Source organism: Tachyglossus aculeatus, chromosome 3 (genome assembly GCF_015852505.1).
Source record: "Tachyglossus aculeatus isolate mTacAcu1 chromosome 3, mTacAcu1.pri, whole genome shotgun sequence".
NCBI lineage: Eukaryota > Metazoa > Chordata > Mammalia > Monotremata > Tachyglossidae > Tachyglossus > Tachyglossus aculeatus.
This window is the reverse complement of record NC_052068.1, coordinates 61,604,847-61,739,583: the sequence shown is the minus strand read 5'-3', so window position 1 is coordinate 61,739,583 and position 134,737 is coordinate 61,604,847. Positions and strand designations below refer to the sequence as shown.

Here is a 134,737-nt window from a genome sequence, read left to right as displayed (position 1 = left end):
GGGGGGAGTGGCTTCTGTCGGGGGGGCGGGGCTTCTGACGGCGGGGCGGAAGTTGATTGGGCGGGGCTTCTGTCGAGGGGCGGGGCTTCTGCCAAAGAGGCGGGGCTTCTGTCGAGGGGCGGAGTTTGATTGGGCGGGGCTTTGCCGAGGGGCGGGGCCGCTGCCATGGGAACGGCGGGGGAGAGGGTGAGGGCGGGGCCAATGGGGCGGGGCGGGGCCGGGAGCGGCCCAGACCCACCTTCTCCCTCCTCCTCCCATTCATTCATTCATTCATTCATTCATTCATTCATTCAATCATTCAATCATTCAATCGTATTTATTGAGCGCACTGGACTAAGCGCTTGGGAAGTACAGGTTGGTAACATAGAGAGACGGTCCCTATCCAAAAGCGGGCTCACAGTCTAGAATTCATTCATTCATTCATATGTACTTATTGAGCACTTACCTTGTGCAGAGCACTGTGCTAAGCGCCTCGGGACAGTACAATTCTGCAACAAGAGAGACCAGCCCACAGCAGGCTCACAGTCTAGAAGCGGGGAGACAGGCGTCAAAACAAGTCAACAGGGAGCAATAGCATCAATATTAAAAAATAGAATGATACATTATATATATATATATATATATACACACACATCAAAACAACGAAACAGGCATCAATAGCATCAGTATCAATAAATAGAATGATAGATATATACACATCAAAACAAGGAAACAGGCATCAATAATAATAATAATAATAATGGCATTTATTAAGCGCTTACTATGTGCAAAGCACTGTTCTAAGCGATGGGGAGGTTACAAGGTGATCAGGTTGTCCCACAGGGGGCTTACAGGCTTCATCCCCATTATACAGATGAGGGAACTGAGGCCCGGAGAAGTGAAGTGACTTGCCCAAAGTCACACAGCTGACAATTGGCGGAGCGGGGATTTGAACCCATGACCTCTGACTACAAAGCCCGGGCTCTTTCCGCTGAGCCACGCTGCTTCTCCGTATAAATAGAATGATAGATATATACACATTAAAACAAGAAGACAGGCATCAATAGCATCAATATCAATAAATCGAATGATAGATATATACAAATCAAAACAAACAGGCATCAATAGCATCAATATCAATAAATTGAATGATATATATACACATCGAAAGAAGAAAACAGGCATCAATGGCATCAATATCAATAAATAGAATGATAGATATATATACACATCGAAACAAGAAAACAGGCATCAATAGCATCAATATCAATAAATTGAACGATAGATATATATACACATCGAAACAAGAAAACAGGCATCAATAGCATCAATATCAATAAATTGAATGATAGATATATATACACATAGAAACAAGAAAACAGGCATCAATAGCATCAATATCAATAAATCGAATGATAGATATATACACATCAAAATAAGAAAACAGGCATCAATAGCATTCAATATCAATAAATCGAATGATATATATACACATCAAAACAAGAAAACAGGCATCAATAGCATCAATATCAATAAATCGAATGATAGATATATATATACACATCAAAACAAGGAAACAGGCATCAATACCAATAAATAGAATGATGGATATATACACATCAAAACAAGGAAACAGGCATCAACAGCATCAATATCAATAAATAGAATGATAGATATATACACATCAAAACAAGGAAACAGGCATCAATAGCATCAATATCAATAAATAGAATGATAGATATATACACATCAAAACAAGGCAACAGGCATCAATACCAATAAATAGAATGATATATATATACATATATACACATCAAAACAAGGAAACAGGCATCAATAGCATCAATATCTATAAATCGAATGATAGATATATATACACACATCAAAACAAGAACACAGGCATCAATAGCATTCACTACCAATAAATCGAATGATAATATACAAATCAAAACAAGTAACCAGGCATCAATATGGTAAACAGGCTCCCCCTCTTCCTCCTCCTCAAAGGGACTGCAGATCCAGAAGGGCAATTTGGTTTTAATTTTTTTTTTAAACAGTGCTCATTGAGCGCTTACTATGTGTCAAGCACTGTACTAGGTGCTGGGGTAGAGAAGTACATCGGGTTGGACACAGTTCCTATTCATTCAACCCTCCTTATCGATTCATTCAATCTTATTTATTGGGAGCCCATTGTTGGGTAGGGACCGTCTCTATACGTTGCCGATTTGTCCTTCCCAAGCGCTTAGTCCAGTGCTCTGCACACAGTAAGCGCTCAATCAATACGATTGAATGAGTGAATGCTAGACTTCAGCAGTGGGGATTGTCTCCCCCTTCTAGACTTGTGAGCCCGCTGTTGGGTAGGGCCCGTCTCTAGATGTTGCCAACTTGTACTTCCTAAGCGCTTAGTACAGTGCTCTGCACACAGTAAGCGCTCAATAAATACGGTTGAATGAATGAATCTGTAAAATGGGGATTAGGGCTGTGAGCCCCATGTGGGACAACCTGATCACCTTGTAACCTCCCCAGCGGCTTAGAACAGTACTTTGCACGTAGTAAGCGCTTAACAAATACCATCATTATTATTATTATTATGGGTTTGAATCCCAGCTCTGCCACTTGCCAGCTGTGTGACCTTGGGCAAGTCACTTCTCTGTGCTTCAATAACCTCATCTGTAAAACGAGGACGAAGACTGTGAGCCTCACGTGGGGCAACCTGATCACCTTGTATCTCCCCCAGCGCTTAGAACAGTGCCTGGCACATAGTAAGCGTTGAACAAATACCAACATTATTATTATTTATTACCCCCCCTTCTCTTCCTCTCTCTCCCCTCTCCCATCTTGCCGTACAAGCCGCAAGAATCTAAATCTCGTTGCCTTACCTCTTTCATTAATATAGAGCTCCACGCTCAATTAGCCTGCTGTTGGATAGGGACCATCTCTATATGTTGCCAACTTGTACTTCCCAAGCGCTTGGTACAGTGCTCTGCACACAGTAAGTGCTCAATAAATACGATTGACTGAATGAATAAATACGATTGAATGAATGAATGAATGAAAATTGCCCTGCTCGGAAGCCTCAGCCCCCTGATGGGAAGAGTTTGTCGCTTTGGTTCTCGCCAAAGTTCAATCATGAGATTGTCTGCGGAGGATGTCCGCAGGCCCTCCGGCGCGCCACCGAGACCCCCATCCCATTTCATCATCATCATCATCATCATCATCAATCGTATTTATTGAGCGCTTACTGTGTGCAGAGCACTGTACTAAGCGCTTGGGAAGTACAAATTGGCAACATATAGAGACAGTCCCTACCCATTTCACACAGCTCACAACAATTCAGGGTCACACGGTTGACCTGAACTAGATTCAAACCAGCACCTTAGAAGAGAAAGATATTCCGCTGGACAAACCCTGTGCTCTCCAATTTCTTTAAAATTCTTGACTCTTCTCTCTCATTCTAGACTGTGAGCCTGGGCCGGAACCATCTCTATATGTTGCCGATTTGTACTTCCCAAGCGCTTAACGCAGTAAGCGCTCAATAAATACGATTGAATGAATGAATAAAACAAAATAAAACAAAAAAACACTACACTGACAATGAGCTCAAAACCCTGCAGTCTCCAATTTCTTTAAAAAACAATAATAACTACACCGACAGTTCGTTTATCATGTGGAGTTCTGACTGAGGTGTTAAGCGGCCAGTGTGATTTACAAATGTAATGCAACACAAAAAGATTACCATCAGGTTTTGGACAGATGTTTATAATAATAATAGCGATGGCATTTATTAAGCGCTTACTATGTGCAAAGCACTGTTCTAAGCGCTGGGGAGGCTACAGGGTGATCGGGTTGTTCCACGGGGGGCTCACCGTCTTCATCCCCATTTTACAGATGAGGGAACTGAGGCATAGAGAAGTTAAGTGACTTGCCCAAAGTCACACAGCTGACAATTGGCGGAGCCCTTATTAGGGCCAAGTGCAAGAATATGATTGATATGGGATCATCATCATCATCATCAATCGTATTTATTGAGCGCTTACTGTGTGCAGAGCACTGGACTAAGTGCTTGGGAAGTACAAGTTGGCAACATATAGAGACAGTCCCTACGCAACAGTGGGCTCACAGTCTAAAAGATCATCTGTAAAATGGGGGTGAAGACTGTGAGCCCCATGTGGGACAACCTGATCACCTTGTATCCTCCCCAGCGCTTAGAACAGTGCTTTGCACATAGTAAGCGCTTAACAAATACCATTATTATTATTATTATTATGGGATCCATTTGAAGAGCACTAGGCAATATCATCATCATCATCAATCGTATTTATTGAGCGCTTACTGTGTGCAGAGCACTGTACTAAGCGCTTGGGAAGTACAAGTTGGCAACATATAGAGACAGTCCCTACCCAACAGTGGGCTCACAGCCTAACAGGGGGAGACAGAGAACAAAACCAAACATACTAACAAAATAAAATAAATAGAATAGATATGTACAAGTAAAATAAATAGAGTAATAAATATGTACAAACATATATACATATATACAAGTGCTGTGGGGAAGGAAAGGAGGTAAGATGGGGGAGATGGAGAGGGGGACGATAGGGCTCCAGTTTTATTTTTGTAGTTCTGAACCTTCAGAGGGGTTGGAGGAAGAGCCCCACTGGAGAACAACATATTCCTTGTAGCAAAAAGAAATATTTCTATGGTTATGAAAAACCACAACAACTTTACAAGGTTGAAAATATGCACGCTGCCCTATGAAAATATCCTATTTTATCAAAGAAGCATGCACTTTGTTCATTTACACGCTGACCTTAAAAACAGGTGAAAATGTAGATCAATCAATCGTATTGATTGAGCGCTTACTGCGTGCAGAGCACTGTACTAAGCGCTTGGGAAGTCCAAGTTGGCAACATATAGAGACAGTCCCTACCCAACAGTGGGCTCACAGTCATCATCATCATCATCATCAATCGTATTTATTGATTAGTCTAGAGATGTAGATGTAGATGACCAAAGTACGTGCTTATTTCGGAGCCAAAGAGCTTCAATCAAGGAATTTATTTTTTAAAAACAGCAACCCAGTTTCCTGAACTCCCGGATACCACCAGAAATGCAACCCCGGGTCTCCCTGGGCTCAAGGAGGGTTTACCTCGCCGCAGAGGTAAATGTGGAAAATAAAAGCTGGAACTACCAAGCAGCCACCAAGAAAGCACAGACAATCGTACACGTGGTAACACAAAAGCAACAATCTGTTAACAATCTACTCTGTGTGGTCATGGGTGGCTCTGGCAAGTTTAGCAGATAGGGATTTTTAAAAGCAGCTGCTTTTTCTTCTTTCCCGATAACCCCTTCCACCTCCCCTCTAAAAGCCAGTCTGGGGGTCGCTCGGCAATGAGTTTTGCAGAGTTGTGGAAACCGCTTCCCTTCCCCTCCACTCAACCCCGGCAGATGTGAGTGCAACTATCCCAAAACATACCAAATTCTTCGCACAACTTCTGGAGGTGCTTAATGAAGGCGAGGGGGAGACGGAGGTGATGGAGAAAATTGTGTGGGAGTTGTGCTAAAGTTGTGAGCCCCACATGGGACAACCTGATCACCTTGTATCCTCCCCAGCGCTTAGAACAGTGCTTTGCAAACACCAAAATTATCATTATTATTAAGTGCCGGGAGTAGACACAAAACAGACTGGATGCGGTCTTGGTCACACACAGCGCTCACGTGCAATCGGTGGTATTTCTTGAGTGCTAACTCATTCATTCATTCAATCGTATTTATTGAGCGCTTACTGTGTGCAGAGCACTGGACTAAGCGCTTGGGAAGTACAAGTTGGCAACATACAGAGACGGCCCCTACCCGATAGCGGGCTAATTGAGTGTGGAGCTCTGTACTAATGAAAGAGGTAAGGCAACGAGATTTAGATTCTTGCTGCTTGTACGGCAAGATGGGAGAGGGGAGAGAGGAAGAGAAGGCGGGGTAATAAATAATAATAATGTTGGTATTTGTTCAACGCTTACTATGTGCCAGGCACTGTTCTAAGCGCTGGGGGAGATACAAGGTGATCAGGTTGTCCCACGTGAGGCTCACAGTCTTCATCCTCATTTTACAGATGAGGTTATTGAAGCACAGAGAAGTGACTTGCCCAAGGTCACACAGCTGGCAAGTGGCAGAGCCGGAATTCAGACCCATAATAATAATAATAATAATAATAATAATGGTATTTGTTAAGTGCTTACTATGTGCAAAGCACTGTTCTAAGCTGCTGGGGAGGTTACAAGGTGATCAGGTTGTCCCACTGGGGTCTCACAGCTTTAATCCCCATTTTACAGATTCATTCATTCATTCATTCAATCGTATTTATTGAGCACTTACTGTGTGCAGAGCACTGTACTAAGCGCTTGGGAAGTACAAGTTGGCAACAGATAGAGACGGTCCCTACCGAACAGCGGGCTCACAGTCTAGAAGGGGGAGACAGACAACAAAACCAAACATACTAACAAAATAAAATGAATAGAATAAACATGTACAAATAAAATAAATAGAGTAATAAATATGTACAAACATATATACAGGTGCTGTGGGGAGGGGAAGGAGGTAAGGCGGGGGGATGGGGAGGAGGAGGAGGGGGAGAGGAGAGGAGGAGCCCCCTCGTCCCCCTCTTCATCCCCCCCATCTTACCTCCTTCCCTTCCCCACAGCACCTGTATATATGTATATATGTTTGTACAGATTTATTACTCTATTTATTTATTTATTTTACTTGTACATATCTATTCTATTTATTTTATTAGTATGTTTGGTTTTGTTCTCTGTCTCCCCCTTTTAGACTGTGAGCCCACTGTTGGGTAGGGACTGTCCCTACATGTTGCCAACTTGGACTTCCCAAGCGCTTAGTCCAGTGCTCTGCACACAGTAAGCGCTCAATAAATACGATTGATTGATTGATTGATTGAGAGGAAGGACGGGGCTCAGTGTGGGAAGGCCTCCTGGAGGAGGTGAGCTCTCAGTAGGGCTTTGAAGGGAGGACCCCTGCACTCCCACCCCCCAACCCCGCTAGCCAGATGATCTCGCGCTCCGAAGGAGGTACCAGTTCGAATGAAGCTTTAGCAGTCAGTCGGAAATGCCACGGTCGGACAGGTCTAAATCGCGGCCCATGTTTGCTTGCAGGCTCGTCAATCAAGTTTCTTATGTGGTTCACTTTTTGTTCATCTTTTCAAGTGTTCCCTCCATTTATTTATTTTACTTGTACATATCTATTCTATTTATTTTATTTTGTTAGTATGCCTGGTTTTGTTCTGTCTCCCCCTTTTAGACTGTGAGTCCACTGTTGGGTAGGGACCGTCTCTAAATGTTGCCAACTTGTCCTTCCCAAGCGCTTAGTCCAGTGCTCTGCACACAGTAAGCGCTCAATAAATACGATGGATTGATTCTCAGTATCCCCAGTGGCAAACAAGTGTAGAACTGTCTGCCAGTTCTCCATTTTATTTAGGTAACCACTATTTCTCACCCCTCCTTGTGCAGGACAATCTACTAAACGCTGGGAAACAGATGAGGTCACCGAGGCCCAGAGAAGTGAAGTGACTTGTCCCAAGTCACACAGCCGACAGTTGGTGGAGCTGGGATCGAACCCATGACCTCGGACTCCAAAGCCCGGGCTCTTTCCCTTGAGCTGCTGAAGGGAAAGGGGAGAGAAGAAGGTACAGGAAAAAGGGAAAGAGGAGAGAGAAAGGGGAGAGAGGAGGGGAAAGTTTGTCGGGGCCGATTGTCCTTGGATGGTGACACGGGGCCAGGGCCTGGGCTGAGTGACAGCGTCAGGGCGAGAGCAGCTTGTTAAAGCTCCGGGATAATAATAATAATAACAATAATAATAATAATAATGGCATTTATTAAGCGCTTACTATGTGCAAAGCACTGTTCTAAGCGCTGGGGAGGCTACAAGGTGATCAGGTTGTCCTATGGAGGGCTCACAGTCAATCCTCATTTTACAGATGAGGTAACTGAAGCTCAGAGAAGCGAAGTGACTTGCCCAAAGTCACCCAGCTGACAACTGGCGGAGCCGGGATTTGAACCCACGACCACTGACACCAAAGCCCGGGCACTTTCCACTGAGCCGTGATTATGTTCTTTTGAGCCGTCGGCTCAGCCAACGGCCGGTGTGGTTGCTCAGACCCTGCCGCTGCGGTGACTTTCAACTCTTCCATTTGATTTGGGGAAGTTTAATAAAGACTTTTACTAACCCCATGAGGAGCTGCTATTAAATCCCAGCTGGCCTGGCTGTATGCTTTTTTACAGCCAGGAATGGAGCTGGAGGTTGAATTTTGTATTTATTTGTGCCACAGAGGAGTAAAGTCACAGCTGGATCGTAGAGGGTTAATTGATCCCTCATGCTTCTCCCCATAAATCAACTACATTAATAATAATAGTAATAATGATGGCATTCATTAAGCGCTTACTATGTGCAAAGCACTGTCCTAAGCGCTGAGGAGGTTACCAGGTGATCAGGTTGTCCCACGGGGGGCTCACAGTCTTCATCCCCATTTTACAGATGAGGGAACTGAGGCCCAGAGAAGTGAAGTGACTTGCCCAGGGTCACACAGCTGACAATTGGTGGAGCCAGGATTTGAACCCATGACCTCTGACTCCAAAGCCCGGGCTCTTTCCACTGAGCCACGCTTACTATGTGCAAAGCACTGTTCTAAGCGCAGAGGAGGTTACCAGGTGATCAGGTTGCCCCACGGGGGGCTCACAGTCTTCATCCCCATTTTACAGATGAGGGAACTGAGGCCCAGAGAAGTGAAGTGTCTTGCCCAAGGTCACACAGCTGACAATTGGTGGAGCCAGGATTTGAACCCATGACCTCCGACTCCAAAGCCCGGGCTCTTTCCACTGAGCCACGCTTACTATGTGCAAAGCACTGTATTAAGCGCCGAGGAGGTTACAAGGTGATGAGGTTGTCTCACAGGGGGCTCACAGTCTTAATCCCCATTTTACAGATGAGGGAACTGAGGCCCAGAGAAGTGAAGTGACTTGCCCAATGTCACACAGCTGACAATTGGCGGAGCCGGGATTTGAACCCAGCTCAAAGTTCGATGTTCAATACAGCAAGAGGCACATACATATAAAAGTGTATTCAATAGCGGGGCACATATACAAGAGTGCACCTATGGTATTTTTCAAAATGGAGTTCAGAATCATTCATTCATTCACTCAATCATATTTATTGAGCGCTTACTGTGTGCAGAGCACTGTACTAGGCGCTTGGGAAGTACAAGTTGGCAACATAGAGAGACGGTCCCTACCCAACAGTGGGATGATCTGGAATCTTCGACTGCGCCTGGCACAGTGTTTGGCATAAAGGACGCCCTTACCAAAGGCCACGATTATTATTATAATAATTATGGAATTTGTTAAGCACTTACTATGTGCCAGGCACTATACTAAGCACTGGGGTGGACAGAGAAGCAGCGTGGCTTAGCGGGAAGAGCACGGGCTCGGAAGTCAGAGGAGGTGGTTTCGAATCCTGGCTCCGCCGCTTGTCTGCTGTATGACCTTGGGCAAGCCACTTCACTTCTCTGTACCTCAGTTCCCTCATCTGTTAAATGGGGATGAAGACTGTGTGCCCCACATGGGACAACCCGATTACCTCGCATCTGCCCCAGTGCTCAAAATAGTGTTCGGCACATAGTACGTGCTTAGCAAATATCACAATCATTATTACTACTACTATTATTATTACAAGCAAATCGAGTCCCCGTCCCACGGGGGGCTCACAGTCTCAACCCCCATTTTGCAGACGAGGTAACTGAGGCCCTGGGAAGCGAAGTGACTTGCCCAAGTTCACACGGCCGATAAGTGGTGGACCGGGGATCAGATTCATTCATTCAATCGTATTTATTGAGCGCTTACTGTGTGCAGAGCACTGGACTAAGCGCTTCAAGCGGGGGGCCATACAGGGGGAAATCCTTAGCCACCAAGAAATAGTTTTTGCAGGGCGGAAAGCGGAAAGCCACAAATATGAGGAACAAAGAGGTGATACATTGGGAACAGAAGCCGGCCTACCACCTGTTGAGCAGGAACCACAGGAACCATCCTGGAAAATTTCCTTAAAGGAACAACGTTTCCTTCCAGAGAAAGAGCGGGAGCCTTTTCCTTAATCTCGCCTTCCCTCCCGCCCGACTGAACCAGTGGAAACTGAGCTAAACCGGGATTATGGAGACTTTCTGCTCTGACCCGTTCCCCCCAGTCTCTCCCAGGAAAAGCCGTTGGGATCGCCTAAGTGGACCTGTAATAATAATAATGATGGCATTTGTTAAGCGCTTACTATCAATCAATCAATCAATCGCATTTATTGAGCGCTTACTGTGTGCAGAGCACTGTACTAAGCACTTGGGAAATACAAAGTTACTATGTGCAAAGCACTGTTCTAAGCGCTGGGGAGGTTACAAGGTGATCAGGTTGTCCCACGAGGGGCTCACAGTCTTCACCCCCATTTTACAGATGAGGGAACTGAGGCCCAGAGAAGTCAAGTGACTTGCCTAAAGTCCCACAGCTGACAACTGGTGGAGCTGGGATTTGAACCCACGTCCTCTGACTCCAAATCAATCAATCAATCATCTTTATTGAGCGCTTACTGTGTGCAGAGCACTGGACTGAGCGCTTGGGAAGTACAAGTTGGCAACATATAGAGACAGTCGCTACCTAAGAGTGGGCTCACAGAGGGGGAGACAGAGAACAAAACCAAACATATTAACAAAATAAAATAAATAGAATAATAATAATAATAATGGCATTTATTAAGCGCTTACTATGTGCAAAGCACTGTTTTAAGCGCTGGGGGCATTACAAGGTGATCAGGTTGCCCCCGCGGGGCTCACAGTCTTCATCCCCATTTTACAGATGGAACTGAGGCCCAGAGAAGTGAAGTGACTTGCCCAAGGTCACACAGCTGACAAGCGGTGGAGCGGGATTCGAACCCCTGACGCCTGACTCGAAAGCCCGGGCTCTTGCCACTGAACCACAGCCCACTGTTGGGTAGGGACTGTCTCTATATGTTGCCAACTTGTACTTCCCAAGCGCTTAGTCCAGTGCTCTGCACACAGTAAGCGCTCAATAAATACGATTGATGATGATGATGCTTCTCTATGTACAAGTAAAGTCTGAGGCGGAAATCTTGGATTTCCTTTTTCCTTTTTTCCCCCATATTTCTGACCATGTGGATGTTCCAACTCCTAACGAAAAAAGGAAGATGAGTTACCTGAGGCCCAGAGAAGCGAGGTGACTTGCCCAAGTCTCTGTAATAATTATATAATTAACTATATTATATTATTATATTATTAATAATTACATAATTAAATAATAATATAAAATGATTAAATATTAAATAAAATTAAATATTAAATAATTTAATGATAATAATTCCCTGAAATAATAATAATGGTATTTGTTAACCTCTTACTGTGTGCCAGGAACTGTACTAAGCACTTGGGGGGATACAAGCAAATCAGGTTGGACACCGTCCCTTTTCCCACATGGAGCTCACGGTCTCAATCCTTACTTTACAGATGAGGGAACTGAGGCCTAGAGAAGTGAAATAACCTGCCCAAGGTCACACGGCGGACGAGTGGCGGAGCCGGGATTAGAACCCAGGACCTTCTGACTCCGAGGCCCCGGGCTCTAGCCACTAGGCAACACTGCTTCTCATTTCTTCTCTCTGGGGTCATTTCCTAGGACAAGGATCGAATAGAAAAGCCTCCTTTCCCATGCTATTCGACCGGCCGGCGACATACAGAGACGGTCCCTCCCCAACAACGGGCCCACAGTCTAGAAGGGGGAGACAGACAACAAAACAAAACATGTGGACAGGTGTCAAGTCGTCAGAACAAATAGAATTAAAGCTAAATGCACATCATTAAGAAAATAAATAGAATAGTAAATAATAATAATAATGGTATTTATTGAGCGCTTACTGTGTGCAGAGCACTGTACTAAGAGCTTGGGACAAGTCGGCAACAAATAGAGACGGTCCGTACCCAAAAAAACGGGCTCGCAGTCTAGAAGGGGGAGACAGACAAAACATGTGGACACCATGGCTCAGTGGAAAGAGCCCGGGCTTGGGAATCAGAGGTCGCGGGTTCAAATTCCGACTCCCCAACTTGTCAGCTAGGTGACTTTGGGCAAGTCACTTCACTTCTGTGGGCCTCAGTTCCCTCATCTGTAAAATGAATGAATGAATGAATAAATAAAATGAACGAATAAAATGGGTATTAAGACTGTGAGCCCCACGTGGGACAACCTGATCACCTTGCAGCCCCTCCAGCGCTTAGAACAGTGCTTCGCACACAGTAAGCACTTAGCAAAAGCCATTATTATGACTACCATTATTAATAGTAATATTGATGGTATTTGTTAAGCACTTACTGTGTGCCAAACACTGTTCTAAGCGCTGATATTTGTGAAGCGTTTGTGCCAGGCACTGTTCTAAGCGCTGATTACAAAGTAATCAGGTTGTCCCCCGTGGGGCTCACAGGCTATTCCAGTGCGTAGTTCACCGCCTTGCACAGAATTAATTGCTTAACAAATGACATTTAAAACTAAGAACTCTGGGATGGCCAGGAGTCTCATACTTCTAGACTTTGAGCCCACTGTTGGGTAGCGACCGTCTCTATATGTTGCCAACTTGGACTTCCCAAGCGCTTAGTCCAGTGCTCTGCACACAGTAAGCGCTCAATAAACACGATTGATTGATTGATTGATTGACTTAAGACCTGTGGGGCCTCATTCGTTCGTTCAATCGTATTTATTGAGAACTTACTGAGTGCAGAGCACTGTACTAAGTGCTTGGAAACTACAATTCGGCAACATCTAGAGACGGTCCCTATCCAACAACGGGCTCACAGTCCAGAAGGGGGGAGGCAGGCAACAAAACGAAACAAGGAGACAGGCGTCAATAGCATCAAAATAGATAAATAGAATGATTGATAGATATATACTCATCATTAATAAAAGAAATAGAATAATAAATATGTACATATGTACACAAGTGCTGGGGGGCGGGGAGGGGGTAGAGCAGAGGAAAAGGGGGCTCAGTGTGGGAAGGCCTCCTGGAGGAGGTGAGCTCTCAGTAGGGATTTGAAGGGAGGAAGAGAGCGAGCTTGGCGGATGGGCAGAGGGATTGGGGGCATTCCAGGCCAGGAGAAGGACATGGGATGGGGGTCGATGGCGGGACGGGCGAGAACGAGGCCCGGTGAGGATGTGAGCGGTGGCAGAGGAGCGGAGGGTGCGGGCTGGGCTGGAGAAGGAGAGAAGGGAGGCGAGGTAGGAGGGGGCCAGGGGATGGACAGCCTGGAAGCCAAGAATGAGGAGTTTTTGCTTCATAGGAAGGTTGACGGGCAACCACTGGCGATTTTTGAGGAGCGGGCTCACATGCCCAGAGCGTTTCTGTAGTGACCAGAGCGTTTCTGTAGTTTCTGCGTTCCTTATCCCCTGGGGACAAGGAATCTAAGCCCAAACCCTGAATTCACCTTTTTGGCAGCTTCAGCCGAGGACATCCCAAACACCAAGAAAACGATAATGAGCCAGATGGAATTTGAATTGGCGTCAAGTGCCTCCCACAGAGAGAAAACCTTCAGCTCTGGCCTGGGATGAAAAGCTTCCCAGTTGGTTTTTCTTTAATTAAATATTTATGTCTCGCGGCCACAAACAAGGGGACCCAGAACCTCGCTTGCAAAAGGTCTATTCACGGGAGATGGAAAAAACTCAATGGAATATTAAATATTAATTCATGTTACGAGTGGGTGCCGCACTTCCTCCGCTTCGACAAGGCCTCAGGGACTTTCTGGAACAGAGAAGCAGTGTGGCCAAGTGGATAATAATAATAATAATAATAATAATAATAATAATAATAATAATGATGGTATTTGTTAAGCGCTTACTATGTGCCAAGCATTCTTCTAAGCACTGGGATAGATACAAGTCTTCTAGACTGTGAGCCCGCTGTTGGGTAGGGACTGTCTCTATGTGTTGCCGACTTGTACTTCCCAAGCGCTTAGTACAGTGCTCTGCACACAGTAAGCGCCCAATAAATATGATTGATTGACACAAGGTCATCAAGTTGTCCCCTGTGGGGCTCACAGTCTTCATCCCCATTTTACAGATGAGGTCACTGAGGCCCAGAGAAGTTAAGTGACTTGGCCAAGGTCACACAGCTGACAAGTGGCAGAGTCGGGATTAGAACCCATGACCTCTGACTCCCGAACCCGGGGTCTTTCCACTAAGCCACACTGCTGGAGTCGTAAATCCCCTCTCCACCACTTGTCTGGGGTGTGACCTTGGGTAAGCCTCAGTTCCCTTGTCTGTAAAATGGGGATTAGTAATAATGGTATTTGTTAAGCACTTACTATGTGCCAAGCACTGTTCTAAGCGCTTCCCCCCTTCTAGACTGTAAGCCCGCTACTGGGTAGGGACAGTCTCTATATGTTACCAACCTGTACTTCCCAAGCGCTTAGTACAGTGCTCTGCACACAGTAAGCGCTCAATAAATGCTTGGGGAAGAAGCATGGTGTAGTGGATAGCGCCCGAGCCCGGGATTCAGAAGGTCATGGGTTCTAATCCCAGCTCCCCCACTTATCTGCTGAGTGACCTTGGGCAAGTCACTTCACTTCTCTGTGCCTCAGTTACCTCATCTGTAAAATGGGGATTAAGACTGTGAGCCCCACATGGGACAACCTGTCACCTTGTAACCTCCCCAGCGCTTAGAACAGTGCTTTGTACATAGTAGGTGCTTAATAAATGCTATTAAAAAAAAATAAAAATAAATAAATAAATACGATTGAATGAATGGGGGGGAATACAAAGTGATCAGATTGTCCCAAATGGGGCTCACAGTCTTAATCTCCACTTTACAGATGAGGTAACTGCAGCCCAGAGAAGGGAAGTGACTTGCCCAAAGTCACCCGGCTGACAAGTGGCGGAGCCGGGATTAGAACCCATGACCTCGGACTCCCAAGCCCGGGCTCTTTCCACTGAGCCACTCTGGGATTAAGAGTGCGAGTCCCAGGGCTGTGTCCAACATGATTAGATTGTCCCTACCCCACGCTCAGTACAGTGCCCGGCACATAGTAAGCACTTAATACCATTTTTTTAAAAAAGGGAGACTCCTAAGAGTAATGGAGGGGCCGGACACGTGGGAAAACAGTAAGAGTCTTCAACAAATCTGAAGACAAAAATGTATCTGCGCCCGGAAATCAAATGAAAAGCTTTTAAGGCATATAAACTTTAAAAAGCTTAGAAGAGCAACAGCTTGGCCTAAAAGATGGTGAGCCCCATGTTGGATAGGGACCCCATCCCACCAGATTATCTTGTGTCTATCCCAGCGCTTAGTACAGTGTCTGGCACGTAGTAAGTGCTTAACAAACACCATTTTTTTAAAAAAATGAAAAAGCACATTCATTCATTCATTCAATCATATTTATTGAGCGCTTACTGTGTGCAGAGCACTTCACTAAGCGCTTGGGAAGTCCAAGTTGGCAACATATAGAGATGGTCCCTGCCCAACAGCGGGCTCACAGTCTAGAAAGCACAAGCCTAGGAGAAGCAGCGTGGCTCAGTGGAAAGAGCCCAGGCTTTGGAGCCGGAGGTCATGGGTTCAAATTCCGGCTCCGCCAATTGTCAGCTGTGTGACTTTGGGCAAGTCACTTAAATTCTCTGTGCCTCAGTTACCTCATCTGTAAAAATGGGGATTAAGACTGTGAGCCCCCAGTGGGACAACCTGATCACCTTGTAACCTCCCCAGCGCTCAGAACAGTGCTTTGCACATAGTAAGCGCTTAATAAATGCCATTATTATTGTTATTAGAATGTAAATTCACTATGGGTAGGGAACAGGTCTGCTAAGTCTGTTGTACTGTACTCTCCCAAGCGCTTTGTACAGTGCTCTGCACATAGTAAGCGCTCAGTAAATACCATTGATTGATTGAGCTGGGTTCTAATCCTGCCTCGGCCAATTGCCTGCTGTATTATTATTATGGTGACGAGTTTGGTGCCGTGGAAAAATAACTGGTTTTGGACAAAACAGGTCTGACTAAATTCTTCTGGAGTAACGACCGGAGAACCCTGAAATTCTAATTAACCAATTTAGCCGGACCTACAAATCTTTATCCAAGAACTCAAGTTTGCTCTTAGATCAGCAGCTCAGGGGAACATATAGGGCAGAAAATATAAACTATCCTTACAAAATTAGCAGTGGTTGGGAAAAGTAGTTATGACGCTCGAAACCAATTCCTCCCAACCATCCGAGGGCCCAAGGAAGTATTTCGCACGGCGTCCCCTTGTTAATCGCGTGCTAACAATAATGAAACTGCGGTCGGCCCATAAAGAGGAAAAAAAAAATTAAAGCTATTCCATGGCATTCTTTGATGTTTGGCCCCGGGACATATGGGTTCTGGGGCTGCCGAATTGGAAAACCATCTGTTCTCAAGACATCATCCGGTAAAGCCAAGACTCAAAGCTTGACAGGTAATTGAGCTATCCAAACCCACATTTTTAAAATAGTTTATAAGTTTAATGGCTATTAAAATCCTGGAGAGATTTTTTTTTTTTTAATATGCACTAAAAACCAAATGCGAGCAAGGTGCTCCATGCGAAACGCCGGTGGGAGCTATACGAGAGGGTGGCTCGTGGCAAGCCTTTTGGTGCTCCGCACACAGTAAGCGCTCAATAAATACGATTGATTGATTGGTAGCATCAGCAAACCAGAAAATGGGCGTACTCTCCTCCACTCTCTCCCATTTCCCCAATTCCAAACGTACCAGTCGTATCTGTGCCCGGAAATCAAACGCAAAACTTCTAAAGCACATAAGCTTTAAAAAGCTTATCATCATCATCATCATCAATCGTATTTATTGAGCGCTTACTATGGGCAGAGCACTGTACTAAGCGCTTGGGAAGTACAAATTGGCAACATATAGAGACAGTCCCTACGCAACAGTGGGCTCACAGTCTAAAAGGGGGAGACAGAGAACAAAACCAAACATACTAACAAAATAAAATAAATAGAATAGATAGGTACAAGTAAAATAAATAAATAGCTTAGAAGAGCAACAGCGTGGCTCAGTGGAAAGAGCCTGGGCTTTGGAGTCAGTGGTCATGGGTTCAAATCCTGGCTCCGCCAGTTGTCAGCTGTGTGACTGTGGGCAAGTCACTTCACTTCTCTGGGCCTCAGTGACCTCATCTGTAAAATGGGGATTGACTGGGAGCCCCCCGTGGGACAACCTGATCACCTTGTAACCTCCCCAGCGCTTAGACTGTGAGCCCACTGTTGGGTAGGGACTGTCCCTATATGTTGCCAACGTGTACTTCCCAAGCGCTTAGTACAGTGCTCTGCACACAGTAAGCACTCAATAAATACGATTGATTGATTAGAACAGTGCTTTGCACATAGCAAGCGCTTAATAAATGCCATCATCATTAATGGTATTTATTGAGCTCCTATGCACGGCAGATGAAGTGCCTGCAGAACACCTCCAAAGCATCAAAGTCACATCTTCTCCGGGCAGTGAATAATGATGGCATTTATTAAGCGCTTACTACGTGCCAAGCGCTGTTCTAAGCGCTGGGGAGGTTACAAGGTGATCAGGTTGTCCCACGGGGGGCTCACAGTCTTAATCTCCGTTTTACAGATGAGGGAACAGAGGCACAGAGATGTGAAGTGACTGGCCCAAAGTCACACAGCTGACAATTGGCGGAGCCGGGATTCGAACCCATGACCTCTGACTACAAAGCCCGGGCTCTCATATTTATTGAGCACTATCCTCGCTTGGGCAGTGGCAGGCCATCTGCTACAAGTCAAAACTCACCCGTGCTGGGCAGCAGCGGCAGAGGAAAGAGTCGAGGGCGGTTACTCAAGTTGACTGCGTGGAAGGAGGCAATGGAAAGCCGCTTCTGTATTTTTACCAAGAAAACTGTACCGAGAAAACACTGCGTGGCTCAGTGGAAAGAGCCCGGGCTTTGGAGTCAGAGGTCATGGGTTCAAATCCCGTCTCCGCCAATTGTCAATCAATCAATCAATCAATCGTATTTATTGAGCGCTTACTGTGTGCAGAGCACTGGACTAAGCGCTTGGGAAGTCCAAGTTGACAACATATAGAGACGGTCGTCATCATCAATCGTATTTATTGAGCGCTTACTGTGTGCAGAGCACTGGACTAAGCGCTTGGGAAGTCCAAGCTGACAACATATAGAGACAGTCATCATCATCAATCGTATTTATTGAGCGCTTACTGTGTGCAGAGCCCTGGACTAAGCGCTTGGGAAGTCCAAGTTGACAACATATAGAGACGGTCGTCATCATCAACCGTATTTATTGAGCGCTTACTGTGTGCAGAGCACTGGACTAAGCGCTTGGGAAGTCCAAGCTGACAACATATAGAGACGGTCATCATCATCAATCGTATTTATTGAGCGCTTACTGTGTGCAGAGCACTGGACTAAGCGCCTGGGAAGTCCAAGTTGACAACGTATAGAGACGGTCATCATCATCAATCGTATTTATTGAGCGCTTACTGGGTGCAGAGCACTGGACTAAGCGCCTGGGAAATCCAAGTTGACAACGTATAGAGACGGTCATCATCATCAATCGTATTTATTGAGCGCTTACTGGGTGCAGAGCACTGGACTAAGCGCTTGGGAAGTCCAAGTTGGCAACATAGAGAGACGGTCCCTACCCAACAGTGGGCTCACAGTCTAAAAGGGGGAGACGGAGAACCAAACCAAACATACTAACAAAATAAAATAAATAGAATAGATATGCACAAACAAAATAAATAAATAGAGTAATAAATACGTACAAACATATATACATATGACTTTGGGCAAGTCACTTCACTTCTCTGGGCCTCAGTTCCCTCATCTGTAAAATGGGGATTAAGACCGGGAGCCCCCTTGTGGGACAACCTGATCACCTTGTCACCGCCCCAGCGCTTAGAACAGTGCTTTGCACATAGTAAGCGCTTAATAAATGCCATTATTATTATTATTATTATTATTATTATTATTATTATTACCAGAGCGATTGCAGATGGAGAGCGGGGCGTTTCTGGGAGGGATGTGTCCGTGGTGTCGCTTTGGGTCGGAAACGACTCAATGGCTTAAGACAAGATACTAAGGAAGCATCATAGCCTAGTGGGAAGAGCCCGGGCTTGAGAGGCCTTCCCACACTGAGCCCCTTCCTTCCTCTCCCCCTCTTCCCCCTCCCCATCCCCCCGTCTTACCTCCTTCCCCTCCCCACAGCACCTGTATATATGTATATATGTTTGTACATATTTATTACTCTATTTTATTTGTACATATCTATTCTATTTATTTTATTTTGTTCATATGTTTTGTTCCCTGTCTCTCCCTTCTAGACTGTGAGCCCGCTGTTGGGTAGGAACCGTCTCTATATGTTGCCAACTTGGACTTCCCAAGCGCTTAGTGCAGTGCTCTGCACACAGTAAGCGCTCAATAAATACAATTGAATGAATGAATGAGTCAGAGGATGTGGGTTCTGATCCCGGCTCCGCCACTCGTCTGCTGTGAGACCTTGGGCGAGTCACGGCACTTCTCTGGGCCTCTGTAAAAAAGGGATTAAGACGGTGAGCCCCACGTGGGACAACCTGCTTACCTGGTATGTACCCCAGTGCTTAGAACAGTGCTTGGCGCTTAGTAAGCGCTTAACAAATACCATAATAATAAGAATTATTATACTACGCCTTGGGAGAATACATTATAATGCCCACTGTTGGGTAGGGACCGTCTCTATATGTTGCCAACTTGTACTTCCCAAGCACATATGTATATATGTTTGTACATATTTATTACTCTATTTATTTATTTATTTTACTTGTACATATCTATTCTATTTATTTTATTGGTTAATATGTTTTGTTTTGTTCTCTGTCTCCCCCTTCTAGACTGTGAGCCCACTGTTGGGTAGGGACCATCTCTATATGTTGCCAACTTGTACTTCCCAAGCGCTTAGTACAGTGCTCTGCACACAGTAAGCGCTCAATAAATACGATTGAATGAATGAATATAACAATATAGCAGACACTTCCCTGCCCACAATGAGTCAAGAGGCCTTCCCCGATTAAGGCCTCTTTTCCCCTGCATCGTCTGTTGCGCTTGGATCCGTGGCCCTTGGTCTTTGGATATCCATTCCACCCCAACCCCACAGCACTTATGTACTAATCTTTAAATTAGATATTATAAATTATTTATTTAAATTAACATCTGTCTCCCTGGCTAGGCTGTATGCTCATTATAGGCAGGGAACGTGTTTGCTAATTCTGTTGTATTATGCTCACCCAAGCACTTATTACGGTACTCTGCACATAATAAGTGCTCAATAAATACCACTGATTTATTCATTCAATCGTACTTATTGAGCACTTACTGTATGCAAAGCACTATCCTAAGCGCTTGGGAAGTACAGGTCGGCAACAGAGACAGTCCCTACACAACAACGGGCTCACAGGCTATACTGATCAATTGATTGAAAGGTAAAACAGACGCCCAAGCCACGTTTCCTGCCCACAAGGAGCTGACATTTGCCCTAAACAGGACTCTTTGGGATGCAGACACAAACAATCTTGAGTGATCTGTTGAGCATCCTTTTACTAAGCTATTTCCACCGACTCAACACCCAAAAAGAATCCCACGAAGGACTCGGGGATATCTCTCTCCAGGCATCTCCCATCCCGCCCGTTTGGAGATTTCCAGTGAGCCAGTGAGAGAGGAATTATGCCAGTGACAAATTCATTCATTCAATCGCATTTATTGAGCGCTTACTGTGTGCAGAGCACTGGACTAAGCGCTTGGGAAGTCCAAGTTGGCAACATCTAGAGACGGTCCCTACCCAACATCATCATCATCATCAATCGTATTTATTGAGCGCTTACTGTGTGCAGAGTGCTGGACTAAGCGCTTGGGAAGTCCAAGTTGGCAACACCTAGAGACGGTCCCTACCCAACAGTGGGCTCATAGTCTAGAAGGGGGAGATGGAGAACAAAACAAAACATATTAACAGAATAATATAAATAGAATAAATATGTACAAGTAAAATAAATCAATAAATAGAGTAATAAATAGGTAAAAACATATATACATATATACAGGTGCTGTAGGGAAGGGAAGGAGGTAAGGCAGAGGGGATGGTGAGGGAGAGGAGGGGGAGAGGAAGGAGGGAGGGGGCTCAATCTGGGAAGGCCTCCTGGAGGAGGTGAGCTCTCAGTAGGGCCTTGACTTGACACCTGAATGAATTGAATTCATTCATTCAATTGTATTTATTGAACACTTACTGTGTATAGAGCACTGGACTAAGCGCTTGGAAAGTACAATTCAGCAAATACACCAAATACATAGGTGAATATGCATAGCCATAATCTATTTTAATGTTCTACCTTTACCAAATGTAACACCTCTCCCTCATTATCCTCAACCCTATTATTCCACCTCAGTTCTTAGGCCTAAGCATTGGTCCCCAGGTATAACCCTTCTACCGCACTAGCCTCTAAGTTCCTTGTGGGAAGAGAAAATGTCTACCACTCAATCAATCAATCGTATTTATTGAGCGCTTACTGTGTGCAGAGCACTGTACTAAGCGCTTGGGAAGTACAAGCTGGCAACATATAGAGACAGTCCCTACCCAACAGTGGGCTCACAGTCTAAAAGCTCACACTCATACTCATCCATTCATTCAATCGTATTTATTGAGCGCTTACTGTGTGCACAGCACTGTATTAAGTGCTTGGGAAGTACAAGTTGGCAACATATAATAATAATAATGGCATTTATTTAGTGCTTGCTATGTGCAAAGCTCTGTTCTAAGCGCTGGACAGGTTACAAGGTGATCAGGTTGGCCCACGGGGGGCTCACAATCTTCATCCCCATTTGACACATGAGGTCACTGAGGCACAGAGAAGTGTAGTGACTTACCCAGAGTCACACAGCAGACAAGTGGCAGAGCCGGGATTCAAACCCATGACCTCTGACTCCAAAGCCCGGGCTCTTTCCACTGAGCCACGCTGATAGAGATGGCCCCTACCCAATAATGGGCTCACAGTCTAGAAAGGGGAGACAGACAACAAAACAAAACATGTGGACAGGTGTCAAGTCGTCAGAACAAATAGAATTAAAGCTAAATGCACATCGTTCGGTTGTACTGTACTTACACAGCGCTCAGTACAGTGCTGTGCACACAGCAGGCACTCAAAGACCATTGACTGATTGAGCTGAGAAGCTTTCAAACCGGACTCTTCTTTCCATCTTGATCCCACCATTCATTCATTCATTCAATCGTATTTATTGAGCACTTACTGTGTGCAGAGCACTGTACTAAGCGCTTGGGAAGTACAAGTTGGCAACATATAGACAGTCCCTACCCAACAGCGGGCTCACAGCCTAGAAGGGGACTAGAAGAAGAAGAAAACACCAGAAGAAAACAACTCCAGTGACGTGTCTCCTGACCGAAAATTCCTCTTGTAGAAATAAAAACCCTTGGAAGAAGCAGCATAGAGTGGATTCTGATCCGTGCTCTGCCCCTTGTCTGCTGGGTGACCTTGGGCAAGTCATTTCACTTCTCTGTGCCTCAGTGACCTCATCTCTAAAGTGGGCATTAATACCGGGAGCCCCACATAGGACACAGACTGTGTCCAATCTGAATAGTTTGTATCTACCCCAGTGCTTAGTACAGTTCCCGGCATATTCATTCATTCATTCAATCGTACTTATTGAGCGCTTACTGTGTGCACAGCACTGGACTAAGCGCTTGGGAAGTACAAGTCGGCAACAGATAGAGATGGTCCCTACCCGACAACGGGCTCACAGTCTAGAAGGGGGAGACAGACAACAAAATAAACCTGGTGGACAGGTGTCAAGTCATCAGAATAAATAGAAGTAAAGCTAGATAATAAAAATAATAATAATGGCATTTGTTAAGCGCTCACTATGTGCAAAGCACTGTTCTAAGTGCTTGGGGGGGATACAATGGGATCAAGTTGTCCCACGTGGGGCTCACAGTCTTAATCCTCATTTCACAGATGAGGTAACTGAGGCTCAGAGAAGTTAAGTGACTTGCCCAAGGTCACACAGGAGACATGTGGCGGAGCCGGGATTCAAACCCATGACCTCTGACTCCAAAGCCCGTGCTCGTTCCACTGAGCCATGTAGATGCACATCATTAACAAAATAAAACAATTAGAATAGTAAATATGTACAAGTAAAATAGAGTAATAAATCTGTACAAACATATATACAGGTGCTGTGGGGAGGGGAAGGAGGTAGGGCATATAGTTAGCAGCGTGGTTCAGTGGAAAGAGCCCGGGCTTTGAAGTCAGAGGTCGTGGGTTCGAATCCCGACTCCGCCACAAATCTGCTGCATGACCTTGGGCAAGTCACTTCACTTCTCGGAGTCTCAGTTCCCTCATCTGTAAAATGGGGATGAGGACTGTGAGCCCCACGCGGGACAACCTGATCACCTTGTATCACCCCCGGCGCTTAGAACAGTGCTTTGCACATAGTAAGCGCTTAACAAATGCTATTATTATTATTATTAAGTGCTTAACAAATGCCATTATTATTATTATTATTATTAATATTAAATGCCATTAAAAAAAAGACAAAGAACCCAAGGTGATTTTTCTACAAGTGGAACCCTCAAACCTCAGAAATGATCAGTCGGCCGGTTGTCTCTTTTCCAGCGTTCATGATTCTCATAGGGAGTGAAATAGCTTTTCCCCACCCCAATTCTGAAATACACTTACCTCAGAAAGCTGGAACGTGACAGGATCAGTTTCTCTGCTTCCTTTATGGACTCCATCGCGTAAGTACTAACCAGGGAAGCTTGCCCAGCATGACTTCAAGTCCGGTTTAATGATCAGGCGTAACTTATTCCACTAATTGGCCGGCAATAAGTCACTACAGAAGGTCTGACTCAGTGGTCTAAATACCTTCTCAGTCTTTGACATAATGGAAGCTTTGCACATGTACGATAACAGAAAATTGTACCCCTGAAGGATGGGTAAAATGACAGAGGATACCTTAAAGCTAAAATGTAAAATGATTGCATTCTTTGCTCGGATAATTCTAAGGATAGGCCACTAGTAATTAGATGTTATTCTGGAAAACAGAGTACTCTAATGCGATATCTGTGTGTCAAAGATCTCCAACCCTGACCTCTCCCCCTCTCTGTAGTCTATTTCCTCCTGCCTTCGGGACATCTCTACCTAAATTGGGGATTAAGACTGTGAACCCCCTGTGGGACAACCTGATCGCCTTGTAACCTCCCCAGCGCTTAGAGTAGTGCTTTGCACATAGTAAGCGCTTAATAAATGCCATCATTATTACCCAGCACTTAAGAGAAGCAGCGTGGCTCAGTGGAAAGAGCCCGGGCTTTGGAGTCAGAGGCCGTGGGTTCAAATCCCAGCTCTGCCAATTGTCAGCTGGGTGACTTTGGGCAACTCACTTAACTTCTCTGGGCCTCAGTTACCTCATCTGTAAAATGGGGATTAAGTCTGTGAGCCCCCCTGGGACAATCTGATCACCTTGTAACCTCCCCAGTGCTTAGAACAGTGCTTTGCACATAGTAAGCACTTAATAAATACCATCATTATCATTAGTAAGTGCTTAATAAATGCCACCATTATTACCCAGCGCTTAGGAGAAGCAGCGTGGCTCAGTGGAAAGAGCCCGGGCTTTGGAGTCAGAGGCCGTGGGTTCAAATCCCAGCTCTGCCAATTGTCAGCTGGGTGACTTTGGGCAAGTCACTTCACTTCTCTGAGCCTCAGTTCCCTCATCTGAAAAATGGGGATGAAGACTGTGAGCCCCCCGTAGGACAGCCTGATCACCTTGTAACCTCCCCAACGCTTAGAACAGTGCTTTGCACATAGTAAGTGGTTAATGAATGCCATTATTATTATTGTTAGTTAAGCACCAGTGTACTGAGGCATTTTAACCATAATACATAACACATAGATAAGTTAAAAGAGAGGAACATGGGCATTTAATTTTTTTTCTAGACTGTGAGCCCACTGTTGGATAGGGACCGTCTCTAGATGTTGCCAACTTGTACTTCCCAAGGGCTTAGTACAGCGCTCTGCACACAGTAAGCGCTCAATAAATATGATTGATTGATTGATTGACGGTGATCCAGTGCTTAGAACAGTGCTTGACACATAGTAAACACCTAACAAATGCCATAATTGTTATTACGTCCCAATGCCACCTCATATTAAACATGTCCAAAACAGAACTCATCTCCCCACCAAACCCTGTCCACCCTCTGTCTTTCCCATCACTGTAGGCAACCCTGTGATCCTATCTCACAAACTTATAACTCTATTTATTATAACCCTATTATTACTCTATTTTATTTGTACATATTTATTCTATTTATTTTATTTTGTTAATATGCTTTGTTTTGTTCTCTGTCTCCCCCTTCTAGATTGTGAGCCCACTGTTGGGTAGGGACCGTCTCTAGATGTTGCCAACTTGTACTTCCCAAGCACTTAGTACAGTGCTGTGCACACAGTAGGCGCTCAATAACTACGATTGAATGAATGAATGAATGAATGTTGGGTAGGGACCGTCGCTATATGTTGCCAACCTGTACTTCCCAAGTGCTTAGTACGGTACTCTGCACACAGTAAGCGCTCAATAACTACGATTGAATGAATGTTGGGTAGGGACCGTCTCTATATGTTACCAACTTGTACTTCCCAAGCGCTTAGTACAGCGTTCTGCACACAGTAAGCACTCAATAACTACGATTGAATGAATGAATGAATAACCTTGCCATTACCCTTGATTCACGACAGCCGCACACTGGATCTGTGGCCCCAATCCTGCCGGTTCTAGACTGTGAGCCCACTGTTGGGTAGGGACTGTCTCTATATGTTGCCAACTTGTACTTCCGAAGCGCTTAGTACAGCGCTGTGCACACAGTAAGCGCTCAATAAATGATTGATTGATTCTACCTTCCCAATATGGCTAAAATCCCCCCTTTCCTCTCCATTCCAACTGCTTCTATGCTGATCCAAGCATTGACATCCTCCCTTGATTATTGCACCGGCCTCCTTGCCGACCTCCATGACTCCTGTCTCTCCCCACTCCAGTCCATACGTCACACCGCTGCCCGGATCATTTTTCTGCAAAATCTCCCCACTTCTGAAGAACTTCCAGTAGTTGTCCATCCACCTCCTCATCAAACGGAAACTCCTGCCCATGGATTGGTTTTAAAGCACTCGATCAGCTTGCGCCTCGCTGATTTCCTGCTACGGCCTTGCTTTCCTCCCCTACTGCCAGCTTGTTCACTGTACCTCAATCTTGCCTCTCTCGTGGCCGATTCCTTGCCCCTGTCCTCCTTTTGAGCTGGAACTCCCTCCCCCTTCTTCAATCAACCAATCAATCAATGATATTTATTGAGGAATGAATTTTGACAGACCACTGTAGAGTACCACAAAGTTAGTAGAAGCGTTCTCCGCCCACGAGCTCGTATGATTAATTTATAGATGTGTATATGCCACACCTGTTGAAGTCTCCGCTGTGCCCACAAACCACCCCCGCCCTCGACACCAGCTAGTTCACAGCACGGGGTGTTCTGCACAGGGGCACCGGGTGAGAGATTGTGGATGACTTGGGGCAGATAATAACAATAATAATGGCATTTATTAAGCGCTTGCTGTGTGCAAAGCACTGTTCTAAGCGCTGGGGAGGTTACAGGGTGATCAGGTTGTCCCACAGGGTGCTCACGGTCTTCATCCCCAGTGTACAGATGAGGAAACTGAGGCGCACAGAGAAGTGAAGCCCTACTGAGAGCTCACCTCCTCCAGGAGGCCTTCCCAGACTGAGCCCCTGCCTTCCTCTCCCCCTCATGCCCCTCTCCATCCCCCCCATTTTACCTCCTTCCCTTCCCCACAGCACCTGTATATATGTATATATGTTTGTACATATTTGTTACTCTATTTATTTTACTTGTACATATCTATTCTATTTATTTTATTTTGTTAGTATGTTTGGTTTTGTTCTCTATCTCCCCCTTTTAGACTGTGAGCCCACTGTTGGGTAGGGACTGTCTCTATATGTTGCCAATTTGTACTTCCCAAGCGCTTAGTACAGTGCCCTGCACATAGTAAACGCTCAATAAATACGATTGATGATGACCACTTTCCTCACCTTCAAAGCCTTAAAATCGTCTCTTCCCAGGGGCCTTCCCTGATTAAACCTTTATTTCCCCTACTCCTTCTCCCATCTGTCACCTGTGCATTTGGATCTATATAATAATAATAATGATGGCATTTATTAAGTGCTTATTATGTCCCCCTCCCCATCCCCCCCATTCTACCTCCTTCCCTTCCCCACAGCGCCTGTATATATGTATATATGTTTGTACATATTTATTACTCTATTTATTTATTTATTTAACTTGTACATATCTATTCTATTTATTTTATTTTGTTAAGATGTTTGGTTTTGTTCTCTGTCTCCCCCTTTTACACTGTGAGCCCGCTGTTGGGTAGGGACTGTCTCTATATGCTGCCAACTTGTATTTCCCAAGTGCTTAGTACAGTGCTCTGCACACAGTAAGTACTCAATAAATACAATTGATTGATTGATTGATTGATTGCAAAGCACTGTTCTAAGCGCTAGGGAGGTTACAAGGTGATCAGGTTGTCCCACGGGGGGCTCACAGTCTTAATTCCCATTTTACAGATGAGGGAACTGAGGCCCAGAGAAGGGAAGTGACTCGCCCAAAGTCACACAGCTGACAAGCGGCGGAGCCGGGATTTGAACCCATGACCTCTGACTCCAAAGCCCGGGCTCTTTCCACTGAGCCACGCTGCTTCTCAAGCACTTGATATTCACCCCACCCTCAGCCCCACAGAGCGTATGTACAGATCCATAAATTATTAATATTAATGCCTGACTCCCCCCTCTAGATTGTGAGCTACTTGTAGGTAGGAAACGCCACTTGTCTGCTGTGTGGTGTTGGGCAAGTCACTTCACTTCTCTGTGCCTCAGTTCCCTCTTCTGTAAAATGGGGATTAAGACCGCGAGCCCCCTGTGGGACATGGACTGTGTCCAACCTGATTAGCTTGAATCTCTCCCAGCGCTTCGTACAGCGCCTGGTACGTAGTAAGTGCTTAACAAATACCATGAAAAAAAAAAAGGAAAACAAATCATTCCTCTCTGAGTGCATTGGATAGCTGCACTGGAGCCAAACTAATGCAACCACACATATCTTGTATATCCTGTATATATGTATATATGTTTGTACGTATTTATTACTCTATTTATTTTCCTTGTACATATCTATTCTATTTCTTTTATTTTGTTAGTATGTTTGGTTTTGTTCTCTGTCTCCCCGTTTTAAACAGTGAGCCCACTGTTGGGTAGGGATTGTCTCTATATGTTGCCAATTTGTACTTCCCAAGTGCTTAGTACAGTGCTCTGCACATAGTAAGCGCTCAATAAATACGATTGATGATGATGATATCTGATAGTGTCTAACCTATTGGTATTAATCAATTATCAGACCCCTGAGCTATCTGGCTAGTGTTAGTGTCCTCTGAGCCTATTCTACTAAACAACAATCACAAAATTTTAGTTTACTTAAGCCTCAGAATGGGCCCCATAGGCAGATATATCTGTATATAGATATATCTGCCTATATATATATATAGATATATACCTATATATCTATATCTATATACATATAGATCGATATATAGATATATATGTGTGTGTGTGTGTATACACATACAAGAATATGTGTGTATATACACACACACACACATATATATATATATGTGTATATATATATATATATACATATTCTTTAAAACTACAAATTATTTGGGCAAGTCACATCTTCTCAGTCAGCCGTAAGTCACATTCATTCATTCATTCATTCAATCGTATTTATTGAGCGCTTACTGTGTGCACTGTACTAAGCGCTTGGGAAGCACAAGTTGGCAACATCTAGAGACGGTCCCTACCCAACAGTGGGCTCACAGTCTAGAAGGGGGAGATCTACTGAGCACTTAATGTGTGCAAAGCACCATAATAATAATAATAATAATAATAATAATAATAATAATAATAATAATAATAATGGTATTTGTTAAGCTCTTCCTATGTGCAAAGCACTGTTCTAAGCGCTGGGGAGGTTACAAGGTGATCAGGTTGTCCCACGGGGGGCTCACAGTTTGAATCCCCATTTTACAGATGAAAAGCACTACGCTTTTCGCACTAAGCACTTGGGAACATACATATAACAATAAATATATTCCCTGCCCACAATATGCTTACTGCCTAGATGAGGAGGCAGACATTAATGCAACTAAATTAAATACAGATATGAACATTTAAGCGCTGTGGGGCTGGGAGTGGGGACGAATAAAGGGAGCAAGTCAGAATGATGCAGGGGTAGAAGAGGAAAGGAGAGCTTAATCAGGGAAGGCCTCTTGAAGTTCATTCACTCGTATTTATTGAGCGCTTACTGTGTGCAGAGCACTGTACTAAGCGCTTGGGAAGTACAAGTTGGCAACATAAGTTGAAGTTGTGCCTTCAATTAGGATTTGAAGGCGGGGGAAGAATAATTGTCAAATACAAGGAGGGAGGGCATTCCAGGCCAGAGGCAGGACACAGGCAAGATAGATGAGATTGAGGTCCAGTGAGAAGGTTGGCATTAGAAGCAGTGTGGCTCAGTGGAAAGAGCCCGGGCTTTGGAGTCAGAGGTTATGAGTTCAAATCCCGGCTCCGCCACTTGTCAGCTGTGTGACCTTGGGCAAGTCACTTAACTTCTCTGGGCCTCAGTGACCTCATCTGGAAAATGGGGATTAAAACTGTGAGCCCCACGTGGGATAACCTGATGACCTTGTAAACTCCCCAGCGCTTAGAACAGTGCTTTGCACATAGTGTTTAATAAATGCCATTATTATTATTATTAGAAGAGCAAATATGCGAGCTGGGTTGTGGGAGGAGAGTAGAGAGGTGGATTGTGTGCTTTAAAGCCGATGGGGAGGAGTTTTTGTTCAATGCGGAGCTGGATGGGCAACCGCTGGAGTTTCTTGAGGAGTGGGGAAACACGGCCTAAAGATTTTTGTAGAAAAATGACGCAGGCAGCAGGGTGAAGTACAGTGCTCAGCGCTTAGAACAGTACTTTGCACATAGCAAGCGCTTAATAAATGCCATTGTTATTATAAGTATGGACTGGAGTGGGGAGAGAGAAGCAGGGGGGATCAACAAGGAGGCTGATAGAGTAATCAAGGTGGGATAGGATTGATATAGTGGCAGCTTGGAGAGGAAAGGGCAGATTGCAGTGATGCCGTGAAGGTCGAACCGACAGGACTTAACTCATTAACTCAAGGTTAATGCCGTGGTTACGGGCTTGTGAGACAGGAAGGATGGTGGAGTCCGCTACAGTGATGGGAAAGTCAGGGTTTGGGTGGGAAGATGAGAAGTTCTGTTTTAGACACATTAAGTTTGACGTGACGGGAGGGTAACCAAGTAGAGATGTGTTGAAGGCAGGAGGAAATGAAATGAGAGACTGTAGAGATGGAGAGAGATCAGGGCTGGAGGTGTAGATTTGGGTATCATCTGCATAGAGGTGGAAGCCACGGGAGTGAATCAATCAATCAATCGTATTTATTGAGCACTTACTGTGTGCAGAGCACTGTACTAAGCGCTTGGGAAGTACAAGTTGGCAACATATAGAGACGGTCCCTACCCAACAGTGGGCTCACAGTCTAAAAGAATGAGTTCTCCAAGGGAGTGGGTGTAGATGGAGAATAGAAGGGGCCCCGATTTCTTCACCAGTTCTTCTTCCCTCACACTGTGAATCCCATGTGGGGCAGAGACTGCATCCACTCTTACATCTTCCCCAGCACTTCAGATGGTATTTGGCCCAAAGTAAGCATTAAAATCCACCACCATTATTATTATAATTATCTGCTTACCACCAGAGAAGCAGCGTGGCTCAGTGGAAAGAGCCCGGGCTTTAGAGTCAGAGATCAGGGGTTCAAATCACAGCTCCGCCAATTGTCAGCTTTGTGACTTTGGACAAGTCACTTCTCTGTGCCTCAGTTACCTCATCTTAAAATGAGGATTAAGGCTGTGAGCCCCCCATGGGACAACCTGATCACCTTGTAACCTCCCCAGCGCTTAGAACAGTGCTTTGCACATAGCGCTTAACAAATGCCATCATTATTCTTTCTCTTAATAATAATCTAGGTGGGAGCACCCAAGTATTCCACCTGTCTACATGTTTTGTTCTGTTGTCTGTCTCCCCCTTCTAGACTGTGAGCCCGTTGTTGGGTAGGGACCGTCTCTAGATGTGTACTTCCCAGGCACTTAGTACAGTGCTCTGCACACAGTAAGCACTCAATAAATATGATTGATTGGATGAATGAATATTTGAGTAAAGTGCTGAAGTTGGGAATTGGTGGGGAGATCTCATGGAGGATATTTCATAGAACAGATTCATTGCTGAGCTTTTGAATACGATAACAATCATAACTGGTATTTGTTAAGTGCTTTACGATTGATTGATTGGATGAATTGTATATATGTATATATGTTTGTACATATTTTTTACTCTATTTATTTATTTTATTCGTACATATCTATTCTATTTATTTTATTTTGTTAGTATGTTTGGTTTTGTTCTGTCTCCCCCTTTTAGACTGTGAGCCCACTGTCGGGTAGGGACTGTCTCTGTTGCCAATTTGTACTTCCCAAGCGCTTAGTACAGTGCTCTGCACATAGTAAGCGCTCAATAAATACAATTGATGATGATGATGAATGAATGAATGAATATTTGAGTAAAGTGCTGAAGTTGGGAATTGGTGGGGAGATCTCATGGAGGATATTTCATAGAACAGATTCATTGTTGAGCTTTTGATACGATAATCATAACTGGTATTTGTTAAGTGCTTTACGATTGATTGATTGATTGGATGAATGAATGAATATTTGAGTAAAGTGCTGAAGCTGGGAATTGGTGGGGAGATCTCATGGAGGATATTTCATAGAACAGATTCATTGTTGAGCTTTTGAGTACGATAACAATCATAACTGTGGTATTTGTTAAGTGCTTACTATGTGCCTAAGCACTGTGGTAGATACGAGATAATCAGGTCTCACACGGAGCTCGCTATCCAGGTAAGGGGAAGAACAGATATCGAATCCCCATTTTGCAGAGGAGGGAACTGAGGCAGAAAAGTCAAGTGACTCACCCAAGGTCACAAGGCAGGTGGAGCCAGGGTTAGAACCCAGGTCCTCTGACTGCCAGCCCGTGCTTTTCAATCAATCGTATTTGAGTGCTAACTGTGTGCACAGCACTGTACTAAGCGCTTGGGAAGTACAAGTTGGCCACATATAGAGACAGTCCTTACCCAACAGTGGGCTCACAGTCTAAAACACTTTTCCCACTAGCCGAATGTTATTAATCAGATTTTCATCCCTCAATCCCACCCATTTCCACTTGTTTCCACATTCCTTTCAGCAGATTGGATCGATACTCCCCTTTGGGCAATCCAGACTCAACTACCGGGTAGGCTGTTCAGCCCAACTGGATTTAATTCATATTATTAACTCCGAAAGAAACTCACCTTCTAGGCAACAACATTGGTGCATTTCTTCAAAAACTTGTCTTTGGCTGAGTGGGCGATTCATTGTTTGGTGATGTCCTTTTAAAAATTTCTTTTCTTGGCTCGGCTTTGCTCGGCACCATCACCGAGCCAGAGCACAATCCAATCAGTGTTTTTTATTGATCATTTATTGTGTGCAGAGCACTATGCTGAGCGTTTGGGAAAGATTAAGAGGGTTGGTAGATATGTTTCCTGCCCGCCAGAAATTTACAGACCAAAGGAAACAGACATTGCTTCCACTCCTGTCCGCATTACCACATTTCTTTGCTGCCCCCCTCCACCGCCCCTACAGAATTTGTGTATAATAATGATGGCATTTGTGAATAATAATAATAATGGCATTTGTTAAGCGCTTACTATGTGCAAAGCACTGTTCAAAGCCCTGGTTAGCTGTATATGCCTATGTTTAGCTGATTGATGCCTGTTTACTTGTTTTCATTCATTCATTCATTCAATCGCATTTATTGAGCGCTTACTGTGTGCAGAGCACTGTACTAAGCGCTTGGGAAGTACAAGTTGGCTAGTGGATGTCTAACTCCCCCCTCCCCGAGACTGTGAGCCCACTGTGGGAAAGGATTGCCTCTTTATTGCTGTATTATACTTTCCAAGCACTTAGTACAGTGCTCTGCACACAGTAAGCACTCAATAAATACAACTGAATGACCATTAAAATAAATGGCTGCTATGCACTTAAGTACTGTGGGGCTGATGGTGGGGGTGAATGAATGGCTATTGCTTAAAGAGAAGCAGCGTGGCTCAGTGGAAAGAGCCCGGGCTTCGGAGTCAGAGGTCCTGGGTTCAAATCCCAGCTCCACCAACTGTCAGCTGTGTGACTTTGGGCAAGTCCCTTGGCTTCTCTGGGCCTCAGCTACCTCATCTGTAAAATGGGGATTAAGATTGTGAGCCCCCCGTGGGACAACCTGCTCGCCTTGTAACCTCCGCAGCGCTTAGAACAGTGCTTTGCATATAGTAAGCGCTTAATATAGGCCATCGTTATTATTAGTACTATTATTAAAGGGTACAGACTCAACTGCACAGGTGTCAATAGGACACCCTAGAAAGTGATATCCTGAAGGCAGGAGGAAATGTGAGACTGCAGAGAAGAAGAGGGATCAGGGCCGGAGAGGAAGATTTGGGAATCATTCATTCATTCAATCGTATTTATTGAGCGCTTACTGTGTGCCGAGCACTGTACTAAGCGCTTGGGAAGCACAAGTTGGCAACATCTAGAGACGGTCCCTACCCAAGAGCGGGCTCACAGTCTAGAAGGAGGAGATTAACTATTATACCTGTAGTTAAATGGGAAGCAGCGTGGCTCAGTGGAAAGAGCACAGGCTTTGGAGTCAGAGGTCATGGGTTCAAATCCCAGCTCTGCCAATTAATAATATTAATAATGGCATTTATTAAGCACTATGTGCAAAGCACTCTTCTAAGCGCTGGGGAGGTTACAAGGTGATCAGGTTGTCCCACGGTCTTAATCCCCATTCTGCAGATGAGGGAGCTGAGGCCCAGGGAATCAATCAATCACTCGTATTTACTGAGCGCTTACTGTGTGCAGAGCACTGGACTAAGCGCTTGGGAAATACAAGTTGGCAACATAGAGAGACGGTCCCTACCCAACAGTGGGCTCACAGTCTAGAAGATTTTTAATGCTGTTTGTTAAGTGTTTACTGTCACTGTACTAAGCGCTGGGGGAGATAAAAGCTAATTCAGATTGGTGTTTAAAGGGTATCCATATTTAAGAATAATAGTAATAATAACAATGGCATTTATCAATCAATCAATCATATTTATTGAGCGCTTACTGTGTGCAGAGCACTGGACTAAGCGCTTGGGAAGTACAAGTTGGCAACATATAGAGACGGTCCCTACCCAACAGTGGGCTCACAGTCTAAAAGCGCATTTATTAAGCGCTTACTATGTGCAAAGCACTGTTCTAAGCGCTGGGGGTGTTACAAGGCGATCAGGTTGTCCCATGGGGGGCTCACAGTCTTAACCCCCATTTTACAGATAAGGGAACTGAGGCCCAGAGAAGTGAATTGACTTGCCCAATGTCACACAGCTGACAAGCTTAGAACAGTGCGTGGCACACAGTAAGCACTTAACAAATACCAACATTATTATTAAGTGATGGAGCTGGGATTTGAACCCATGACCTCTGACTCCAGAGCCCGGGCTCTTTCCACTGAGCCACGCTGCTTCTCACTTACACTCGTTGAGGGCAAACCTGTCTTTAATTTGTATTTTCTAGATATAGTCCAAGTGCTTATTTCAGGCTACCCACACAGTGTTTAGAACAGTGCCTGGCACATAGTAAACGCTTAAATACCATCATAATCATTATTATTTTTAAACACATTCTCTCTCTCTCTCTGAAGGAAGCTCCAAGGGAACTCCTCCCACTGCAGATCAAACGGGGCATCCAACTGATAACCTACTTGCTGCAGTAGGGAGTTTAGTCTTTTGTTTTTCCCCAGTGGTCTGCAGGCCAAAGGATAGAGGCTGGAGTTTGGAGTCAGAGGTCATGGGTTCTAATCCTGGCTCTGCCACTTGTCGGCTGTGGGACTTTGGGCAAGTCGCTTCACTTCTCTGAGCCTCAGTTCCCTCATCTGGAAAATGGGGATGAAGGCTGTGAGCCCCCCGTGGGACAACCTGATCATCATCATCATCAATCGTATTTATTGAGCGCTTACTGTGTGCAGAGCACTGTACTAAGTGCTTGGGAAGTACAAGTTGGTAACATATAGAGACAGTCCCTACCCAGCAGTGGGCTCACAGTCTAAGAGGGGGAGACAGAGAACAAAACAAAACATAGTAACAAAATAAAATAAATAGAATAAGCCCCCCCATCGGACAACCTGATCACCTTGTAACCTCCCCAGCGCTCAGAACAGTGCTTCGCACATAGTAAGCGCTTAACAAATGCCATCATTCTTCTTCTTATTATTATTATTGTCAGCTGTATGACTTTGGGCAAGTCACAACTTCTCTGAGCCTCAGTTACCTCATCTGGAAAATGGGGATTAAGACTGTGAGCCCCATGTGGGACAACCTGATTACCTTGTATCCCCCCCCAGCACTTAGAACAGTGCTTCACACATAGTAAGCGCTTAACAAATGCCATTATTATTATTGTTATTATTATTAAAATGGGGATTAAGACTGTGAGCCCCATTTGGGACAGGGACTGCGTCCAACCCGATTTGTTTCATTCATTCATTCACTCAATCATATTTATTGAGTGCAGAGCACTGTACTAAGCACTTGGGAAGTACAAGTCGGCAACATATAGAGACGTCCCCTACCCAACAACAGGCTCACAGTCTAGAAGGGGGAGACAGGCAACAGAACAAAACATGTAGACAGGTGTCAAAATCGTCAGAACAAATAGAATTAAAGATATATGTTTGTATCTACACCAGCACTTAGTACGGTGCTTGGTACGTAGTAAGCACTTAAATACCACAATTATTATTACTCGGACACAATTGTGAAAGGACACAAGTGACTTCTGAATACCTGGGAGGGTTCAAGATATCTACTCTCTTTGAGGCACTGGGGTTTATATTTTCCTCTAGGTCAGTCAATCAAGTGTATTTATTGAGCGCTTTCTGTGCTAAATAAATTATTTATTTTACTTGTACATATCTATTCTATTTAATTTTGTTAATATGTTTTGTTTTGTTCTCTGTCTCCCCCTTCTAGACTGTGAGCCCACTGTTGGGTAGGGACCGCCTCTATATGTTGCCAACTCCAAGCGCTTAGTACAGTGCTCTGCACACAGTAAGTGCTCAATAAATACGATTGATTGATTGATTGATCACGCTTGGAGAGTACAATATCACACACATTCTCTGCCTACAATGAGCTTACAGTCTAGAGGAGGAGGAGACAGGTGTTAAAACACTGTTCTCTGGCCTCTTCCCAAGGATAAAGCCCAGGTTACACGAGAAGTAATTAAGAATTACCACGGGACAAGAATGAAGACACTAAGCAAAATCAAAGTTGACAGGGTTTGTGAAAATTCTGTCAGGTGCCAAAAGTTAATTTCAGAAATACTGGCAGAAAACAGATAGGAGGCCCAGGCTTGGGAAATCTGACTTTCTACCGGGTCATCGAGGCTGAGTTTCTGCCTCTAGTTCCAAAATAACAATATCAGCTCCCATCAACATTACATAGGAGTCCAAAAAATAAAAAAAAAGGGAATAGATTTTACTATCTGTGTTCAAAAATGACAAAACCGATGGTGAATTCAACCATTAGTTGACGTGTGGCTGAAGAGGCCAAAACTGGACCAAGAAAGCCGGCCACATTAATGTTAAGGAGAGATTTGGGGCTTTCCATTATAAAAGGCCATTGAACTCTTCCTTCATAGTGCAGAAATAATACCGTTCCGCATTTCTACGGTCTTGCCGTCAGACCTATAACATCCTATTCATTCATTCATTCATTCAATCGTATTTATTGAGCGCTTACTGTGTGCAGAGCACTGTACTAAGCGCTTGGGAAGTACAAGTTGGCAACGTATAGATACGGTCCCTACCCAACAGTGGGCTCACAGTCTAGAAGGGGGAGACAGAGAACAAAACAAAATATATTAACAAAATATAATAAATAGAATATGTACAAATAAAATAGAGTAATAAATACGTACAAACATATATACATATAGACAGGTGCTGTGGGGAAGGGAAGGAGGTAAGGCAGGGGTGATGGAGAGGGGGAGGAGGGGGAGAGGAAGGAGGGAGCTCCGTTTCTAGCACCAAAGGTTTTTTCCCCTCAATACCCCTGAGTAATTGCATGGTGGTCTTTTTTTAAACAAATGGTATTTGTTAACAGCTTACGATGTGGCAGACACTGTACTAAGCACTGCGGTAGATAAAGTGCTTCTAGACTGTGAGCCCGCTGTTGGGTAGGGGCCGTCTCTATATGCTGCCGACTTGGACTTCCCAAGCGCTTAGTACAGTGCTCTGCACACAGTAAGTGCTCAATAAATACGATTGAATGAATGACTAAATGAAAGTTAATCATGTTGGACACCGTCCCTATCCCGTGTGGGGCTCCCAGTTTTAATCCCCATTTTAAGGATGAGGAAACTGAGGCACAGAGAAGTTAAGTGACTTGCCCGTGGTCACACAGCCGACAAGCGGTGGAGCCGGGTCCTTCTGACTCCAGGCCCATCCACTGGGCTATTTTGCTTCCTAATTTTTCCGTTTGCTTGTGGTTTTAGTTTTACCCAGGGAAAGAAAAATTCACCCGGCAATTTTTTAAAGTGTAATTTTCCAGTTTTCTCCTCTCAAGGACCTGAACAATTCCCAAGCTTGCATTTTAAGAAATACTTCAAAAACATGGAGTTTTTCATTAGCCGCAGCTGTACCATACTTGATTTTCAGCACATCCATTTTCTTTACTAGCTGATTTTCAGTTCAAGTATCTCACAAATAGATATTCTGTAAGACATGGAGATCTCACTTATCTTAGGTATCCTGATTTCCCCCCAAGTTTCATTGCGTGTCTAAAGACTAAAGGCATTGAACTTTTCAAAATTTTAAAAACAGAAAATGACTTTTATTTACCCTAATCTCTACTAAAAGGAAGGGAGAAATTTCTGTACAGTGTAGCTAAATAGTTAAGTATATTCCAGGAGCCTGGCTTCAGAGAAACCAAAACAAGCAATAATACAGCAATTTACAAAAAGCTAATTAGAACAAAATAATTTCTGGTATTGTAATCCACTTCAACTCCACCTAACTCACACGTAACATGGCACGGTTTCTCCTAAAGACCCGGAAATTTAGGAACAGAGTACATTTGCTAAAATTCATTATCTGATGGACTAAAAAAACACAAATCCTGAGACCTCGTAGGCTTTCGCGTTCAAAAAAAGGGTTTCTAAATTGGGCTTTCTCAAACTCAAAACCGGATGACTCCCTAGAGATGGTCAGTAAACTTGACCAATTTGCGAAAGAACGTGGAACTACGTAATACTTCATTTGTCTTGATTACACATTTATCTTATTTCACATATTTAAAGCTGAATTTCAGTTGACAGTCAGACTTCTGCTTTCACACACTGAATGAATTACACCCATTAGAAAAATGAATCCGTTTTAATTTAAGCAGGTTTAGTTTCTGCTATATTTTCTATGAGTAAGGCATACTGACATCTACTAGTTTGGTACTGAGCCGTATATCTGAATACACAGCATTTTTTCTTTCAAAACATTAAGTCGCGTTTGGGGTCGCTCAGTGGAAGTAGAGCTGTTAATGAAACAAAGTGACAGATTAAAAATAGGCCCAAATATGTTCACCTAGGCCGACCCAAACTTTTAACGTTTTTGTATTGCTTTCTTAATTCAGCCGTACGGTATTTCACATGGCGTGATTGACCGAATGAATCATTTGCAAGGAAACATGACAGAGGGGGAGGAGTTCTTGCGACAAGTAAAAAAACCTTTCATTTTTTTAAAAAGAGTTTGTACTGGATTTGCAAGGTTAAGCAGCATGCTATTTTATGACTTCTATTGGAATTTTAAAAAGACTAGACTGAAGTAGAAACAAAAATTAACAGTAGTTCTATAAATAATGAATTTAGATTTCACTAGACTTTTTTTTAAGAAAGACATCTGTAATTAAATACTTGCTACCATCCATTAAGTTGATGAACTTTATTAGCCTTAAAACTATAACAAAGTTCATCCTAAAACATTCTGCAATGCAAAATTTCACTCAAAGAGTGTCTAATAAGGTGAATGCTATGAATTACAAGCAATCTTCAAAAGCAGAGACTCACTTTCATAAAACTTTATACATCTCTTGAACTACCAGATATTTATACTACTAAAATCAAACATGCACCATCATCAAGCATTCTGGTATCATGATTTATATATTACATTATGTAACACTATTCTTCTAAACAAAAATGTATCATACATTTGCACCATTCTCTTTGGATTTCTGATCTTTGTCTTCATGCTTCACTTTATCCTGTAAAACAAGGGACAATAAGAAAGAGATGTAAATTTCCCTAGTGTCTGCCTTATATGTACTTCCCAAGCGCTTAGTACAGTGCTCTGCACACAGTAAGCGCTCAATAACTGAATGAATGGTTTCAAAAACATATAACAGGGAGAAGTGTCTGATTCTGAGTGGCTTCTACTGGTGACTGCCGTGTTGCTATCAATTAATGGTATTTACTGAGTGCCAAAGGCATGCAAAACACTAGACTACGCGCTTAAGGAAATAAAATATAGTGGCCATGATCCCTGACCCTCGCGTAGATTATAAGCCTCCCATGAGATAGTATCTAATTTCCACTTGCCTACTCTCCCCCAGCACTTAGTACAGTGCTCTGTACAAAGTAAGCGCTTAACTAATACTCCTCCCTCCTCTTTAAAGATCTCAAAATCTACGGGAGGTGTTTACGACCGAAAGACATTCATGTTAAGCCGTCACCAGTGACAAGCTTGTCTCCCCCTTTTAGACTGTGAGCCCGCTGTTGGGTAGGGACCGTCTCTACTGTACTTCCCAAGCGCTTAGTACAGTGCTCTGCACACAGTAAGCGCTCAATAAATACGATCGAATGAATGAACGAACAAGCGGAGGCAAAACCAATCCTGGGGATATGCTCAGTTCTCCCCTCAGCGGCCTTTCCCTAAGGTCGGGCTTCATGTGGGATCCAAATTTTTTCTGTGGAGGAGAGCGTTTTCTCCCTCCCGGCCCTGGGTTTTGATGAGCGTGAAGTCTCGTGTAAAAATCCCAAGATGGGAGTCCTCGGCAATCAATCAATCGTATTTATTGAGCGCTTACTGTGTTCAGAGCACTGTACTAAGCGCTTGGGAAGTACAAGTTGGCAACATATAGAGACGGTCCCTACCCAACAGTCTAAAAGAGTGGGCTCACAGTCTAAAAGTCTCACAGTCTCGGCAGAAACTCCAAATCGGTTTCTGGAAGCTGATTCCGACCACGCTCAGTTCTGCGTGGCATACAGGACGGAGCCCGGGCTTGGGAGTCAGAGGTCATGGGTTCTAATCCCGCCTCCACCGCTTGTCGGCTGCGTGACACTGGGGAAGTCACTTAACTTCTCTGGGCCTCAGTTCCCTCACCTGTAAAATGGGGAGGAAGACTGCGAGCCCCACATGGGACAACCCGATAACACTGTATCTATCCCAGGGCTTAGAACAGTGCTTGGCACATAGTAAGCGCTTACTGTTATCATCATTATTATCACAATGCATTTGGGCTCCAAAGCGGTCAGAGAATTAAGGAATGTGTGTGGGACAACGCTGGCCCCGTTGAGGCAACCGTGGGTTGTGGTGGAACAGGTTGAGCACTACTGCCGGAAGATCAATCAATCAATCGTATTTACTGTGTGCAGAGCACTGTACTAAGCGCTTGGGAAGTACAAGTTGGCAACATATAGAGACGGTCCCTACCCAACAGTGGGCTCACAGTCTATAAGGGAGATGTCTGAAAAACGTCTCATTTGGGAAACATTCCGTTCTTATTAATGCAAATGGGGCAGGAGGGAGGCGGGGAGGATGAGTTACGCTTGATGCTCCCTAGGAAAGTAGGCTGGACGACTTGCAAACGTTCTTTGCAGTATATAATGTAGGACTGGTCATGGAAGCCCATTGTTGGGTAGGGACTGTCTCTATCTGTTGCCGAACTGTACTTTCCAAGCGCTTAGTAATACTACTACTACTACTACTACTGATAATGATGGCATTTATTAAGTGCTTACTATGTGCAAAGCACTGTTCTAAGAGCTGGAGAGGTTACAAGGTGAGCAGGTTGTCCCATGGGGGGCTCACAGTTTTCCTTGTTTTACTTGTACTTTCCAAGTGCTTAGTACAGTGCTCTGCACACAGGAAGCGCTCAATAAATACGATTGATTGATTAATCCCCATTTTACAGATGAGGTAACTGAGGCCCAGAGAAGTGAAGTGACTTGCCCAAAGTCACCCAGCTGACAATTGGTGGAGCCGGGATTTGAACCCATGACCTCTGACTCCAAAGCCCGTGCTCTTTCCTCTGAGCCACGCTGCAGCCCCAATAATAATAATAATAATGGCATTTGTTAAGCGCTTACTATGTGCAAAGCACTGTTCTAAGTGCTGAGGGGGGATACAAGGTGATCAGGTTGTCCCATGTGGGGCTCAGAATCAATTCGCATTTTACAGATGAGGTAACTGAGGCCCAGAGAAGTGAAGTGACTTGCCCAAAGTCACACAGCTGAAGGATGGCGGAGCTGGGATTTGAACCCATGACCTCTGACTCCAAAGCCCGGGCTCTTTCCACTGAGCCACGCTGCTTCTCTGCTCTGAACTGTAATTTCCAAGCGCTTAGTAAAGTGCTCTGCACACAGTAAGCGCTCAATAAATACGAATGAATGAAGCATAACAGATCCTTGAAAGCAACTTTATGAGCCCTAAAAGCTGATAAAAAGCCAACATCTGGCTGAATTAGTTAATTGACAGGCATCAGCAAAGATACCAGAGTGGTGTAGTGGTGATTACGAAAAGGGACAAAATAAAAAGCTCAAACCTTCAAAAGAACAGTATGAATTTCATCCATAACAGTAGATAGGTTTTTGATTGTCTTATTCAGTTGGCTCTCAAATCGCAAATTTGTGTCCTCTGAAGTCTTCAAATTTTCCTGTAATTGACTAAGGTCTTTTTTGACTTCTCTGAGCTCGCCAGACAGACTTTTGTTCGAATTCTCCAAATGTAAAATGGTCTTCTCATCTTCATCTGAAATACACGGACAGAACCGGTCACTCCAAATGCACGTTCTCATTTCCCGAATTTCTCAAGATAACCTCAGTTTGAAAAATGGATAGAGAGAGTTGGTGCATAAAAGGCTAGTTGATCTCAGAAACTACTCACTTAAAAATAACCACAAAGAGTATTAACCAAATATATAAACCTATTTATAACTGTTTGAATCCAGGTCAGCTCTAACCCTTTCTAAACCAGCGTAACGCTCAGGGGTTCTTTTTCTAATTGCCCAAGTGATCGTCCTTTAAACATTGCACATTTGGTTTAACTCCACTCATTCATCATTAAATCGTATTTATTGAGCGCTTACTGTGTGCAGAGCACTGGACTAAGCGCTTGGGAAATACAAGTTGGCAGCATATAGAGACGGTCCCTACCCAACAATGGGCTCACAGTCTAGAAATGAACTCAATGAATGAAGGAGGAACAAATCTCTATGAAAAAGCACGATTTCTAGATTTGCAGGCAATCACGGAACACACAATAGGATAAGGAATTAGAGATTCTATACTGTTAATATGGGAAATAATTCCTGCACTGGATTTCAATGATCTAGGCAAGAAGAGATCATAAAGAGGGAAGGGTCACATGTAAAGACAGTGCCAGAGCTCAGATCTAAATTTTACAGTGGGCAAGTGAAAGGGGATGGTTAGGTGGTTGTAGAACAAATAGCTTAAACAAAACCTCGTAGACACTTGTATTACAACTGGCAGTAGGTCTCACTGTATACCTTCATTATAGTTTAGTTCAGATTGCAATTTTGTCCTTACCTGTTTTTTCTTCTAGTAGTTGAAGCTTTTGTTCTATTTCAGCTCTTACTTTTTCGCTCTTTTCTAACTTTTGCAAGAGGCTTCCTACATCTACCATGGCACCATTGTACACAATCAAGCCAACGTTTTCCTCCATCGTCTTGCATTCCTGTTTGACCGTGGGTGTTGGGAGAAGCAATCTGTTTCCTAGATTGGTAAAGGGGTAATATACGTGTTACTTTCTTTCACCTAAAAAGAAAACCTTGTCAACCATCCACTCCTTTTTCTAAATGTTGGAAGTTTCAGGGCTGGAAACCACCCAATTATGAACCATTACCTAGCATATCCTCTTGCAGCATTTCAGACTCATCACGGTTTTCTTCATCTTTCGAGGTATCTGTTAATTTTCGGTAAAAGCAGGATTCACGGAGTACTACTTTATTAAGCAGTTTCTTCACCTTGTAAAGCACAGCAGAAAAATACGATTACGACTTTGCCCACGTACAATTGTATATATGTTTGTACATATTTATTACTCTATTTATTTATTTTACTTGTGCCTATCTATTCTATTTATTTTATTTTGTTAGTATGTTTGGTTTTGTTCTCTGTCTCCCCCTTTTAGACTGTGAGCCCACTGTTGGGTAGAGACTGTCTCTATATGTTGCCAACTTGTACTTCCCAAGCACTTAGTACAGTGCTCTGCACACAGTAAGTGCTCAATAAATACGATTGACTGATTGATTCTAACCACAATAACACCTGTGGCCATTTCTTAAGCACTTACCATCTGTCAAAAGCTATAAGAAGTGCTGGAGTAGATATGCAATATTCAGGCAGGACATCGTTCCCACCCACCACTGGCCCTTACACTTTAAGTAGGAGAAAGACCAGGTACTGAATCCCCATTTTACAGATGGGAGTCTTCAATGTGCTTTGACAATAAAGTTGTACAAATTCATCTCCTCCCGTCTAGACTGTGAACCCATTGTTGGGCAGGGACTGTCTCTATTTGCTGCTGCATCATACTTTCCAAGTGCTTAGTACAGTGTTCTGTACACAGCAGGTGCTCAATAAATACAATTGAATGAATGAATCTTTTATTTTGCTAGAATGATCATTTGAACACCGGGGGTTGATTTAAACAATGCAAAACATTTTTTCCCCTGAAGTCACTCAAATAGATTCGCTCCTGAATCTTTAAAAAATAAATAAATAATAATAATAAAAAGAAATTGCTAACCTGAGCCCGGGAGAGATGCAATCCAAGTGTGTAGAGTATCTCCTCCATGTCCTTTTCTAATAGGTAGCCACAGTGGCTTTGATCAAAATAAACAAATGCCATCAAAAGATCTCTGTTAAGAGTAATCATCTGTGCCTTTTCTTTTTCCTAAAGAAGAGTTAAGGAAAAATGAAAAAAAATGAAGGATGCTTTACCTCGTCCCCCCACCCCGCCAAAATCTCTTGGTCCCTACTTAAAAAAAAAAGTCAAAAATCATTACTTCGGATATTTAGGTCTAGTTCAGTTCCTTATTTTGATTCCATGCTTTACAGATGTGTTTATGTCTGCTTCCCCAGATAGGGAGGGAGCTCACTATGGGTAGGGAAGGTGTTTCTAGTGAGCAATAAACGCTATTACTACTCCTACAATTTTACTTTTTCCAGACGAGGGCCATGCACTCTATTATCTAGATTTGCTAACAACTCTGAAGCACTTGCAAAAAACAGGAAGAAATGGGATTTTTTGTAGTGCGGGGGGGCTGAGGAAGGGGGACAAGGGGGAAAAAAGGGGGTGGATAAAATTGACAAACAACAGTTACCCAAAAATCTTAAGGGACAGACTTGTCTAAAAAAAACCTAACTTGTCAAAACAACTCTAGATCATAGAGACAGCTGCTATCTAAACAGTGAGATTTAGCCCAGCAGTGTAAACAGATGAGAATACCAGACTCTCTCCTAAATGAGAACCAGTAGCACATTCACAAGCAAGTACCTTATCTTTAGAGGACCTCTCTTTGCAATATCTGTTGCCTTCTCTTTTGTCCTCTCTTTTATTCATTTCTTCCTCATCCCGGTCTGTAACATACAAGGAATTTGGAGTAAAAGTTAATGCGTCGAAACTTTTTAAATCATAGCAGGTTTTTGGGGGGCCAGATTTAGGGTTGAAAACTCCCCGTTACAAAACAATGATAGGCTGTAAGGAAAAAAACCCTTCAAACAACCAACAACAAAAACCCTACTGAATCAGCATTGACGGATGAAGCTATGGAAAAATCCTGAAATTAATTCCAATCCCCCAACCCAGAGGTTTGTATTTAAGGAGAAGCAGCATGGCGTGGTCGACAGGAGCACGGGCCAGGGACTTAGAAGTTGATGGGTTCTAATCCCGGCTCCACGCACTGTCTGCTGTGTGACCGTGGGTGAGTCACTTCACTTCTCTGTGCCGCTTACCTCATCTGTAAGACGGGGATTGAGTCTGTGAGCCCCATGTGGGACAGGACTGTGTCCAACACGATTTACTTGTAGCACCCCAGTGCTTAGTGCAGTGCTTGGCACATATTAAGCGCTGAACAAATCCCCCAATTATTATTATTACTATTACTAAGGGGTAGGTGCTCTCCTGGAAATGAAGGCACACAGCTCACTGGGAACCACAGGAGGAAGCAAGCCTGCAAACTCGGGCAACAAACTTTAGGATTCTGGCAGGAGCAGTGTCTCCTCTTATTCATTCACTGATTCAATCGTATTTATTGAGTGCTTACTGTGTGCAGAGCACTGTACTAAGCACTTGGGAAGTACAATTTGGCAACATATAGAGACAGTCCCTACTCAACAGTGGGCTCACAGTCTAGAAGGGGGAGACAGAGAACAAAACAAAACATATTAACAGAATAAAATAGATAGAATAAATATGTACAAGTAAAATAAGTAAATAGAGTAATAAATACGTACAAACATATATACATATATACAGATGCTGTGGGGAGCGGAAGGAGGTAAGGCCGGGGGGATGGGGAGGGGAAGGAGGGGGCCAATATGTCTATCCCAGTTGCTTCTAGAAATCAATCAGAAGTATTTATGGAGTGCTTCCTCTGATCAGTGCACTGTTCTAAGCAGTTGAGAGGGTGCAACAGTCAGTAGACATGATCCCTGCTTGGAAGGAATTTACAGACAGGGGAGACAGACCAAAAAAAAAATACAGAAAGGAAGAAGCAACAAAGTGTAACTGTTTCAAGAGCAAGGGGAAAGGGGTGTGTAAACACCAAGTGCTTAAATAACACAGGGAATTCATTCGGTCATATTTACTGAATGCTTCCTGTGTGTAGAACACTATACTAAGTGCTTGGGAAAGTACAACAATAAACAGACACATTTCTGCCCACAACGAGCTTACAATCTAGACGGGGGCGACGCACCTCAATACAAATAAATAAATGACAGATATGTACATAAGTGCTGGTGGGCTGGGAGGCGGGGGAAGAATAAAAGAAGCAAGTCAGGATGATGGGGAAGGGAGTGGAAGAAGAATGGGTGGGTGGGCAGTTTAGTCTGGGTAGGCCTCTTGGAGGAGATGTGCCTTCAGTAAGGCTTTTGGTGGTGGGGGGGGTGGGGGAGAAAGAGTAATTGTGTCAGTTTGAGGTCAGAGGGCATTGCAGGACATGGGTCAGGGGTCAGTGAGACCAAAGGAAAATGACAAGGTTAGCTCTAGAGGAGCGAAGTTCTAGAAGGAGAGCAGTGAGATTAGGTAGGAGGAGGCAAGGTGATGGAGTGCTTTAAAGCCAATAGTGTGGCATTTGCTTGGCCACTTGTAAGCACTTAAATACCATAATTATTATTATTGTTATTCCGAGTGTGGATGGAGAAGAGAAGGGAGCCTAAAACTGAAACTTGAAGGACCTCCACAGTTAGGGGGTGGGAGGCAGAGGAGGAGCCCATGAAGAAGACTGAGAATGAATGGCAAGAGAGATAAAAGGAGAGCCAGGAGAGGACAGTGAAGCCAAGGTTGGATAACGTTAAGAAGTTAAGTGACTCGCCCAAGGTCACACTGTAGAACTTTTGTATTGTATTTTCCCAAGTGCTTAGTAATGTGCTCTGAGGAAGTGCTCAATAAATACCATTGATTGACAGGCCTCACCTAATCTACATCCTCCCATCTCCTCTTGCCTCCGGGACATCTACATCTGGATGTCTTGCTGGCAAGACATCACCGCACCCTAAATCTACTCCTCCAAATTTTCCCACCCTCCTCCCTCCAACAGCCTGCAACCTCCGCGAGTTTTTCAGTTCTCACATTCCATCAGCTGCTAAATCCTGCTGGCCATTCCACATCCTGAAACTTCCCTTTCCTCTCTACCCAAACCGTTACCTTCCAGGTTCAACTGTTGTCATTTCATGATTCAATCATCAGCCTTCTCACTGGTCTTTCCATCTCTCTTCACTACTACACATTGCTATTTGGATCATCTTCTTGAAACCTCACTCAGCACACATCTCCCCACCTCCCAAAATATCTCCAACAGCTACTATTCACTCAACAGTAATTACTGAGTGCTTACTGGGTGCGCAGCACAGTACTAGGCACTTGGGAGAATATAAAACAGAGTTGGTAAATACATTTCCTCCCACAGTGATCTTATGGTCTAAAGTTTCCGCATCCGACATACTCAATATCTTCAAGACTCTTCCTCGCTCCCCCAATTTACAGATCACCCTGTTTCACCTGGAATATCCCAGTTTGCAGCTTTCACTCCTTCCAAGTACTCAATCTTTTATTTTATGGTATTTATGAAGTGCTGAGCCCACTCTTTTAGACTGTGAGCCCACTGTTGGGTAGGGACTGTCTCTATATGTTGCCAATTTGTACTTCCCAAGCACTTAGTACAGTGCTCTGCACATAGTAAGCGCTCAATAAATACGATTGATGATGATGATGATGGACAAAGCGCTGGGGTAGATACAAGGCACTCGGGTTGGACACAGTCCCTGTCCCACTTGGGGCTTACAGTTTAAGTAGGAGGGGGTAGGATTTAATCCTCATTTTAGAGATGCAGAAATGGAGGCACGGAGTTGTATATTCTCAAAATCTCTTTGCCCAAGGTCAAACGGCAGTAAAGGAGCTGGGACTAGAGCCCAGATTTCCAGGCCCAAGCTCTTTCTGCTCAACCATGCTGCTTCTCTTAGTCGTCTTCTCCTCGACGCTCATGTCTTCTACCCATTTCTCAAGCTGTTTCCTCAGCCTGGAACTTCCTCCCACCTTCTTCACCGGAACGGAGGCCTCCCATCTCCCAAGCCTTTCTAAAAATCCCCCTTCTCCAAGACACCTTCCCATTAATTTGCAACCCCCTTCATGATTAGACACTCTATTCCTACCCTCAGCATTTATGGGTTTTTAGATAGTCCGTCAATTATATAATTCACATTTGCTCGGGCTACATGGAAGCGTTTAGAAATATGCTGTGAAGTGAAGAACTGAAATTAAATACCTTCTTCCTCATCCTCGGCATCTTCAGCTTCTAAGGGATCATATTCTTCCTGGTTATTATCCTCTTCCGTTTCATCATCTTCTTTAGAGTCTTCTTTCCTTTTCTCTTCTTTCTGAAATTAAAATGTTTTAAAATAAGGCACCGTCCTACCAATGAGATGGCTCACAATCATTATTTTAAACCTCTTCTTTCCTATACATTGACCTGAAATGTGTTGCATACCATTAAATTTTTCTAACTGATAAATGTCAGGGAATACACACTAACACTTTAAGAACATACTAGCCAAAAGGCTAGTAGTTACGATCTACAAACTTTCAGTAGACTCCTCGGATTGTCATACCCTTTGAATACCTGTACAAACCAAATAGCATGATAATGACAAAGAATATGAGACACAAATAATAGAATATATAATTATTCTATTATTCTAATAGAAATGGTTTAAAGAAGAAACAGTAGTTTCTAATCCTGGTCACCCAGTAATGGAAATAATAGCAGACCTTCTTCTCCTCTCGATCTTCTTTCTTATCTTTATCATCTCCAGATTTCCTCCTTTTGGGTTTTGGTTCATCAGTTTCATCTTCTCTCTCTTCTTTTTTATCTTTTCTTTCTTCTTTTTTACTTTTCTTGTCCTTTTCTTTCTTGTCCTCTTTTTCAGGAAGCGATACCAGTGATTTGTATATTCTCACGCCAAAATCTCTTTGAAGCATTTCATTGAAGAGTTCTGCAAATAAAGAAACCTAAAAAAAAAACACAACACAACACAAAATGAAAAACTAAACACGAAAGGCACATTTACTCAAAGAAGATACCAAAATATCATTATGGAGAACAACCACCTAAGCAGAAATATATAATCCTGTTTTCCTACACCAATTTGGCTCTGTAATTCACTGACTTGCAATGTTTACTTCTCTGTAGTGCACAAGACACACAGACAGAAAGTTAACAGAATTCTAGCCATTTCTTTCAACAAATACAGAAAAGGACCTACAGTTGTCTTACGAAATATCTCACTTGCTTTTAATACTTTAAAAAACTAAAGTCTGAATGTATTGGGAAAGATTTAAGAGGCGTGAAAGCAGATTTTCATTTCCCTGTACCACAGGGAGAATCAACTCCTTTTCTCCTTCGTCCTCCGTCCCCCTCAACCGCTCACCTCCCCCAGCCCACCTCTGAAAATTAAAAAACCCACTCATCAGAGGTTCTGTGAAATCTTATTGTTGGTTGGGAATTTAATGAACTGTGAGCTCCGTTCTAAGGGAGACTCCATTCAGTGAGACAGCCCAAGATGAAATTAATCTGACATCCCCCATGAATCTGACTTTCCTTCAAATGCAGGAAAAATAACCGTACTGTTAAAGTAATGGATATCCACTTTAAATCACGGGGGGAGATACACAAGTCTAGTAAGCTGTAATTCGTAAGTTGAAAGTGAACTTTCATTTGGATTTTCACTTATTCACTAACTGAATCGATTAGGATGCAAACCAGATTATTTTCCAAACACTTTCCTTTTGTTCCCTTTATTTTTATCTGACATGTCATGATGCACACCGGTAAAATCCAGTTATTCATTTCCTCCCCCTATGCATTTTGAGACAAGACCTCAGGATAGATCTTGTGAGACTGACACCTCATGTTTAATAATAATAATGGCATTTATTAAGCGCTTACGATGTGCAAAGCACTGTTATAAGCGCTGGGGAGGTTAACAAGGGGATCCGGTTGTCCCACGGGGGGCTCACAATCTTAATCCCCATTTTACAGATGAGGGAACTGAGGCACGGAGAAGTTAAGTGACTTGCCCAAAGTCACACAGCTGACAATTGGCAGAGCCGGGATTTGAACCCCTGACCTCTGACTCCAAAGCCCGCGCTCTTTTGTATTTGCTGACCCAAATTCCTAAAATGTTTTCTCTGCTACTGTTTCGGAAAGACCTGTAGTTGCACATCTTTGGCATATTCAAAGGTTGCAATGTATCTGACTCGGGGATTCTCCGGGTAGTGTTGGACGAAAAGGACATACTTATTTCTAGCAAGTCAGGGGAGAGATTGGATACAGGTACTCACTACACATTTTTGGCACAGGCAACCCTTTGCTGAGCCACTCTGATCGATGTTCAGGTTTCACAAGACTGGCTTCACATGATGTACACTAAAAATATATCTGAGTGCTTTGCATTCTGGCCCCATTCAATAAATACAACTGAAAGTTTTTTCTGCCAGTGGTATTTTCCTGTGCTCCGGTTCTGTCAACCACTGAACATCCAAATAATATGCTCTCATAGGAACAGAAATTCAGTTAGCCTAACTGGTTTGGAAAATTAGGGAGTAGCCACCCATCTTGACAGCACAAGTTAGTCAGATACATGAGATCCTTTCACCGTGGCTCAGTACAATCAAACGCATTTATTGAACACTTACTACAGCCAGAGCACTGTAAGAGCTTGGGAGCGTACAACAGAATAGCACGCATGATCCCTGCCCATAACGAGTTTACAGTCTAGAGATATAATGCCTTATTTACTTAAAAGGTACTATACCTTATCTGCAGATCTCTGAATGTAAGATCATTGACATCGAGTTTAACAGATGAAAACTACACATCAATCGTTCGGCCGCCTTAGCGTTTCATTAGCATAAAATCTGAATTTTTGTAGGATTTTCTCTGTGACAGTATAATGCCAAAAACTGTCACCTACGTTTTGAAGAACCAAAAATTCAGCAAACCCCAGCCCATTAACACGTTTACTTAGTACAAAACCTCAATGCACCGCTTGCGTCGGTTAACAGGTTTTTTGTTTAGACAGAACGGAATCTAAAATTACCTCAAAGGAATGTTCTTTATTATCCTCTAACCTATAGTCCAAAAGCACACTCAAAGACATGATGCTACAGTCAAACTTGCCACTTTTTGCGGCCCAGTTAGGATGCACAATGATGGCTGGCTCATCGGGTAAAATATATCGCCTCTCACGACGCTGGCGTTCCATTTCTTCTTGGCGTTTCCTCTCTTCTTCCTGAACGTCCGAAATTGCAAGAGAGATTAAAACGGCTAGTGAGCCTCAAGTCACACGTAACGACAGCATGCCAAGGCAATCCTGGAGCAGAAGCAACGCGTGTTCAAAATGGCCCAGGGGCCAAGAAAGAGTACTCTTCTTTCTCTTTTATCACTGGGCTGAGAAGGGGAGGGAAGTCCAAGTGCTATGGCTAAAGAAGACCTCCGTTTTAATGGCTTGCCCTCCCTTTAGGGATTTCCAGACATTAAACTCACTAGCTTCTAAAAGGGGGAAAAAAAAAAAAGAAAATGTTTACCCATATCAAGATTAGCATATCATTTATCAATTTCTTATTCTTCAGAGTTGTGCTTTTTGCTGATATTCACCAGAACTTAGAAGAATGTGTCCCCTCGCCCCAACTCCCCCCGCCACCCGCAAACACAGTTCTCAGGTTTAAATCTATTCTTCCAGAAAATCCCCTAAAAACAACAAAAGCAAATGAGCAGTCAAAACAGAATATCCCCCAAATCATCATCATCACCTTCAATCGTATTTATTGAGCACTTACTATGTGCAGAGCACTGTACTAATTTCTTGGGAAGTACAAATTGGCAACATATAGAGACAGTCCCTACCCAACAGTGGGCTCACAGTCTAAAAGGTGGCTCACAGTCTAAAAGTCTAAATCACAATCTCTACAACCTATATTTCGGTTTCTCAAGTTTTCCTTCTAGAACAAACTACTCAATTTGCATATCTGCCAAGGGGAATTGCAGATATTTCCTGAGACAGTCCCATAATGACAACAAAACCTCATTAAAACTTAATTATCATTCTTCAGAAATGTGAGAACTGGACCTAGGCTCAAAATACATGAGCATTAAGATAGATATTTTCTTGTAAGACCAAAATCTTTTAGATATTGTCTAAAATAAAAACCAGCAAGTTCTTGCTACTGACACATGTAAAACCACTGTCGTAGATTCCACTCGTTACAGTTCGGATTAAGCTTTAACAAAGCACTCACACACCACAAGTGTTAAGACGTACTTCTTTATCATCTTCAGATTTCCTGTCCTCCTCTTCGTCATCTTCTTTTTCAGATTTCTCCAACTCCTTCTGCTCTTCTTTCTGCTCTTCCACTTTCAACTGTTTTGTCAGTCGGGCTATCAACTGGGATTTCAACCCTTTGGAACTAAGATTACGGCTTTCTAATTCTTTACGAAGGTCGTTTACCTAGATTAAAACACACGTGATCTCATTAAGTACACTAACTGCTCATCTGAATATGACATCGACTTGTTCAATGGCTCTGGCCCGGGATCAGTGTGGACGCTGGAACCTGATGAAATCTCAATAATCTATTTTTCTCTCGTGTACCTCATGGTACCCCAACCACATGGATTTGATTATGTCCCAATTTCTTCCCCTACACTTCACTTACAAGAGCCACACTTCCCAAACACGTTGGTAAATGAGGTTGAATTATTCCTTACTAGGGGCTTGGATCTGAGATTTAGGGCATATGAATTAAATAAAAGTACACTGTACACAAAGATACTGTGGCTATACAACGGCAATAATACAAAAAAAAATTCAAGGCCACACACGATTTTTGGGGAAGCATTCAGGAAAAGTGCTCTTGCAACTGGCACTGTCGCCTTTAGGCATGTGATATTAGCCCCCCACACAAACCCACAGCACTTACAGATCTATAATATATAAGTTATTTATTAATATTAACAGCTGTCTCTCCCTCTAGACTGTAAGCTGTGGGCAGGGAACTTATCTGCTAACTCTGTTGTGCTGAACACTCCCAAGCTCTCAGTAAAGTGCTCTGCACATAGTCAGCGCTCAAGAAATACCACCGATGGATAGAAAGACTTTGAAATGCAGAAGTCACAGGTACTCTTGCACACCTACAATTTTTCCATCTCAACAGAAGTCTGATCTTAAGTGACAAATAACTCAAGCAAACCAAGTAATGGGGACCCTCTAACACGAACCAAATTCCCCATCATTCTTCTTCACTAAAAGCTAGAATTTATATAGCTAGAAGCACATTCTGGTAAATAAATATATATAAAACACACATACACACACACACACTAATCTGGACTTTCATCTTCACATATTTGCAGTAACTATTTTCTCCTTATTCTTCCCCGTTTTCACGATTTTAGAATAATATCTGTGTCTCTCTCCCATTAGATTTTAAGATCCTTGAGAAAGGGACCGTGTGTTTTTCTTCTATTGCACTAAGCCCCTTAGGGGAGTACGAGTGCTCTGCATTTGATAAGTGCTAGACAAATACCACTGGATTCAGTGAACCCAGACAAACGTGAATATAAGAACAGAGAATCTGAGTTACTCTCACTTTTTGGATATACTAAAATTCTTGCCCAAAGGTATTTTAATTCCACTCCTCTGCTTTTATTCAGGAGGCAGAACCACTGCCGCTTGAGGCTTTCCAGGCCTCTTGCCCCTTTCCCAATCCACAGAATTTACTGAGCTATTACCGTGTGCAGGACACAGTACTAAGCAGTTGGGAGAGTGAAGCGGACAACTCCTTGCCTCAAGGAGTTTACAATCTAGCGGGCGGGTGGGTGAGGCAGACACGCAAATTATAGATGAGAGGAATAGAATACGAGAAAAATGTATATAAGCGATTATAAATTATCTATATTAGAACCCGTCTCCCCTTCTAGATCGAAAGTTCATCGCAGGCAGGGAACGTGTCGGCCACCTCTGTTGTACTGCCCTCTCCCAAGTGCTTACAGGCTGAAGAAGTAACTGGAGGGTGGGGATGGAGGGGAAACAGGGTAAGGAGATGATAATTAAACCTCCTGAATATGCAGTTTCACAAAGGTACTAAAAATGGAAAATGCGTCCCCTACCCGAATTGAAAATGGTCAAAATCCAGTAGTTTAGGCCTCTCTGGCCCCTGACCGCTTTCTATCAGTGGGGTTTTGAGCATCTGATACCGACTCAACATTGTACCAAGTGCCTGGTCAAGTTCAAACAGCGCCGTGGAGCGCAGGAGATCGTTCCGAAAATAAAGTTAGACAAGCAAAGCAATGTAGAGGCCTCAAACTCAGGAGGAACAAGATGTGGCACTTTTCCTCTAAGACTGTTCACTCCTAAAAAGTAGCGGAAGACATTAAAGTTACTCTAACTCTTGGTTTTCTCCTTGCGAGGCCTTTGTGGGGACTGGCTTCTACATTCTTTTGAACTCAACACCATCAGGGAAAGTACTATGCACAAGGTATGCTTTTAATGACTATTTGGGGCATTCATTCATTCAATCGTATTTATTGAGTGCTTACTGGGTGCAGAGCACTGTACTAAGCGCTTGGGAAGTACAAGTTGGCAACATATAGAGACGGTCCCTTCAACAGTGGGCTCACAGTCTAGAATTCTTATTCCTCAGTGAGGAAAAATGTGGAAAATGGTCCACTCTTGCCAAAAATCCCAACTCTGATGAAAAAGATGACTTCACCCTCTGTGGCTAAAAACGCACCATTACATTAGCAGTCCCCGTCCCTCTAAGAGCCTTCAAGGCAAAAAACGAAACAGCCAGTGCAGTATTTACAAAGTTGAGAACCGAACGGAGACGATCTTACCTCAGTCAATAAACTCACAGGCAAGCTGTTATAAACTTGAACAATCATATAATAATAATAATGATGATGGCATTTATTAAGCGCTTACTATGTGCAAAGCACTGTTCTAAGCACTGGGGCGGTTACAAGGTGATCAGGTTGTCCCAAGTGGGGCTGACAGTCTTCATCCCCATTTTCCAGATGAGGGAACTAAGGCGCAGAGAAGTGAAGTGACTGTGTGAAGTCACACAGCTGACAATTGGCAGAGTTGGTATTTGAACCCATGACCTCCTTCTACTGAGCCAAGATGCTCCTCTATCTTTACCTTTATCTGTTTAAAGCATCCTTGCACAGTTTCATCTCATTTGGAAACCATTACCCTCATTTCCTCAACACCCTGGTTCCTGCTCAGAGTGGCTCTGATGCTTCCCAGGGAGGCCCTCAGAGCACGACGGTGGCCCGCAGCTTCGGATTTTAGCACCGTGCCTTTCAAAATTACCTTCATCGTTTTGGGATCGAGTTTAGACCAATGGGTAGGGGTTGAGATTTCTTTAGCTTCGCCGTCGTCCTTCTCCTCTTCGTCCTGGTGTGCAAAATTAGAGCACAATTATTATTCAGGAACTTTAAGGGGTGACTCATTTATTCTTAAAATTCTGTTGCTGAATCTGTGCCAGATCACAAGTGTTTCAGATTGTCTTCTCCTAAAGTTACTGTTTAGGAGTACAAATCCACGTACATACACTCTACCACTTTAACTGACCACAGTGACACTCATCAGCCAATCAAAGCCAGATCTGTGAAACACAAAAGGGTGATGAATTACAGCACAAAGGATATCAGGCTTGTACAGACCCTGCCGGTCTCCACTAACCACACAGCGTGTGATTTCGCCCCAATTTTCAAGCCACCCCGAGATAATCTCCATTTCCTCAGACCTTTCATTAGACCAGAGATGCTGCTACACGGCCTGAAAATTCAAATCTCTCAGGCACGTGGTTATCCAATTTCAAAACATCCATTCTTTGAACTTGGTGATCGGAGGGCGGGGAGGGGGTTGGGGAAAGTTTAGAAAATTGGCCAATGGCTTAAAAATGGCTGTTGCTCAACAAATGGTGCCAGATTCCAGCAACTACACCTAAAACGGGGGTGGGGGGGGTGGGGGGATCCGTGCAATTTAAGCACGATTGACTTGCTGTCCTTTGGTGCCCCTGTATTTGTCAAATTAACGTATCAGGTAGAGCTACTTTATTTAATAAAAACAGGGAACACATTCAACTATTCTGCTGAAGGCTGGGTTACCAGTCGCTGTACCAGTTATTTTCCTTCATGTGTGTTTGTTGTGTAGCGTGTGGTGTGCATTTTGTGCCTGTGTTTCCTGTGCCTGTGAGAAGCGGAAATAGAAAAAGGGATTAGCGTTCAGTGCCTGTTCTCCATCAGCCTCCTTGCGTTCACCCTGAAGCTTCTCGACCAGCTGCTGCTTGTATCCTCGGGAGAGGGTTTCCCACTCTGAGCGGGTGGGAAGGCAATGCCAAACATCCGGGAAAAATAAAACCACTGTCTCCACATGAGCTGGAACTGTACGCCCCTTGTGGGTCTCCTCAGGGCGATGGTAGCGAATCTCTGCAAAACGGTACCTGTTGCAAGGGAAGAAGCATGTTGGAAAAAAAATTCTATAATACACGTTTCAAGACCCTAGTTCACTTGTAGCACATCAAGTAAAGAAATTTGGCTGCCACAACTTGAGGTTGGTCTAAAGAAAAAAAAAAATTATAGAAGCCATAGTTCCTCTTTCGGTACATTTGTACAATTCCCAGTTCAAATCGGATCACGCGAGTCGATTGGGGGGAGCCGGGCACGTCTGCCTCCTTGATTACAGATCTACCCTCGGATACGAGGATACCGGAGAAAGCTGGATAGGAGTTCAAATTTAGCGCGCTAAAAAGAACACAATCTCAAATCGAGTCACACCCCTAAAGGCAAGGGACAAATAAGCCTTAAGAGAAAATATGGCTGGACAATCAAAAAAAAAAAAAAAAAACAAACCAACAACTACAGTATTTGATGACAATAGAACCGCGACGGGTAAATCCTATTGAAATGAAGCTCTCCACTGACGGTCTTCTCCGGCTACGTACGAAATGGAAAACATTTCCAACATATAACCACTGCACCTTCAGTTCAACGACATATATACTGGCATCCTCCATTTATTTAGTTTCCATTTAAATTAAACTGCCCCAGACAAGGAGGCAACGATGGCACCAGAAAAGGTCTTGTCAAAACCGGGACCACCCCTTTGAAGAGTTTACCTTCCTCGCCAAAGGCTGCTAAGTAAAATAAAAGGTTAGCGCGAACGGCAATATGATCCTCATGAGCTACAAGGCTACTCAAGTTAGAAACAAGGAGATCGGTACTTACCACTGAGTGCACACACTTAAGTCAATGCCCGTCAGAGCCTTACAACAACGGATAGCGGTCTTAATCAACACGGAGGGGTCCTTTTCTGGGTCCGGTCCATCTAGGGAAGGAGACCAGTGACCCCCAATAGCCATGGCCTCATCCTTGCCTTTCATGCCCACTAAAAACTGAGCAGAAATAACCAATCACTTCAACATCCTAAACAAAAGTATGCGCCGAAGGTCAGATGGGGAAATACATTGTGACGGACGGTTTGGCGACCTCTGGGGCGTGTCGGAGACGGAGAGGAGTTCAGCTCATCATGTTCCACACTGTATTTCAGCAATGGAATAGGACTTAATTACATCATAACTCCCCCGTTTTAAACGTTTCTTCGGATGAAATTTTTTCTTTGAAAAGCAACGAGCTACGTTCCTAGGACTAATGGGTAGAAGCACTTGAAATCCCAAGAAAAATACAAAAATCCCTCCAAACCTCAACTGAAGTGAGATCACCGCCCAAGTGATGCCTTCAGCACTCGTACATCCCGTACGATGGTATCTTAGGGATGCAACCCGACTGATTCGCACAGACTTAAAAAAAACGCATTACTTGAAACCAACTTAAAGCACACCTACTGGCAAAACAAGTTTTACCTTCACAAGTCTAGCAGGATGCTGAAATCCCTCACGCAGTTCTTGGGGGTCTTCCGCAAGAGCACATGATTTGTGATACAAGTCTTCCATACTAGGGCTAGCCATCAGCATTACCTATTGCAGTGTCAGATAAGTCAAGCTTGTCAAAAGAGTCTAATTCCGATAGGTTTGGTAGAAAAATGAAAGTGACCCTCTTAAAATATTTTAAAAATTCAAGTACTAGCTGCAAAATATCGATCAAAGATATTTAGAGATGCACACCTAAGAAATTAACTGCCCAGTGATGGACCGTAGCTTATGCATTACGAAACCGCATCTTAAAAATGCTACTTTAAGGTCTACTGTAGACACTACCCGTCAGTGGGTTTTGGGGGGTTCTTTCATTCCCTGAAGTCTCACGTTCATTACCTTTCTTCCACTGGGCTTAAAGCACTCAACAGACTCGCCCCCAGCTCAGTAGTCTATTCTGAACCTTGCTGCCTCTTCCGAGATTTCCCTACTCCGTTTTGAGTCATTTGCAATAAATCCAAATCAAAATTTAAACTGGAATACCAACCTTGGCGCTGTACAAGTGATCTGCATCTGGCGGGTCAAGAACAGCCATATTTTTTTCCAAAGGATCTACCTCTCTATGCATTACATAGAAGTTACAGTAATTTCCCAGCTGAAATGGTCTTGACAGAGGAAAAGCATCCACCCACATAAACTGAGCATCAAAAAAGTCACTAGGGATGTATAAGTTCTGGTAACGGCGTCTCAGTTCCATCATGTCACAACTAGGACTGTGTGAGAAAAGGGAAAAAAAAAACACAAAAACAGATGACAACTGATGTGAATCGAGCATGAAGACGTTTTGTCAATAATGCAACCAGACCTACCCAACAGAGCTTTAGCCTTAACACGTGAAATGGAAAATTGGGTATCTAAAAGGAAGAATTCATTTCAACTACAAAATGATTGGGGGGAGGGGGAAAAACAAGAACATCGGTGAACGTCTTAGGTCTAGCAGGAAACAAAAACGAAGAGCACCATTCAAAAATATTAAAAGATATTTGTGCGGGGATGAAGTGATACTGAGATGGAGTGCCTTAAATTCATTCCTTCAATCGTATTTAATGAGCGCTTACTGTCTGCAGAGCACTGCCCTAAGCACTCGGGAAGTACAAGTTTGCAACATATATTGAATTAAATTGAGAGACAGGTATCCGTATCCTGAACTTACAGGTCGGTTAAAGAATTCCAAGTTATAGAATAACTGGACAAGATTCAGAGGCTCAAAAAAAAATAGTAAAATATTAGAAGTGGCTATTTTTTGCATGGATGATGGCTGGGGGAAAAAAAAAAAGGGCCCTCATTGTATTTACCAGCAACAGTACTGACCAAAGCTTATTGCTGTCTTCTCTGGTGCAATAATAACAGTGCAGAATTATTTCCCTTTTGCCACCAATCTTTCTACACATTGGACATCTAAATTTATATACAGCAGGTTGTAGAGCCCTGCTGCTGACTGCACTTGTTCACGTCTCCGGATGCTGTTCGGGAAAGGCCACTCTACTATCAAATGGAGCAACCTAGCTTGAGAGAAAGGGAGGGTGGAAGTGGGAGAGGGAGAGGAGGAGGAGAGGGGATATGGAGGAGTGGCAAGTAGAGAAAACTATGAGGAAGAGGAGGAAGGAAAGAAGCAGTGAGGAGGGAGAAGTATATTATATATTTAAGCCAGAAAAAGATAGGAATTTCTCCCAGTGATTTTATACCAGAGAAGTAGTCTTAGGCAAACCAGGTTTTTATTCCAACTGAAAAATCTACTTCCTCACGTGCTAAGTACCACAGACGTCTTAGCAAGTGATGCAAAATATTACTCTATGACTTCTCAAACGGGAGACTAGTAAGGGATGATGATGGATCTAAGCTTATCGAAAGAGTTACAGAAAAGCCTAATCCTCAGGGGTCCGACATAAAAATTAACACGATTTCCTGACTTGGGTGGCCACGGTTTTCAGCGGCGACTACTCCCTCGGTAAGCCGATAGGCCCACCTTGCCCAGCAGAGAAAGATCCTGGATGAACTCACATCAGGTTTCAGCCCATACAAAACTAAAAACCCTTGCAAACAGCCAAGTACCCTAGACAAAGTCAAAGTGTGTGGGTAGAGGGGAGGGGAAAAGAGGAGGAAAGGGGGGGGTGTTTAAAGGAAAAAAAAAATCAGCATGCCACATTCTTTACAGGAGTGATACAAGTGAATAAAGAGGAGCTGCTGTGGCTCATAATTACAAAGAGATTTTCAACTATAAAATAATATGTGCAGTAACGTACCAATCTAAAGAAAATTTGGAAAACTGAACAGTGTAACGGGGTACAACACGTCGGGGTCTCCTAGGAGATCTCTCTCTCTCTCGCCGGGGGGACCGCTCTCGGGAGCGTTTCCTCTGGGGCGATCTCTCTCGGGACCTCCGCCTCTCTCGCTCTCGTTCGCGACTTTAAAAAGAAAAAGAGACAACGGACCGAAGCTATGAAACCAAGCAGGGCGGAGGGCTCTTTAAAAAACAAACGTTGGACCGAGTTTAGTTCTGCAGCAACGAAAACATTTCCATACGGCCCTTCGGGAAACGACATACCTTCTGTCATCTTTTCTGTTGGGTACTGTGTCCCCTCTGTCATTTCTCCCCGAAAACCTGGACGGAGGGTCCAGCCTTCGCGCCGGCTGAGGCTGTGAAACTATACGGACGGGAGGCTGCAGTAAACCAGCTTGAAGAGAAACAGGAGGAATTCGAGGATTAAACCAAGTCTCTTCACGTGAAACAGAATGGGAGTCAAAACAAGTATGGAACAACAACTTTGGGTCAAAAGGAAGGCCACGACTGCATTACGGATAAGCACAGTAGGCTTTATTGGCCCCAAGATAAACACTTTCCTCTTGAAACTCTTCACAAAAGTAATGGCGAAAACAGTCGTTAAAAATTACAGCAAACATAGACTGTTTAGCGAGAAAGTCTTTATTATTAGGATGGAAGCGGTGGGCACAGGCAACCTAAAACCTCATGACAGAATGAATGAACAACAAACCAAGGCATTTCCTCCTCATATCAGTCCAATGGATTAACGTGTGGGGTTTTTTTTTTTTAGATTGACAATTTACAAAAAGTTCTGGGAAACTACTCCGATCCTAAAACTCTTAATAATGGCCTCCTAAACTATTCCTAGTTCCAAATCCCACAGGCCTTCCTTCAAATTACTAAAGAGGGGTACCCTTTAAGCACTACGCACTCTAGTTTCAGCTTCCCAGGAGTGATATACATATCATGAGAAGCAGCATGGCTCAGTGGAAAGAGCCCGGGCTTTGGAGTCGGAGGTCATGGGTTCAAATCCCGGCTCCGCCACTTGTCAGCTGTGTGACTTTGGGCAAGTCACTTCACTTCTCTGGGCCTCAGTTCCCTCATCTGTAAAGTGGGTTTTAAGACTGTGAGCGCCCCGTGGGACAACCTCATCACCTTGTAACCTCCCCAGTGCTTAGAACAGTGCTTTGCACATAGTAAGCGCTTAATAAATGCTATCATTATTATTATTATTATCCATAATTTCTTCCAAGCCCTCAGTATAGTGCTCTGCACGTAGTAAGTGCCCAATACAACTGATTATCTATTTTAATGTCAGTCTCCCTCTCTAGGCTGAAAGTTTCTGGTGGGCACCTGTTTACCAATTCTACCGTACTGTACTCTCCCAAGCACTTAGTACAGTGCTTTGCATATGGTAAGTGCTCAAAAAATGCCACTGATTAAAGATGGAGATAATAGTGATAACATTTGAAAAACAGAATTCCAAGCTTATTTCCAGTCACCGGTTCTCAAGGGAATAAGTGTTAAAACCACACTGGAACTAAGAAGTGGTGGAGGGGGGAAGAGGGGAATGCTAAAATGTAAACCCCTTGTGAGCAGGGATACTATCTTCTGGTGTACTCTTTCAGGCACTTAAGTGCTCAAGACATCAGAATTGTGATATTCCCAGGTGCAAGGAGTCCTGTGATGAACACTGTGGACATTAAGAAACCTAGAGTTTAACAAAAAACTTAATTATACCCCAGTTACACCTGAGAAGAACAGAGGAAAGAGCGTACGTTTGACATCAGTCCAAGATTAAGATACTGCGGTCTAATTCAACTAATGTCAAAGTTCATTTTCCTCATAGTAAGTTGGGCGTTTTTGGAAAAAGCCGTTTTTCAGATCACCAAGGGACCGCTTACTGAAATCCACCAATGTATACACAAGTTTAGCAATGCACAAGACACTCTCGTTGTGGTGTGAAAATCGACAGCCTTCCTAAACTTATTAGCTCGCTCACCTGTCAGGGAGTAAGCTTAGCAGCACTGAGGGGAAATGAACTCAAAAATTCCAAGAAGAATTTTCATCACCTGTTTCAGGACCAACACAGTTTACGGAAAAACACCTTAACAAAAAACACCATCATGCTGATTTTTGCAAGATGTTCCGTTTTGAGTCTATAAAAAACATTTCTTTTGCCTCCGTAGGGCAACTTGAGCTGTTACTTAGAGTGTACAGGAAGTGATTCTAAATTAGCAGCGTAACCACCAATATTGCCAATTCATTCATTCATTCAATCGTATTTATTGAGCGCTTACTGTGTGCAGAGCACTGTACTAAGCGCTTGGGAAGTACAAGTTGGAACCATATAGAGACGGTCCCTACCCAACAGCGGGCTCAGTCTAGAAGATGCCATCCCAGAAAATTTCTCCTAACAGGACAAACTCCCTTCACATCCTGGTATGGATAATCACATTTCATCTCAAAGGAAGAATACAATACAATCCAAAAGCTCCACCATTTTATTGAAGGAGAGCCTTACATTCAAGAAAGCTACGATTTTCAGCTGCTCAAATTTAAATTTGATGACTTAAACAGTTAAGGAGAGACCCTGAATTCCCCACCCCACAGGTAAAATAGAAGGGTCAGTTATAAATGTAAAATCACACCATGAAGAAGTGTCAACTTAAGCAAGTTTCTGAATTGAGACTTTTCATCAATAATGGCTACGGCAGTGCTCCTGCCTTACTGACCAAAAACACACCAATCCCTACAGTAGGCTACTGACAGGGCATTTAAAAAGAAAGCAGTTAGAATACTACTACCAACTTGACTTCCCAAGCGCTTAGTACAGTGCTCTGCACACAGTAAGCACTCAATAAATACGACTGAATGAATGAATGAACAAAATGTACCCATTCTGCCTTTGTGCCATTTTTAGCCCCTTTAGTTAAAAAGGGACCCCAAGGATATGAATACATATCCGTTCATTCAATTGCATTTATTGAGCAGTTAACGTGTGCTCAGCACTGTACTAAGCACTTGGGAGAGTACAATAACAATAAACAGATACATTCCCCGTCACCAAATTGCAACGCTGCTTGAGTTTCCTTCAAAGCTGCTCTAGTAATATGATCAATCGTATTTATTGATACTGTGTGCAGAGCACTGTACTAAGCGCTTGGGAAGTACAAGTTGGCAACATATAGAGACAGTCCCTACCCAACAGTGGGCTCACAGTCTAAAAGATGTAAAACAAAACAGGGAAGTCCAAGTTGGCAACATATAGAGACAGTCCCTACCCAACAGTGGGCTCACAGTCTAAAAGATGTAAAACAAAACAGAACAAAAAAAAAGACAACAACAAACTCCTTCTAAAACACAACTTTCCCCCATCCTGGTTTCAGATTGTAAACAGTCATATCTTACCCTTAAACAATCACTCTCTCCTCCTGTACATCTTCCAGATGAACTGTACCAGCTGAGAAAATAATTCAGGCTCAAATATGAAAGGGGGGGAGTAATAATATGGAAAAAAAAGGCAGGTAAACTGTCCCAAGACTCTACCTTTCTGCTGAGGTTGTTGCAACAAAGGTTGTGGCTGACTCTGAAGCAAAGGTGTAATAGATGCCGCTGAAATCTGAGCCTGCAGCAGTGACTGTGGCTGAGGCTGGGCTTGAACGCTAAAGGCGGCCGGCTGGGTAATGGGCTGAAGGACGGCCGGAGGCGTCTTCAGCAAAGGTTGAGTCTGGGATTGATTCTGGGAGAGGCCGAAGAAAGAGAGAGAAAGCCAAAAAAAAACCCACAAAAAAGTCCACATGATTACAAGGAGCTTTATTCCCAAGCCACCCCGATCGCTAAGTTTACCTTGCTTTTTTTATAATACCTGATTTGGAAGTGTCTGGATTCTCTGTGCATTCCACTTGAAAGGCATATTAGGATTATAAGTAGCTTCCACCAACACTCGGTCACCTACTTGGGGAGTCTTGCCTTTCACGGCGCTACAAAACAAGAATGAAGGTCGAGTTATAGGAAACTAATAATAATGATATTGAAGTTCTTACTACAAATACTGCATTAAGCACCAGGGTAGATACGTGAATGCTAAGCTACACCAGGCTGTTTGGAGTCCACGTAACGGGTGCCTCTATCACTTTGGGTGCTGAAGGGACCCTCTTTAAATTACTGTTAGCTTTTCACTGCAAGTGTTCAGTTCACTCACACCCATTTCCATGATTTTAGAGAAAGCATTCTTAAAAGCATAATTTGTTTTTAGCCTTTGGTGTCCGACCTACTCAAAAAAAGCAGCTTAGGCCAGTTTCTGTTGGGAGCTTTGCTGTTGTCTGTCATAATTTAATGATATTTAATGATATGGGAATGATATTTATTTTATTTTGTTAGTATGTTTGGTTTTGTTCTCTGTCTCCCCCTTTTAGACTGTGAGCCCACTGTTGGGTAGGGACTGTCTCTATATGTTGCCAATTTGTACTTCCCAAGCGCTTAGTACAGTGCTCTGCACATAGAAAGCGCTCTATAAATATGATTGATGATGATGATGATGCTCACGTATACAAGTATACATGTATGAGAAGCAGCGTGGCTCAATGGAAAAGAGCCCGGGCTTTGGAGTCAGAGGTCATGGGTTCAAACCCCGGCTCCGCCAATTGTCAGCTGTGTGACTTTGGGCAAGTCACTTCACTTCTCTGGGCCTCAGTTACCTCATCTGTAAAATGGGGACTAAGACTGTGAGCCCCCCGTGGGACAACCTGATCACCTTGTAACCTCCCCAGCGCTTAGAACAGTGCTTTGCACATAGTAAGCGCTTAATAAATGCCATTAAAAAAACAAAGTTTCTTGACTTCAGCGTCCACTCTGGTACCCGCGCTTAGTACAGTGCTCCGCACCCAGTAAGCACTCAATAAATACGACTGAATGAATGAATGATGCATCCTAGAGGGGCAGGGCGACGGCACACAGTGGTGTCCACCTGGTTTTGGGTTAGTGGCCACAACAGCACGCATCCCCACCCTGCTCGCTTTTCTCACGACCGCCCCATTTTTGTGCCCATTCGTTCATTCATTCAATCGTACTTATTGAGCGCTTACTGTGTGCAGAGAACTGTACTAAGCGCTCGGGAAGTATAAGTTGGCCCATCAGAGAAGAAATGAGTGGACGACGCTTGAGGCCCCTTGGGGAACGGGGACTTTGTCCGACCTGACTCGCTTGTACCTCCTCCGGAGCTTGGTACAGTGCTTGGCACAAAGTAAGCGCTTAACAAGTACCGCATTTATTATCACTACTTTGATTTTCTGAATGGAGTACCACAGCTGGGTTCGGTACTATCGGGGAAACGCTATCTGATGAACACAGTTTTAAAAAAAAAAAGCGTTATCCAGAGGCAGGCTTCTTTGCTTCATAGACACCTCATTCAAGTAATAACAGTTCAGGATGCTCTCAATTAGTGACCCGTACAGTTATTTCCATGACACGGTATTTGCCATGTCTATTTTGGGAATTATTAAAATGAATGCGTAATAATACTACTAATAATGATAATAATGGCATTTGTTAAGTGCTTACTATGTGCCAAGCACTGTTCTAAGCGCTGGGGTAGATACAACGTAATCAGGTGGTTGCCCCACGTGGGGCCCACAGTCTTAATTCCTATTTTACATGTGAGGTACCAATCAATCGTATTTCTTGAGGGCTTACTGTGTGCAGAGCACTGTACTAAACGCTTGGGAAGTACAAGTTGGCAACGTATAAAGGCACAGAGAAGTTGTGACTTGCCCAAAGTCACACAGCTGACAAGTGGCAGAGCCAGGATTAGAACCCATGACCTCTGACTCCCAAGCCCGGGCTCTTTCCACTGAGTCAGGCTGCTTCTCAAATAATCAATCAATAAATCAATCAATCGTATTTATTGAGCACTTACAGTGTGCAGAGCACTGTACTAAGCGCTTGGGAAGTACAAGTTGGCAACATATAGAGACAGTCCCTATCCAACAGTGGGCTCACAGTCTAAAACGGGGAGATAGAGAACAAAACCAAACATACTAACAAAATAGAGGTCATGGGTTCAAATCCCAGCTCTGCCACCTGTGAGCTGTGCGACTTTGGGCAAGTCACTTAACTTCTCTGGGCCTCAGTTCCCTCATCTGTTAAACGGGGATGAAGACCGTGAGCCCCCCGTGGGACAACCTGATCACCTGGTAACCTCCCCAGCGCTTAGAGCAGTGCTTTGCACATAGTAAGCGCTTAATAAATGCCATCATTATAAAGAGCTACAGACTTAAAATAATTTCAAACCGTTTAGACTGTGAGCCCACTGTTGAGTAGGGACTCCCTCTATACGTTGCCAACTTGTACTTCCCAAGCGCTCTGCACACAGTAAGCGCTCAATAAATGCGATTGATTGATTGATTGCAGACACTTTTCAGAGTTGTACCATTAATAGAAAAAACTCTCAACCGCTGACAAAACTACATTTAACCACCACGTTAACAGAATCCTAAAGCAATTAATGTAACACTGCTCCATCAAGGGAGACGTCGGCCGCATGTGCCTTTTTACCTCAGCTGAAAGAATACGTCTTCATCCACAAATCCAAACGTATCATGCAGCTTCGTAACCACTCCCGTGAAGACCCGCTGCTTCTGAGGCTGCGTCTGCTGTTGGCTCGACCGGGGGGTCGGATACGACACGGTGATCTGCGCTGCGGGTTGAGGAGTTGACAGGCTGAGGCTTGTAGGCAGGGCCACAGCAGGCTGGACGCAAAACAGAACACCAAAATAAGACATCATCATCAATCGCATTTATTGAGCGCTTACCGTGTGCAGAGCACTGTACTAAGCGCGTGGGAAGTACAAATTGGCAACATATAGAGACGGTCCCTACTCAACAGTGGGCTCACAGTCTAAAGGACTGTGATGGGCTCACATCACAGGAGGTGGTGAAACCCTACCAAGTACCCAGAGTTTGGGATTTGATTCCGGGAGAGGCCAAAGAGACGGAGGGCCGGCCGGCACTCACGCGCTCTTTTTGACCACGGGAGCTCGCCCAAACGGATTTTTGAAGGTCTTTGTAACCAGGGACAGAATTTTAAAATCAACTTAAAATTAACAAGAGGCTCAAGACTGTTACCCAGCCTGTCAGTTCTTATGACATGAGATGACCTTGAATTTAAACCGAAAAGCAAAATGCCTGCCCAATTTAGTACCGTGCCTAAGAAACAAACATAAGGGCTGATTTCCCCAGAAAGCAATCATTCATTCAATCATATTTATTAAATGCTTACTGTGTGTGTGTGTGTGTGTGTGTGTGGGTGTGGGTGTGGGTGTGGGTGTGTGTGTGTGGGTGTGTGTGTAGAGCACTGTACTAGGCGCTGCGGAAAATACAATGAACAACGACATTCCCTGCCCCACAATGAACTCACAGTCTAGGAGGGGAGCATCCACTCATCCATTCAATACCGGACGTTTGCATTTCTCAGAGATATAGCACAAAATTTCCAAGATACTATTTTGTGATATTCTGTGATACTAGTCTTCTATATTGAGAGCCCAAATAAACGAATGATTAAAATAGCATTTCAACCTATAGAAGTCAAATTTGAAATGCCGGTCTTGACCTACTTAAAGATACAACAGATGAGCAAACTGCACCACTACCCTCAGAAGAATAAAAAACAACCATATCAATTATTGATATCCAAACATAAGCGTATTATTCCCTAAATTATCAATCAATTGTATTTATTGAGCGCTTACTGTGTGCAGAGCACTGTACTAAGTGCTTAATCAAAATAAAACATTCACTGAAACCTCCAGTTAAAATTCATTCCGGATTTTCAGAACGGAACTATTTCCTGACCTGTTTTGCCCAAGAACGAGAGGTGTCAGTCCTTATTCTTTACTTACTCATCTGGTCTTTTTGTAATCGGAAAAAAAGGAAAAATGCTAAAAGATAACTTCTATCATCGTGTAATATTGGAACTTATATGAGTAATACATGGAACAGTCCTTTCTATAGAAAACCACCACAAATAATGGAATGAGATACAGGCTGGCCTAAGATGGTTTTGATATTTTAATAAAGACGATACACAGAGAAGCAGCGTGGCTCAGTGGAAAGAGCACGGGCTTTGTTGTCAGAGGTCACGGGTTCAAATCCCGGCTCTGCCAAGGGTCAGCTGTGTGACTTTGGGCAAGTCCCTTCACTTCTCTGTGCCTCAGCTTCCTCATCTGTAAAATGGGGATTGATACTGTGGGACAACCTCATCACCTTGTATCCCCCCAGCACTTAGAACAGTGCTTTGCACGTAGTAAGCACTTAAATACCATCATTATTATTATTATGATATATGACGGCTATACTAACCTGGGTTAATAGCGTCTGCTGAGGTTGCTGCAACTTAAACATAAAAAAAAAAGCAATTGAATGGATCTGTACAACATCCTTTGAAGGAAAAACATACTCAATCCTTACTATGGCAAATAGACAGTAGCTAAATTTGGGCATACCACCAAATAAAAGATTCTGCCTGAGCAAGCAAATTGAGGGGGCGGAGCGTGGCATCTACACGATCTTAATTTACACCATTAAATGTAGTTGGCACTAAGCATCTGCCATATATTACTACATATAACTAATAACTGGCTTTTTCAGGAACTCTTCCGCAGAGCCAGGTGTTTCTGATGAAACAACAAATAATACGCGCGTGTGCGTAAAGCAGCAGCATGGCCCAGTGGATAGGGCACGGGCCTGGGAATCAGAAGGTCCTGGGTTCTAATCCGGCCTCTGCCTCTTATCCGCTGTGTGACCTTGGGCAAGTCGCTTCACTTCTCTGGGCCACAGATCCCCACCTGCGAAATGGGGATCGAGACCGTGAGCACCGCGGTGGGCAGGGACTGCGTCGGCCCGATTTGCTTGCGTCCACTACAGTGCTTAGTACAGTGCCTGGCACATAGTAAGCACTTAAATACCATAATTAATTAATGCAATTTGTCCTTCATACCGAAGAAGGTACCATTTCACTGAAATTCACCTATCAATGGGTGCCACAACAGAGGTGGTGTCTTAGACACCCGAAAAGAGTGTTTCTTGTCAATGCTGAACCCCATTTCGTCTCTCCCTTGGGTAACTGCTCTTCTTGTCGTGGTCACTCTCTCGTTAAACCAGCTCCAGCCCTCCATCACTTAATGGGGGGTCCACTCATAGGCAGCAGTATCATCATCATCATCATCAATCGTATTTATTGAGCGCTTACTATGTGCAGAGCACTGTACTAAGCGCTTGGGAAGTACAAATTGGCAACATATAGAGACAGTCCCTACCCAACAGTGGGCTCACAGTCTAAAAGGGGGAGACAGAGAACAAAACCAAAAATACTAACAAAATAAAATAGAACAGATATGCACAAGTAAAATAAATAAAAGCAGTAGAAGAGAAATGCTTTACGTTTTGATTTCATGACCCAACTGAAAGCTTACGATCAATGGGAAGTTTCGCCGCCACTACCTTGCTATTATAGATCACCTTGGCCCGGAGAACACAAAGTAGCATGCCAACACCAAAAGCCCCGTCCAGAAAGTACCGAAGAATTAATAAAGTAAGAAAAAAGGGACAAACCTGCTGTTGTACACTATACAGGGTCTGCTGAGGCTGTGAATATTGCTGGAAAAAAATTGCTCAGTGTTAAAACTCAAAAATAAGCTGTAGTTTAAAAGGAAAAGTTGGCACCCATAATAAATTTCAAGATGCACGTATAAAATAGTTACGGACCCCCTTCTAAAACTCCATTACAACAGATAATATTGATGGTCACAATAAGTTACACAAACACGTGGGGAATATATAAGCGCTTAGTACAGTGCTCTGCACACAATAAGCGCTCAATAAATACGATTGATTGAATATATACAATAATAGTCAAACTGAAGCAAGAATTTGATAACTTACTGTATTACTCCTTCTCCCCCAAGACCAAAAAGACTCTTCGTTTGCGAACCGTCTTTTAAAGGTCCCAGGAAAATCATCCCTAATGAATTTTATTTGAAACAGCATTTCAAACTTTAAGAACGACCTTCCCACCCGAAATTCCACCAATGGAATCTTGCTTTGAGTGAACTTTTAGTCACCCAAGGCAAAAAATCCCTTCCCCACAGCACCTGTATATATGTTTGTACATATTTATTACTCTATTTATTTATTTACTTTACTTGTACATATCTATTCTATTTATTTCATTTTGGGAGTATGTTTGCTTTTGTTCTCTGTCTCCCCCTTTTAGACTGTGAGCCCACTGTTGGGTAGGGACTGTCTCTGTATGTTGCCAACTTGGACTTCCCAAGCGCTTAGTACAGTGCTCTGCACACAGTAAGCGCTCAATAAATACGATTGATTGATTGATTGATTGAAAAATCCAAAAATCCTCAAGGACTCCCTCTCTTCCATTTCGGCTATGGGAATTCGGAACAGCATCAGGAGAGCTGGGTTCTCTACCCCAGCTCTACCACCACTCGTTCATTCATTCAATTGTATTTACTGAGCGCGTCCTGTGTGCAAAGCACTGTACTAAATGCTTGGGAGAGTCCGACAATAAACGGACACATTCCCCGCCCACGGCGGGCTTACACCATTCTTTTGTGTTATCCCGGGGAAGCATACCTAGTGGCGAGAGCATGGGCTTGGGTTCTAATCCCACACTTGTCTGCTGTGTGACCTTGAGCAAGTCCCTTACCTTCTCTGTGCCTCAGTCACCTCATCTGTAAAATGGGGATTGAGACTGGGAGCCCCATGTGGGGCAGGGACTGTGCCCAGTCTATCTGGTATCCACCCCGGCGCTTAGGACAGGGCCTGGCACGCAGTAAGTGCTTACCGAGTGCTATTATCAAAAAAAAATAAAGTCAGAAACTATACGGGGAGCAGTGGGTGTGGACTTTTAGAGATTATGTGCAGGTTTGTCTGGGAGAAAACTGGAGCTCAGGTCGGAGAGCTAAGAAACACATTTTTAAAAACATTTGGGGATTCATTATGAGGGCCCACTGTAGGCATTTCATTGAAAACTTTCAGCTGTATTTCATTCCAAATTCCACGTTGCTTTTGGAAAACTCTGCCTGGCCGCGTCGCTCTTCAAAAGGAAACCTCGTTTTCGACTGCTAAGCAGCGGTAGTAGTAATAGTACTTAGAAAAGCAGCGTGGCTCGGTGGAACCAGCCCGGGCTTGGGAGCCAGAGGTCACGGGTTCGAATACCAGCTCTGCCAATTGTCAGCTGTGTGACTTTGGGCAAGTCACTTCACTTCTCTGGGCCTCAGTTACCTCATCTGGAAAATGGGGATGAAGACTGTGAGCCCCAAGTGGGACAACCGGATCACCTTGTATCCCCCCCAGTGCTTAGAACAGTGCTTTGCACATAGTAAGAGCTTAAATGCCATTATTATTATTATTATTATTACTATTATTATTAAGCACTTATGGTGTGCAGAGAAGTTGTACTAAGTGCAGGGAAAGAGAATACAGTGGGAATTAGACAGAGACCCTGTCCCTCGAGGTGCTCTGCTTGTGGGAGCAGCATGGCTTTGTGGAAAGAGCCCAGGCTTGGGAGTCACAGGTCGTGGGTTCTAATCCTGCCACTTATCTGCTGTGTGACTTTTTGGGCAAGTCACTTCACTTCTCTGGGCCTCAGTTACCTCATCTGGAAAATGGGGGTGAAGACTGTGAGCCCCAAGTGGAATAACCGGATCACCTTGTATCCTCCCCGGCGCTTAGAACAGTGCTTTGCACATAGTAAGAGCTTAACAAATGCCATTATTATTATTGTTATTGTTATTATTATTATTATTCAGCACTTATGGTGTGCAGAGAAGTTGTACTAAGTGCAGGGAAAGGGTATACAGTGGGAATTAGACAGAGACCCTGTCCCTCGAGGTGCTCTGCTTGTGGGAGATGAGGAAACTGAGGCGCACAGAGAAGTGAAGCCCTCCTGAGAGCTCACCTCCTCCAGGAGGCCTTCCCAGACTGAGCCCCTGCCCTCCTCTCCCCCTCGTGCCCCTCTCCATCCCCCAATCTTACCCCCTTCCCTTCCCCACAGCACCTGCATATATGTATATATGTTTGTACATATTTATTACTCTATTTTACTTGTACATATCTGTTCTATTTATTTTATTTTGTTAGTATGTTTGGTTTTGTTCTCTGTCTCCCCCTTTTAGACTGTGAGCCCACTGGTGGGTAGGGACTGTCTCTATATGTTGCCAATTTGTACTTCCCAAGCGCTTAGGACAGTGCTCTGCACATAGTAAGCGCTCAATAAATACGATTGATGATGATGATGATGATGGGAGCAGCATGGCTCTGTGGAAAGAGCCCAGGCTTGGGAGTCACAGGTCGTGGGTTCTAATCCTGCCCCTTATCTGCTGTGTGACTTTTTGGGCAATTCACTTCACTTCTCTGCGCCTCAGCTGCCTCATCTTTAAAAGGGGGTTTAAGACTGTGAGCCCCACGTGATTACCTTGGACCCACCCCGGCGCTTAGACCAGCGCCTGGCACGTAGTAAGCGCTTAACAAATACCATCACGAATTCACATTGAATGCAGAGGGGCTTTACCTGTTGCAGGGCAACTGCAGCGGCTGCAGCTTGTTGCTGCAGGGCCGCCGTCTGCGTTAACTGGTAGTTGGCGGGCGTTTGGGTTGTGAGGCCGGCGGCTGCCAACGCTGTCTGCTGAGTATAGATGGTAGGGGATGCGCCCAGAAGAGACGGTTGCTGAACCCCGAGGGCAGCTGAAAACACACGGGGAGGGGGACAGAAAGACACCGTTAAGACCATTTAGACTCATCTACTCCAGCGATTACTGTGGTGACTGGCACACGGTAAGCACTTAACACATACCATAAATTATTACTATTCTAGTCATTAGGCAGAACTTGATACGTCACGTAACCTCTCTGTGCCTCAGTTACCTCACCTGTAAAATGGGGATTAAGACCGTGAGCCCCCTGTGGGACAACCTGATCACCTTGTAACCTCCCCTGCACTTAGAACAGTGTTTTGCACACAGTAAGCGCTTAATAAATGCCATCATTATTACTATGATGATTACTATTATAATCCCCCTTTCCTTCCTCTCCTCCTCACCCCCCTCTCCATCCCCCCGTCCTACCTCCTTCCCTTCCCCACAGCACCTGTATATATGCGTGTACATATTTATTACTCTATTTATTTATTTTACTTGTACACATCATCATCATCAATCGTATTTATTGAGTGCATACTATGTGCAGAGCACTGTACTAAGCGCTTGGGAAGTACAAATTGGCAACACATAGAGACAGTCCCTACCCAACATTCTATTTATTTTATTTTGTTAGTATGTTTGGTTTTGTTCTCCGCCTCCCCCTTCTAGACTGTGAGCCCACTGTTGGGTAGGGACTGTCTCTATACGTTGCCAACTTGGACTTCCCAAGTGCTTAGTATGGTGCTCTGCACACAGTAAGCGCTCAATAAATACGATTGATTGATTGATTGGTAAATGAAAAACCAATTTTATAGATCCAGGGCCTACACCAGTCCCGCTTATAGTCAGGGTATGACCGACCGACCCCATCTGATCTCAAATGGCAGAGAATGGCAATTTAAATAATAGGAAGCCGGGGGAAAGCTACTTACACACAACCTGTCGTAACAATACAACATCAATCGTATTTATTGAGCGCTTACTATGTGCAGAGCACTGTACTAAGCGCTTAAGCACTGTACTAAGTGCTTAGCACTGTACTAAGCTCTTTGATACTTTGATATTTTGGAGTCAAAATGCTTGAGATGGATATTTTTCTGCTAAGGAAAGAAATGTGACGAAAAGACAAGGCCTAATCTGCTTTACGTTATTTGATAGCATTAATTTGTCCTCAAAAGCTTTATGGTAGTGGTATTTTAGGTCTGCTATCCACCCCAGTGTTTTGCACAGAGTAAGTCCTTAAAGAATATCATTATTATGGTACAAAAGAGAAATCAGGTAATAGGAGCTGAGGGGATACTGTATAGAAAAAGAAGGACTCAGACACTCATATTTAATCATTCCCCCCACAGCCTTACAGCACTTATGTATACATCTATTATTTATTTATATTAAGGTCCGTCTCCCCCTCTAGACTGTAAACTCACCACGGGCAGCTGCCTTCGACACTGTGGATCACCCCACGCTATCCAACCTTGGCTACACAGACTCCGTCCTCTCCTGGTTCTCTTCTTACCTCTCCGGCCATTCATTCTCAGTCTCAGCCACTAGACCATGCTCAGTCTTCATTCTCAGTCTCCTTCATGGGCTCCTCCTCCCCCTCCCATCCCCCTCACTGTAGGGGTTCCTCAAGGGTCAGTTCTCGGTCCCCTTCTGTTCTCTGTCTACACTCACTCCCTTGGTGAACTCTTCGCTCTCACGGCTTCAACTATCATTTCTATGCTGAAGACACCCAAATCTACATCTCCGCCCCTGCTCTCTCACTCCCTCCAGGCTCGGGTCTCCTCCTGCCTTCAGGACCTCTCCATCTGGATGTCTGCCTGCCACCTAAAACTCAATATATACAAGACTGAGCTCCTTATCTTCCCTCCCAAACCCTGCCCTCTCCCTGACTTTCCCATCTCTGAGGACGGCACTACCATCCTTCCCGTCTCACAAGCCCGCAACCTTGGTGTCATCCTCGACTCCGCTCTCTCATTCACCCCTCACATCCAATCCGTCACCAAAACCTGCCGGTCTCACCTCCACAACATCGCAAAGATCTGCCCTTCCCTCTCCATGCAAACCGCTACCTTGCCGGTTCAATCTCTCATCCTTTCCCGACTGGGTTACTGCATCAGCCTCCTCTCTGTTCTCCCATCCTCCTGTCTCTCCCTGCTTCAGTCAATACTTCACGCGGCTGCCCGGATTGTCTTTGTCCAGAAACGCTCTGGGCATGTTACTCCCCTCCTCAAAAATCTCCGGTGGCTACCAATCAATCTGCGCATCAGGCAGAAACTCCTCACCCTGGGCTTCCAGGCTGTCCATCCCCTGGCCCCCTCCTACCTCCCCTCCCTTCTCTCCTTGTCCAGCCCAGCCCGCACCCTCCGCTCCTCTGCCACCGCTCACCTCCTCACCGTTAGGCCTCATTCTCGCCTGTCCCGCCGTCAACCCTCGGCCCACGTCCTCTCCCTGTCCTGGAATGCCCTGCTCCCTCTGCCCATCCGCCAAGCTCGCTCTCTTCCTCCCTTCACAGCCCTACTGAGAGCTCACCTCCTCCGGGAGGCCTTCCCACACTGAGCCCCCTTTTTCCTCTCCTCCTCCCCATCCCCACCACCCTACCACCTTCCCCTCCCCACAGCACTTGTATTTGTACAGATTTATTACTCTATTTATTTTACTTGTACATATTTACTATTCTATTTTGTTAATGATGTGCATATCACTCAAATTCTACTTGTTCTGACAATTCTGACACCTGTCCACATGTTTTGTTGTCTGTCTCCCCCTTCTAGACTGCGAGCCCATTGTTCGGTAGGGACCGTCTCTATATGTTGCCAACTTGTAATCAATCGTATTTATTGAGCGCTTACTATGTGCAGAGCACTGTACTAAGCGCTTGACTTGTACTTAACTTGTACTTGTACTTGTACTTAACTTGTACTTGTGCTTAACTTGTACTTCCCAAGTGCTTAGTACAGTGCTCTGCACACAGTAAGTGCTCAATAAATACGATCGAATGAATGAATGTTGCCGACCTGTACTTCCCAAGCGCTTAGTACAGTGCTCTGCACACAGTAAACGGTCAATAAATACAGCTGAATGAATGAATGAATGTTGTTGTGGTGTACTCTCCCAAGCACTTAGTACAATGCTCGGTATAAATGACTGAATGAATGAATAATGATTATCATGCAACCAGGAGGAAAAGGAAAAAATGCTAATCAGGGATCATGTCTGATGTGTTTATATTGTATCAACCCTTAGTGTAAGCGCTTAGTACAGTGCTCTGCACACAGTAAGCACTCAATAAATACGATCAAATGAACCAACCCCAGTGCTTAGCACACAATATGCATTTAACAAACACCACAAGTCTAGAAATTCTGAAAGGAGGGCAGTTCTAATATCAAGCAAAAGGACCATTAGTCTAACTGCTGAATGCTTGCACTTCAGTTTCATTTTTTAAAACACTTAAGAAATGGGAAAATCATGTTACTCAATATTTTATACTGTGTATTCAATTGCCTTAGCCCAGAGAGCAGAGAACCCGTAATCTATCGTAGTTACTGAGCGCTTACTGGGTGCAGAGTGCTGTACCTCCCCAGCGCTTAGAACAGTGCTTTGCACATAGTAAGCGCTTAATAAATGCCATTATTACTGCTACTACTAAGCACTTGGGACACATTCCCTGCCCACAAAGAGCTTACAGCCTAGAGGAGGAGACAGACATTAATATAAATAAATGACAGATATGTACATAACTGCTGCGGGACTGGGCCAGGGGCTGAATAAAGGGGGCAAGTCAGGGTGACGCAGAAGGGAGCGGGAGAAGAGGAAGAGCAGGGAAGGCCTCTTGGAGGAGGTGTGCCTTCAGTAAGGCTTTCAAGTGGGGGCCCACTGTCGGGTAGGGACCGTCTCTATATGTTGCCAACTTGTACTTCCCAAGCACTTAGTACAGTGCTCTGCACACAGTAAGCGCTCAATAACTACGATTGAATGAATGAATGAAGTGGGGGAAAGAGTAACTGTCAGATAGAATGATAAGAATAATGATGGCATTTATTAAGCGCTTCCTATGTGCAAAGCACTGTTCTAAGCGCTGGGGAGGTTACAAGGTGCTCAGACTGTCCCACAGGGGGCTCACAGTCTTAATCCCCATTTTACAGATGAGGGAACTGAGGCCCAGGGAAGTGAAGTGACTAGTCCAGAGTCACCCGGCTGACAATTGGCGGAGCCGGGATTTGAACCCCTGACCTCTGACTCCAAAGCCCGGGCTCTTCCCACTGAGCCACGCTGCTTCTCTCTGAGGAGGGAGGGCGTTCCAGGCCAGAGGCAGGACGCGGGCAAGAGTCAAAGGCGAGATCAATCAATCAATCAATCGTATTTATCGAGCGCTTACTGTGTGCAGAGCACTGTACTAAACACTTGGGAAGTACAAGTTGGCAACATCTAGAGACAGTCCCTACCCAACAGTGGGCTCACAGTCTAGAAGGGGGAAACAGAGAACAAAACCAAACATATTAACCAAATAAAATAAATAGAATAGATATGTACAAGATAGAAGGGATTGAGGTACAGTCTTTTAGACTGTGAGCCCACTGTTGGGTAGGGACTGTCTCTATATGTTGCCAACTTGTACTTCCCAAGTGCTTAGTACAGTGCTCTGCACACAGTAAGCGCTCAATAAATACAATTGATTGATTGATTGAGAAGGATGGCATTAGAGGAATGAAGTATACGCTCACTGGCTTGTAGTAGGAGTAGCTAGGTATGATAGGAGTGGGCAAGATGATGGACTGCTACAAAGCCAATGGTGAGGAAAGCGACACTTACTCTACTCCCTGCCGAGTTATTTAAGCAACGGTCAGCCACTCCTGACAGAGGGGCCCATCGATCGGTATAACTCATTCATTCATTCATTCAATCGTATTTATTGAGCGCTTACTGTGTGCAGAGCACTGTACTAAGCGCTTGGGAATTACAAGTTGGCAACATCTAGAGACGGTCCCTACCCAACAGTGGGCTCACAGTCTAGAAGGGGGAGACGGAGAACAAAACAAAACGTATTAACAAAATAAAATAAATAAATAGAATAGGTACAAGTAAAATAAATAAATAAATAGAGTAACTGACATCCCGAGTCTTCAGTAGGCAAAAAAAAAAAAACCCAACTAAGGCAGTGGTGAATTGCTTTCACTTTCTCCTCTCACATTTCCCAGCACCGGCTGTCCATATTCCACGAAGGGCCTTTGATCTGCGGGCCTCGCTTTCATATAGGGGCATATTAGGGGTGGGGAGTTGGGGGGAACAGAGAATAACTCACTTAGGTGGGGCCATGCTCTTTAAAAATTTCACACCCAAGTGCAAAAAAAATGGGAGACTTCAGAAGGTTACCAGCAAACGGGGAGGACCACACCCTTCCTCTCCTTGGGCTGAAATATGAAAGTTTAAAATAGAGGAAATAGAGATCAATCACTTCAGCCCAAACGTACTTAAGTGGTAATAAGCACTGACATAAGGGAAGCACAAAAGGTGATTACAACATTTATTTTAAATTTGAACCCAAGTGGAACAATCTATTTATATGTACAACTACATGGAAATTGATTATTTTGATGCCCATACATTTTGTTCTGGTCTACATAATAATGATGATGGCATTTGTTAAGCGCTTATTATGTGCCAAGCACTGTTGGAAGCGCTGGGGGATATACAAGGTAATCAGGCTGTCCCACATGGGGCTCAGTCTTAATGCCCATTTTCCAACTGAGGTACAGAGAAGTGAAGTGACTTGCCCAAAGTCACACAGCTGACAATTGGCGGAGCCGGGATTTGAACCCATGACCTCTGACTCCCAAGGCCATGCTCTTTCCACTGAGCCACGCTGCCTATGCTGTGGACCTCTAGTTACCTACAGACACTCAACTATTGTTATACTGTACTCTCCTAAGCTCTTCCTATAGTGCTCTGCACACAGTAAGCGCTCAATAAATACCACTGACTGATTATTAATACCTGAAACTGAAGTCAATAAATACCACTGACTGATTATTAATACCTGAAACTGAAGTCAATAAATACCACTGACTGATTATTAATACCTGAAACTGAGGTCAATAAATACCACTGACTGATTATTAGTACCTGAAACTGAAGTCCATAAATACCACTGACTGATTATTAATACCTGAAACTGAAGTCAATAAATACCACTGACTGATTATTAGTACCTGAAACTGAAGTCAATAAATACCACTGACTGATTATTAATACCTGAAACTGAAGTCAAGAAATACCACTGACTGATTATTAGTACCTGAAACTGAAGTCAATAAATACCACTGACTGATTATTAATACCTGAAACTGAAGTCAATAAATACCACTGACTGATTATTAATACCTGAAACTGAAGTCAATAAATACCACTGACTGAGTATTAATGCCTGAAACTGAAGTCTGTTAGCTTTTCACATTTTAGAAGGTGGACGTGTTCTTGCCTACTCCGGTATACTAAGTTTCATTTCAGATAATAAATAGACTTGAGATTGGATAAAAGTGTAAAAAAAAAACGCTATAAAAATTAGTTAGTCATTTTTAAGCATTAACAGGAGTAGAGTGAAGTAAAACTTGCTTACGCTGCTTCAAAATTGAAAGGACATGAGGGAAACTAAATTACGTAGTCCGTGAATCTCACCAAGTAACTTCTTAAAAATAATAATAATAATAATAATAATGGAATTTGTTAAGTGCTTACTATGTGCCAAGCACTGATCTAAGCGCTGGGGAGGATACAAGATGATCAGGTTGTCCCACGGGGGGCTCCCAGTCTTAATCCCCATTTTACAGATGAGGTAACAGGCACAGAGAATCAATCAATCGTATTCATTGAGCGCTTACTGTGTGCAGAGCACTGTACTAAGCGCTTGGGAAGTACAAGCTGGCAACATATAGAGGCAGTCCCTACCCAACAGTTGGCTCACAGTCTAAAAGGGGGAGACAGAGAACAAAACCATACTAACAAAATAAAATAAATAGAATAGATATGTACAAGTAAAATAAATAGAGTAACAAATATGTACAAACATATATACTTATATACAGGTGCTGTGGGGAAGGGAAGGAGGTAAGATGGGAAGTGAAGTGACTTACCCAAGGTAACGCAGCTGACAACTGGCGGAGCCGGAATTGGAACCCATGACCTCTGACTCCCAAGCCTGTGCTCTTTCATCATCATCATCAATCGTATTTATTGAGCGCTTACTATGTGCAGAGCACTGTACTAAGCGCTTGGGAAGTACAAATTGGCAACATAGAGAGACAGTCCTTACCCAACAGTGGGCTCACAGTCTTTCCATGGAGCCACGCTGCTTCTCTAAAAATGGTAAAGTCTGCAAGCTAGATATCATTTAAATTAAATGGCAACAGCAAAGCCTAACAGATAATCCTGTACAATGAAGTTTTGTGAGAAGGGGAAATATATTTATTGACAGGATTGCCCTGGCTGCCCCACACGGAAGAAAAGGAGAGGGGTCCGGTGAGGCTGGTGGACCTGCTACCAATCCGTGTTATTTATTAAACGCCACTATGTGCGGAGCACTGTACTAAGCGCTTGGGCGAGTACAAGCAGCTTCTGCTGAGACACCAGGGAACCGAGGGACCGACCAATTTTCAGGCGGCAAAAGCCCAAACCGCCACGCTTGCTGGCTCCCAGCCTGGAGAAATCCACGATCGCCAAAAACTCTCCGGAGCCTGGCAACAACCTCAGCGAACACCCTGGAACAGAAGCCTCCTCCAGGAGGCCTTCCCAGACTGAGCCCCTTCCTTCCTCTCCCCCTCGTCCCCCTCTCCATCCCCCCCATCTTACCTCCTTCCCTTCCCCACAGCACCTGTATATATGTATATATGTTTGTACATATTTATTACTCTATTTATTTTACTTGTACATATCTATTTATTTTATTTTGTTAGTATGTTTGGTTTTGTTCCCTGTCTCCCCCTTTTAGACTGTGAGCCCACTGTTGGGTAGGGACTGTCTCTATATGTTGCCAATTTGTACTTCCCAAGCGCTTAGTACAGTGCTCTGCACATAGTAAGCGCTCAATAAATACGACTGATGATGATGATGATGATGACTGATGTGATGTGCTCTAGAAGGGAAAAAGAAGCTTGCAAAATAATAATAATAATAATAATGGCATTTATTAAGCGCTTACTACGTGCAAAGCACTGTTCTAAGCGCTGGGGAGGTTACAAGGCCATCAGGTTGTTCCACGGGGGGCTCACAGTCTTAATCCCCATTTTACTGATGAGGTAACTGAGGTCCAGAGAAGTGAAGTGACTTGCCCAAAGTCACACAGCTGAAAATTGGCAGAGCCAGGATTCAAACCCATGACCTCTGACTCTTATGTGGACACATTTATTCTATTTATTTTATTCTGTTAGTACGTTTTGTTCTGTTGTCCGTCTCCCCCTTCTAGACTGTGAGCCCGCTGTTGGGTAGGGACCCGTCTCTATCTGTTGCCCACTTGGACTTCCCAAGCGCTTAGTCCAGTGCTCTGCACACAGTAAGCGCTCAATAAATATGAATGAATTACTCAATTTATTTAGTTTACTTGTACATATTTATTCTATTTATTTTATTTTGTTACTATGTTTGGTTTTGTTGTCTGTCTCCCCCTTCTAGACTGTAAGCCCGCTGTCGGGGAGGGACCGTCTCTAGATGTTGTCAACTTGTACTTCCCAAGCGCTTAGTACGGTGGTCTGCACACAGTAAGCGCTCAATAAATACGAATGAATGACTCCAAAGCCCATGCTCTTTCCACTGAGCCACGAAAACAATTTATAACCAGCCCCCACCCTCCAGGCGGTAAAATCCACACCAATAGGCACGTTTACCAGCAATTCTACTGAACTTTAAGTGCTTAGTACAGCGCTCTGCACACAGTAGACAATCAAATCCCGTTAACGGATTTAGAAACCTCCGGGATCCAATCCTCTTGGTCGGTCGACGGCACGGACCCTGAAACCGGATTGGGAAGCAGCATGGCATAATGGATACAGCAGACTGAGAGCCCCAAATGGGAACAGGGACTGGGTCTAATCCGCACGGGGCTCACGGTCTTAATCCCCATTTTATAGATGAGGTAACTGAGGCACAGAGAGGGAAAAGTGGCTTGCCCAAGGTCACAAAGCGGACAAGCGGCAGAGCAGGGATTAGAACCCATGACCTTCCCATTTCCAGGCCCATCATCCATCCACTATGCCATGACGCTTCTCTACAGATATGTTCCCAAGCACTATATATTTCCTAGTACGGCGAATTCTGCCTTTTATCACGTGTGGGTTTCTATCACACATTTTGCATAGACTGTGACGGCAGAATTAAAGAAATTTCTTCACACAACACACATCTTTCTAGATGGGTGACACAGTGTCCGAAAAAATGGTTGTGTGTATGCTTGGCGCCGGACATGGGGAGACGATTAAAATAGGGATTTTCCTTAATGTGGGGAATCTTCAAGTGTGCAGCCTTGCAAGATAAGAAAACTGATTGCATATGCATTGGGTCATACTCTGTTGCTGACTAGTACTTCCCAAGCGCTTAGTACAGTGCTCTGCACACAGTAAGTGCTCAATAAATACGACTGAATGAATGAATGAATGGTCAGAGTTACTTAACGCTACTTCAGGAATTTGATAAGCATCCCCCAATCAATCGTATTTATGAGCGCTTACTGTGTGCAGGGCACCGTACTAAGAGCCTTTCCTAGCAAAATAGTGGTAACTGAACAACGTGTTTTAGATAATGTACCAATCCAAGAAGAAATGGGATAGTTCTATGTGGGAAAAACAAAAAGGATATAAAGCAAAATGTTTTATTGTGGGCAAGGCGTGTTTACGAACATTTTTACCAGGTTCTACTTACAAATTTTTCCCTCTTCTGTCATGTGCAAACCAAGCCAATTATCTATCCTTTTTTGACTTCTGGGGGAATGGTTTTGTGCATTTTAAAGATTTAAAGGTGACTCAGTTGGGTACGTATGCAGCTGTTTGGTCACAACAGCTCGCCAACTGTGGAATTGTCCCCGGGACAATTCAAGAACAATCCTGATTTCTGTAACTTCCAGGCGCTACAATCATTTTATTCACTGCCCTATCTTAGACAGCAATGTATTATTTAAATCATCATTGCTGATTGATTGGATTACTTGGTTATCTTGGTTCCTCTGACTCCAAACCCTCCATTTCATGAATATTCATGTGAGCCTGTCACTCCAGGTGCATTTTGAGCCCCTAAAGGACCGTGTCTTTTGTTTCTGTTGCTCTCTCTCCAGCACTCAATAGAAGCTGGGGCATACGGTGGATGTTCAAAAACTATCGCCAACTGAATTATTTAAATCGTTTCTCTCTACGAGTGTTTACACCATAAGGCAATTCAGGGAGGCAAACTGAGCAATGACAATTCTATAATTACATTTTAGATCTGTCACCACCCCAAAAATGGATTTACTCCCCAACACCAGGCACCCAGAAAACTACATCTTTTCCCAAAACATGGCCAGTGTACTACAAGAGGCATGTATCTGATGCAATGTTAATACTGAGCATTTTTTTTTTACTCCAGAGCCAATGACAACAATTAACCATGACTTTAGGTAATTACAAGAAAACTCTGAGGCTGTGGCTGAAGTGAAATTTAGAAACCTGAAAGCATACTGACAAATAAATCATTCCCTGATCTGTTAAATAATAACAATGGGCTTTGTTAAGCCCTTCCTAAGTGCCAAGCCTTATACTAAGCACTGGGGAAGAGATAAGATAATCACTTCTTGGGGCTAACAGTCTTTTTGTCTAGCAGACTTTATTCAGGGAAAAAAAAAATCAAGAGAAATGGGATGCTCTATTCAGCATGATCGGAGGTTTGGAAAGTTCTGTCCTCCCTGGAGATACAAGCTTTGCAATCAGGGCCTTCGGGGACACAAGTAACAGTCTTGTCATTTGCTCCTGGTGGTTTCTGAAACCCTGGTCACGCTCTTCACATTTGCTACAGAAACAGGGAAAGCGTACATCTCAGGCGTGGGAATATTCATTCAGTCGTATTTATTAAATGCTGGGTGCACGGCACCGTACTAAGCGCTCGGGAAAGTTCGGTACAACAACAAACGGTGACATTCCCTGCCCATAATGAGCTCACAGTCTAGAGGGGGGGTAGACAGACATTGGTACAAGTAAATAAAATAACAGGCAGATATGTAAGTGCTGTGGTGGTGGGTGAGGGGGAGAGAAAAAGAAACGAGTCAGGGCAACACAGAAGGGAGTGGGAAATTAGGAAAAGTGGGGAAAGGCATTCACAGACTCAAAAGCTCTCCAAGACCCAAAGCTCCACATCTCCTGGCTTGTTGTGGGACCGTACACAAAATCACGTAACTCCTGTCTCAGTTCCCTAATATGTAAAATGGGGATAATAATATTAATAATGATAGCACTTGCTAAGCGCTTACTATGTGCAAAGCACAGTTCTAAGCGCTGGGGTAGATACAAGGCAATCAGGATGTCCCAAGTTGGGCTCACAGACTTCATTCCCATTTTGCAGATGAGGGAACTGAAGACCCAAAGAAGTGACGCGGCTTGCCCAAAGTCACACAGCTGATGAGGGAAGGAAACAGGATTAGAACCCACAACCGGACTCCCAAACCCGCCATGCTGCTTAGTGGAAGTTCCTTGTTTTCTACTTTCTGAGTATTTAGTTGCTAACATTGCTTTTCCCCCTTTAAGATTATGAGCCCTGTATCGGATCTGATTATCCAGCATCTCTCCCAGGACTCAGAAGTGCTAAATAAATATTAAATTACTTGAATATTTTACCTGATGGCTAATGGCTATGCCAAGTATTAACGCATGCTGACATAACAGAATTACAACCACAAACCATGGTACAGCTTGGATTACAAGGGCACGCAAATTAAGGCAGGAAATCATACATCTGAAAACGTATCCAGAGCTACTCGTTGTGGGCAGGGAATGCTGTTTACTGTTATACTGTACTTTCCCAAGTGCTCTGTACAGTGCTCTACGCACAGTGAGTGCTCAATAATTACGATTTAATGAGAATAGAAGTTGCGCAAAGAACAGAAGTATTATAGTATTTACTGAGCGCCCGCTGGGAACAGCGCACAGTACTAAACCCTTGGAAAGTAAAAAACAGGCAACACAAGGATCTGCCCACGAGGATCTTACACTTGAATGGTGGAGCGAGACACCCACAAAAAAATCAATCCTATCTACTGAGCGCTTACTGTGTGCCCAGCACTGTATTAAGCACTTAGGAGAGGAGAATATAACAGAATTGGTACACAGATTCCCTGCCCACAAGGCACTTACTAGAGGGGGAGATGGATGATAACTGTAAGTACACTTCGGATCTGTTCATTAGTGTTGTGGGACTGACGGGGTGAAGAAAAGTTGCAAATCCAAGTGTAAGAGTGACACAGAAGGAAGTGGGAGGGTAAACAAAAATGTTGACCAACTGAGTAATAAAACTGAATAAGATATTTACTTGCACTGCTGCCCCTTTTCTATATAATTTTTCTAGCATGAAACCAGGAGTAAGGCTAGCATTAAGGGGAGCAAGAGGAAAAAAAACACAAAAAACATTCATTCATTCATTCAATTGTATTTATTGAGCACTTACTGTGTGCAGAGCACTGTACTAAGCACTTGGGAAGTCCAAGTTGGCAACATAAAGAGACGGTCCCTACCCAACAGCGGGCTCACAGGCTAGAAGGCGGAGAGAGAAGAAGGAAGAGGACACTTGAAACCGTGTCTCTTCCTTTGACTGGACTCTCTGAATTCTGAATTGGACTCTACGCACAGTGAGTGCTCAATAAATACGATTTAATGAGACCAGAAGTTGCGCAAAGAACAGAAGTATTAATAGCACTTACTGAGCACCCGCTGGGTACAATGCACAGTGCTAAACCCTTAGAAAGTAAAAAAACAGGCAACACAAGGATCTGCCCTCAAGGATCTTACACTTGAATGGTGGAGCGAGACACCCACAAAAAAATCAATCATATCTACTGAGCAATTACTGTGTGCCCAGCACTGTATTAAGCACTTAGGAGAGGAGAATATAACAGAAGTGATACACACATTCCCTGCCCGCAAGGCACTTACTAGAGGGGGAGTCGGACGGTAACGGTAAGTACACTTCGGATCTGTTCATTAGTGTTGTGGGACTGATGGGGTGAAGAAAAGTTGCAAATCCAAGTGTAAGAGTGACACAGAAGGAAGTGGGAGGGTAAACAAAAATGTTGACCAACTGAGTAATAAAACTGAATAACATATTTACTTGCTCAGCCGCCCCTTTTCTATATAATTTTTCTAGCATGAAACCAGGAGTAAGGCTAGCATTAAGGGGAGCAAGAGGAAAAAAAACACAAAAAACATTCATTCATTCATTCAATTGTATTTATTGAGCGCTTACTGTGTGCACAGCACTGTATTAAGTGCTCGGGAAGGACAAGTTGGCAACATAGAGAGACGGTCCCTACCCAACAGCAGGCTCACAGTCTAGAAGGGGGAGAGGGAAGAAGGAAGAGGACACTTGAAACCGTGTCTCTTCCTTTGACTGGACTCTCTGAATTCTGAACTGGACTCTACACACAGTGAGTGCTCAATAAATACGATTTAATGAGACCAGAAGTTGCACAAAGAACAGAAGTATTAATAGCACTTACTAAGCACCTGCTGGGTACAAATGCACAGTGCTAAACCCTAGGAAAGTAAAAAAGAGGCAACACAAGGATCTGCCCTCAAGGATCTTACACTTGAATGGTGGAGCGAGACACCATTCCAGTGCTTAGAACCACCCCAGCGCTTAGAACACTGCTTTACACATGGTAAGCGCTTAGTAAATGCCATCATTATTATTATTATTAATTGCTATTTTCAAGGAAACTCTCCCGCCCCGCAACTCCCAGCATGAGGGTCTCTGCAGCATTTCCACATACTGCCCCTTCTCCTCTTCCTCTCTGGGAGTGTTCTGGCTATTCAGTGAGTGACCCCCATCTCTGCAGAGCTGAGGTGGTCTATAATAATAATAATGATGGCATTTATTAAGCGCTTAGCAATCAATCAATCGTATTTATTGAGCGCTCACTGTGTGCAGAGCACTGTACTAAGCGCTTGGGAAGTACAAGTTGGCAACATATAGAGACGGTCCCTACCCAACAGTGGGCTCACAGTCTAGAAGGGGGAGACAGAGAACAAAACAAAACATACTAACAAAATAAAATAAATAGAATAAATATGTACAAGTTAAATAAATAAATAAATAAATAAATAGAGTAACTGTTCTAAGAGCTGGGGAGGTTACAAGGTGATCAGGTTGTCCCACGGGGGGCTCACGGTCTTAATCCCTGTTTTACAGATGAGGGAACTGAGGCCCAGAGAAGTGAAGTGACTTGCCCAAAGTCACACAGCTGACAACTGGCAGAGCCAGAATTTCATTCATTCATTCAATCGTATTTATTGAGCGCTTACTGTGTGCAGAGCACTGTACTAAGCGCTCGGGAAGTACAAGTTGGCAACATATAGAGACGGTCCCTACCCAACCACACAGCTGACAATTGGCAGAGCCGGAATTTCATTCATTCATTCAATCGTATTTATTGAGCGCTTACTGTGTGCAGAGCACTGTACTGAGCGCTTGGGAAGTACAAGGTGGCAACATCTAGAGACGGTCCCTAACCAACAGTGGGCTCACAGTCTAGAAGGGGGAGACAGAGAACAAAACAAGACGTATCAACAAAATAAAATAGAATAAATATGTACAAATAAAATAGAGTAATAAATACGTACAACAAAACAAATCAACAAAATAAAATAGAATAAATATGTACAAATAAAATAGAGTAATAAATATGTACAAACCTATATACATATATACAGGTGCTGTGGGGAGGGGAAGGAGGTAAGGCGGGGGGGGGGATGGTGAGCGGGAGGAGGGGAATTTGAACCCATGACCTCTGACTCCAAAGCCAGGGCTCTGCCCACTGAGCCACGCTGCTTCTATACCCTTCTCCTGCTCAGATGGGCGCCACTATCGCTGCTTGCAATTACGTGGTCAAAAGAGTCATCTTATTTCCTTCTTCAAAATGGGGATACGGCAGTTTGTGGGAGCAAATATGGTACCCACTAAAGAGCAGAAATCCTAGAGACAGCTGGTGGATCCGTAGGACTTTGGAGGCGGGGAACAAAATCGGGAAGAGCTTGGTGGGAGGTGGTGAATATGGGGAACATTTGGTCTAATTGGCGAGGAAGGGAATTCCAGGCCAGAGCCCGCCGTTGGGTAGGGACCGTCTCTATATGTTGCCAACTTGTACTTCCCAAGCGCTTAGTACAGTGCTCTGCACACAGTAAGCGCTCAATAAATACGACTGAATGCTCTGCACATAGTAAGCGCTCAATAAATACGATTGAATGCTCTGCACACAGTAAGCACTCAATAAATACGATTGAATGAATGAATGACAAGGGGATGAAGGAGGGAATGCTGACGGTGAAATTTAGCTAGCTTAGCTGGAGAGGAGCAACCAGAAATTGGAGGGCAACTACGGGAACTTGGGAAATTGTACTTCCCAAGAGCTTAGTACAGTGCTCTGCACACAGTAAGCGCTCAATAAATACGGCTGAATGAATGAATGACAAGGGGATGAAGGAGGGAATGCTGACGGTGAAATTTAGCTAGCTTAGCTGGAGAGGAGCAACCAGAAATTGGAGGGCAACTACGGGAACTTGTACTTCCCAAGAGCTTAGTACAGTGCTCTGCACACAGTAAGCGCTCAATAAATACGACTGAATGAATGAATGACAAGGGGATGAAGGAGGGAATGCTGACGGTGAAATTTAGCTAGCTTAGCTGGAGAGGAGCGACCAGAAATTGGAGGGCAACTACGGGAACTTGGGAACTTGTACTTCCCAAGAGCTTAGTACAGTGCTCTGCACACAGTAAGCGCTCAATAAATACGATTGAATGAATGAACTATGGAAGCAATGTGGTTTAGTGGAAAGAGCCCGGGCTTGGGCGTCTGTGGCCATGGGTTCTAATCCTGGCCCCACTACTTGTCTGCTGGATGACTTTGGGCAAGTCATTCACTCATTCAATCGTATTTATTGAGCACTGCAGAGCACTGTACTAAGCGCTTGGGAAGTACAAGTTGGCAACATATAGAGACAGTCCCTACCCAACAACGGGCTCACAGTCTAGAAGGGAGAGAAAGACAACAAAACGTATTAACGAAATGAAATAAATAGAATAGTAAATATGTACAAGTAAAATAAATGAGTAATAAATCTGTACAAACATATGTACAGGTGCTGTGGGGAGGGGAAGGAGGTAGGGAGTGGGAGAGTAAGGAGGGGGCTCAGTCTGGGTTGAGTCACTTCCTTGTGACTCAGTTATCTCATCTGTAAAATGGGGATTAAGACTGCGAGCCCCACGTGGGACAATCTAATTACATTGTAGCTGCCCCAGCTCTTAGAACAGTGCTTGGCACACAGTAAGTGGCAAGCGCCCAAGCTTTGGAGTCAGAGGTCGTGGGTTCTAATCCCGGTTCCGCCACTTGTCAGCTGTGTGACTTTGGGCAAGTCACTTTACTTCTCTGGGCCCCACTCACCTCATCTGTAAAATGGGGATTAAGACTGTGAGCCCCACATGGGACAACCTGATTTGTCTTCCCCAGCGCTTAGAACAGTGCTTGGCACTTAGTGCTTAACAGATACCATCATCATCAAGTGCTCACCATATACCATTATTATTATTAATACAAGAGATATGCAAGAAGGGGTGAAGTGGTCAAGAGTTTTCAAGTCGACTGTTTTAAATAAATAAACAAATATTTATTTATTTATATATAAATAAATATTTATTTTATTTGTACATATTTATTCTATTTATTTTATTTTGTTAATATGTTTTGTTCTCTGTCTCCCCCTTCTAGACTGTGAGCCAACTATGTGGCCAACTTGTACTTCCCAAGGGCTTAGTGGAGTGCTCTGCACACAGTAAGCGCTCAATAAATACGACTGATTGATTGACTGTGAGCCCACTGGTGGGTAGGGACTGTCTCTAGATGTTGCCAACTTGTACTTCCCAAGCGCTCAGTACAGTGCTCTGCGCACAGTAAGCGCTCAATAAATACGATTGAATGAATGAATGAATGACTGTGACACTGTGTTTGCCGTGGAGGGACACGGGATGCCAACGGGGAGGCAGCGTGTCCAAGACCTGGGTTCTAATGCAGCCTCCAACACTCATCTGCTGGGTGACCTTGAGGAAGTCATTTGACTCCTCTGTGCCTCATTTCCTCATCTCTCTAACGGGGAATACCCACTCTGTCTCCGCTTTAGTGCTGGCATTCCCACATGGGACAAGGAACTACGTATCTTGCATCAACCCCTAAATGTTTGGCATATGGTATCTATCTTCACCTTCTATCACCCCCCCAACGCTTAGAACGGTGCCTGGCACATAGTAAGCGCTTAACAAATGCCATCATTATTATTATTATTATTATTATCTGCTTCGGACTGTTATTGTTCTGATGACGTATTTGAACAGAGGAGATGGGAGCCGAGTGATATTTCAGGAACGGACTGGAGGGTGGGGAAAAGAGCCGGAATCGGAGGGGCCGGCAAGGACGGTGAGTCGATTCCGTAGCCGTGATAACGACCCGAGCTCGGACCAGAATCGGTTGCACTTTGAGCGGACAGGAAGGAAAGGACGATGAAAGTGTTAGGCAGGAAGGATCGGCAGGATGTGGCGACGGACTGAACCCACAATCGATCAATCAATCGTATTAATTGAAACCCAGGGATCGAAAGGCGGCAAAGAGGGCAGGGTGAGACCAAGGTAATGTGGCTCTGGGATGGAACGTCTCCGCCAACTCGCCCAAGAGCTTAGTATATTCATTCATTCATTCAGTATTCATTATTTATTCATTTATTCATTATTTATTCATTTATTCATTATTTATTGAGCGCTTACTGCGTGCAGAGCACTGTACTAAGCGCCTGGGAAGCACAAGCCGGGTGATCTGAAGGGAAGCTTGGTGGGAGAGCAGGGATGGGGAGGAGGGAGAAGTCGCAGGGAACTTAAACATCTCGTTTAGTGCCGCAAACTTGACTGCATGTGAAATCCTGATGACTGAAATCAATCAATCGTATTTATTGAGCGCTTACTGTGTGCAGAGCGCTGTACTAAGCGCTTGGGAAGGACAAGTCGGCAACATCTAGAGACGGTCCCTACCCAACAGTGGGCTCACGGTCGAAAAGGGGGAGACGGAGAACAAAACCAAACGCACTGACAAAATAAAATAAATAGAAAAGATATGTACAAGTAAAATAAATAAATAAATAAGTAAATAGAGTAATAAATATGTACAAACACCCAGGCTGGGGTGGGGGGAGGCATTTATCCATCCATTCAATCGTACTTATTGAGCACTTACCACGTGCAAAGCACTGTATTAAGCGCCTTGGAAAGTACAAATTGGCACCAGATAGAGCCGGTCCTGACCCAACAACAGGCTCACGGGCTAGAAGGGGGGAGGGGGGACATTCATTCATCCATTCAATCGTATTTATTGAACACTTACCACGTGCAGAGCACTGTACTAAGCGCCTTGGAAAGTACAAATTGGCACCAGATGGAGCCGGTCCTGACCCAACAACAGGCTCAAGGGCTGGGGGGGGGGGGGGGACGGACATTCATTCATCCATTCAATCGTATTTATTGAACACTTACCACGTGCAGAGCACTGTACTAAGCGCCTTGGAAAGTACAAATTGGCACCAGATGGAGCCGGTCCTGACCCAACAACAGGCTCACGGGCTAGAAGGGGGGGGGACATTCATTCATCCATTCAATCGTATTTATTGAACACTTACCACGTGCAGAGCACTGTACTAAGCGCCTTGGAAAGTACAAATTGGCACCAGACGGAGCCGGTCCCGACCCAACAACGGGCTAGAAGTGGTGGGGGGGGGGACATTCATTCATCCATCCAATTGTATTTATTGAACACTTACCACGTGCAGAGCACTGTACTAAGCGCCTTGGAAAGTACAAATTGGCACCAGACTGAAAGCTTTTCAAGATGCAGTAAGTTATTTTACCCAGCTTTGACTTTGTGCCGGAGAAAGGGGAGAGGGGGAAGAGGTTACCACGAGGGGAGAAGAGCGACCCGGCCCAACTACACAGCCTGGGGGACAGTGCTCTGCACGTACTAAGTTGCTTGGGAAATAATAATAATGGCATTTATTATTCTTCTTCTAGACTGTGAGCCCACTGTTGGGTAGGGACCATCTCTATATGTTGCCAACTTGGACTTCCCAAGCACTTAGTACAGTGCTCTGCACACAGTAAGCGCTCAATACGATTGACTGATTTATTAAGCGCTTACTATGTGCAAAGCACTGTTCTAAGCGCTGGGGAGGTTACAAGGCGATCAGGTTGTCGCACGGGGGGCTCACAGTCTTCATCCCCATTTTACGGATGGGGGAACTGAGGCCCAGAGAAGTGAAGTGACTTGCCCAGAGTCACACAGCTGACAATTGGCGGAGCCAGAATTCGAACCCATGACCTCTGACTCCAAAGCCCGTGCTCTTTCCACTAAGCCACCACACTGCTTCTCTACCACTGATTCAATACCACTGCTTCAATACCACTGATTGACTGACTTTAGAGATGAAGATGATGATGGCATTTTTTAAGCGCTTACTATGTGCAAAGTACTGTTCTAAGCGCTGATAATGATGGCATTTATTAAGCGCTTACTATGTGCAAAGCACTGTTCTAAGCACTGGGGATGTTACAAGGTGATCAGGTTGTCCCACGGGGGTGGGGGGGGGGGGGGGGGGAGGGCGGCTCATAGTCTTCATCCCCATTTTAAAGATGAGGGAACTGAGGCCCAGAGAAGTGAAGTGACTTGCCCAGAGTCGCACAGCTGACAATTGGAGGAGCCGGGATTCGAACCCATGACCTCTGACTCGAAAGCCCAGGCACTTTCCACTGAGCCACGCTGCTTCTCTACCACTGATTCCATACCACTGCTTCAATACCACTGATTGACTGATTTTAGAGATGATGATGATGGCATTTATTAAGCGTTTACTGTGTGCAAAGTACTGTTCTAAGGGCTGATAATGATGGCATTTATTAAGTGCTTACTATGTGCAAAGCACTGTTCTAAGCGCTGGGGAGGTTACAAGGTGATCAGGTCGTCCCACGGGGGGCTCAGTCTTCATCCCTATTTTACAGATGGGGGAACTGAGGCCCAGAGAAGAGAAGTGACTTGCCCGGAGTCACACAGCTGACAATTGGCGGAGCCGCGATTTGAACCCGTGACCTCTGACTCCAGAGCCCGGGCTCTTTCCACTAAGCTACACTGCTTCTCTACCACCGATTCAATACCACTGCTTCAATACCACTGATTGATTTTAGAGATGATGATGATGGCATTTATTAAGCGCTTACTATGTGCAAAGTACTGTTCTAAGCGCTGATAATGATGGCATTTACTAAGTGCTTACTATGTGCAAAGCACTGTTCTAAGCGCTGGGGAGGTTACAAGGTGATCAGGTTGTCGCACGGAGGGCTCAGTCTTCATCCCTATTTTACAGATGGGGGAACTGAGGCCCAGAGAAGAGAAGTGACTTGCCCGGAGTCACACAGCTGACAATTGGCGGAGCCGCGATTTGAACCCGTGACCTCTGACTCCAAAGCCCGGGCTCTTTCCACTGAGCCACGCTGCTGGGGAGGTTGGGAGGAGTAGCTTTAGGGTAGAAGACGAGCTGTGCTGTTTTAGACACTGAGTTTGAGGAATTGGCAGGATATCCAAGTGGAGGTGCCCTGGAGTAATAAATATTACTCTATTTATTTATTTATTTTACTTGTACATATCTATTCTATTTATTTTATTTTGTTAGTATGTTTGGTTTTGTCCTCTGTCTCCCCCTTTTAGACTGTGAGCCCCCTGTTGGGTAGGGACTGTCTCTATATGTTGCCAACTTGTACTTCCCAAGCGCTTAGTACAGTGCTCTGCACACAGTAAGCGCTCAATAAATATGATTGATTGATTGGAGGCAGGTGGAGAAAATAATAATGGTATTTGTTAAGTACTTTCTATACGCCAGACGCTATGGAGAAGCAGCATGGCTCAGTGGAAAGAGCCCGGGCTTGGGAGTCAGAAGTCATGGGTTCAAATCCCGGCTCTGCCATTTGTTAGCTGTGTGACTCTGGGCAAGTCACTTCACTTCTCTGGGCCTTCAGTTCCCTCATCTGTAAAATGGGGACTAAGATTGTGAGCCCCACATGGGACAACCTGATCACCTTGCATCCCCCGCAGCGCTTCGAACAGTGCTTGGCACATAGTAAGCGCTTAACAAATGCCATCATTATTATTATAGCGGGTGGAAGGATGGATAAAATGTAATCTGATCAGACAGAGACTCCACCCCACAAGGGGCTCGTGGTCTGAATAGGAGAGAGACCGGGTATTGAATCCCCATTTGACAGATGATGATACTGAGGCACAGGGACATTAAGTGACACGCCCGAGGTCAGACAACAGGCGAGTGTCAGTGCTGGGATTAGAACTCGGGTCCTGACTCTTTGCCCCTCATGCTCTTCCCCCTAGGTCACATCACTGCCCCATGTGACACCTGTCTACGTGTTTTGTTTTGTTGTGTGTCTCCCCCTTCTAGACTGTGAGCCCGCTGTTGGGTAGGGACCGTCTCTGTATGTTGCCGACTTGGACTTCCCAAGCGCTTAGTACAGTGCTCTGCACACAGTAAGCGCTCAATAAATACGGTTGAATGAATGAATGAATGTATTGACTGTACACTGTGTGCGGAGTAATCAATCAATCACATTTATAGAGCACTTGTGTACAGAGTCCTTTACTAAATGACAGGAATGTGCCTAAGTGCTATAGGGCTGGAAAAGGGAGTGAACAAAGCACTTATTACTCTATTTCACTTGTACATATTTACTATTCTATTTATTCTGTTAATGATGTGCATATAGCTTTAATTTTTTTTTTTTGACGATTTTAACACCTGTCCACATGTTTTGTTTTGTTTTCTGTCTCCCCCTTCTAGACCGTGAGCCCGTCATTGGGTGGGGACCGTCTCTAGATGTTGCCGACTTGTACTTCCCAAGCGCTTAATACAGTGCTCTGCACACAGTAAGCGCTCAATAAATACGATTGAATGAATGAACAAAGGGAGCTGAAGAAAACGAAAAGAGGGCTTAGTCGGAGCACTGTACTAAGCGGTTGGGAGAGTAACAGCGTTGGTAGACACACTCTCTACCGACAGTGAGCTGGCATTTATTTTGTTTTGTTCTCTGTCTCCCCCTTCTAGATTGTGAGCCCACTGTTGGGTAGGGACCATCTCTCTCTGTTGCCAACTTGTACTTCCCAAGCGCTTAGTACAGTGCTCTGCACACAGTAAGCCCTCAATAAATAGGATTGAATGAATGAATGAATTCTAGAGTCTAGGACAGTCTAGCAAGCGCTCAACGAATACGACCGATTGATAACTAGAGAAGCAGCGCGGCTCAGTGGAAAGAGCTCGGGCTTTGGAGTCAGAGGTCACGGGTTCCAATCCAATTGTCAGCTGTGTGACTTTGGGCAAGTCACTTCACTTCTCTGGGCCTCAGTTCCCTCCTCTGTAAAATGGGGATGAAGACTGTGAGCCCCCCGTGGGACAGCCTGATCACCCTGTAACCTCCCCAGCGCTTAGAACAGTGCTTTGCACATACTAAGCGCTTAATAAATGCCATTGTTATTATTATTATTATTATTACTGACTGCAGTGGGTCAAGAAGACAGCTGGTGGACAGGAAATGAGAGCGGCAGGTGCCTAATAAATGCCGTTATTATTATTCTTTTAGACTGTGAGCCCACTGTTGGGTAGGGACTGTCTCTATGTGTTGCCAATTTGTACATCCCAAGCGCTTAGTACAGTGCTCTGCACATAGTAAGCGCTCAATAAATACGATTGATGATAAAAACTATTTCAGGAGTTTGGAGAGAAATCAGGGGATGGAGTAACAGCTGAAGAAGGGCGTGGGTGGAATTGAGAGTGCTTTTTAAGTAAGGGGGGGAGGGTGGAAGACATGCACGTTTGGAGACGGAGGGTGCCGATAACAGTGAGGTGAGGGATTTCAGGTGATGAGCACTTAGTGAAGCACTCAGTACAGAGTAAGCCCTCAAATACCATCGATGAGGAGGGAAAACGGTTGGGGGTACGGCTAGCGGGGGTGGGTTGGGAGAGCAGGTGCGGGGGGAGCTCCTCTTGAGAAACAACTGGAAAGCAGGAGGAAGACGAGGCGGTGGCAACTGAGTGGTGAAGGGCCGATGGGGATTTCACGCCTGGTGGTTTCGATTTTACCAACAAAATGGTTGGTGAGGTCACCGAGGAGTTAGAGAAGTGGGGGATTGGGTGCTTTGGGGGGTTTGGAAGAGCCGGAGGCGGGTGGGCACCTCTGCAGCGTGGCTCAGTGGAAGGTGGAAATACGACTGAATGAATGAATCAGTATGGAAGTTAAATAAGTGAAGGATCAGAGTATGAGAAAGGAGTGACAGAAGGTAGGGAGGAGTGTAATAATGATAATAATGGTATTTGTTAAGCGCTTACTTTGTGCAAAGCACTGTTCTAAGCACGGGGGGGTTACAAGGTGCTCAGGTTGTCCCACGGAGGGCTCACAGTCTTCATCCCCATTTTCCAGATGAGGGAACTGAGGCCCAGAGAAGTGAAGTGAGTTGCCCAAAGTCACACAGCTGACGACTGGCGGAGTCAGGATTTGAACCCATGACCTCTGACTGCAGAGCCCGGGTTCTTTCCTCTGAGCCACGCTGCTTCTGTAACGATTTGTGACCATTTTGACACCTGTCTACACGCTTTGTTTTGTTGTCCGTCTCCCCCTTCTAGACTGTGATGCCGTTGTTGGGGAGGGACCATCCCTATATGTTGCCGACTTGTGCTTCCCAAGCGCTTAGTACAGTGCTCCGCACGCAGTAAGCGCTCAATAAATACGACTGAGTGAATGAATCAGTACGGAAGTTAAATAAGTGAAGGATCCGAATATGAGAAAGGAGGGACAGTTAGAAGGTAGGGAGGAGTGTAATAATAATAATAATAATAATATTTGTTAAGCGCTTACTATGTGCAAAGCACTGTTCTAAGCACTGGGGGGTTACAAGGTGCTCGGGTTGTCCCCCGTGGGGCTCACAGTCTTCACCCCCATTTTCCAGATGAGGGAACTGAGGCCCAGAGAAGTGAAGTGACTTGCCCAAAGTCACACAGCTGACGACTGGCGGAGTCGGGATTTGAACCCATGACCTCTGACTCCAAAGCCCGGGCTCTTTCCACTGAGCCACGCTGCTTCTCTGTGTAGAAAGGGCATCGTAATCAGCAAGAAATGCAGAGGGCTCAGAGGGCAGGCAGTAGATGACAGCTGTGACAGCTGCTTGGAGCTAGACACCCCCGTAGAGACTGATAATCTTACACTCAAAGAACCAGAAGGCAGGGGTGTGATAGATGCCCCTGGGGGTGGGCCAACTCCTCCCCTTTTCCACCTGATTTTATTATTATTATTATTATTATTATTGATAATAATCATAATGGCATTTATTAAGCGCTTACTATGTGCAAAGCACTGTTCTAAGCGCTGGCACTCTTCTAAGCGCCGATATTAATAATTATAATAGTACTTGTTAAGCGCTTATCACGTGCCAGGCGCCGTACTGAGCGCTGGGGTAGATACGAGCAAATCGAGTTGGACAGTCCCTGTCCCACGTGGGACTCACAGTCTCAAATCCCATTTCACAGGTGAGGTGACTGAGGCCCAGAGACGCGAAGTGACCTGCCCAAGGTCACGCAGCAGACAAGAGGAGGGGCTGGGATTAGAACCCATGACCTTCTGACCCCCAAGCCGGTGCTCCTTCCCCTAGGCCAGGCTTTTAGGGGGGCGGAAAAGAGTGAAAGATGAAACACTCCTGGGAGAGAGAGAGAGAGAGCGTGACGGAGGAGATGAGTCTCCACAGCGATGACATTCACTCATTCATTCAATCAATCGTATTTATTTATTTTTTTAATGGCATTTATTAAGCGCTTACTATGTGCAAAGCACTGTTCTAAGCGCTGGGGCAGAGACAAGGTAATCAAGTTGTCCCACGTGGGAGTCACAGACTTAATCCCCATTTTCCAGCTGAGGGAACCGAGGCCCAGAGAAGTGAAGTGACTCGCCCAAAGTCACCCAGCTGACAAGTGGCGGAGCCGGGATTTGAACCCATGACCTCCGACTCCAAAGCCCCAGGCTCTTTCCACTGAGCCCCGCTGAGCAGAGCGCTGTACTAAGCGCTTAGGAAGGACAAGCCAGGTGATCCGAAGGGAAGCTTGGTGGGAGAGGAAAGCAGGGATGGGGAGGAGGGAGAAGTCATAGGGAATTTAAACATCTCGTTTAGTGCCACAAACTTGACTGCATGGGAAATCTTGATGAGTGAAAGCTTTTCAAGATGCAGTAAGTTATTTTACCCGGCTTTGACTTTAAGCTGGAGAAAAGGGGAGAGGGGGAAGAGGTTATCACGAGGGGAGAAGAGCGACCCGGCCCAACTACACAGCCCGGGGGACCAGTAGCTCGGCTCAATTCTGGAATGCTTGTGGCAAAGGTTAGACGCTTTTTGGCTTGGGTGGACCGCTGCATCCACCACTAGAAGCAGAGTGGCTCAGCGGAAAGAGCCCGGGCTTTGGAGTCGGGGGTCATGGGTTCAAATCCCGGCTCCGCCACTTGTCAGCTGTGTGACTCTGGCCAAGTCACTTCACTTCTCTGGGCCTCAGTTCCCTCATCTGAAAAATGGGGAGACCCCCGTGGGACAACCTGATCACCTTGCACATAGTAAGTGCTTAACAAATGCCATCATTATTATCATTATTATTAGAACGGGGTGCTCGGGCCGAAATGCCTCCGGAGCACAGGTCCTGGGAGTCAGGAAGACCTGGATGCTAATTTGTCAGCTGTGTGACTTTGGGCAAGTCACTTCACTTCTCTGGGCCTCAGTTCCCTCATCTGAAAAATGGGGAGCCCCCCGTGGGACAACCTGATCACCTTGCACATAGTAAGTGCTTAATAAACGCCATCATTATTATTATTATTATTAGAACGGGGTGCTCGGGCCGAAATGCCTCCGGAGCACAGGTCCTGGGAGTCAGGAAGAGCTGGATGCTAATTTGTCTGCTGTGTGACTTTGGGCAAGTCACTTCACTTCTCTGGGCCTCAGTTCCCTCATCTGAAAAATGGGGAGCCCCCTGTGGGACAACCTGATCACCTTGCACATAGTAAGTGCTTAATAAATGCCATCATTATTATTTTTATTATTAGAACAGGGTGCTCGGGCCGAAATGCCTCCGGAGCACAGGTCCTGGGAGTCAGGAAGACCTGGATGCTAATTTGTCTGCTGTGTGACTTTGGGCAAGTCACTTCACTTCTCTGGGCCTCAGTTCCCTCATCTGAAAAATGGGGAGCCCCCCCCGTGGGACAACCTGATCACCTTGCACATAGTAAGTGCTTAATAAATGCCATTATTATTATTATTATTAGAACAGGGTGCTCGGGCCGAAATGCCTCCGGAGCACAGGTCCTGGGAGTCAGGAAGACCTGGATGCTAATTTGTCTGCTGTGTGACTTTGGGCAAGTCACTTCACTTCTCTGGGCCTCAGTTCCCTCATCTGAAAAATGGGGAGCCCCCCTGTGGGACAACCTGATCACCTTGCACATAGTAAGTGCTTAATAAATGCCATCATTATTATCATTATTATTAGAACGGGGTGCTCGGGCCGAAATGCCTCCGGAGCACAGGTCCTGGGAGTCAGGAAGACCTGGATGCTAATTTGTCTGCTGTGTGACTTTGGGCAAGTCACTTCACTTCTCTGGGCCTCAGTTCCCTCATCTGAAAAATGGGAAGCCCCCCCGTGGGACAACCTGATCACCTTGCACATAGTAAGTGCTTAATAAATGCCATCATTATTATTATTATTATTATTATTAGAACGGGGTGCTCGGGCCGAAATGCCTCCAGAGCACAGGTCCTGGGAGTCAGGAAGACCTGGATGCTAATTTGTCTGCTGTGTGACTTTGGGCAAGTCACTTCACTTCTCTGGGCCTCAGTTCCCTCATCTGAAAAATGGGGAGCCCCCCGTGGGACAACCTGATCACCTTGCACATAGTAAGTGTTTAATAAATGCCATCATTATTATCATTATTATTAGAACGGGGTGCTCGGGCCGAAATGCCTCCGGAGCACAGGTCCTGGGAGTCAGGAAGACCTGGATGCTAATTTGTCTGCTGTGTGACTTTGGGCAAGTCACTTCACTTCTCTGGGCCTCAGTTCCCTCATCTGAAAAATGGGGAGCCCCCCGTGGGACAACCTGATCACCTTGCACATGGTAAGTGCTTAATAAACGCCATCATTATTATTATTATTATTAGAACGGGGTGCTCGGGCCGAAATGCCTCCGGAGCACAGGTCCTGGGAGTCAGGAAGACCTGGATGCTAATTTGTCTGCTGTGTGACTTTGGGCAAGTCACTTCACTTCTCTGGGCCTCAGTTCCCTCATCTGAAAAATGGGGAGCCCCCTGTGGGACAACCTGATCACCTTGCACATAGTAAGTGCTTAATAAATGCCATCATTATTATTTTTATTATTAGAACGGGGTGCTCGGGCCGAAATGCCTCCGGAGCACAGGTCCTGGGAGTCAGGAAGAGCTGGATGCTAATTTGTCTGCTGTGTGACTTTGGGCAAGTCACTTCACTTCTCTGGGCCTCAGTTCCCTCATCTGAAAAATGGGGAGCCCCCCGTGGGACAACCTGATCACCTTGCACATGGTAAGTGCTTAATAAATGCCATCATTATTATTTTTATTATTAGAACGGGGTGCTCGGGCTGAAATGCCTCCGGAGCACAGGTCCTGGGAGTCAGGAAGACCTGGATGCTAATTTGTCTGCTGTGTGACTTTGGGCAAGTCACTTCACTTCTCTGGGCCTCAGTTCCCTCATCTGAAAAATGGGGAGCCCCCCGTGGGACAACCTGATCACCTTGCACATGGTAAGTGCTTAATAAATGCCATCATTATTATTTTTATTATTAGAACGGGGTGCTCGGGCCGAAATGCCTCCGGAGCACAGGTCCTGGGAGTCAGGAAGACCTGGATGCTAATTTGTCTGCTGTGTGACTTTGGGCAAGTCACTTCACTTCTCTGGGCCTCAGTTCCCTCATCTGAAAAATGGGGAGCCCCCCCGTGGGACAACCTGATCACCTTGCACATAGTAAGTGCTTAATAAATGCCATCATTATTATTATTATTATTAGAACGGGGTGCTCGGGCCGAAATGCCTCCGGAGCACAGGTCCTGGGAGTCAGGAAGACCTGGATGCTAATCTGTCTGCTGTGTGACCTTGGGCAAGTCACTTCACTGGTCCTCAGCTACCTCATCTGGAAAATGGGGATTAAGACTAGGAGCCCTATGTCAAACCCGATTACCACGGATCCACTCCAGCGCTTAATACGGCGCCTGGAACCTAGTGAGCACTTCAAGAGCACAATGATGATTATTATTAACCCTGAAAGCTGGACAACTCTCAGCTCAGGCCTACTGCCCTCGCAAACTTTGCCACCCGAGGTACAGCCTCGGTGTTTCTTTGTTGTTCGGGTCTGCCCTGGTTGGAGAGTCAAATGTGCTGTACTAATAATGGAGAGGATGGCCCATTTCATCAGTATCTGAAGTTAAAAATTGGGTTCGCTCTGTGTAGGCCTTCCAAAATACACATTAAAAAAGGTACTCAAGCCGTACCACGCGAAGTTAAAGAAAAGTCAGTAAGTATTTGTGTCAATTTCCTTTGAGACCACTATTCTGAGGTAGATATATCATCAATCGTATTTATTGAGCGCTTACTGTGTGCAGAGCACTGTACTAAGTGCTTGGGAAGTACAATATGGCAAGATATAGAGACAGTCTCTAGCCAACAGCGGGCTCACAGTCTAAAAGGGGGAGACAGAGAACAAAACCAAACATACTAACAAAATAAAATAAATAGAATAGATATGTACAAGTAAAATAGAGTAATAAATATGTACACACATATATACATAACATATATATCAATATCAGATGTGCAAAATTGGACGGCTTTTTTTCTCATAGTCAATAAATGGTATTTACTGAGTGCTTACTGTGTGCAAGGAGCCCTGTCCTAAGTGCTCGGGAGAGTACAATACAGAAGAGTTGGTAGACACGTTCCCTGCCTTCTAGACTGTAAGCTCGCTGTGGGCAGGGAACGTATCTGTTCTACTGTACTTTCCCAAGCGCTTAGTAGTGTTCTGCATACAGTAAGCACTCAAAAACGATTGACTGACCACAATGAGCTTAGAGTCTAGAGGGGGAGACAGGCATTAATGTAATTTACAGGTACTACATAAGTGCTGTGGGGATGAGGGTGGGATGAATACCAAAAGCTCAAAGGGTACAGACAGAGGAGGGAGAGGGACAGAGGGAAGAAAGGGCTTAATCAAAGAAGGCCTATTCCACACATGTTCCAAAAGATGGTCAGTTAAGGCAGCAAAAGAAAGCTCATAAATCACCGAAGGACTAATACATCACACACTGTACGGTACACATGAACTGCGCGGTATTAATTCAAGTTAAAATTTGGGCTCTCCATCACCCAAAGGCCAGAAAGAGCTACATTTTAAAGATGGCTTGCCAAAAGTTGAGGCCGAAAATCCCCTTGCCTTCTTTCTCCATCTTTAAAACGGGGCGGTGCGTTTTTCACTATCCTCAGGGAAGTGTATTTTTAACTCAAGTCATCAGAAGGGACTTTTAAGAACAATGAGCGCTTCAAATTCGTATTCTTAAGAAGATTTTGATTGCTACAAAAAATATTCTAAAATGACCAGAGGATTGTTTGCTTTTCATTTCCACCCAAAACCACAAGTAATAAAAGAGCTGGAACACTTGAAAGCAGTCCATTCTTCCAGAATAGAAGTTTTAATTTTACTGAAAAAAAAAAAGCCCTCCATATAAATTATCATCTCATTCTAAATTTAACAAAGCCCTTTTCTGCCAAGAATCTTGCTGAGTCTAGAGACATCAGATTATGTCCCATCTCCTCTGCAATGACCTAAAACTCAGTCCTATTTTAAGCGAAAAAGTATAGCCCTACAAATAGTCCATTTTTGTGTGTCAAGGTAATAAAAGTACTGGAAGGTGAGCTCATTATCTGACAAATTCTTCCTAAGGTACAAGTTTTAATTCACCGTAAGACTTGCTTTTAAACCAATCTGCAGTTAAAGAGTCTGAAAGTCAATAAATAGCTGCAAATACATACAAGCACTTATGCTCCTTTTGCATTTCTTAAATAAAAAGCCACACCTTGCTTGCAATTCCTACGGACTTCATCATTTCATCTCACACCTCAGTGCGATTCATTTTCCAAGAAGAGCAAGGTGTACATACCTTGCCGTCGCGGATTTCAAGCAAGGCCATGCTAGATTAAGGAATTATTCAATTTGGGTCAGCTTTAAACAACTACAATCTACCCAATTTGATTTCATTTAGCTGATTTCATCTCATTCTCTCATTATGGACATTATCAGGGCCGTTGTTTCTCCTTCGTAGTTTGATACTTAAAGCTAAATTCCATTTTAGTAAAGAAAATGTAAACACCAGGTCAAACTGAATACAGACATCTTTAGACTACCCTAACCGAGTGAAAATTAAATAGGTACTACCCACAAAACGCTTGTAGAAAAACACAAGTTGGTTGCTCATTAGTTACAGGCAATTCAAAAGCTGCTCCCTTTTCCAAGGAAAATGAATAACTGCGGGCTTTTCTCTCCCACCAAGAGGCCAAGACAGTCCTGCTATTCACGAAAAAATATCACTCTGCTGCTCCCCTCCCCCCCAACGCAGACTAAATTTAGTGGGAGGTTACATCTGATACTTCCCAACAAATGTAAATATAGGCTCTCTCAACTGAGCAAACTCGAAAGATGGACTGAAGTTGTCATTTCATAAACCTACCTGGCTGCGATACTGCAGTGGCGGTGAATTGCGTAGCCCACGGTGGATTCTTCTGCCCTCCAAACTGAGCCATGATGGAGGGAAAATGTCTTGGCTGGTTTATCTTCTTCTTTTCCTAATCTACAATGGAAAAAGATGCAAGCTCTTAATACCAATATTCACAAACCTCAACCCTAACTTCCAGAGCCTCCAGTTATAATCGAGCCACCTGTCCTGTGTAGGAGGCATTTCTTCCTCTGGTTTCTCTTCTTATTTTCCTAATCTACAACTGAAAAAGATGCACGCTCTTAATACCAATATTCACAGCACTCAACCCTAACTTCCAGAGCCACCAGTTATAATCGAGCCATCTCTTCTGCATAGGAGGCATTTCTTCCTCTGGTTTCTCTTCTTATTTTCCTAATCTACAATGGAAAAAGATGCACGCTCTTAATACCAATATTCATAATGCTCAACCCTAACTTCCAGAGCCTCCAGTTACAATCGAGCCACCTCTCCTGCGTAGGAGGCATTTCTTCCTCTGGTTTCTCTTCTTATTTTCCTAATCTACAATGGAAAAAGATGCACGCTCTTAATACCAATATTCACAACGCTCAACCCTAACTTCCAGAGCCACCAGTTATAATCGAGCCATCTCTTCTGCATAGGAGGCATTTCTTCCTCTGGTTTCTCTTCTTATTTTCCTAATCTACAATGGAAAAAGATGCACGCTCTTAATACCAACATTCATAATGCTCAACCCTAACTTCCAGAGCCTCCAGTTACAATCGAGCCACCTCTCCTGCGTAGGAGGCATTTCTTCCTCTGGTTTCTCTTCTTATTTTCCTAATCTACAATGGAAAAAGATGCACGCTCTTAATACCAATATTCACAATGCTCAACCCTAACTTCCAGAGCCTCCAGTTAGTCAAGCCATCTCTCCCACGTAGGAGGCATTTCTTCCTCTGGTTTCTCTTCTTCTTTTCCTAATCTACAACTGAAAAAGATGCACGCTCTTATTCCAATATTCACAACGCTCAACCCTAACTTCCAGAGCCTCCAGTTATAGTCAAGCCATCTCTCCCACATAGGAGGCATTTCTTCCTCTGGTTTCTCTCCTTATTTTCCTAATCTACAATGGAAAAAGATGCACACTCTTAATACCAATATTCACAACGCTCAACCCTAACTTCCAGAGCCTCCAGTTATAGTCAAGCCATCTCTCCCACATAGGAGGCATTTCTTCCTCTGGTTTCTCTCCTTATTTTCCTAATCTACAATGGAAAAAGATGCACACTCTTAATACCAATATTCACAACGCTCAACCCTAACTTCCAGAGCCTCCAGTTATAGTCAAGCCATCTCTCCCGCGTAGGAGGCATTTCTTCCTCTGGTTTCTTTCCTTATTTTCCTAATCTACAAATGAAAAAGATGCACACTCTTAATACCAATATTCACAACACTCAACCCTAACTTCCAGAGCCTCCAGTTATAATCGAGCCATCTCTCCCGCGTAGAAGGCATTTCTTCCTCTGGTTTCTCTTCTTATTTTCCTAATCTACAATTCAAAAAGACGCACGCTCTTCTACCAACGTTCACAACGCTCGACCCTAACCTCCGGAGCCCACCGGTTATAATCGAGCCCAGCTCTCCTATGTAGGAGACGTTTCTTCCCACGAGAACCATCAAGGCCGTTTCGTACAGTGCTCTGCACACTGTAAGCGCTCAATAAATACGACTGAATGAATGAAAGTTGGAGCGAGGGGCACTGCCCCGTGTCAGCCAAGGTGATGGCAAAACCGACTGTGTAGATGTGGATTTCAAAGCTGGTCTGTGAGCTATTTGTGCGTCTGATGCTGTAGTGGACTCTCCCAAGCGCTTAAGACAGTGATGACTTGACACCTGTCCACACGTTGCGTTGTGTTGTGTGTCTCCCCCTTCTAGACTGTGAGCCCGTTGTTGGGTAAGGACCGTCTCTAGATGTTGCCGACTTGGACTTCCCAAGGGCTCTGCACACAGTAAGCGCTCAATAAATACGACTGAATGACTGAATGAATTTGCACACAGTAAGTGCTCAATAAATACGACTGAATGAATGAATGAATTTGCACACAGTAAGCGCTCAATAAATACGACAATGAATGAATGAATTTGCACACAGTAAGCGCTTAATAAACACGACTGAATGAGGGGCAGAGATGAACGATGGATCCTGGGGGTGGCTGGTCCGTTCATTCATTCATTCAATCATATTTATGGAGCGCTTACTGTGTGCAGAGCACTGTACTAAGCGCTTGGGAAGTACAATTTGGCAACATATAGAGACGGTCCCTACCCAACAGTGGGCTCACGGTCTAGAAGGGTGGAGAAACATGTGCAATGGAAATGACTCCTTTTCCACGCCCGAGTTGACAAATTTCACGGTAGGGACCGAGAAGATGGGGGCTTTTTTTGCAGGGGGAGGAGGGAAATGGGTTAAAAATCGGCCTAATTTGATTTTTTTAACAATAAATAAGGTCGATTTTTCCACCTTGGGCCCTAGGAAACCCCCCGAACTGGGGAGAGCGTCTTTCTGAGGGGTTTCAGCTGAAAAGCAGCAGGGCCGCATGCTGGGAGTCCAAAGGACCTGAGTTCTAATCCCCCTTTTCATTCATTCATTCAATCAATCGTATTTATTGAGCGCTTACTGTGTGCAGAGCACTGTACTAAGCGCTTGGAAAGTACAAGTGGGTGATCTAGGGCAGGTCCCTTCATCCTCAAAACGGGGATCAGAGTGCCTTTCTAAGGGTTTCAGCAGAGAAGCAGCATGGGAGTCCTTAGGACCTGGGTTCTAATCCCCCCCCTTGTCTGCCGGGTGACTTTGGGCAAGTCATTCATTCATTCGAGAAGCAGCATGGCTCAGCAGGAAAGAGCCCGGGCTTTGGAGTCAGAGGTCAATCAATCGTATTTATTGAGCGCTTACTGTGTGCAAAGCACTGTACTAAGCGCTTGAGGTCAGGGGTTCAAATCCCGGCTCTGCCCATTGTCAGCTGTGTGACCTCGGGCAAGTCACTTCACTTCTCTGGGCCTCAGTTCCCTCATCTGTCAAATGGGGATGAAGGCTGTGAGCCCCCCGTGGGACAACCTGATCACCTTGTAACCTCCCCGGCGCTTAGAACAGTGTTTTGCACATCGTAAGCGCTTAATAAATGCCATCAAAAAAACAAGTCATTTGACTTCTCTGTGCCTCAGTTACCTCATCGGGAAAATGGGGATGAAGGCTGTGAGCCCCACGTGGGACAACCTGATCACCTTGTACCTACCCCAGCGCTTAGAACAGTGCTCAGCATGTAATAAGCGCTTAACAAATCTGTTGCCGACTTGTATTTCCCAAGCGCTTAGTACAGTGCTCCGCACACAGTAGGCGTTCAATAAAGACGACTGAATTATTATTATTATCATTACTACTAAGTCACTTCCCTTCCCTGGGCCTCGGATGCCCTCGCCTGCAAGATGGGGAGACTGAGGGCCCCCCGTGTGGGACAGGGATTGGGTTCAATCCGATTAGCTTGTGTCCACCCCAGCGCTTAGGGCAGCGTCTGGCACATAGTAGAGAAGCAGCGTGGCTCAGTGGAAAGAGCCTCGGCTTGGGAGTCAGAGGTCATGGGTTCTAATCCCCACCCTGCCACGTTCATTCATTCATTCAATCGTATTTACTGAGCGCTTACTGTGTGCAGAGCCACCGTACTAAGCACTTGGGAAGTACAAATCGGCAACGTACATCATCATCAATCGTATTTATTGAGCGCTCACTGTGTGCAGAGCACCGTACTAAGCGCTTAGGAAGTACAAATTGGCAACATCTAGAGACGGTCCCTACCCAACAGGGGGCTCACAGTCTAGAAGGGGGGGGGGGGGGGGGGGGGCAGACAACAAAACAAATAGATGTCTGCTGCGTGACCTTGGGCGAGCCACTTCACTTCTCTGAGCCTGTGACCTTGGGCAAGTCACTTCACTTCTCTGAGCCTCAGCTCCCTCCTCTGTCAAATGGGGGTGAAGCTTGTGAGCCCCACGTGGGACAACCTGATCACCTTGTATCCCCCCCAGCGCTTAGGATAGTGCTTAGCACGTAGTAAGCGCTGAACAAATACCATCATCGTTATTATTACTATGATTTGGGGCCCGTCACGTCACTTCTCTGAGCCTTAGTTCCCTCCTCTGTAATATGGGGATGAAGCCTGTGAGCCCCACATGGGACAACCTGATAAATAATAATGATGGCATTTATTAAGCACTTACTATGTGCAAAGCACTGTTCTAAGCGCTGGGGAGGTTACAAGGTGATCAGGTTGTCCCTCGTGGGGCTCACAGATTTAATCCCCATTTTCCAGATGAGGGAACTGAGGCCCGGAGAAGTGAAGTGACTTGCCCAAAGTCACACAGCTGACAATTGGTGGAGCCGGGATTTGAACCCATGACCTCTGACTCCAAAGCCTGTGTTCTTTCCTACTGAGCCACGCTGCTTCTTGTAACCCCCCCTCCACCCCAATCAATCAATCAATCGTATTTATTGAGCGCTTACTGTGTGCAGAGCACTGTACTAAGCACCTGGGAAGTACAAGTTGGCAACATATAGAGACGGTCCCTACCCAACAGTGGGCTCACACCCCAGTGCTTGGAACAGTGCTTGCCACCTAGTAAGCTCATAACAAATGCTATCATTATTATTATTACTATTATTTAGGCCAGCCACTTCACTTCTCTGAGCCTCAGTTCCCTCCTCTGCAAAATGGGGATGAAGACTGTGAGCCCCACATGGGACCCCTTGATCACCTGGTATCCCCCCCACATGCTTAGAACAGTGCTTGGCACCTAATAAGCGCATAACAAATGCTATTATTATTATTATTATTATTTTAGACCAGTCACTTAACTTCTCTGAGCCTCAGTTCCCTCCTCTGCAAAATGGGGATGAAGACTGTGAGCCCCACGTGGGACCCCCTGATCACCTGGTATCCCCCCCAAGTGCTTAGAACAGTGCTTGGCACCTAATAAGCGCATAACAAATGCTATCATTATTATTATTATTATTTTAGACCAGTCACTTAACTTCTCTGAGCCTCAGTTCCCTCCTCTGTAAAGTGGGGATGAAGCCTGTGAGCCCCACGTGGGACCCCCTGATTACCTTGTATCCCCCCCAGCGCTTAGGACACTGCTTGGCACCTAGTAAGCGTGCAACAAATGCTATCATTATTATTATTACTATTATTTAGGCCAGCCACTTCACTTCTCTGAGCCTCAGTTCCCTCCTCTGTAAAATGGGGATGAAGCCTGTGAGCCCCACGTGGGACCCCCTGATTACCTTGTATCCCCCCCCACCCCCAGCGCTTAAAAAAATGCTTCGCACATAGTAAGCACGGTGGCTCAGTGGAAAAGAGCCTGGGCTTTGGAGTCAGAGGTCATGGGTTCAAATCCCGGCCTCGCCCATTGTCAGCTGTGTGACTTTGGGCAAGTCACTTTACTTCTCTGGGCCTCAGTTCCCTCATCTGTAAAATGGGGATGAAGACTGTGAGCCCCACGGGGGACAACCTGATCACCTTGTATCCTCCCCAGCGCTTAGAACAGTGCTTTGCACATAGTAAGCGCTTAACAAATACCAAAATTATTATTATCATTATTATAGTAAGCGCGTAACAAATACTATCATTAAAGCCTGCTGTTGGGTAGGGACCGTCTCTATATGTTGCCAACTTGTACTTCCCAAGCGCTTAGTACAGTGCTCTGCACACAGTAAGCGCTCAATAAATACGATTGAATGAATGAATGAATTATTACTATTAATTAGGCCAGCCACTTAACTTCTCTGAGCCTCAGTTCCCTCCTCTGTAAAATGGGGATGAAAACTGGGAGCCCCACGTGGGACCCCCTGATTACCTTGTATCCCCCCCCAGCGCTTGGAACCTCAGAACAGTGCTTTGCACATAGTAAGCACTTAACACAATTATTATTATTAGAACAGTGCTTGGCACCTAGTAAGCGCGCAACAAATGCTATCATTATTATTACTACTATTATTTAGGCCGGCTACTTAACTTCTCTGAGCCTCAGTTCCCTCCTCTGCAAAATGGGGATGAAGACTGTGAGCCCCACGTGGGACCCCCTGATTACCTTGTATCCCCCCCAGTGCTTAGAACCTCAGAACAGTGCTTTGCACATAGTAAGCGCTTAACAAACACAATTACTATTATTAGAACAGTGCTTGGCACCTAGTAAGCGCGCAACAAATGCTATCATTATTATTATTACTATTATTTAGGCTGGCTTCTTACCTTCTCTGAGCCTCAGTTCCCTCCTCTGCAAAATGGGGATGAAAACTGCGCTTAGAACCTCAGAACAGTGCTTTGCACATACTAAGCGCTTAACAAACACAATTACTATTATTAGAACAGTGCTCGGCACCTAGTAAGCGCGCAACAAATGCTATCATTATTATTATTACTATTATTTAGGCCGGCTACTTAGCTTCTCTGAGCCTCAGTTCTCTCCTCTGCAAAATGGGGATGAAAACTGGGAGCCCCACGTGGGACCCCCTGATTACCTTGTATCCCCCCCAGTGCTTAGAACCTCAGAACAGTGCTTTGCACATAGTAAGCGCTTAACAAACACAATTACTATTATTAGAACAGTGCTTGGCACCTAGTAAAAGTGTAACAAATGCTATCATTATTATTATTACTATTATTTAGGCTGGCTACTTAACTTCTCTGAGCCTCAGTTCCCTCCTCTGCAAAATGGGGATGAAAACTGGGAGCCCCACGTGGGACCCCGATTACCTTGTATCCCCCCCAGCGCTTAGAACCTCAGAACAGTGCTCTGCACATAGTAAGCGCTTAACAAACACAATTATTATTATTAGAACAGTGCTTGGCACCTAGTAAGCGCGCAACAAATGCTATCATTATTATTATTACTATTATTTAGGCTGGCTTCTTACCTTCTCTGAGCCTCAGTTCCCTCCTCTGCAAAATGGGGATGAAAACTGCGCTTAGAACCTCAGAACAGTGCTTTGCACATAGTAAGCGCTTAACAAACACAATTACTATTATCAGAACAGTGCTTGGCACCTAGTAAGCGCGCAACAAATGCTATCATTATTATTATTACTATTATTTAGGCCAGCTACTTAGCTTCTCTGAGCCTCAGTTCTCTCCTCTGCAAAATGGGGATGAAAACTGTGAGCCCCACGTGGGACCCCCTGATTACCTTGTATCCCCCCCAGTGCTTAGAACCTCAGAACAGTGCTTTGCACATAGTAAGCGCTTAACAAACACAATTACTATTATTAGAACAGTGCTTGGCACCTAGTAAGCGCGCAACAAATGCTATCATTATTATTATTACTATTATTTAGGCTGGCTTCTTACCTTCTCTGAGCCTCAGTTCCCTCCTCTGCAAAATGGGGATGAAAACTGCGCTTAGAACCTCAGAACAGTGCTTTGCACCTAGTAAGCGCTTAACAAACACAATTACTATTATTAGAACAGTGCTCGGCACCTAGTAAGCGCGCAACAAATGCTATCATTATTATTATTACTATTATTTAGGCCGGCTACTTAGCTTCTCTGAGCCTCAGTTCTCTCCTCTGCAAAATGGGGATGAAAACTGTGGGCCCCACGTGGGTCCCCCTGATTACCTTGTATCCCCCCCAGTGCTCAGAACCTCAGAACAGTGCTTTGCACATAGTAAGCGCTTAACAAACACAATTACTATTATTAGAACAGTGCTTGGCACCTAGTAAGCATGTAACAAATGCTATCATTATTATTATTACTATTATTTAGGCTGGCTACTTAACTTCTCTGAGCCTCAGTTCCCTCCTCTGCAAAATGGGGATGAAAACTGCGCTTAGAACCTCAGAACAGTGCTTTGCACCTAGTAAGCGCTTAACAAACACAATTACTATTATTAGAACAGTGCTCGGCACCTAGTAAGCGCGCAACAAATGCTATCATTATTATTATTACTATTATTTAGGCCGGCTACTTAGCTTCTCTGAGCCTCAGTTCTCTCCTCTGCAAAATGGGGATGAAAACTGGGAGCCCCACGTGGGACCCCCTGATTACCTTGTATCCCCCCCAGCGCTTAGAACCTCAGAACAGTGCTTTGCACATAGTAAGCGCTTAACAAACACAATTACTATTATTAGAACAGTGCTCGGCACCTAGTAAGCGCGCAACAAATGCTATCATTATTATTATTACTATTATTTAGGCCGGCTACTTAGCTTCTCTGAGCCTCAGTTCCCTCCTCTGCAAAATGGGGATGAAAACTGCGCTTAGAACCTCAGAAAAGTGCTTTGCACATAGTAAGTGCTTAACAAACACAATTATTATTATTTAAACAGTGCTTGGCACCTAGTAAGCGCGCAACAAATGCTATCATTATTATTATTACTATTATTTAGGCCGGCTACTTAACTTCTCTGAGCCTCAGTTCTCTCCTCTGTAAAATGGGGATGAAGCCTGTGAGCCCCACGTGGGACCCCCTGATTACCTTGTATCCCCCCCAGCGCTTAGAACCTCAGAACAGTGCTTTGCACATAGTAAGCGCTTAAACACAATTACTATTATTAGAACAGTGCTTGGCACCTAGTAAGCGCGCAACAAATGCTATCATTATTATTACTACTATTATTTAGGCTGGCTACTTAACTTCTCTGAGCCTCAGTTCCCTCCTCTGCAAAATGGGGATGAAGACTGTGAGCCCCACGTGGGACCCCCTGATTACCTTGTATCCCCCCCCAGCGCTTAGAACCTCAGAACAGTGCTTTGCACATAGTAAGCACTTAACCAACACAATTATTATTATTAGAACCGTGCTTGGCACCTAGTAAAAGTGTAACAAATGCTATCATTATTATTATTACTATTATTTAGGCTGGCCACTTAACTTCTCTGAGCCTCAGTTCCCTCCTCTGCAAACTGGGGATGAAAACTGCGCTTAGAACCTCAGAACAGTGCTTTGCACCTAGTAAGCGCTTAACAACTACAATTATTATTATTAGAACAGTGCTTGGCACCTAGCAAGTGCGCAACAAATGCTATCATTATTATTATTACTATTATTTAAGCCGGCTACTTAGCTTCTCTGAGCCTCAGTTCCCTCCTCTGCAAAATGGGGATGAAAACTGTGGGCCCCACGTGGGACCCCCTGGTTACCTTGTATACCCCCAGCACTTAAACCTTAGAATAGTGCTTTGCACATAGTAAGCGCTTAACAAACACAATTACTATTATTAGAACAGTGCTTGGCACCTAGTAAGCATGTAACAAATGCTATCGTTATTATAATTACTATTATTTAGGCCAGCCACTTCACTGAGCCTCAGTTCCCTCCTCTCCAAAATGGGGGTGAAAACTGCGCTTAGAACCTCAGAACAGTGCTTTGCACATAGTAAGTGCTTAACAAACACAATTACTATTATTAGAACAGTGCTTGCCACCTAGTAAGCGCGCAACAAATACCATCATTATTATTATTACTATTATTTAGGCCGGCTACTTCACTTCTCTGAGCCTCAGTTCCCTCCTCTGCAAAATGGGGATGAAAACTGCGCTTAGAACCTCAGAACAGTGCTTTGCACCTAGTAAGCGCTTAACAAACACAATTACTATTATTAGAACAGTGCTCGGCACCTAGTAAGCGCGTAACAAATGCTATCATTATTATCATTACTGTTATTTAGGCCGGCTACTTCACTTCTCTGAGCCTCAGTTCCCTCCTCTGCAAAATGGGGATGAAGACTGTGGGCCCCACGTGGGACCCCCCTGATCACCTGGTATCCCCCCCAGCGCTTAGAACAGTGCTTCGCACATAGTAAGCGCTTATCAAATGCCATTATTATTATTATTATTATTATTAATAGAAGGGGGAGAGGGGATGCTAATACTACTAATGGTCCCAGGCCTGCCTCACCCGCTGAGGCCTGGGCCTACATTCCCGCCTTCCATCCCGCCGGAAGAAGAGGGTTTCTCCTTCCTTCCTTCCTTCCATCGTATTTATTGAGCGCTTCCTGTGTGCAGAGCACTGTACTAAGCGCTTGGGAAGTATAAGTTGGCAACATATAGAGCCAGACCCGCCGCAACAACGGGCTCCCAGGCTAGAAGGGGGAGCCGGACACCATTCACTCATTCATCCATCCACCCGTACTGAGCGCTTCCTGTGTGCGGGGCACTGTACTAAGCGCTTGGGAAGGACAAGTCGACGACAGAGAGGGCCGGTCCCGACCCAACAACGGGCTCCCAGGGTGTGGGGGGGTGAGAAGACATTCATTCAGCCATTCAATCGTATTTATTGGGCGCTTACCACGTGCGGGGCACTGTACTAAGCGCCTTGGAAAGTACAAATTGGCACCAGATAGAGCCGGTCCCGACCCAACAACGGGCCCCCAGGCTAGAAGGGGGGGGGAGACGGGCGCAATTCATTCATTCATCCATACTGGGCGCTTCCTGTGTGCAGGGCACTGTACTAAGCGCCTTGGAAAGTACAAATTGGCACCGGCTAGAGCCGGTCCCGACCCAACGGTCAGTCAATCGTATTTATTGAGCGCTTACTGTGTGCAGGGCACTGTACTAAGCGCTTGGGAAGTCCAAGTTGGCAACACAGACAGTCCCTACCCAACAGTGGGCTCACAGTCAAAAAGGGGGAGACGGAGAACAAAACCAAACATACTAACAAAATAAAATAAGTAGAATAGATATGTACAAGATAAATAAATAACTAAATAAGTAAATAGAGTAATAAATATGTACAAACACCTGGGGTGGGGGGAGGCATTTATCCGTCGATTCAACCGTATTTATTGAGCGCTTACCACGTGCAGAGCACTGTACTAAGCGCCTTAGAAAGTACAAATTGGCACCAGATAGAGCCGGTCCCGACCCTACAACGGGCTCCCAGGCTAGAAGGGGGGGGCCATTCATCCACCCATTCAATCGTATTTATTGAACGCTTACCACGTGCAGAGCACTGTACTAAGCGCCTTGGAAAGTACAAATTGGCACCAGATAGAGCCGGTCCCGACCCAACAACGAGCTCCCAGGCTAGAAGGGGGGGGACGGACGACCTTCATTCATTCATCCATGCCCCCATATTGAGCGCTTCCTGTGTGCAGAGCACTGTACTAAGCGCTTGGGAAGGACAAGTCGACGACAGAGAGAGCCGGCCCCGACCCAACAACGGGCTCCCAATCTAGAATCAATCAATCAGTCGTATTTATTGAGCGCTTCCTGTGTGCAGAGCACTGTACTAAGCGCTTGGGAAGTCCAAGCTGGCAACATCTAGAGACGGTCCCTACCCAACAGTGGGCTCACAAAAGTCTAGAAGGGGGGAGACATTCATTCATCCATTCAATCGCATTTATTGGGCGCTTACCACGTGCAGAGCACCGTACTAAGCGCCTTGGGAAGGACAAACTGGCACCAGATAGAGCGGTCCCGACCCAACAACGGGCTCACTCATTCACTGTCATAGTTATTGGGCCCTTCTTGTGTGCAGAGCACTGTACTAAGCGCTTGGGAAGGCCAAGATGGCCACATATAGAGACGGTCCTGATGCAACAACAGGCTCCCGGGCAAGAAGGGGTAGGCATTCATTCACTCATTCACAGTTATTGGGCGCTTCTTGTGTGCAGAGCACTGTACTAAGCGCTCGGGAAGCCCAAGTTGGCAACATAGAGAGCCGGTCCTGATGCAACAACGGGCTAGAAGGGGGAGACGCTCGCTCACTCATTCATTCATCAATCGTATTTATTGAGCACTTACTATGTGCAGAGCACTGCATTCATTCATTCATTCAGGAAGCATTCATTCATTCATCAATCGTATTTCTTGAGCGCTTACTATGTGCAGAGCACTGCATTCATTCATTCATTCAGGAAGCATTCATTCATTCATCAATCGTATTTCTTGAGCACTTACTAAGTGCAGAGCACTGTATTCATTCATTCAGGGAGCATTCATTCGTTCATCAATCATATTTATTGAGCACTTACTATGTGCAGAGCACTGCATTCATTCATTCAGGAAGCATTCATTCGTTCATCAATCGTATTTATTGAGCGCTTACTATGTGCAGAGCACTGCATTCATTCAGGAAGCATTCATCCATTCATCAATCGTATTTATTGAGCACTTACTATGTGCAGAGCACTGTACTCATTCATTCATTCAGGAAGCATTCATTCGTTCATCAATCGTATTTATTGAGCGCTTACTATGTGCAGAGTGCTGCATTCATTCATTCATTCAGGGAGCATTCATTCGTTCATCAATCGTATTTCTTGAGCGCTTACTCTGTGCAGAGCGCTGTATTCATTCATTCATTCAGGGAGCATTCATTCGTTCATCAATCGTATTTATTGAGTGCTTACTATGTGCAGAGCACTGTATTCATTCATTCATTCAGGAAGCATTCATTCATCAATCGTATTTATTGAGCGCTTACTATGTGCAGAGCACTGCATTCATTCAGGAAGCATTCATCCATTCATCAATCGTATTTATTGAGCACTTACTATGTGCAGAGCACTGTATTCATTCATTCATTCAGGAAGAATTCATTCGTTCATCAATCGTATTTATTGAGCGCTTACTATGTGCAGAGTGCTGCATTCATTCATTCATTCAGGGAGCATTCATTCGTTCATCAATCGTATTTATTGAGCGCTTACTATGTGCAGAGCACTGCATTCATTCAGGAAGCATTCATCCATTCATCAATCGTATTTATTGAGCACTTACTATGTGCAGAGCACTGTATTCATTCATTCATTCAGGAAGAATTCATTCGTTCATCAATCGTATTTATTGAGCGCTTACTATGTGCAGAGTGCTGCATTCATTCATTCATTCAGGGAGCATTCATTCGTTCATCAATCGTATTTCTTGAGCGCTTACTCTGTGCAGAGCACTGCATTCATTCATTCAGGAAGCATTCATTCATTCATCAATCGTATTTATTGAGCGCTTACTATGTGCAGAGCACTGCATTCATTCATTCATTCATTCAGGAGGCATTCATTCATCAATCGTATTTCTTGAGCGCTTACTATGTGCAGAGCATTGCATTCACTCATTCATTCAGGAAGCATTCATTCATTCATCAATCGTATTTCTTGAGCGCTTACTATGTGCAGAGCACTGCATTCATTCATTCACTCAGGAGGCATTCATTCATCAATCGTATTTATTGAGCACTTACTATATGCAGAGCACTGTATTCATTCATTCATTCTGGAAGCATTCATTCATTCATCGATCGTATTTCTTGAGCGCTTACTATGTGCAGAGCACTGCATTCATTCATTCACTCAGGAAGCATTCATTCATCAATCGTATTTATTGAGCACTTACTATATGCAGAGCACTGTATTCATTCATTCATTCAGGAAGCATTCATTCGTTCACCAATCGTATTTCTTGAGCGCTTACTATGTGCAGAGCACTGCATTCATTCATTCATTCAGGAAACATTCATTCATTCACAGTTACTGGGCGCTTCTTGTGTGCAGAGCACTGTACTGGACGGCCTAGCTGGCCGCCTAGAGAGCCCGTCCTGACGCCCCAACGGGCTTCCAGGCTGGAAGGGGGAATTAGACGACAAAAAAGGAACACGGTCGGGATAAATGGGATGGATTTTTCCCTGGGGGTGGGATGGGATGGGATGGGGGGGGGGGGTGTCCTACCTGGGAGCCGATGGCGTCCTCCGTCTCCCGGCCGGAAACAATGGGCAGGCGGAACCCCGCCCCGCCCCACAGCGGGGCCCGGGGGGACCGGGGGGACCGACGGACCGACGGACCCACCCACCGGAAGTGCCCGTCCCTCCCGACACCCCCCGCGCCTCCTCCAGGCCGCCGGCCGCGCTCCTTCACCTAGGCCTCGCCGGACCCATTCCCCCCCCACCACGCCTTCTTCCACCGCCGCGCATGCGCCCTGCCGCCCCCGGGGGGCGCTGACGTCGTGACGTCACCGCGCACGGGCGCCCGAAGCGCGCCCCGGGAGGAAAGGGAGGCCGCTGATTGGAGGAAAGGAGGAGGGCGCGGGGGACGGCCGCGCGCATGCGCCGACGCCGAGGCGTTCTGCGGGGGGAGGGGGGGAGGAAGGAGAGGCCTTGTCACGTGGCGAGGCGCGCGCTGCCGCCATCTTCTTTTTATTATAATCATAATGATGGCATTTGTTCATTCAGTCAGTCAGTTAGCCAGGTGGGGCTCACAGGCTTCATCCCCATTTTACAGATGAGGGAATAATAATAATAATGATGGCATTTGTTCATTCATTCAGTCAGCCATGTGGGGCTCACAGGCTCCATCCCCATTTTACAGATGAGGGAACAATAATAATAATAATGATGGCATTTGTTCATTGTCAGTCACAGGCTTCATCCCCATTTTACAGATGAGGGAATAATAATAATGATGGCATTTGTTCATTCAGTCAGTCAGGTGGGGCTCACCGGCTTCATCCCCATTTTACAGATGAGGGAATAATAATCATAATAATGATGGCATTTGTTCATTCAGTCAGTCAGCCAGGTGGGGCTCACAGGCTTCATCCCCATTTTACAGATGAGGGAATAATAATAATAATGATGATGGCATTTGTTCATTCAATCAGTCACGGGCTTCATCCCCATTTTACAGATGAGGGAATAATAATAATGATGGCATTTGTTCATTCATTCAGTCAGTCAGTCAGGTGGGGCTCACCGGCTTCATCCCCATTTTACAGATGAGGGAATAATAATCATAATAATGATGGCAGTTGTTCATTCATTCAGTCAGTCAGGTGGGACTCACAGGCTTCATCCCCATTTTATAGATGAGGGAATAATAATAATAATAATAATAATGGCATTTGTTCATTCATTCAGTCAGTAAGTCAGTCAGTCAGTCAGTCAGTCAGTCAGCCAAGTGGGGCTCACAGGCTTCATCCCCGTTTTATAGATGAGGGAATGATAATAATAATAATAATGATGATGGCATTTGTTCATTCATTCAGTCAGCCAGTCAGGTGGGGCTCACCGGCTTCATCCCCATTTTACAGATGAGGGAATAATAATCATAATAATGATGGCAGTTGTTCATTCATTCAGTCAGTCAGGTGGGGCTCACAGGCTTCATCCCCATTTTATAGATGAGGGAATAATAATCATAATAATAATAATGGCATTTGTTCATTCATTCATTCAGTCAGTCAGTCAGCCAGTCAGGTGGGGCTCACCGGCTTCATCCCCGTTTTACAGATGAGGGAATAATAATAATAATAATAATGATGGCATTTGCTCATTCATTCAGTCAGCCAGTCAGGTGGGGCTCACCGGCTTCATCCCCATTTTACAGATGAGGGAATAATAATCATAATAATGATGGCATTTGTTCATTCAGTCAGCCAGTTGGGGCTCACAGGCTTCATCCCCATTTTACAGATGAGGGAATAATAATAATGATGGCATTTGTTCATTCAGTCATTCAGTCAGGTGGGGCTCACAGGCTTCATCCCCATTTTACAGATGAGGGAATAACAATAATAATAATAATGGCATTTGTTCATTCATTCATTCATTCAGTCAGGTGGGGCTCACAGGCTTCATCCCCATTTTACAGATGAGGGAATAATAATAATAATGATGGCATTTGTTCATTCATTCATTAAGTCAGTCAGGTGGGGCTCACAGGCTTCATTCCCATTTTACAGATGAGGGAATAATAATAATAATAATGATGGCTTTTGTTCATTCATTCAGTCAGTCAGTCAGGTGGGGCTCACAGGCTTCACCCCCATTTTACAGATGAGGGAATAATAATAATGATGGCATTTGTTCATTCAGTCAGCCAGTCAGGTGGGGCTCACCGGCTTCATCCCCATTTTACAGATGAGGGAATAATAATCATAATAATGATGGCATATGTTCATTCAGTCAGTCAGCCAGTTGGGGCTCACAGGCTTCATCCCCATTTTACAGATGAGGGAATAATAATAATGATAGTGATGGCATTTGTTCATTCATTCAGTCAGTCAGTCAGTCAGTCAGGTGGGGCTCACAGGCTTCATCCCCATTTTACAGATGAGGGAATAATAATAATAATAATGATGGCATTTGTTCATTCATTCATTCATTCATTCAGTCAGTCAGTCATATTTCGTGAGCGCTTACTGTGTGCACAGCACTGAACTAAGCGCTTGGGAAGTATTTGTTAAACACTCTGTCCCAAGCACTGTTCTAAGCGCTGGGGAGGATACAAGGCGATCAGGTTGTCCCATGTGGGGCTCACAGTCTTCATCCCCATTTGGCAGATGAGGGAACTGAGGCCCAGAGAATAATAATAATAATGATGGCATTTGTTCATTCATTCAGTCAGTCAGTCATATTTATTGAGCGCTTACTGTGTGCAGATGACTGTACTAATAGCTTGGGAAGTATTTGTTAAGCGGTTACTATGTGCCAAGCACTGTTCTAAGCACTGGGGAGGATACAAGGTGATCAGGTTGTCCCACGCGGGGATCACAGTCTTCATCCCCATTTTCCAGATGAGGTCACTGAGGCCCAGAGAATAATAATAATAATAATGATGGCATTTGTTAAGCGCTAACTATGTCCCAAGCACTGTTTTAAGCGCTGGGGGGGATACAAGGTGATCAGGTTGTCCCATGTGGGGCTCACAGTCTTCATCCCCATTTTCCAGATGAGGGAACTGAGGCCCAGAGAATAATAATAATGATGATGGCATTTGTTAAGTGCTTACTATGTGCTAAGCACTGTTCTAAGCGCTGGAGGGGTACAAGGTAGACAGGTAGTCTCACGTGGGGTTCGCAGTCTTCATCCCCATTTTCCAGATGACGGAACTGAGGCCCAGAGAATAATAATAATGATGATGGCATTTGTTAAGCGCTTGCTATGTGCCAAGCACTGTTCTAAGCACTGGGGAGATTACAAGGTGATCAGGTTGTCCCGCGTGGGGTTCACAGTCTTAATCCCCATTTTCCAGATGAGGGAACTGAGGCCCAGAGAATAATAACAATAATGATGGCATTTGTTAAGCACTTACTATGTGCCAAGCACTGTTCTAAGCACTGGGGGGGATACAAGGTGATCAGGTTGTCCCACGTGGGGCTCACAGTCTTCATCCCCATTTTCCAGATGAGGGAACTGAGGCTCAGAGAATAAATTAATAATAATGGTAATTTGTTAGGCGCTTACTATGTGCAAAGGACTGTTCTAAGCGCTGGGGGGGATGCAAGGTGAGCAGGTTGTCCCACGTGGAGCTCACAGTCTTAATCCCCATTTTACAGATGAGGGAACTGAGGCTCAGAGAAGTTAAGTGACTTGCCCAAGGTCACACAGCAGACAGGTGGCAGAGCGGGGATTAGAACCCATGACCTCTGACTCCCGAGCCCGGGCTCTTTCCACTGAGCCACGCTGCTTCTCTAAAGTGAAGTGAAGTGACTTGCCCAAAGTCACGCAGCTGGCAAATCATCATCATCAATTGTATTTATTGAGTGCTTACTGTGTGCAGAGCACTGTACTAAGTGCTTGGGAAGTACAAGTTGATGGCGGAGGCGGGATTAGAACCCATGACCTCTAACTCCCAAGCCTGTGATCTTTCCACTGAGCCACGCTGCTTCTCTATTTTGATGGTACTAATGGCTGTCTACCTGTTTGTTTGGTCCGTCTCCCCCCCTTTTTGATGGCATTTATTAAGCGCTTACTATGTGCAAAGCACTGTTCTAAGCGCTGGGGAGGATACAAGGTGATCAGGTTGTCCCACGGGGGGCTCACAGTCTTCATCCCCATTTCACAGATGAGGTCACTGAGGCCCAGAGAAGGGAAGTGACTGGCCCAAAGTCACCCAGCTGACAATTGGCGGAGCTGGGATTCGAACCCATGACCTCTGACTCCAAAGCCCGGGCTCTTTTCCACTGAGCCACGCTGCTTCTCCAGCCCCTTCTAGACTGTGAGCTCATCGTTGGGTAGGGATTGTCTAATACAGTGCTAATACTAATACTGTCTAATACTGTACTAATACAATACTGTCTAATACAGATAGTACAGTGCTAAGCGCTTAGTACAGTGCTCTGCACATAGTAAGCACTCAATAAATACGATTGATGATTGATGATTGTCTCTGTTGCCAAATTGTACTTCCCAAGCTCTTAGTTCAGTGCTCTGCACACTGCGCTCAGTAAATGCGACTGAACGAATGAATGAATCTGTACTATGTGCAGAGCACTGTACTAAGCGCTTAGAAAGAACAATTCGACAACAGACACAATCTCTTAATAGAAACTACCGCTTGATAATAATAACGAAGGCATTGTTAAGCGCTTACTATGTGCTGCTACAAGGTAATCAGGTTGTCCTACATGGGGCTCACAGTCGTCATCCCCATTTTCCAGATGAGGTCACTGAGGCCCAGAGAAGGGAAGTGACTTGCCCACAGTCACACAGCTGACAATTGGCGGAGTAGGGAGTTGAACCCATGACCTCTGACTCCAAAACCCAGGCTCTCTTCCACTGAGCCACGCTGTTTCTCCAGCCCCTTCAATTTTTTTTTTGATGGCATTTATTAAGCACTTACTATGTGCAAAGCACTGTTCTAAGCGCTGGGGAAGTTACAAGGCGATCAGTTTGTCCCTCAGGGGGCTCACAGTCTTAATCCCCATTTTCCAGATGAGGTCACTGAGGCCCAGAGAAGGGAAGTGACTTGCCCACAGTCACACAGCTGACAATTGGCGGAGTAGGGATTTGAACCCATGACCTCTGACTCCAAAACCCCGGCTCTTTTCCACTGAGCCATGCTGTTTCTCCAGCCCATTCACTTTTTTTTTTTGATGGCATTTATTAAGCACTTACTATGTGCAAAGCACTGTTCTAAGCGCTGGGGAAGTTACAAGGCGATCAGGTTGTCCCTCAGGGGACCCACAGTCTTAATCTCCATTTTACAGATGAGGGAACTGAGGCACAGAGAAGTGACTTGCCCAAATTCACACAGCTGACAATTGGCAGAGCGGGGATTTGAACCCATGACCTCTGACTCCAAAGCCCAGGCTCTTTCCACTGAGCCACGCTGCTTCACTTCTCCGGGCCTCGGTCACCTCAGCTGGAAAATGGGGGTAAAAGTAATAATAATGTCCCCAGTTAAGCACTCACTACGTGCCCGGCACCGTTCTAAGCGCCGGGGGCGATCCAGGATGATCGGGTCATCCCATGTGGAGCTCACCGTCTTCATCCCCACTTTCCAGATGAGGGAACTGAGGCCCGGAGAAGTGAAGTGACAGGCCCAAGGCCACACAGCGGACAAATGGAGGTGGTAGGATTAGAACCCAGGCCCGTCCTCCATCCATCCTCCATCCCTTCAAAGCCCTACAGAGAGCTCACCTCCTCCAGGAGGCCTTCCCACACTGAGCCCCCTCCTTCCCCTCCCCACAGCACCTGTATATATGTTTGTACAGATTTATTACTCTATTTTACTTGTACATATTCTATTTATTTTATTTTGTTAATATGTTTTGTTTTGATGTCTGTCTCCCCCATCTAGACCGTGAGCCCGCTGTTGGGTAGGGACCGTCTCTATATGTTGCCGACTTGTACTTCCCAAGCGCTTAGTACAGTGCTCTGCACGCAGTAAGCGCTCAATAAATACGACTGAATGAATGAATGAATATGAGCTCATTGTCGTGTAGGGATTCTCTCTGTTGCCGAATTGTACTTCCCAAGCTCTTAGTCCAGCGCTCTGCACACAGCGCTCAGTAAATGCGACTGAACGAATGAATGAATCTGTACTACCATCATCATCATCAATCGTATTTATTGAGTGCTTACTATGTGCAGAGCACTGTACTGAGCGCTTGGGAAGTACAAATTGGCAACATAGAGAGACAGTCCCTACCCAACAGTGGGCTCACAGTCTAAAAGGGGGAGACAGAGAAGAAAACCAAACGTACTAACAAAATAAAATAAATAGAATAGATATGTACAATGTACAATAGTACTATGTGCAGAGCACTGTACTGAGTGCTTGGGAAGTACAAATTGGCAACATAGAGAGACAGTCCCTACCCAACAGTGGGCTCACAGTCTAAAAGGGGGAGACAGAGAAGAAAACCAAACGTACTAACAAAATAAAATAAATAGATATGTACAATGTACAATAGTACTATGTGCAGAGCACTGTACTAAGCGCTTGGAAAGTACAATTCGACAACAGACACAATCTCTTAATAGAAACTACCGCTTGATAATCATAACGAAGGCATTTGTTAAGCACTTACTATGTGCTGCTACAAGGTAATCAGGCTGTCCCACATGGGGCTCACAGTCTTCATCCCCATTTTCCAGATGAGGTCACTGAGGCCCAGAGAAGGGAGGTGACTTGCCCGAAGTCACCCAGCCGACGAGCGGCGGAGCCGGGATTCGAACCCATGACCTCTGACTCCCAAGCCCGGGCTCTTTCCACTGAGCCACGCTGCTTCTCAATATAATTGATTGAGAGTAGATTCAGGTCCCCGCTCTCAGGGATCTCAGACCGCTGATGAATTGTGAGCTCCATGTGGGACAGGGACTGAGTTCATTGTGTTCCATCTTCTAGACTGTAAGCCCACTGTTGGGTAGGGACCGTCTCTATATGTTGCCAACTTGGACTTCCCAAGTGCTTGCTACAGTGCTCTGCATCATCAATCATATTTATTGAGCGCTTACTATGTGCAGAGCACTGTACTAAGTGCTTGGGAAGTACAAATTGGCAACATCTAGAGACAGTCCCTACCCAACAGTGGGCTCACAGTAAGCGCTCAATCAATACGATTGAATGAATATGTAGATATGTTTGTACGTATTTATTACTCTATTTTATCTGTACATATTTATTCTATTTATTTTATTTTGTTAATATGTCTTGTTTTGTTGTCTGTCTCCCCCTTCTAGCCTGTGAGCCCGCTGTTGGGTAGGGACCGTCTCTATATGTAGCCAACTTGGACTTCCCAAGCGCTTAGTCCAGTGCTCTGCACACAGTAAGCGCTCAATCAATACGATCGAATGAATATGTAGATATGTTTGTACGTATTTATTACTCTATTTTATCTGTACATATTTATTCTATTTATTTTATTTTGTTAATATGTCTTGTTTTGTTGTCTGTCTCCCCCTTCTAGCCTGTGAGCCCGCTGTTGGGTAGGGACCGTCTCTAGATGTTGCCAACTTGGACTTCCCGAGCGCTTAGTCCAGTGCTCTGCACACAGTAAGCGCTCAATCAATACGACTGAATGAAAATGTAGATATGTTTGTACGTATTTATTACTCTATTTTATTTGTACATATTTATTCTATGTATTTTATTTTGTTAATATGTCTTGTTTTGTTGTCTGTCTCCCCCTTCTAGATTGTGAGCCCGCTGTTGGGTAGGGACCGTCTCTAGATGTTGCCAACTTGGACTTCCCAAGCGCTTAGTCCAGTGCTCTGCACACCGTAAGCGCTCAATCAATACGATTGAATGAATATGTAGATATGTTTGTATGTATTTATTACTCTATTTTATTTGTACATATTTATTCTATTTATTTTATTTTGTTAATATGTTTTGTTTTGTTGTCTGTCTCCCCCTTCTAGACTGTGATCCCGCTGTTGGGTAGGGACCGTCCCTATATGTTGCCAACTTGGACTTCCCAAGCGCTTACTACAGTGCTCTGCACACAGTAAGCGCTCAATCAATACGATTGAATGAATATGTAGATATGTTTGTACGTATTTATTACTCTATTTGATTTGTACATATTTATTCTATGTATTTTATTTTGTTAATATGTCTTGTTTTGTTGTCTGTCTCCCCCTTCTAGACTGTGAGCCCACTGTTGGGTAGGGACCGTCTCTAGATGTTGCCAACTTGGACTTCCCAAGCGCTTAGTCCGGTGCTCTGCACACAGTAAGCGCTCAATCAATGCGATTGAATGAATATGTAGATATGTTTGTACGTATTTATTACTCTATTTTATTTGTACATATTTATTCTATTTATTTTATTTTGTTAATATGTCTTGTTTTGTTGTCTGTCTCCCTCTTCTAGATTGTGAGCCCGCTGTTGGGTAGGGACCGTCTCTATATGTTGCCAACTTGGACTTCCCAAGCGCTTAGTACAGTGCTCTGCACACAGTAAGCACTCAATAAATACAATTGAATGAATATGTAGATATGTTTGTACGTATTTATTACTCTATTTTATTTGTACATATTTATTCTATTTATTTTATTTTGTTAATATGTCTTGTTTTGTTGTCTGTCTCCCCCTTCTAGACTGTGAGCCCGCTCTTGGGTAGGGACCGTCTCTAGATGTTGCCAACTTGGACTTCCCAAGCGCTTAGTACAGTGCTCTGTACACAGTAAGCGCTCAATTAATATGATTGAATGAATTAATATGTATATATGTTGGTAGGTATTTATTACTCTATTTATTTATTTTATTTGTACATATTTATTCTATTTATTTTATTTTGTTAATATGTTTTTGTTTTGTTGTCTGTCTCCCCCTTCTAGACTGTGAGCCCACTGTTGGGTAGGGACCGTCTCTAGATGTTGCCAACTTGGACTTCCCAAGCGCTTAGTCCAGTGCTCTGCACACAGTAAGTGCTCAATAAATATGATTGAATGAATGAATGAATGAATGAATGAAAGGTAACTGAGGCCCAGAGAAGTGAAGTGACTTGCCCAAAGTCACACAGCTGACAAGTGGTGGAGCTGGGATTTGAACCCACGACCTCTGACTCGTGATAGAAAAAGCCCGTGCTCTTTCCACTGAGCCACACAGCTTCTTTTGTATTTGCGTCGCCTTTCCTTGTCTGTGGAAAGAGCCCGGGGTTTGGAGCCAGAGGTCATGGGTTCAAATCCCGGCTTCGCCAATTGTCAGCTTGTGTGACTTTGGGCAAGTCACTTCACTTCTCTGGGCTTCAGTTCCCTCATCTGGAAAATGGGGATGAAGACTGTGAGCCCCCCGGGGGGACGTCCTGATCACTTGCAACCTCCCCAGCGCTTAGAACAGTGCTTTGCACATAGTAAGCGCTTAATAAATGCCATCATTGTTATTATTGTCTGTCACCAACACCCTCTCTGCCCTTCTTAGATTGTGAGCTCTTTGGGGACCAGGGAACTTATCTGTATCTTATCTTTGCATTTCTTACTCAACATGGTGTAGTGGCTACAGCACAGCCCTGGGGGTCAGAAGGTCATGGGTTCTAATTCCACTCCATCACTTGTCTGCTGTGTGACCCTGGGCAAGTCACTTCACTCCTCAGTTCCCTCATTTGTAAAATGGAGACTGAGACTGTGAGCCCCATGTGTCCAACTCAATCAATCAATCAATCGATCAATCGTATTTATTGAGCGCTTACTGTGTGCAGAGCACTGTACTAAGCGCTTGGGATTTGCTTGTACCCACCCCAGCACTTAGTACAGCACCTGGCACATAGTAATCGCTTAATAAATACCATCATTATTGCCCAGTGGTTAATACAGTGCTTGGCATGTAGTGAAAGCTAAATAAAATAATATTAGTAATACTTAGAACAATCAGCGTGATATAGTTTTTTTTTTCTCTTTAAGCCTCCTCTCTGGAAAACTTCAAAACACATGCTGTGAGCCGGCTGTTGGGTAGGGACTATCTCTATATGTTGCCAACTTGTACTTCCCAAGCGCTCAGTACAGTGCTCTGCACACAGTCAGCGCTCAATAAATACGATTGAATGAATGATATTGCAATAGATATTTGAAAAGTTAATATCAATCAATCATATTTATCAATCAATCAATTAATCGTATTTATTGAGCACTTACTGTGTGCAGAGCACTGTACTAAGCGCTTGGGAAGTCCAAGTTGGCAGCATATAGAGACGGCCCCTACCCAACAGTGGGCTCACAGTCTAAAAGGGGGAGACAGAGAACAAAATCAAACATACTAACAAAATAAAATAAATAGAATAGATATGTACAGGTAAAATAAATAAATAAATAGAGTAATAAATATGTACAAATATATATACATATATACAGGTGCTGTGGGGGAAGGGAAGGAGGTAAGATGGGGGGATGGAGAGGGGGGCGAGGGGGAGAGGAAGGAAGGGGCTCAGTCTGGGAAGGCCTCCTGGAGGAGGTGAGCTCTCAGTAGGGCTTTATTGAGCGCTTACTGTGTGCAGAGCACTGTACTAAGCGCTTGGGAAGTACAAGTCGGCAACACATAGAGACAGTCCCTACCCAACAGGGGGCTCACAGTCTAGAAGGGGGAGACAGAGAACAAAACCAAACATACTAACAAAATAAAATAAATAGAATAGATAGGTACATGTAAGATAAATAAATAAATAGAGTAATAAATCTGTACAAACATATATACATATATAAAGGTGCTGTGGGGAGGGGAAGGAGGTAAGATGCGGGGGACGAGGGGGAGAGTTTCAAGTAGCAGGGATTGACTCCATTGCCCCGTTTGGAATAATGCAGTAACTCACAGAGACGCTGGGTAAATAATCAAAAATATCTGTAAAATATCCATTGATGAGCGACGGATGATAAATCGCATTCTGCATAGATCTGAAAGAAGTCAAAAAAAATTTTGCAGTGTAACAAAACCACAGTCATTTTGCTCACAAAATATTTTTCCCCCAGAGCCCTTCTGCTTTGCAATAGCAGGTGAATACTGGCAAATAATGAAAACATTCTGCAGATACAGTAGAAAAAAAAATGCCATAATAAGCCACTCTGCAGGACTCAAATGAAAGGAAATTGCCCGTACTCTGGTGCTCGTAAGAGACGGCTTGTCCTGTGCTCTGCACATAGTAAGCGCTCAATAAATACGATTGATTGATTGATTGATTGATTGACTGTGATAAAGTGGAACCACCTTGCAAATAAAGAGCTAAATCTAACCCACCTACAAACTTGGCAATTTACTTTCTTCACTTTTCCCGTCAGCAAAGGGGAACGGGAGCTAAGACTGCAGAGGGCCTAGTTGGACGTCTCATCATCATCATCAATCGTATTTATTGAGCGCTTCCTGTGTGCAGAGCACTGTACTAAGCGCTTGGGAAGTACAAATTGGCAACATATAGAGACAGTCCCCACCCAACAGTGGGCTCACAGTCTAATGATTAATAACATTGGATTACTTTGTATCCTCCCCAGTGCTTAGAACAGTGCTTTGCACATAGCGCTTAATAAATGCCATTAAAAAAAAACATGTTAGAGAAGCAGCGTGGCTCAGTGGAAAGAGCCCGGGCTTTGGAGTTCGAGGTCGTGGGTTCGAATCCCCACTCCGCCACATGTCTGCTGGGGGACCTTGGGCAAGTCGCTTCACTTCTCGGAGACTCAGTTCCCTCACCTATAATAATAATAATAATGATGGCATTTGTTAAGCGCTTACTATGTGCAAAGCACTGTTCTGAGCGCTGGGGGAGACAAGGTGATCAGGCTGTCCCTCGTGGGGCTCACAGTCTTCATCCCCATTTTACAGATGAGGGAACCGAGGCACAGAGAAGTTACGTGGCTTGCCCAAGGCCACACAGCTGACAAGTGGTGGAGCCGGGATTCGAACCCATGACCTCTGACTCCCAAGCCCACGCTCTTTCCACTCAGCCACGCTGCTTCTCTTCATCTGTAAAATGGGGATGATCAATCAATCAATCAATCAATCAATGGTATTTATTGAGCGCTTACTGTGTGCAGAGCAATGGACTAAGCGCTTGGGAAGTACAAGTTGGCAACATATAGAGACGGTCCCTACCCAACAGTGGGCTCACAGGCTAGAAGGGGGAGACAGAGAACAAAACCAAACATACTAACAAAATAAAATAAATAGAATAGATATGTACAAGTAAAATAAATAAAGAGTAATAAATATGTACAAACATATATACATACATACAGGCAATATGATGACCGTGAGCCCCACGCGGGACAACCTGATCGCCTTGTATCCCCCCCAGCGCTTAGAACAGTGCTTTGCACATAGTAAGCGCTTAAAAACAAAACAAAACAAAACACATAATAGATGTGCTTAATAAATGCGCTTAATAAATACGATTGAATGAATGAATGAATCTAGTGGGGGGAGAGATAAAAATGATGGAGCCCAGGAAATGGGTGGGACTTTTTTAATCCCCCAAGCACTGGATCACAGTGCTTCCCACACGGTAAGCAGTTAATGAGTAAAGAAATTTAAGCACTTAATACCACTGATTGAATATTTGGGAGAGCATGCTTGTACTTCCCAAGCGCTTAGTACAGTGCTCTGCACACAGTAAGCGCTCAATAAATACGATTGAATGAATGAATAAGCACTAGGAAAGTACAGTACAGTGCCTGGCACATAGTAAGCACTTAGCAAATACCATAAATACCATTTTGTGTGGCTCAGTGGAAAGAGCGCGGGCTTTGAAGTCAGAGGTCACGGGTTTGAATCCCGACTCCGCCACATGTCTGCTGTGTGATCTTGGGCAAGTCACTTACCTTCTCTGGGCCTCAGTTACTTCATCTGTAAAATGGGGATTAAGACTGTGAGCCCCACGTGGGACAACCTGATCACCCTGTATCCTCCCCAGAGCTTAGAACGGTGCTTTGCGTGTAGTAAGCACTTAATAAATGCCAATTATTATTATTATTATTATTATTATTTTGATTTTTTGTCCTTGTCCTTGTCCTTGTGTTTTTATTGTTGTCTCTATCCTTTTTTGTCTGTCGCCAGTTCCCTCCAACTCTTCGCTGGGGAGAAGCAGTGTGGCCTAGGGAGGAGCGGCGTGACCTGGTGGAAAGAGCACGGGCCCGAGAGCCTAATCCCAGCTCTGCCGGATGCTCGCTGTGTGACCTTGGGCAAGTCACTTCACTTCTAGCGAGGCTCAGTGGAAAGAACCCGGGCTTTGGAGTCAGAGGTCATGGGTTCAAATCCCGACTCCGCCAATGGTCAGCTGTGTGACTTCGGGCAAGTCACTTCACTTCTCGGGGCCTCAGTTACCGCATCTGTAAAATGGGGATGAAGACTGTGAGCCCCTCCGTGGGACAACCTGATCACCTTGTAACCTCCCCAGCGCTTAGTACAGTGCTGTGCACATAGTAAGCGCTTAATAAATGCCATCATTATTATTATTCTAGGCCTCAGTATCCTCGTCTCTAGAATGGGATTCAATGTCTGTTCTCCCTCCTACTTAAACTGTGAGCTCCGTATGAGACAGGGACTGTGTCCAACCTGTATCTACAGCTCAGCACTTAGAACATAACAAATATCATAATAATAATTCTAAGTCTCTTCAGGGACAGGGATAGTGTCTAATTAATAATAATAATAATAATAATAATAATAATGGCATTTATTAAGCACTTTCTATGTGCAAAGCATGGTTCTAAGCGCTGGGAAGGTTACAAGGTGATCAGGTGGTCCCAAGGGGGGCTCACTGTCTTCATCCCCATTTTACAGATGAGGGAACTGAGGCCCAGAGAAGTGAAGTGACTTGCCCAAAGTCACCCAGCTGACAAGTGGGTGGAACCGGGATTTGAACCCATGACCTCCGACTCCAAAGCCCGGGCTCCTTCCACTGAGCCACGCTGCTTCTCTAATTCTCACCTGTGTACTTTTTCTAAGCCTCCAGTACAGTGCTTTGCAGACAGTAGGCGCTTAATAAATATAACTACTATCAATCAATCAATCGTATTTATTGAGCGCTTACTGTGTGCAGAGCACTGGACTAAGCACTTGGGAAGTACAAGCTGGCAACATATAGAGACAGTCCCTACCCAACAGTGGGCTCACAGTCTAGAAGGGGGAGACAGAGAACAAAACCAAACATATTAACAAAATAAAATAAATAGAATAGATATGTACAAGTAAAATAAATAAATACAGTAATAAATATACTACATTATACTACATTATGCTACTGCTAAATACTACAGGTAAGACTTTTCTCCAGATCCTATTCATTCCCCTGACTTGATGAAGAAATCACCACTATGGGGTCTCCCTGAAACATAGATGAACGATGAGCATTAAGGAGGAGAGATACAATCTCGGGACTACGCATATATCCAAAACACAAATAAAAGTTGATTTAACAGTGGCATTTGAGAAGCTACTGAGAGTTAAGTGCTCAGCATAAAATTACAATAGCAGGGTACACATTCCCTGACCTCGAGATTACAATCTATTTACTTATTTTACTTGTGCATATTTATTCTATTTATTTTATTTTGTTAAGATGTCTTGTTTTGTTGTCTGTCTCCCCCTTCTAGCCTGCCGTTGGGTGGGGACCGTCTCTATATGTTGCCGACTTGGACTTCCCAAGCGCTTAGTACAGTGCTCTGCACACAGTAAGCGCTCAATATAAATGAATGAATGAATATGTATATACGCTTGTACGGCTTTATTACTCTATTTTATTTGTACATATTTATTCCATTTATTTTATTAATGTCTGTCTCCCCCTTCTAGACTGTGAGCCCACTGTTGGATAGGGACTGTCTCTATATGTTGCCAACTTGTACTTCCTAAGCGCTTAGTACAGTGCTCTGCGCACAGTAAGCGCTTAATAAATACGATTGAATGGATAAATAATCTAGTGGGGGGAGAGAGAAAAATGATCTATATCTAGTGAATGCTCCTTTCAGAAATCAGTGCTTTCGTTCCTGCTTATCTTTCCACCATCACAAGCCCAGACATAGGGCCCAATCTATACATTATTGTCCTTAAACTTGAAGAGATATAGGGCCCAATCTAGCTTTGCTACACTACTGTCCTTAAACATGAAATTCCTTGGGTCCAGAGAAGGTACCAATCTTTATCCCGGATGGGTTCTTTCATTTAAAGCTTATATAACTATTACATCCCCACCCTGGGAAGAGACGGGCAAGAGAGGCCGGGAGTCGAGCAGTGAAAGGGTAGGGGGAAAGAGGAAAAATCATAATTATGGTACGTATTAAGCACTTACTATGCACCAAGTACTATTCTATTTATTTTGTTAATGACGTGCATTTAGCTTTAATTCTACTTGTTCTGACATCTTGACACCTGCCCACTTGTTTTGTTTTGTTGTCTGTCTCCCCCTTCTAGACTGTGAGCCCATTGTTGGGTAGGGACTGTCTCTAGATGTTGCCGACTTGTACTTCCCAAGCGCTTAGTACAGTGCTCTGCACACAGTAGCGCTCAATAAATGCGATTGAATAAATGAATGAACTGCCAGTATAGATATAATAAGGTTGGACCCAGTCACTATCCCATATGTGACTGTGCACACAGTAAGCGCTCAATAAATATGATTGAATGAATGAATGAATTTATTCAATCGTATTTATTGAGCGCTTACTGTGTGCAGAGCACTGTATTAAGCGCTTGGGAAGTACAAGTTGGCAACATATAGAGACGGTCCCTACCCAACAGTGGGCTCACAGTCTAGAATAAATGAACTGCCAGTATAGATAGATAATAATCAATCAATCATATTTATTGAGCACTTACTGTGTGCAGAGCACTGTACTAAGCGCTTGGGAAGTACAAGTTGGCAACAACTTGTTTTGTTTTGAATAACAAATATTTGTTTGAATAACAAAAATATTTGTTTGAATAACAACTTTTGTTTCGTTTGGACTGGGTCCAAATAAGGTTGGACCCAGTCACTATCCCATATGTGGCTCACAATCTAAGTAGGAAGAGAGCAAGTATTGAATCTTTATTCTCTAGGTGAGGAAACCGAGGCACAGGGAAGTCCCAAGGCAGACGAGTGGCAGGGACGGAATTAGAACTCAGGCCCTCAGGCCCATGCTCTTTCTAACTAGGCCACTCGAAGACTAAAGAAGGAAGGAAAAAGAAACTCCTTTGAGGCTCAGAAGAGACTCTGGGTGTTTTTTTTTTTTAAGAAATGAAGGCAATCCATTCAGCCTTTATACCCGTCCCAAATAAAATCATCTAATAGTTATGGTACCTTGTTCCTCAAGTCATTTCTATAACTTACACTACCCCATGATAGTTTGCTACAAAGAGTGAATTGAGGACTTCAAACCTCTTCTCCCACGAGCCAAGGATTTACCGTTCGGCCCGGAAATATCCACCGAGGTACTGCGAGAATCACTTCTGAATTCACTCCGCTTTTGTTTACGGGATATTCAAGCATTGCCACGGCGTAGGACCTTCCCAAATAAATCCTGACTTTGAATCAGGGGAAGTCCAGTGGTAAGGCTGGGTTACAGGTAGACAGGCG

At 44.4% G+C, this 134,737-nt stretch overlaps 1 protein-coding gene and 1 non-coding gene across 3 annotated transcripts; both read right to left on the bottom strand.

Moving 5' to 3' along the window:
* Positions 1 to 38,198: 38,198 nt before the first annotated feature.
* On the bottom strand, positions 38,199 to 118,284 carry CCAR1 (cell division cycle and apoptosis regulator 1). Of its 2 annotated transcripts, none has more exons than XM_038743532.1 (25): positions 118,207 to 118,284; positions 104,505 to 104,624; positions 73,247 to 73,419; positions 70,270 to 70,314; positions 69,019 to 69,051; positions 67,213 to 67,406; positions 64,526 to 64,640; positions 64,207 to 64,399; positions 60,940 to 61,069; positions 60,638 to 60,799; positions 58,882 to 59,107; positions 58,326 to 58,439; positions 57,691 to 57,857; positions 56,696 to 56,906; positions 55,772 to 55,855; positions 52,721 to 52,906; positions 51,500 to 51,691; positions 49,170 to 49,409; positions 48,667 to 48,778; positions 45,177 to 45,259; positions 44,427 to 44,573; positions 43,521 to 43,641; positions 43,205 to 43,390; positions 42,202 to 42,407; positions 38,199 to 39,642 (listed from the first exon to the last, which is right to left on the bottom strand). In XM_038743532.1, exons 2-25 carry the CDS (start codon positions 104,575 to 104,577, stop codon positions 39,583 to 39,585), a joined length of 3,453 nt encoding a protein of 1,150 aa, XP_038599460.1. In that variant the 5' UTR covers positions 104,578 to 104,624; positions 118,207 to 118,284; the 3' UTR covers positions 38,199 to 39,582. The 2 variants fall into 2 exon arrangements, with proteins under 2 accessions (XP_038599460.1, XP_038599461.1); XM_038743533.1 differs by having other exon boundaries at positions 69,019 to 69,045.
* On the bottom strand, positions 57,978 to 58,044 carry LOC119925930. Its single transcript, XR_005449857.1, has one exon. It is a non-coding gene; the product is annotated as a small nucleolar RNA SNORD98 (small nucleolar RNA).
* Positions 118,285 to 134,737: the final 16,453 nt, after the last annotated feature.

Coding starts and splice junctions, on each gene's coding strand:
- CCAR1 (XM_038743532.1), bottom strand. CDS start 104,577: ATGGCTCAGTTTGGAGGGCAGAAGAATCCACCGTGGGCTACGCAATTC. Junction 70,315..73,246: donor CTGCAGTTGCCCTGCAACAG/GTAAAGCCCCTC, acceptor ATTTTTTTCCAG/CAATATTCACAGCCTCAGCA. Junction 60,800..60,939: donor AACAGAAAAGATGACAGAAG/GTATGTCGTTTC, acceptor TTCTTTTTAAAG/TCGCGAACGAGAGCGAGAGA.